The sequence below is a fragment of the Eumetopias jubatus genome, unplaced genomic scaffold (assembly GCF_037043125.1).
Source record: "Eumetopias jubatus isolate StellerSeaLion01/CBP00866 unplaced genomic scaffold, mEumJub1_p1.0 scaffold_4, whole genome shotgun sequence".
Classification (NCBI taxonomy): Eukaryota; Metazoa; Chordata; class Mammalia; order Carnivora; family Otariidae; genus Eumetopias; species Eumetopias jubatus.
In genome coordinates this window covers 82,002,320-82,142,424 of record NW_028274810.1, presented here as the reverse complement: position 1 = coordinate 82,142,424, position 140,105 = coordinate 82,002,320, and the positions used below count along the sequence as shown (strand labels likewise).

General features: G+C 51.1%; 3 protein-coding genes across 5 annotated transcripts; 1 reads left to right on the top strand and 2 right to left on the bottom strand.

Annotated features, from left to right (window-relative positions):
• Positions 1 to 3,535: 3,535 nt before the first annotated feature.
• TRIM62 (tripartite motif containing 62) lies at positions 3,536 to 32,246 on the bottom strand. 2 transcript variants are annotated; one of them, XM_028113898.1, is made up of 6 exons: positions 32,169 to 32,246; positions 31,192 to 31,626; positions 19,985 to 20,080; positions 15,465 to 15,721; positions 14,585 to 14,700; positions 3,536 to 5,854 (listed from the first exon to the last, which is right to left on the bottom strand). In XM_028113898.1, the coding sequence occupies exons 2-6, from the start codon at positions 31,597 to 31,599 to the stop codon at positions 5,304 to 5,306; spliced, it is 1,428 nt and encodes a 475-aa protein (XP_027969699.1). In that variant the 5' UTR covers positions 31,600 to 31,626; positions 32,169 to 32,246; the 3' UTR covers positions 3,536 to 5,303. The 2 variants fall into 2 exon arrangements, with proteins under 2 accessions (XP_027969699.1, XP_027969700.1); XM_028113899.1 differs by having other exon boundaries at positions 31,192 to 31,603; positions 32,169 to 32,245.
• A 52,664-nt stretch (positions 32,247 to 84,910) lies between these two features.
• Positions 84,911 to 122,159, top strand: ZNF362 (zinc finger protein 362). 2 transcript variants are annotated; one of them, XM_088022510.1, is made up of 9 exons: positions 84,911 to 85,025; positions 98,147 to 98,272; positions 103,596 to 103,659; positions 103,838 to 104,084; positions 107,632 to 107,953; positions 108,722 to 108,946; positions 117,099 to 117,177; positions 117,315 to 117,473; positions 120,892 to 122,159. In XM_088022510.1, exons 2-9 carry the CDS (start codon positions 98,235 to 98,237, stop codon positions 121,006 to 121,008), a joined length of 1,251 nt encoding a protein of 416 aa, XP_087878636.1. In that variant the 5' UTR covers positions 84,911 to 85,025; positions 98,147 to 98,234; the 3' UTR covers positions 121,009 to 122,159. The 2 variants fall into 2 exon arrangements, with proteins under 2 accessions (XP_087878636.1, XP_087878637.1); XM_088022511.1 differs by lacking the exon at positions 84,911 to 85,025 and adding an exon at positions 85,246 to 85,271.
• Positions 122,160 to 126,344: 4,185 nt separating this feature from the next.
• A3GALT2 (alpha 1,3-galactosyltransferase 2) lies at positions 126,345 to 129,409 on the bottom strand. The gene is made up of 5 exons (XM_088022854.1): positions 129,285 to 129,409; positions 129,074 to 129,157; positions 128,775 to 128,864; positions 128,359 to 128,496; positions 126,345 to 127,551 (listed from the first exon to the last, which is right to left on the bottom strand). The coding sequence occupies exons 1-5, from the start codon at positions 129,407 to 129,409 to the stop codon at positions 126,864 to 126,866; spliced, it is 1,125 nt and encodes a 374-aa protein (XP_087878980.1). The 3' UTR covers positions 126,345 to 126,863.
• Positions 129,410 to 140,105: the final 10,696 nt, after the last annotated feature.

Sequence of the window (140,105 nt, the reverse complement as noted above, 5' to 3'; positions counted from 1 at the left end):
AGTTGCAGCCAGCAATCATTTCTTGAGGCTCTCTCTGCACCCAGTGGGCAGAACTGGGGAACATGATCCCTGCCTCAAGATGTTCATGGTAGTGGGAGACCCATAGTGCTGCAGGGGCCCAGAGCACTGAGTTCTGCTGGGTCTGAAAGACTGGGACAACTGCACTTTGAGTGGGACATGAAGGATGGACAAACAGGACATCAATAGGAAGAGAAAGGAGGGCAAGGGCTTTCTAGGCAGGGGGATAAGTATCACAAAAGCAGAGGTGTTAAGGACCAAAATATGCTTAACATGCTCCATTTGGAATCCTAATATTCTGAGTGCTCTCCTTCTACCATTATATGCAGTCTTTTCCTCCTCTATAGGTAGTAGCCCCTGGAAACAGAAAAGCCACGTCATGTCGCCAGCAGTCTGTGTTGGGCTCTTGGTGGGGGGGAGGTGAGGGCTGAAGGCTGGGCCAGAGCGACAATTGCATTGGCCAGGTACACGGGAGCCACCGCCACATCTAGTTGGGTCTGTGCCCACACAGTAACAGCTGCTCATGCTGCCCAAATGTCATAAGAACACCCCTCCTTCTTCCTGTCCCCCCCCCCCCACAAGCTTTCACCTTCCTGCTTGGTGTGGTGCCTGAAATTCCACCACTAGTCACTCTTTGGGGAATGGCTCCTATTATGAATGTGCATAGGTTGGGAAGGGGATGGCATCTCAGGCGATAAACCAGTTACCCTGAGGAACACAAGAGGGTGTGTTTTGACGGAGGAAGGAAAGGGACAGAGGAGGACATTTCAGGAGTGTAACAGAGGAAGAGGGAGGCTGAAGGGGATAGGCTGTGTCTCCTGACTGCATCTCTCCTTCTTCTCTTTCTTTCTTTCTTTCTTTCTTTTTCTTTCTTTCTTTCTTTCTTTCTTTCTCTCTCTCTCTCTCTCTCTTTCTTCTTTCTTTCTTTCTTTCTCTCTCTCTTTCTTTCTTTCTTTCTTTCTTTCTTTCTTTCTTTCTTTCTTTCTTTCCTTTCTTTCTCTGTTTCTGCTCTGCTTCCCATCACCCCATCTTTGGGGGTGGTTCAGGATTCCCGGAGAGACACAGTAGAATCATGGGTGTCCCAGAGTAAGGAGAAAATAACCACACCCTGGTGGGCAATTATGATTCAGCACCTTGGCCAGCACCCACCATTCCCCCACCTTGCCTCTTCAAGCCCCCTTCATTTAAGCCTATGACATGGCCCTTTGCAACTGACCTCTTGATGGAGTGTTTCGGGATGGTGAACAGAGTCAGGACCCAGGCAGGATGAGAGAAAGCCAGGAATACTGCCCAGGTGTGCTCACAGTCAGGCTCCTGGGACGACCTCTCCAGCTGAGCTCTATGCTGCCAAGAGACCTTATCTCTGTTGTTTTCTATTCCTGCTGCCACCCCAGAGAGAAAGACCCAGAGCTAATGGCCTTGTTAGGTTCTGAGCAGGACAAACCCTGCATTAGACTTACAGAATCCTGGACAATCAGAGCCAGAACCTTGGCAATCAATTAACTGAATCCCTAGCCCCTCACCAAAAGTGATGGGGACACTGAGGCCCAGGGAGAGAGAGGCACCTGCTTAGGGTCACATAGTACCTTCTTGAATCTACCCCTGACCCTGAGAGACACAAGAGTCTTGGCTCGAAGTTGAGTCTTGACTCACAGTTGCACAAATGCACAATGGTGTGGAGGGAGGGTTAAGGTCCCACTTTGAATCCCAGGGGGACCCAGTTCTGCTTCTGCTGCCTGTCACTGAAGTAGTCCTCAAAGTTGAGAGGCATTCCCAGGGAGGTCCAGTGAAGAGTTTGGCTTTAGCTTTGGATGGGCCTGGGTCTGATTTCCAGCTCTGTTGTGTACTGGTTGTGGGTCCCCTGGGAGGTGATGTTTCTCCACTCAAACACTGAGAAAATGATATCAATCTCCCAAGCTTGTCTTGATGTTAGATAATTACCAGCACTTTGTCTGCTGACCGCAAACTGGGATCCAAATAGGGATACAGTTCTCTCCTGCTCTGGGTAAGATCTTTGCTGATCCCTCTTCCTCCCCCAGACTGTGATGCCTTTGCCTCCCCTCTTTGCTTGCCTGTGTTAAATGGGGGATTCCTGGTATCAGCCTGAAACCCCAGATTCTTCCATTCAGGAATTTTTTGGAAACTTCATGCCTTTGGAGAGGCCCTGATTTCCCAGAGTCCTGAGTTGGGTGTGCAAATTTGGCCCCTACAGTTACTCCCAGACACTGGGAAATGGGAAGTGAAGACTGGAATGTGGCCAGCACTTCTTGGACCTCATGCTGAGGCTGAGTGGGGGAAGGGTAGGAAGGACTGTGGAGGGGGTGCTTCTCCCCCAGAAGAGAGATCCACTGAGCAAAGATGGAGGGGCATGGCTTTGGGGGAGCCACAGAGATTTCAGAGCCTCAGGTGGGGTAGGGGGCTTGGGGATACTCTAGTCTCAAAATCACCTTCCCTCAGACTGGGTGCTCTCCATCAACCAATCAGAGACCTTTCCCTCTTTTCCTGCTAATTTCCCCAATCTTTGTTTATGCCCCTCTTTCTAGAACTCAAAACAATTCAATGACTATGATGATTCCCTCTCTGCTCTCCCTACTTCCAGGTATAAGTGAAGAGGTCTGAGGCCTCGGGGGGCATCCAGTGTGACCTCCCTCATTTGCAGGTAAGGTGATGAGGAGAGGGGCTTGAGGGTACAGAAAGAGTCAACACAGAACTAAGATGAGGCTCAGGACTCCTGTTTCCCAGGTTGCTGCGCTGTGCAGCTGTGGGGTCCCAGAGCCTTGCGCTTACAGTGTGCACGGCTCATCTGTCCATATTCAGGCCCCTGCCTGACTCCTGGCCAGACTCCTTCCCCACTAGTCAGAGGTAGGATGGACCTCCTTCTCTACAGCAGACCTGGGGACATTACCGGCTGAGGTGGTCCCACTCTCCACACAAGGCCTAAGGACGAAGATAGACTCCTTAAGGTCAGACTCCTTAGGGCACTGACTCTGGGAGGCAGCTGGAGTGAGAGGCAGGACTTCCCTAAGTGCACTGCACTTTGCAGCTTACCAATAAATCATGAGATGGGTGTTATTATCCCCATTTTTCTTGTGGAAAAGCTGAGGCCCAGAGAGGTTAAGTCATTTCTCTAAAGTCATACAGTAATGGAGCCTGGGTTCAGGCCCAGGTTTGTGGAATTCAGGAGACCATGACACTGTCTCGTGAGCTCCCCTTTGCTCCCAAGGCTACAACTAACCCCTCCTCCAGGCAGGCTGCCAGTCTTCCCTGACTACTAAGTTGTAATGTAAGTGCTGGCTTTAGAACTTAGTTCTAATCCAAGTTTGGCCCCTTACCAGCGTGGGACATGGGTATGTCACATCTTCTCTCTGAGCCTCATTTTCTACCTCTGTAAAATGGGCATAATATTATTACATACTCAGTAGGGCTGCTTTGTGGATTAGCCATGTTAATATACGTATACGTATACTGCCTGGGAGAGAAAAGGTGGGCCTTTTTCAAAATAAATGGAACTGACCACTGACATTCTGTAACTTTAATACAAATTCATCATAACTCACAAAATGGGCAACATTTAAAATAAAAATACTGCTGGGGGTGGCCCAGATTCTGGTAGATGTAGGGGCGGGACGAGATTGAGGATTCCTCCCGCCTGAGAGGGATGCCAATGGGCAGCAGTTGCAAGGGGAGCCCCCCAAGTTCAGCTAGTCTGGCTCCTTTGGGATGAGTGTGGTCAGGGACCCCACGAGCTCCAAATCTAGGCTCTGCCCGAGAAAACAAAGCTGAGGCTTGAGACATTTCGGCTGCGCCTACAGATCCATCTCCTGGGGCTGTCACCCCTGGGCAGGGCCAGAGCCAGGGAGCAGGACAGCTGGAGGCTCTGCTGCTTCAAAGCCAAGACCTGGAGGTGAACCCCTGTGCACCGGCTTGTTCAGCATCCGCTCTCACTTCCTTCTGCGCCCTTTTTGTGTGGCTGGGCCCGGAAAGAAGAATCCATTTCCCAGACACCCTTGCAGCCAAAGTTCTGGGCCAGGTTTGTGTTTCCCCAACAGTGCCCCTCATCCAGATTGGGATTTGGGAATTAAATTGAGTGGGAGAGAGACGGGCCTCATGACATCCATTTGCTGGCATGGCCAGCAGTGGAGGGAGCACAGCTCTGTGGTCCTCGGCTTCCTGATTCGGTGGCTTCCTGCAGATGGGAGCAGCGTTTCTGATCAGGACAGGCATGATGAATCTGGTGGCTGGGAGTTATTCCTGGAAATCCAGCAGAGTCTGCTCCTCCAGTCCTTCCGATGATTCTGCAAAGCCATCAGGGATGTGATAATAAATCCTGTCTAATTAAACCAGCTAAAGCAGCTCTTGTTATTTGCAACAGGATCCGAATGGAGAGAGATGCCAAGCCTGATGGGAGGTCCCGGCCAATAGTCTGTCCCAGTGCTCAGGTCCTGAATGAGATGCCGCTCCCTGCACCCTAGCCTGGTCACAGAGGCCCGGTTGGACCCTTATCCAAGCTTCTGGGGACCTCCATCACCCAGTGATGCTTGGCCTGCAGCTGCCTTTAGGCTACTGGTCTCTGCCTCGGGCCTGGGGCATGCCATCATCCTGCTTTTCCACCCGTGGGCTGGAAGGTGGTGGCACAGTGACTGTAACATGTGGGCTCATTGACCGGTGCCTCCCATAGGTCACAACATCATCTCTACCTGCAGGTCAGTAGGAAAAACAGGAACCATAAAGCTCTTGGTCTGGAGGTAGAAGAGGTGGTTCTCGGGCAACCCTAGGACCAGCTACTGCCTGTGTCCACTGTGGGCTGGGGTCAAGGGTAACATGGTCCATGGCTTAGTGAGGGGCAAGTCTTAGACGTGGGAGCATGAGAGGGTTCCTGTGTATCTTTCAGGCTGCCGAATGCTGGCAACACTCTGACACATCCTGAGATCAGGGCGTGTGGGCAGGAGGGAGACATAGGGAGGTGGTCCCCCTGCCCCCTGCCCCCAGAGGATGGGGATGAGGGCTGGGCAGAGGCTGCCCCAAGGAGAAGCCACGTCACATCCTCGGACCAAAGCTGCCTCCCCATCAAGGTCAGAACTACAGGACATCAATGCTGATAGAGTTTAGGAATCATGGAGCATGACCTCCATTTTACAGACAGGGCAACGGAGGCTGAAGGGTAAACAAGCGGTCTGAGACCTCACGGTGGCCATGCTGGACCGGAGTCCAGGCCTCTCCTCCCCTGGGCCGCGCTCCTGCGGGTGGCTGCGGCGCAGGCGGCGTCTGGGGCTCCCTCCGCTGCCCTAGATGCGCACGGTATTGATCCTCAACGGCTGCACGTTCTTGCCATTGGCGTGGCTCTGCCCGGGGCTGAAGTAGGAGCAGAGCTTGCCCGGGAACTTCTCGCGGAAAGTGTAGAGCCAGGACATGTCGTCAGCGTTGTAGAAGATGAGCAGGCCCTGATCGTAGTCCAGGAACACGCCCACCTTGTCAAGCTTGTCGCGGACGTTGAGCCGGGTCCAGGGCTCGGTGCAGGCGCTGTACTGGTTGCCGTCGTGCATGACGATGCAATAGAAGCCGCGGCTGGGCTGGATCTGGATGCTGCCCTTGCGGCTGGCTGCCTCGTGGGCCAGCCCGATCACCCACTGGGTCTTCTCCGCCACCACCACCTCCCAGTAGTGGACGCCGCTGCTGAAGGCCTCGGAGCCCAGCACCGACACTTCCACGTCGAAGCGCTTCGGGGAGTCCTGCAGCGGCTGTGGGTGCAGGTTGCCATAGGCCACGATGGTGCAGTCGTCAGACAGGATCAGGCGCTGGTGGGCAGTGCCCGGGTCCAAGGTCAGGGCGGCGGGCACTGCAGGGGACGGAGGAGGGAGAGGAGGTGAGTGGAGAGAAGGCTGTGGACCCACTCTGCCATCCTCCCTGAGGGCTGCGTTCTGGTTGGTCCCCAGGAGGCTGTGTGATGCTGAATGCTAGCCTGCCCTCTCTGGTCCTCAGCTCCCTCCTCTGTAAAATGGAAGGGTGACGGCCAAGGTCCTTCCAGATTTAAACCTGGCTGCAGCAGAGCACGGACTGTGACTGCCGGGGGCATGGAACACAGTGGGTGCTCCACAAAAGTTTGTTCGGTAAACCGCAATGAAATCCAGAATTAGGGAACTTCAGAGCTGAGAGAGCTAAAAGATTCTCCAGGTGCTGGTAATCACCCTGGTGGGGATAAGGACACGTGTGGGGGTGTTTGGGTTTCTCAATAGATGAGATCCGTGCATCTAAACGCCCTGAATGAAATGCACGGGGTAGTCCCACGACCCCCTTGCCACCCATAAATTTCCAAATGCTCAACCAGACATTCATTTCATTCATGAAAAACTTTTTTACAATGACCTAAAATTACATATTAACTCCATTTTATGTATGAACAGGATATAATTTTTGTACAGTTTTAATATACTGAGTAGTTTGGAACACTACTACCATGGAAACTGAGGGGAGACTGAATTTGTGTTGTTTTAGAACTTCATTGGGAATTGTTCACTTTTGGGGAAAATACATCTGTTAAGAAAAATGCCACTGACTCATAAAATCTACCTGTTTGGGGCCACATTTGAGGGAGAATGGTGTTTTACCTATGGTGTGAGCACCTGACTACTTCATTATGTTTTCCGGTGTGGTTATAGTGAGCACCAAAGATTGTCATGTACAATATTTTCTTATAAATCATTTCTGTGTATTTTTCCTTTATATTATCATCAGAGTGTGGATATAAACAATTTCAAGTGTGTATATATATATATATATATCTTTGAGACATTACAAGTTATGTTAGGAAATGTAGGTGACAGGTCTGAAAGGGCTGTAAACCATTAATTCTGAGCCAACTCTTCCACTTGACAGATGGGGAAAATGAGACCCAGAGAGGAGAGTGGACTAATCTCAGGTCACCCAGCACCTAGTGGCAGAGTGAGGACTAATCAAGGCCATGTGCAATCTGGCCCCAGCCCTCTCCTCCAGCCTCCCTGTCACATGCCACCCAACCTCACTCAGCCCCAAAGCCTCCACTCAGACTGTTCCTCCATTGACTCCTCTCCGCTTGTTATCACCCCTGCATCTGGCTCGGACCATCCTCTGGGAAGCCTTCTTAGTTGCCCAGCAGGTGTGCTGACTCTTTCTTCTGAGCTTCCTTAACTTCGTGTCCTTTCCTGATTCTATAAGGGGTACAGTCTCCTGTGCCCACATCTTACACCCATTTGCACCAGAAGGGCAAGAGCTGTGTACCATCCAACTAGGCTCTCCTTCGTGTGTCCGGTGCCCAGCACAGAGCCAGGCATGGTGAAGGTTTCCAGAAAGGCTCACCAAATTAAACCAACCCTGTTTGTGTTGCTCTTGCAGGCAGCACAGGCTGGGTCATCCTGCTCAGGGCTGGCCACACTGGCTTAGCAGGGCTGGCCATACTGGCTTAGCAGGTCTGGCTCTCAGAGTCTCTGTTTACTCTTTCCTCCGTGAGGGAGCTAATGTTCAGCCAGAAGATGCGAGAACCTGGAAGTGGCCCTCCTGAGCCTGGATGACCATTTCCAGGCCAGAGTGAGACAGAGGCGAAGAAGGGTGAGGAGAAGAATCCTGCCACCAGTTCCTAGGAGCAAAGGATTTCTTCATGTTGCTCTCTGGCCCTTCCCTTATCTGGGGGAGCAAGAGCATGATTCCACTTGGCTGCAGCATTACCCCCTGCCTCTGTCACCCCCGTTGGCTGCATGCGTGCACAGAAATAAAGCACCTCAGCGGTGGCAACTGTCCCCAACAGGGAGCAAGAACCAGTTTCTGAACTGCGCTCCCATTCACACATCCACTAACAACACTCACCTTTGACTTGTATCAGGCTCCTTCCACGAGCTCTGTTAGGAGTCAGTTTAGTTTTGCATTTTACATTCTCCTTTCCTGTTCTCAGAACTCAGAGGGCTGAATGGGAACAATTAGGCCTATGAATAGAGGGGTCAATGGAAACACAGCTCTCTATCCAGGGACATTGAAGAGGGGGAGCAATGAGAAGGAAGACACTGAATCAGTGGCTGAATGTTCCACCCTGTTGTCCGAGTGATCACAGTGCAGCCTGCCGAAACCAGAAGCTCCTGCCACATGGAATGTGGGAATCCCCACAGTGGCGTCAGGAGGTGAGAGCTGGAGGGAGGTGTAGGAACTGTGTGTGAAGGGGAGGCTAGGGAAGCAAGAAGAATCTAATTAGACACAGACGGGCCACTCCTACTGGCTGTGGAATGTGGGTCACACTCAGGCGTCTGTGGCAGCGGGGCAGAGAAGGCACAAAGCCAAGGTGTGGGCAGCGCCGTCCTGAGTGCCACGCGGGAACCCGGGGTGCTCAGGATGACTGCGGAGGTCAGCAACAGGCAGAAATTGCAGCACAGGGCATTAGGACAGGGGCTGGAGGGTGGGGACGGGGGTTGGAGGCAGATACCAGCACACGGAGAGGAGGGCTCAGCCCCAGGCTCTTAAGCCTCATGGAGAGTCATGTGGCCACTTCCAGTGCCACCGATGAGTGGGGAGGGCGCCCGAGGAGGCAGTCAAATGGGCTCTCAGTGGCTCTGAGATTGGGCCCACAGAGATGAGGCTGCAGTACAGAGAAAATCCTGACTGCACTGAGAGCCAACTCCTGGGTGTGGACCCTCACTACTTTGAAGCCCCGGGGACCGGGTAAGGGGAGGGCCCGCCACTCATTGGGTGGGCCTGGGGGCGGAGTCTGCTGGTCATTGGACAGCGCTGGCAGCGGAGGCGGGACCAGGGGTGGGGACCGGTAACTGTGTTCTGGGCCCAACCTCCCAGGGGCAGGGCTAGGGGCGGGGCCTGGTGTTCTTATTAGGCACAGGGCGTGGCCTGCTTCTTAAGGGGCTTTGACACCCCCAAAGGGTAGGCTGGGGTCCACCTCCAGGGTCTCCCATCTCATCATAAATAGAGGTTCTGTCTTCCCAGGCCCCCTTCCCACCCTCCGTGAGGCTAGGGGTGGCAGAAGTAACAGTCTTCAGACCAGAGAGAGACCCAGAAGGGGGCATGGCAACACCTTTTCCCCCTCTGAGATGTCAGTCGCTGGATGGGGACTGGCAATCCCTCCACCCATCCTTTATCCGTGGGAGAGCTGCCAAACCCCAGCGAAACAAACCAGTCCCCTGGAGCTCACTAGGTTACAGGTCAGAGCTCTTTTCTAGGTCCAGAGACAAACAAAAAGCAGCTGTTGAAGCAGCCCGTCTGGTCTCCAGGTGTTTTCTCTGTCCACTAAAGCCTGAGACCTTGAGGTCAAAGGCATTGAGGGAGGGACATGGACAGTCTGCTGGCCATCGTCAACCCACCCCACATGGCCCAGGTAGCAGAGAAACCCCCTAGTCCAGCACCATCACTTGGCAGCCGGTGGCTGGTGCCTCTCTGTTCCCAAGGACAGTGGCTTGACCCTTCAAAGCCTGACAGGACAGGAGATACTACCAGCTCTTACAAAATCTGCTGCCTCAGGCTTCCCACCTATTTGGGCCCTCCGGGTCATCGTGCTGGCATTCGAGAAAGATGCTCACACCCACTAGCTCTTGGGAATGCTGCAGCAGCCCCAGGAATGCAAATCACCGTACCATTTGTCAGAAGAGGAAACTGAAGCTCCAGGGACACTTCTCGGAGTTAAGTGGCCTGCCCGAGCTGCCACTCGGGGTGGAAATACAGTTGGAACTTGAGCTAAGGTCTTTTTACACCATGTTCTTTCCTTAACGTGGCCCCAGAAAGCCTGCTCAGCAAGACTGAGGAACCATCTGATGAGTCATGACCATCATCATCATAAACAGGTATCACGTACTTACTAAGTTCCAGGATTATTATCACAAATAGATCATTTTATTTCATTCTTATACCTACCCTGGGAGATCAATCACATCTTCCCCATCCCTGTTTTACAGAGGAGAAAACTGGCTCAGAGAGGGCAGTGATTTGCCCTGGGGTACACAGCTAGGAGATGAACACCCTGGAAGCCGAAATGATTGGATTGAGGCGAGTAGGGGGAAGGAGCGAGCAGCCCAGGGGAGGGAGGTGGCAGAAGCACAGAAGGCAGTGTCTGGTGTCCTCGGGTCTGGCTGGGGAGGAAGTTTGTGCTGGGGGGCTGGAACAATCTGGCCAGGCGGCTGGAGGAGGGTTTCCAATGTCAGCTGAAGGGTGGGACAGGAGGTGGGTGGTGGTAAAGACGGGAGGTTCGGAAGCAAGGGGAGTGACCAGTGCTAAATGGAGTTCTCAGGTGACCCAATAGGAAGCCCTCGCTGGAAGGCGGGCAGGCAGGAAGCTGCTAGAATCCAGGGGCTGGGTCCCTGGGGGCGCCTGCCCCTCCCATAAAGGGCCTTGGTTTCAGAGTGACTTCACAGGCCCTACAGACAAAGGAAGGGGCCTGGCTAAGCAGGTCACTGTTCTCTGAACTCCCCAGGGACCTGTGTCCTTGGCCGGATGTTCAGGGCACACCTACTGCTCCCTCGGCCCCTCTTCCACAGACAAGTTTTCTCTGGGCCAGTGATTCTCAACTGGGGCGATTTTCCTCGCAGGGATCATCGGGCAATGTCTGGAGACATTTTGGGGTGTCAAAACTGGGGAGGGGGCATCTGGTTGGGTAAAGACCAGGAATGCTGCTACACACCCTACCATGCACAGGACAGCCCCCTACAACAAGAAATTATCCAGCCTCAAAGGTCAACAGAAACCCTGCCCTGGGGCAACCAGCAAGTTCCCACATCCATGAGCTCCCTTGCAAGGGACTTGAGAAGGAACTAGCATCCCAATTTTACAGAGGAGGAATCTGAGGCTCAGAGGAGAAAGTGACTTGTTCAAGGATGTGTGGCAAGTTCCACTCAAAAATATTTACTGAGTACTTACTTTATGGCACTATTCCAGTAGCAGAACTGAGCCTAGGACTCATTCATTTCTTTATTTACATATCAACAAACATTTGCTGTGTGGGCTTCTAGGGATATAGAGGGATGAATTAGACCCAGCCCTGACCTCTCAGAGCTCATGGTCTAGTGAGACAGACAGCTACACAGACATTGACAAAACAGAGAGACCAGGAAAGCCCAGGGCTACCTAAAGAAATCCTGGAAGGCTTCTCAGAGGAGGTGTTTATAAACGAGGCCGTGAAGGGGAGTAGGAGTTTGTCATCAAAAACTGAGGTTTGTGGAGAGGGTTCTAGGCAAAGGGAGCAGCATGTGTGAAAGTAGAGGAGGAAGAATACGGCTCATTTAAGACCTGGAGATGGATCAGTGTCGCCGAGTATTATGGGGGTGGGGGGTGGGGAGGAGGATGAGAGAAGGGCAGGCAGGGCCCAGGTCTTGTAGGACCTTGACTGTCAGGCTGAGGTGCCTGGAGTGCCTCTCTGAGCTGTGACAAGGATCCAGCCAGTGGCAGCCAAGACAAAGAGAGCTCTTGAGACCATCTGCCTGAGGGGCTTCCCTGGGTCAGCAGCTGGGGACGTGCTTCTTGCCTCCTTGAGTTATTCTGCTTCACCCACATGTGGCCTTCCCCCTGCTGGGCCCCAGGGTGGCGGTCCCTCCAAGTCTAGGAGCACAGAGAGGCGAGGAGTACCCCAGGAGGACAGCCCAGAGTCCCACCCAGTCTGCTGGAAAACGGGCCCTTCCCTAAACTGCTGCCCCTTTTGGCAATGAGGCCACAGATCCAGATTTAAGAGTACTAGGTGCTGTCCCTTCGCTTCTGGGAAATTGGTAATGATGTATCAGATGTGGCTTTCGGTCACCTACAGGGGAGCCCCATCTCTGTCCAGCATTCATGCCCCCAGTGATGTCTTCTGCCCTCTCCATCCCTCCCTGGAAGGCCCCATCATGAACATCCTGGGATCCCTCATGCTCCTGCCCTCCCCATGGCCTTTGCTGGTGCAGTTCCCCACAGGAGGGACAATCTGGAGGCCCACCAGGCCCCACCCTTCCCCGAGTCGCAAAAGCCTCAGCCTTCAGTGCTCAGTTCAAACATCATCTGTTGAGGGCTTCTCCTGGCCCCTGCCCTGTGCCATCCAGAGCCTCCTGTTTCCCCCTCCGGGTTTCCCCAGCCCTGTGTGAGTCCCTCGTCATAGTTTGTCCCGCTGGGCTGTCAGGGTCTGGAAGGGTCTGTTTGACCATCTGTTTCTCCTGACCCCTGAAAATGCCTGGAAGGACTTTCAGTGTCTGTGGGTCGAAAGAATGAATCCAGGCACGGGGACAGAGCTCTGACTGCTGTGTGACTATGGGAAATCAGTGAGCCTCTCTGAGCCTCAGTCTCCCACCCTGTCTTCCTGGGTTGGTGTGAGGCCAGAGGATGCCTGGTTGGCTTAGTAGGTAAGGGCACAGGCTCTGGGCTCTGAGAGGTCTGAGTGCAAATCCTGACTGTAGCACTTCCAGGTTGTGATCATGGACAAGTTCCTAATGGTTCTGTGCCTCTTTCTTCAACTGAAGAAATGAGGATAATAGTGCCTACCTCTTAGGGAGAATTCCCCTTTATATCCTTGTCTCACCTTTAAAGGACATGGTGCCTTTGTAGGTTGTATGATTTCGGGTCCCAGGGTCTACTCCCTCCACTAGAAACCTGTTCACACCCTCTCTCTCTGCAAACCTCCCATCACCTGCTCTTGTCCATCATCATCCAGTCGGCAGCCTTGCTTCCTACCTCACTGGGAAAGGGGAGGTCCTCAGAAGAGAATCCTCTCAAGCTCCCACCCCTGCCCATTTACTCCCCCTCCTCTGGGCTCCCGAAGATGAGCTGTCTGGGCTCCCAGCAGACGCCGCAGCAGACCCCCCTCCTGGCCGTCTCCCTGGCCACTCTCTCTGCCCTTCGCCCTCAGCTCTGCCCTCCTTCCACCGGGTCTTTCCCATCATCCACAAATAGACTGTTACTTCTTTCACCTTCAACGGCCTCTGCCACCTTCTCTCTCCGTCCCTTAAATCAAACGCCTGCCTTAGAAATAGAAAGCACTGTCTCCACTCGCTCTCTTCCCACTCGCTCTTGGCTGGCCTCCTATCCAGCTTACGCCCCTGCGGCTCCACTAAGTTCTCGTCACCGAAGACCTGCATGTTGCTGGAGAACAGTCAGTTTGGGTTCTCCCACCTGGCCTAGTGGCCTTTGCTGCCCTCAGCCACTCTCCCTACTTGGCTTCCAGGACATACCCGGGTTCCCCACCCCACTTCTCTGGCTATTCCTTCCCGGTCCCCTTGGCTGGGTCTCCCTCCTGTCCCTACGATCTGGGGAGTGCCCCAGGGCTTCAAAGTTGAGAGCAGCCCTGTCTCTTTTCTTTCACTTCCTAGGTGATGTCATCCAGGCTCATTAAATACAGCCCACACGCTGACATCGCCGGCCCTGACCCTTGTCCTCTACAGTACTAGTCATTCCATCTGCCTTCACTAAGACATCTCATCCGTATGGCAGACCTCACGTGCTTACAGCTCTGTCCTTCCAGGCACCTCGGCCTGCATCGTTGTAGTTTCCTTGTCTTCTTTCTCTCACACTTGAGATCCGATTCATTAGCAAATCCTGTTGGCTCTCCCTTCAAAGTATATCCTAAATCTGATCACTTCTCTCTACCTCCACTGCCATCACCCTACTCCAAGCCACCATCGCTCACCTGGAGTATTGTGGAAACCTCCTACCCAGTGTCCCAGCCTCCACCCTTCACCCACTTCGGTCTGTTCTCAACCCAGCAGCGAGAGGGAGCCTCGAGGAACTTAAGCACATGCCACTGCATGTCCCCAAGCCCTCCAATGGCTCCCATCTCACTCAGCATGAAATCTGAGTGATCTGAGTGAAACTTCAGATTTCAAGTTCTCACCCTGGCCCGCAGGCCCTCAGGGTCTGGCCACTGCCACCTCCCTGACCTCACCTTCTACTCTCTTCCACTCTAGCCACACCAGCCTCCTCACTGTTCCTTGAATATGCCAGGCTTGCTCCTGCCTCAGGGCCTTTGCGCTTGCTATCCCCACTGCGAGAGACACTCTTCCCTCAGAAACCTGCATGGTTTCTGAGGGGAGACACTCTCCTTCTTCCTTCAGGCCTTTACGTCTATGCTTCCTTTCTGGTGAGATCCTCTAACTGGACCTTCTACCTAAAATCACTATCTGACCTAACACCCCCTAGCTCCCTTCCTTATCTTTTATCTTTCTCTAATGAACTATGGATTTCACTTATTTACTTTCATTTTCTCTCTCCCTATGATGTAAGATCCATGAGGGCAGAGACTTTTGCCTGTTTTGCTCACTGCTATGTCTCCAATACCTCGAATAGTGCATGGTGTGATATGTGTTGTAGGATGGATGAATGAACTGCCCAAGGCCTCAGTCTCTTCATCGGAGAATGGACATACTAATGGCCTCACGATGGCTGTATGAGGATTCACTGAGCTGAGTGATCATGCGGGACAGGCCCCGGAAGACAGCAGGTGCTTGGCAAGAAACTCTCCTCCTCCCTCTGCCCTGCCCCCATGCTGTATTCAGAGCAGGCAGCTGGGCAGGGACGTAGCCCCCTAGCTCCTGCCCGTGCTAACCCTTGCCTCTTCCTGGGTGCTCCTGGGGACGGGCAGGAAGGGCCTTACCTGGGTGGATGTCCTGGAACAGGGACTTCCAGATGGTGTACTGCAGGGGGCCCGTGTACTTGGAGGTTGGGAAGTCTTCATAAGTCAGATTGGTCTCATGGATTTTCCCTTTAAGCCTGGAAGGAAAGCAGGACAGCAGGTTGCATTGGGGGCTGGAGTTTGGTCCCAACACTGGGGGCCCTACAGCCACCTTCGGCGCAGCTGATGAAGGGCGAGGTCATGTATGTCAAGTCTGCCAGCCCCAGAGTCAAGTGCCTGCTTATGCCACTTCCTACTTCTCTAGCCTCATTTTCTTCAACTTTAAAATGGGTACTGAGATAGCACCTGCCTTTCAGTCTTGTGAGGATGACGCGGCATAATGTATGTAAAATGCTTACCACAGTGCTTGGCTCACAGTCAACGCCGAATACATGATGTTAGCTATCAGACTTGATCATCAACAGACCAATAATGAAGTGTTATCATTATGAAAGGTGGCTCTGGGACCAGAGAGACGTGCAGCTGAACCCTGTCTCTGCCAAATACTAGATGAGGGGCCTTGGCCAAGTGATCTAGCTTCTCTGTGCCTGTTCCTACGGGTGTGAAAAGGGGACGGCGGCAGTAACTTATCTCCAAGGGAGCTAAGAAGATTATAATAATATAAATATTATTTACTACCTACAATATCAATGTTATAAACAATATAATATACGTTTGTAATATAAATAACGTTGCACTCTAAGTAATATTCTATATGATTCTGCTTATTACGTAGAGAACAACTATGAACGCAGAAAGCCTTGTTAGCCCAGGCTCTGGCACAGAGCACATGCCCCGGAACTGTGTGATGAGGATGGGGCTGATGGCGTTCTCTGCGAGCCACCCCCTGCGCCTCACTTACCGCTCAGACAGCGAGGCCACCCCGGCCAGAAAGGTGTGGCGGTCGGTCTCGGCCAGCCGCTCCTGCAGGATCTGGGCCCCCTCCTGCACCTTGCGCAGCTGCTGGCTGTAACGCTGGACTTTCTGCTCGATGTCTGTGAGCGTGCGCGCCGTGTCGGCCTCCAACTCCTCCAGCATCGCTTTCTGCCGCTCACGCAGCAGCCGGTGCAGCCGCTCGAACGCCTCCCCAATGGTGGTCCGCAAGCTTTTGGTGGAAGACTGTGGGGACAGTCATCAGGGGTTAGGCCAGGGGGAGCGGATGGGGGGGAGAGGAGAGGGTGGGGGAGGGGCACGTGGAAAATCTCCGTGGCAGGACCGGCTGGCATCGCCCCAGACAGCACATGATTCCACGTGCCCTTTAGGAAACCCACTGAGGCTTGAACTAGAGGGGCTGTGGCTTGAAAGACATCTGGGGGCAGCCTCTTCAGCCCTGGTGCCCGACGGGCTGGCTGGAGGGACAGAGCAGGGAAAGGTGTGAGGATGATGCCCAGCTTTCTGGCTTGGGGGTGGGAGGGACAGGGAAGCTGGGGGAGAGGGGGTGGGGGGGGGAGAAGAGGCTGAGGTCAGTCTAGGATACAGTGAGGTCTTTATTTGTGAAAAAAAGAAAAAATCACTCGTGGGGCTCAAGCAAAGGTGACAAGGAGATCACAGATATCAGAGAGCTTTATAAACCACAAGGTGCCGGGCAAACCTTGGTGGTCACCCGCCCTGTCCTGCCGCCCTTGAGACCCACCCCCCAGGCGAGAAACCAGAGCTGGAGGTTAAAGCCATGATCACAGGAGACAAGCCTGGATTTGCCTACTTCTCTGCTCCCGCGGGCACTGCCGGACCCAGGAGGGGCCTGTGTGGTGAAGTGCCCAGGCTTCAGTGCCCAACAGCCCAGGTGAGAATCCTGGCTCTGGGTCTCTAGCTGTGGCAACTTCAGTTGCCTAATGTCTCTGAGCCTGTTTTCTTATCTGTGAGAGGAGTAGCACAACCACGGCGCAGGGGTCTGGGGAAGATTAAGCGGGGGCTTGTTTGCAAAAGGCATGGCATTGTTTGAGGTGCGGAGAAAGAGCCTGATTACGGAGAGATGGTCTCTGAGCCGGGGCCTGCAGGACAGGCAGCAAGTCAGCGGGGGATGCGGGGAGCATCGCATGGCGGGACAACACGGGTACAGAAGTGTGTCCAGGCTGCAGCAGTGTACGGGACCTGCCTCTGCAATTTTACTTTGTGGGATTCTGGCTGGGAGTTCACAGAGTCAGAGACCCCGCTGTGTTCAGTGCCCAGGGCTCTGTGGGAGGCTTGACAAAGGCTCAATTAGGGCCAGTTCCCTCCTGTAGCGGCGGCAGGAAGAACTGCTGGCAGCGGGCCAGCCTCCCCGCGCATGCCCACCCAGAGCGCCAGGCAGACAAAGGGGGTGGAGGAGAGGCTGGGGACGAAGAGCCAGGCTGCCTGTGGCCTCCCTGAGCCCCTCCCTGATCCCTCAGGCTTCTGTGCGGGTCACAGGTGGAGAAGACGGGGCCTGCTCTCCCTGCACCATCTGCCGCTGCCCTCCAAGGACGCCCAAATCCCACAGCCACCCCTTCCGGCTCCTTCTCGACCCCTCCATGGCAGTGTTTGGCGCACTGGCCACCCTCTACCAGCTGCATGTACTGGTTTGCCTCCCACCTCTGTGGCTGCTCCCTCTGGGCCGGCTCCTTCCGTTCTCACCTACATGCCCTCCTAGATGTTCCAGCCCCACTGCTTTGAGGATGGCTCCCATGTCCTTATCCGTGGCCTTGCGTGTCTCCTGAGCACCACATTCATCTTTCCACCTGCCTCAACCACAGACTCCTGGGATCCCACAGGCCATCCAACTCTCTTGGTCCGTAAGTCAACTCTGTGTCTTTGGCAACAAACTCAACGCCACAGTGACCCTTCTAATGTGCCAAGTGGGTCAAAGCCAATGCTGTTTAGGAACCTTTCTTGGCTCCTTGATAACTAGTAAAAGACTAAATTCCTTAGCCCAGCAATCAGAGTCCTTAGTCTGATCCCAGCTTACCTCTCTAGTGCCATTGTGCTGCTATTCCACCTGCCTAGAATGGACCACCCCCAAAACAAACTCTATTCAACAGGCAAACTCCTACTCGACCTGCAAGACCCAGATTGAAAGCTACCTCCTCTGTGTCATCCTCCCTAACTTTTTCAGGCAGTGAAATAGTTAAATGTCTCCAGAGCATTTTGTAAATATTCCTAATCCACAGTCTCACATAAAATGTGGCTCCAGCTAGTGGACAAACCCCCAGGGGTAAGAATGACGTCTTCCCCAGCCTTGTACTTCCCGTGCCCATCCCAGGGCCTGGCACAAAGCTGGTCGTCAGAATCTGCTTGAGAGGTGAAGGAGGGAAGAGTCTTGCCAAAAACTGCTCTGCAGAGGTGGGTGCAGACTCCATCTTCTTTTTAGGATGGGGGTCTAGTGTCTCCAGCACAAAAGAGGATGGGTAGGAAAAGGGGGAGAGGCAGGGAGAGGGCAGCTCAATAGTGGAACGTCAGACTGACAGCCAATCACAGGGGCTTCAAGTATGTCCCTAAAAGGTCTTCCCAATGTACCTGTCTTGCTGACCACAAAGCCATAGATCTGGATGAGGACCTCCCAGCCTGGGGCTGGAATATGCACTAGGTTCTGACAAAATTGGACAGTAAGCTCCCAATTAACCACTCACTAGCTGTGGGGCCTTAGGCTGGTTTCTCAACATCTCTGTGCCTCAGTTTCCTTGCCAATAAAATAGAGATAACATTCCTGCCTCAGAAGGTGTCCCCCTCACATCACACATACACTCATCTGTTCTACAACTATTTATTATGTGGGAGGCACTGTGCTAGGTTCTGGGGAGTCCTGCTGTCATGGGGTGACATTCTGTGGGGTTCAGTGAGACAATGAATGGGAAACACAGTTACCAGCTCACCTGGCATGCCCCATTTATTCTAGTTTTTTCTAGGGCAGAGTCACCCCCACCCCACCCCCAACCCCTTTGGTGCTGTGGCTGGGAAAGCAGCCTCTACCCCAGCCCACCACATCCCTGGGAACACACAGGGGCTCGGAGGAACTGGGGCTGGTTCAGAAAAACACCCTGCCAAGAATGCGTCACTTGGTCAGCACTGACCAAGGAAAACATTGGGCCCAGGGAGGGAGATCAGACAGGCCCTCAGGCCGGGCCATTGGAGGGACAGGCGCTGCAGGAAGGCCGAGTCAGGCACCAGGTGAAATATGACCTCCAAAGCATCCATAGGCATTTCTTGTATAAACACCCCAGTCCAGACAGGAAGCAGGGCTGGGGGAACTGGAGGGGGAGGTGGCCCCACAGGACCCCCCAGAGGTAGACAGATGGACAGGAAAGCAGGGGAGGAAAAGGTCAGTGGAGAAAAACAATGGGGAGTGGAGAGAAGAGAACGCTGGGGAAAAACTAGACCATAATATTCGCTCTCATTCACATAGAGGCTTGCATTTGCTTCTCTTCACCTGAGGGTGCAGAATCACCAGGCAGATAGGGAAACTGAGGCTGTGGAAGGCAAATAGGCTAGCGTCCTCTGTTTCTCATCTATGGCCTGCTGAGGGTCCTGCCCAAAGGCATTCCAGAATGTTCTCTAAAGAAATGTTTGTCATGACCTCCCTGAGACCCCACACGGGTTGGTGGCCAAGCTTGGGCACAGATCTGGGTCTCCAATGGCCTCTCCAGGCCCCAGGTGACCCCCAGAGGTCCAGAGCATTCCTAAGGCTCTAGCTCAGCTGCTGCTAGCGAGGCGGGCCAGACTGAAATCAACGTAGAGCTTAGCAGCTGGGCTTGGGTCCCCAGTTCCTGGTCCCAGAAAGGGCAGAAATCAAAGCAAGCCTTGTCCAGTTGGTGAGGCATCAGTGGGGGGAACTCAGAGGGAGGCCCTGGGATCCAGAATTTCAGGGCTGGAAGGAGCCTGGCCAGGGTCTCTGGTGGACAGATGGGAAGACTGGGGGGCCAGAAAAGGATGCAGTTTACCCAAAGTCACACAGCCAGTTAGTGGCTGGATCAGAATCCAGGGCCTCCCTCTCAGGTCCAGAAAAAGCCTTTCTTTTCAAACCATTGCAGCCAGAGACTATAGGGATTGGCCCTACTTTGCAGTAGAGTCCATATCCCCACGGTCTGCGTTTAAAAGAGTGATACCAAGGCTGGGCCACAAATCATCAGGAGGGCTTCAGGGGAACACGCTCAGGGTTGGCTCCTCCGGACTGCTCCCTGGTCCCACCTCACCTTCCACCCAGAGCAGGAAGGGAGAAAGGGCCCCACCCTTAAACCCAGGCACCAGCCCAAATCCTTGCCCTCAGTCCTAGGAGTGGGTCGCATTTACCTTCGTGGAAGCTCCAGCCTCTGTTCCACTGCCCCCAGCCCCGCCCCTCTCATAATGGGTCTGGCACCTTTAAGCCCCGCCCCTCCCAGAGGGCCCCGCCCCCTCCGCAGGCTCCGCCCCCCCGCGCCGGGCCGGGCTCACCTTGGTCTCGGCCAGCTGTCGCTTCAGCAGCTGAAGCGCCTCGGTGTGCTCCCGCTCGCTGTCCTGAAGGGCCTGAAGCTGCTCCTTCAGCTCCCTCTGGAACAACACAAGGCCTGGATGCGGAGCCCGGGCCAGACCGCCGCCGCGCTCCCGCGCCCCGGCCCAACACCGTCCTCCCCGCACAGTTCAACAAACCCCCCAGTCTCCCAGATACCCGGGCTGCCTTCATCTTTCCATCTTTCATCTGGAGGTTTGCGACAGCCTCCTCTCTAGCCATCCCAGGAGTTTACGATCTCCCTGTCTCCAACCCGCCTCCACATACATTCTGCCCCAGCCTGATTTGCGGGCGGAGACTCCCGGCTTAGCATCCTGCGGTGGGTACCAAGGCCGTACCACTGTGCTCCGCTTCGACTCACGCGTCCAGTGGGCTGGGCGCTGCTCTCAGTCCTGTGCTTGTATTGGGTCATTTAATCCTCTCAACACAGAGGAAGGCACTATTAATACCTCCATTTTCCAATGGAAAAATTGGTACAGAGAGCTCATGAAACTGGCCCCAAAGCATGCAGCCAAGCAAGTAAGGGTAAAACCATAAGTGGACCATGACCTTGACGTCAGGTGGGTGACATGGTTTCTACAGTGATGACACCCATGACAAACAGTGACAAAAACCCATACTATACAACATATGGAAACCTTAAGTAAGGCCACGAGCAGTATTACTGATTTTTCCTTTGCCTCAGGTTCCAGTAGGGCTCAGCAAGACGCTGCTAGGGATTTTGTTTTTATTTAAAAATTTGATATTTTGTTCATCATGGGTTTTTTTTTTGCTTTAATTTTAAAATTGCATTAAGTATTAACCATCTCAATCACTGAGTTTTGGGGTGCCTGCTTCAATGCTGTGCCTCACCCTCGTGCCACACCTGTCTCCACCACCCCTCTCCCCTCACTCCCATGCACCCAAAGCGGCCTTCTTCCTGTTGCTCCGACACGGGCTTGTCTTGGCCTCGTGATTTTGCCCTTGCTGCTTCCTCTGGCCAGTGCACTCCACTCAGATTTTCTTCCGGTGATTCCTTTGTGTCACTGACATATCAGGTCAGATGCCACCTCCTCAGGGAGGTCTCGCCAGACCACCCCATGTACAGCATCATCCCCTACACCCTCTGTCCCGCATCCTGCTTCGAGGTCCTCCTAGCACCTTCTGCTGTCCGAGATGCTCTTGCTCACTTGTTAGCGTGTTTACTGCTCATCTCCTCCACCAGACTGTGAATATCATGAGGGCAGGAGTCCTGTCTGGCTTGTTCACTGTTGGATCCCCAGTGTTTAGAACAGTGCCCAGCACACAGCAGGGCCTCGATGAATATTTGTCAAATGAATGAATGTGGTGTTGAGGTGGGTACCCCCGTGACAGGGCCAGCTGTCTGCACGTACTGGGCAGTTAGCTCACTGTATCATAACTAGTTCTCCTGTCTGTCCCTAGTGCCCCTCCCCCCCCATGAGCCCATGAGTCCTGCAGGGCGGACCCTTACCAGTCCCTGCTCTCTATCCCCTGTACCTATCAACGGCCTGACACTAAGATGGGGCTCAAGGAAGTTTGCTCTGTGGAAACAGCCTCTGAGCGGGACCTGGGTTTTCCAGTCAGCCTGGGCTGTGAGAGATGCCAGGAGCTGACTTACCTGTTCACCCTCACCTCCCTCCTACTCCCTGAGCTCATCAGAGCAGGGAGGACCCTTGGAAAACATCTGGTCCAACTAATTTTACAGACGAGGGAGTGACACGGGAAGATGGTCGTGATGACACGCTAAGGGAAGCATGCAGAAATTACCTTTGCTTACTATCCCTTAGTCATGCAACAAATATTTACCGAGCAACTACTCTGTGCTAGGCACCACCGAGGCTCTGGGGATACAGCAGAGAGTGAGACAGACAGTCCCTATCCACAGGGACCGTCCAGTGTGGTGGGGAAGAGAGATAATGAGCAAGGAAAATAACAAAAGAACCAGGTGATTCTGGGTTATGGTCTGTGCTCTAGAGAAGATAAAGCAGTGCGGGATGGGGGCGAGTTTGGGGGAAGGTGGTCAGGGAAGGCTCCTCTTCTCTGAGCCGTGACCTGAGATGACACAGCGGCAGGATGAGGAGCCAGCCTTGGAAAACAGGAGTCCCTGATGACTGATCGAGAAGGCAGGCCTGCCTCTTCCTCTTGGACTCTGGGAGCAACAGAACACTCCTTTGCCCATTCCACAAACACGTGCGGAGGTCTCCTTGGGCCCACACGGTGCTGTGTCAGCAACAGGCAGAGGGATGCCTCAGGAGGGGTGCAGATGAGTTGGGGGGCAAGACAGGGACACATGCGTTAACATGACAGAGAATGCTGGAATAGGGTTAAGGGACACCAGACTTGCTGCTCTTCCCAAGTCCCCATCTCAGCGAAGGCCACCCCCACCCCTACTGCCATCCAAGTGAGAAATCTGGGAGTCATTCTTGACGCTGCCCACCCACCAGGGCAATGGGTCATCAGGTTTGTCTCGCCAGTTGTCTCCTGTCTACACCCACTGCCCCTCGTTTGGTTTTCACCCCTGCTTTTCTGGACTGTGACCCTAGGCTCCCCTCTGCCCCTGCACGCTCCAAGTGCCCCACAGAGCAGCTGGAGTGACTGCTCTATGGGACAGATCTGTCCATGCTTCTTCCCCGTGCCCCACTGCAGCATTTCCATGGTGTCTGGAAAGACAGCCATGAAGCTTGAGCGTGGCACTCAAGGCCTTCTCCCCTGGCCCCAAACTTCCTCTCTTGGTCCAGACCTGCACTGTCTAATAAAGCAGCCACCAGCCACATGCGGCCACTAAAGTTAACATGATTTGAAATGAAATAAAACTGAAACTCGGTTCCGCAGCGGCACCGAGGTGTTGGGTTGCATATTTCAAGTGCTCAAGAGCCACATGGGACCAGTGGCTAGTGTCTCAGACGGCACAGATGCGGAGCACCAGGAACTGTCTGGTCAAACCCTCTGGAACTCTCGAACAGGAAACTGAGGTCCATGAAAAGGGACTGACTGGTCCGGGGCCACACAGCTTGAAAGAGGAGAACCAACTGGAAAATGTACGGCCGGCAGAAGTGAGACACAAAACAGGAAGCTCTATGGGGCACAGCTAGCTCTGAAGAAGGGCCGCCATGCTGAGGTTTGGGTTCACAGGCTCACAACCACCTCATGAGGTGAGTGCCTTTAACACCTCCATCTCATGGAGGGGGAAACAGAGGCTCAGAGAGGTCAGACAGCTTGCCTCAGGTCACACAGCTCCATTTCCGAATCCGTAAAGTGCAGCTAATATCAGTGTTGGCTCTGTGGTTGTGAGGATCTGATGACTTAATTCATGCCCTGACACGACGCCCAGGGTACACTCAGTCACTCTTGGCTGCTGTCACGGTCATCATCATCATCCCAATGACATGTGAGACAGGGAGTCAGAACTGGCAGAGCATCCAGGAGAGACTTTATTTCTGATTTGGAAAGCCCAGGGAAGATGGATGGATGCGCAGGGTTCCTTCAGGTCTCCTGGGTGGGGCCAGAGCATCCCAGGTGGACAGACTAGTCGGGCAGGGGCACACCTGGTGTGTGCAGGAAGTGGGGGGCAGGTGGGGATGACGGGAGCCAGGCTGGACAGGTGGGTGGAGTCCCAAGCTGGAAAGGCCAGTGGGGTTAGCTGGGGTGAGAGCGGGGGGGGGGGGAGGAGGCCTTGAAGGTCAGCTTGGGGGAGCTGGACTCTGCCGGCCCCATCAGAGCAGGAGCATGTCAGGAGTGGGAGAGTCGGGAGGGGCAAACCTCAGAGGGCAGAGCCACAGCTCTGTGCCCCTTCCTTTGGAGACGAGCACAGTTAGGGCTGGCGCAGACCTGAGTAGCAATTATGCAAATGTCAGCTGAGAGGCTCGGGGCTCCCATAGGTTTGGAGAGGCCAGGACTGGGGCAGCAGCTGGTGGCGGGCGGGGGGGTGGGGGGGGAAGGACAGAGAGCCAAGGTTCCTATGCTCCCCAGGCCAGACTGCCCCTCCTGTGGGGCCACCCCTCTCCCAGCCTAGAGGGCAAAGCTGCTGCAGGAAGCCATCTCCTGAAGGCTTCAGGGACCCTTCTCACCCCTGTCACCAAGCAGTGCTGCCCAGGGCAGATAGCGTGAACGCTGGGTTTGAGTCCCAGCTGTATGACCTTAGGCGGATCACCTCTTCCCCTCTCAGGGCCCACCTCTCAGAGCCTTATCTGTAAAATGGGCATCAGAGTCACCCATGGGGTTGGGGTGGGACTAAATAAGATGGCCCCGTGAAAGGGCCACGTAGGTGCCCAGGTCCCCTCCCCTTCTCCACGCTCCGATACGCGCTCTCTCTCCTGCTCTGACCCAAGGACACCAGAAATCTCAACATGGCCAACTGAACTTGCCCCACCTTCTTCCTCTCCCCCATTCCTCTCCCACGCCCAGAACCCCTGATGCTCCTGCTCCCCCCGACAGGCCTGAACTCTTGCATGTCTTCTCTCTTTGAACCCCACCCCTCCCGGACCCTCCCAGACAATCCTCCCGGACCACCCGCAGTCTCTTGCAAGGCCTCCTCATTGCTCCCTTTGCCCCCAGGCTCTCCCAGCCCTCCAGTTGCCCACTGCCCAACCTGCAGGCCTGGCCAGGCCCCGCTTGCCGGCTCAAACCAGGTCCTGGCTCCCCAGCATCTCCAGGAATGAATCCAAGCTCCTTGGGGTGGGGATTTGAGAGTGGGCCCCCGCAACCTCACTCCCCCATTCCTGCCAGGCCCCAGATGCCCTCCCCTCCAGCCACAATTACCCACCAGCTCATCTCCAGGCCTGTCCCTGGGCTGACAACCTAAGTTCCAGTTCCAGCAACACTTACTGGTGCCATGGCAGTGGGCACAGTTTCTGAGCCTCCGTTTCCTCAAAAGAGGGCAATGCCACCCACTGCACAGGTGTGCATGAGGATTCGGTGAGAGTGTCAGCGCTGCCCCTGCCCCCGGGCAATGGGGGCCGTGAATGGCTTTACCCCTGGTGTCCACAATGTCTTCTCTCTCTGCCCTCAGCTCAACCGTCAGCCCCACGGAGGCCTGGATGACTCTCAGTTACAGCCAGAGGAGCCGGGGCCATGACGCCCGCGGTCGATGGGCCTGGCTCCCCCCCAGCAGGCGCTCTCCCGGGCCCAGCGCACAGCCTGGCCCCCAGCAGCCACAGCAGTAGTGCTGACTGAAGAAATTACTGAGTGAATCCCTAATTCAGGATGGACCCCGCCTCCAAATCCTCCACACCCACCCCAGTGTCCAAGCAGAGCTCAGGGTCCGCAAAGTAAATGAGGCTGTGCCATGGTTTCTGAGGCCCCTCCACCGTCGGATGCTGCGTGAGGCAGTCAGGATGTTGGGGAGGAGGGTGAGTTCTGGGCCAGACAGACCGGAGTCTGAGCTCCCAGCTCTGGCTCCCGCCTGCACCCGTCTTGCGCTCTCCCACACCCACTCCATCTTGGGCAAGTTACTGAACCTCTCAGCCTCAATGTCTTCATCTGCGAAATGGTGCTGGTGCGAGTCCCACACAAGGAATTGGGAAAGGAGAAAGGATTTCATGGCCGTCCCAGCACCTAGCTCACAGCCAGTGCCTGATGAGCGCAGCTGGTGTTTCCTTAGAGTTGTTCTTTCTGTTGTTGTCACTGCCCACCCAATCCTTTGCCTTCTGTGAAATAAATGTCCCGAGGCGGCCCAAATTCAAGTTCCTACACTGTGGCCTGTGCCTAGCCAAGGTGTCCTGGATGAACATTCCTGGCAGCCCGCGGACACCTGTGAGGAGGGAAGTAGGGATGCCAACAGCAAGCCCCGAGTTTGACTCACTGCCAGCTGCTTCCCTGTCTGTGGCGCTGAATAAAGCAGCTTCAGAGCCATTAGCTGTCTGGATGGGCAGCGAGTCTCTCTCCCTCTTTACGCAGCAAGGGGACAGTCTTGTTACTTCGATCTCCCAGGCTGGGAAAGGCTGAGAGGAGGCAGTGCCTTCTGCTCAGCTGGAAGAAGCTGGAGTCAGGATTTGAACCCAGTCCCCTTACCCCGCCTTTTCCCCCAAGTGGCTGTCTCTTGGCAGCTCTGGGTCACCACGCCCAGCTCATCAGGGCTCCCACCCAAGGTTAGTGCAGCACCGTCTCCCCCGGCAGGACAGAGGCCTTGGGAAAGGCTCCAATGGTCACATAAGGCCTGGAAAGGGTGTCTGGGACTGAATGTGATCCCTTCTCTGGAGGCATGGAAGCTGAGGTCTCAGGCCAGAGAGTGGGATGCATGTCTGACCAAGATGACATCCAGCCACCTGCCCTCAGGGCATCAGCTAGCACAGACCGTGTCCTTAGCCTGACCCTGTGTTGAGTACTTGAAACACAAAGACAGGCAGCGTGGGAGAGGTGGGGAAAGGGAGGGGGGGTACTACCTGGCCCTCAGAGGTAGCTGGGAGGCTGTGAGTGGCCCAGTCAGATTGGCTTCTAATCCTGCCCCTGCCACCTCCCAGCTGGGTGACTGAACAAGGCACTCAATTCCTCTGAGCCTGTTTCTTTATCTGGAAAAGGAGTAAATGACAGGACCCACTCAACAGGGTTTTATGAAGATTAAATGAGGTAATACAAGAAAAGCGCTTAGTCTAGTCCCAGGCAATGCACCAAGGCCCAATAGGTATTGGCTGAGAAGCTCCAAACCCTTCTGAGATGGGGCTCCCTCCCTCCCTTTGGCTCTACGGTCCAATGCTCAGCAGTGAAAAAAAAAGGTGAGGCAGGGAGGCACACACACACATACACACGCTCACATGCTTTTATACAATAAAAATTCTGAATAATCACAAAGCAATTCTAACCATGTTTTTCTATGGGGTGAGATTATGGGGGGGGACTTTAACTTTTATATTACATAGCTCTGTTGATTATGTTAATTTTATAATCAGAAAACAATTCCTTAAAAATTGTTGTGTGCTACTCAGTGGCAGGCACAGTATCAGGCACTTTTGATCCAGCATCCCTAACCCTCAGAACATCCTTCCCAGGGAGGTCATCTTTTTTATTTATTTATTTAAAAAAATTTTTTTTTTGTTATGTTAATCCCCATACATCATTAGTTTTTAATGTAGTGTTCCATGATTCATTGTTTGTGCATAACACCCAGTGCTCCACGCAGAACGTGCTCTCTTTAATACCCATCACCAGGCTAACCCATCCCCCACCCCCTCCCCTCTAGAACCCTCAGTTTGTTTTTCAGAGTCCATCGTCTCTCATGGTTCGTCTCCTGCTCCGATGTCCCCCCCTTCATTCTTCCCCTCCCAGGGAGGTCATCTTAACCCCATGTTACAGATGAGCAGGGGGAGGCTTAGAGAAGTGAAGTGATCTGACCAAGGACACACAGCTCATCAATGATGATGCCAGGATCTGACCCCAGTATTGGAATCAAGTTCAAAGCAATTCTGCTTGGCAGGTCAGGGAAAGCTTCATGGAGGAGGTGACATTTGAGCTGAGCCTGGAAAGCTCATTAGAGCTTCTCTAGGCCAAGGTTCTCAACCAGGGGTGACTCTGACCCCAGGGGACATTTGATGAAGTCTGGAGACGTTTTTGGTTGTCACAGCTTGGTGGGATGGGAGGGGTGGGAGGGTGGAGGGGGTGAGGGGAGTGGGAGGCGCTGCTGGTTAGCGCTAGTCTGAGGCCAGGGATACTCCTAAACATTCTACAGTGCACAAGATTGCCTTGCATACAAAGACTCACCTGGCCCCAAGTGTCAATTGCGCTCAGTATGATAACATACTACAGCTGTCATTTACTGAGTGCTCACTATGTGCCGAGTGCAGTACTAAGTTCTTGCAAATGCCATCTCATTTCATCCGCCCCCATCACCGTCAATGAGGGACTTGAAGCTCAGAGGTGGAAGTAACTCTTCTAAGGCCACACTGCCAGAAAATGGTGGCACCAGGATTGAAGCTGCCCAGTACAAAGCCAGAGTTCTTCACCTTTCTGCTCTGCTGCCTCCAGGATTTATAATAAATGTAAAAGCTGCAGGCCAACCGCTAGGTGGGATGTGAGGAGACTCCAGCTGAGCCCAGGCACAGCCTCCTCTGGCCTCGGGCCTGGGGAAAGGTCCGCTTCCTCCTCCTCTGCCACTTACCCATCTGTCAAGTGAGGGTTGCACCAAAAGATCTCCAAGGTTCTCCAGCTCTGAGTCTGTTATTCTCCAGGAGAGGGACCCAAGCCCAGGCTCTAGGAGCCCTGGGGATGGAACCACCAGCAGCCGGGAGAGGAGGGGGTATGCTGGGCAGGCTCAGCCTCATTCCCAGTGCACACGTAGCGAATGAGCTCTGCTCTGTTGATTATGTTACCCCACAAGATGAGAGAGGCAGGTGGGTTGGGGAGTGGCTTGAACCTCACCCAGGAACTCCCCACTCCAAGGTGGAAAGTATGTTTCTCTGCCACCTTCTTGCCAAGCCCAAAGGAGGAGCCAAAGCAAGGTCTCCTCTCAGGCAAGAGAGGCCGGGCTGGGCACTTGCCCAGCTGGGCATGTGAGGTCTCACAGGTAGAAGGAGAAAGGATGGGAGGGGGCATGCTGACTCAGCCCCTCCCCTGTGCCAAGCATCTCAAACAGCAGTTCACCTCAGGTCAGCCTCCTGAAATCCTGGTAGGAAAGAACCATTGTGACCCCAGTCTACACACCAGAGCATCAAGGCTTACATGAAGGGACTTGCCGAGTCACACAGACAAGGCTGAAGGAAGGTTTGGAGCCCAAGTCTATCTGCCCACAGGATAGTGCACTAGAAGGTAGGTGAGTGGCCGTCTTGTTCTTTTCACCGAAGAGTAAAAGTGTTTCAATAACATTTAGAGAAAATACACATTTAATTTCTCCTGTATTCCCCAGGATATGGAATGGATTGCAAAAAACCAAAACACAATTGTTCTGATTTCCTGGTTTGCACTCAGGGGAACCCAGGCTCAGAAGGCAGAGGCCTCTCTAGCTAGAAAGTAGACAGGGAGAGGAGGGGCTAAGCGGCAGAGGAGGGATCTGGCCTGGGGCAGGCAGAGCTTTCTAGCCTGGCTCTCTCATTGTCTGGTAGTGTGGCTTTGGGTAAGTCCCATCACCTCTCTGGACCTCAGTCTCCACATCTATATTAGGAAGAGGTTGGACAGATGGTTTCAGACAGAGTCCCTTCAAACCCTCACCACCTGCACCCAGCCATGTCAAAGGTTCTCCCCTCCCTGTTTATGTGACTTCACAGATGGAGAGATGGGGATACCAGGGCCCGGCACAAAATGCTCTGGGGATGGAGGGCCGATGCCAGCCTATGCAAGCTCCCAGAGCCCCCAGTTCTTGCTCTCCATCCTCAAAAAGCCAGACTGGGAGGGAGTCAGCCATGGTTTCGGGATGAAAAGGGCAGGGAGGGAGAGAGGGTGAACATGGGGCCATTTCTCCTGGGCCAAGGGTCATCCACACATCTGCTAAGTGCAGGCTGACTTGCAGAGACTCATGTTGGTTGGGGGGGGGCGGGGGCAGGGAGGACACCTCCTACAACGTAGGGGAAAGTAGTTATTTAGCTCCTGCTTAAGCATCTCAAGGGCCAGGGAACTCACTGCCTGCCAAGTTAGCCCACTGCATATTAAAAAAAAATGAATGAAAGATCTGCTTCCAAAGGCTCCAGTCTGGGACTGCTCAGGCCAGAATTGGTCATTCACTCATTCATTATTCAAACTTTACTGATGAGTACGGACGTGCCAGGCTTTCGGGCCATAGATATGATGAATCACAGACTGTCTCTGCTCTTTGGAAACTGTGCTAGACTGGTATCCCAAAGCCAAAGATACAGGACTGGTGGATTGAAATGGTTTAGGTGGAGGTAAAGATTAGACTTCCAGGCTGAAATAAGCTTGGGTGCCATTCTAGTAAACACATTAAATGGATTTCTTTGCTACAAGATTTCTCCAAACCTTTAATATGAAAAATGTACATGGAGATTCCTCCAAGGGGGTATCTAGAATATACTGTATTTCCCCAATATAGCTGATCTTGGAACACTACTTTTTAAAACAGCACACTTATTAACAGAGGATATTTGAGGAAATGCAGCTCCAATGCCTTTTTTTTTTTTTTTTTTTTGCCAGGGGAGCTTGGGGAAGCCTTACACCGAGAAGACATTTGAGCAGGGCTTTGAGAACTGAGTAGGAGTTGGTCAGTGAAGATGGGAATGTTTAAGGGAGATCATTTATAGTCCTGGGCTGACTATGCTCAGGTTACCCTGCATATACTGTTTCATTTAGTCTTCAAAGATCTTGATAAGGGTGACAGAGCCAAGGAATCATCAAAAGCCTCTGGAGACTCCCAGAGATCCACCCCCCTCTCTTTTCTTGAATCACCCCACTTCAGGGCCTTATTCTCCAAATCCTGAGTCTTAAGTCCTGTTCCCACAGTCAACATGGCCTGTCCTCTGCTTTAAACCCAAAATAGTTTCTTACAGTACCTGGACTTGATCCCAGCTTTAATCCCTCACACACCTTGGCCTAGGCCTTGGCACCCAAACTCACCTTCTCTGCAGTTTAGATAGCCATAACTTAGACCCTCTCTCAGATTTCACCCTGGCCTGCCCAGTGCAATCTAGCCCTGGTACTGCCCCCTAGGTCCTGATGCACACCTGATTGAGACCTGCCCTATGGTGCCTCAAGCCTGCCCCTCAGCTACCCCAAACAGTCCTGACCCATTCCCGGACGGCGGCCCCGCCCCCTGTCTAGACTTGATAGTGTTCCCATTCCATCTGCGTCTTTGTCCCACCTCTGTCCTGAACCATTCATTTGTGGACCCCGCCTTCAGGTCCAGGCCCCTGACCCCAGACAGTGGCCCTCCAGCTCTCATTCGTCCCCGTCCCAACCCTGCCCCAAGCCCGTACCTGGGCCAGCTCTGATCTCACTGGTGCCAGCCATGCCACTCCATGGGTGACCCCTCCCCAACCAAGGACCCACCCCGACTTCGGGTCTGTCTCAGACGCGGCCAGACGCTGACGCCCCTAGGCCCCGCCCCCAGCACCCCGCCCTCTCTCCGCGGCCCCGCCCCGTCCCGTACTAATTCTGATAGGGCCCTGACCCTGCCGGCGGCCCCGCCCCGTGACAATTTTGCCTAGGCCCACCCCACGGTCCAGCCCTGACCCCGCCCCCGGCCCCGGCCCCGCCCTCGGCCGGCCGGGCAGCTCACCTGCAACTCCTCGAAGGCATCGTCGATGCCGGTGACCTGGTGCTGCTCGTGCAGCGCCGGCTCGTCGCAGAAGAAGCAGAGCAGCGCGCGGTCCGTGAGGCAGAAGAGCTTGACCTTGTCGTGCGCCTGGCAGGGTCGCGCGACGCGGCGCGCGTTGAGGATGGCGTCCAGCGGGAAGGCGCTGTAGCGCTCCACGATGTTGGCTAGCTTCAGGCTGGGCGCGAGCGCGGGCTCGGCGAACGTGCGCCGGCACTCGGGGCAGTCGCGGGCGCCCTGCGCCTCCTGCCTCACCCAGTGCTCAGTGATGCAGCGGCGGCAGAAGTAGTGCTCGCAGCCCAGGCTCACCGGGTCCTGGTAGATGCTCAGACAGATGGAGCAGAGCAGCTCGTCCTTGAGGCTGCACGCCATGGCGCTGGGGGCGGCGGAGAGGGGGCCCTGAGATGCAGGGGGGCGGCTGAGCGAGCGCGGCGCTGTCGGGGGCAGCACCGAGGGATGGGTGCGGGGAGCAGGCGGGGAGAGGCAGGAGTACGAGCTACAGAAGGAAGAAGGGGGGCTGTCCGGGAGGGAAGGGGGGGGACGCGAGGAAGAGGGACAGGGTAGAGACTAGTCGGGACGCGAGTCCAGGAAGGTGGTCTCGAGGTAGTGGATGACTCGAAGCGATGGGTGCTGGAGGGAGGGGGCCTTGGTGTCTGAGGGAAGAGGTTCTTGGCAAGGAGGTTCTAGAGTAAGGGACAGTGTGAAGGGATGGGTGCTCGGAGAAGAGGATCCAGGAGGGGAGCGGAGGCCTTGGGGGGGGGCTGAAACCCCGGGATGGGTGCAGTGGGGGGAGGGGGAGAAGCAGGGGATGGGGAATTCTGGGGAAGGGGGAAGCCAGGCAAAGCGGCGCCGCGGTTGTGCGTGGCAGAGGAGAGGAGGAGTGCGAGCAAGCTCAGCTGCACGATCCCGGCCCCAAGACCCCACCCGGCGTGGCCCCTTACCCCTGCCGGCTCAGCGGCCACTGCTCAGGTCCGAGCGCAGCCTCTCAACCCGGAACCAGCCGAGCGCGAGCTCCCGGCGGCAGTGACTCCCTCCCCGCCTCCGCGGGCCGGGCCCAGGCGACTCCGCCCCTACGGCGGGCGGGGGAGAGGAGAGGCGGGGCCAGGCCTCCGGCCTGCGGACCCCCTCTCCGCCCCCACCGTTCCCCTACTCCCCCCGCCCCGACCGAAATCCAGCTGTTCCTTCAGGATCTGCACACGGAACAACGTGCGCGTCTCGCTTAGGGTCCCTGCGGGGGGTGAGGATAGCTAATTTAAGAGGATAAGGAATAAACAAGGAGCATCTTTATGGATCATCGACTTGAAGATTTAGGAAAAATATTTTTTAATAAAACAAGCAAGGATATGTCCTGTAATCTGTATAGAATACAACCTTTGCATAAAATGTAAAGATAAACTCGAGAGAATGCCCTGCTTGCTTAGGGCAAGTTCAAGATTTCCACTTCACTTTCTTAAGGAGTGCTTGGGGGAGAAGTTTAGAAAGCCCAGACCCGCTACCGTGTGACCCAAGGTAGCCTCCGTTCAGGAAACATTTCCGGAGTTTTTATATTGTGTGTGTGTGTGTGTGTGTGTGTGTGTGTGTGTGTGTGTGTGTGTGTGTCTGCGCGCGCGTGCGTATGTGTTTGGCGAGTGGGGACGGTGGAGCAGGAGAGAAGGAGAGAGTAATAGGAGACCTTATCTTGTATGCCAGATGGAGAGGGGATAAGGGATTTCTAGATAGAGGGGACAGCCGGTGCAAAAGCACGGAGGCGTGAAAGGGGAGGGCCCTTTGAGGGAAGTGCAAGTAGTTCTATACTGTTGGGGGTGGGGTAGGGAAGGCAAGGAGCAGAGGGTGTTGTGGGTCACAGTAAAAGATTTCCTGGAGGCACTGGGCTTTTCAAGCGGAGGAATGACTTGGTCTGGTGTGGGTTTCAGGGTGTCAGGGAGATGCTCTTTTCCCATCAGCAGGGTGGCGGCAGGGATCCTTTCTGATATGTCTGCATATGCGCAGTGCTTGGTACTCATTACAGCTGTGTAGCTGAGTAACAGCAACAAAGATGGAGACTGCGAAAGAAAGACTGGCCCCAGTTAGATCACCGTTGTCATAGTGCCTGCAGGGGACCTGCGCTGGGGCCGAGACACTGGGGAAGGAGAGAAGGCTAGGGTATTGAAAGCATAGACGCTATGGAATTTAGTAATGGATTGGATATGGGGGTGAGAGAGAAAGAGACATTGAACACGGCTCCCCAGTTTCTGCCTTCTCCAGACATGTCTTCACTGGAGTTAAACTTTATTGAGGCACAATTTAAGAAACAGTTCAAAGTTTACTCCTCTGGGCTGTTTACGTACTCTCCACATCCTCACCTGGTCCCGTGCCACCATCATTGCCAGAAACGAGTTGGTAACTCATGCCAAACCATTCCTCCACTTTTCCTTGCAGTCAGAGTCTGATTTTGTTTAGGTGAGTCCCTTCCGCAGGTGACCAAGGGAAGGCTGGCCCTAGCCCAGTCTAGGAGGAAGTCCCCTTTTGGCTCAAGTCCATTGTGATGGTTGCATTTTTCTTGCCAGTGATAGTTTGGGTTTGGACATGTGATACAGGTCCAGCCTGAAAAACCTAGAGGTCAAGCTTCTGGTGGGGAGGTGACTTCTGCTAAGGATCTCTTCCCTTTCAAAAACTCTGACCCCTTTCCTGATCGTGGATGTGTTTGGTGGTGATGGTTGGAGCTGCAGCAGCAAACTTGCTCCCAGTATGAGGATGCAGCCAACACATGACCGAGGCTGGGAGAGTCCTAGGGAAGAAGGGCTGGTGCTCTGACGCAGGCCTAGACTTTTGGATATATGAGGTGGCCCACCTTATTGCTTAAGCAAGTTGAATAGGGCTGTGTTGTCAGTTGGCAACCAAAAGAATCCCATATAACACACCAATATGCATCCCCAATATATTTTTTTTGTAAGAGGGGAGGGTCTAAATTATTGAAGCATTTGGAGAGAAATGAAAAAAGGCTTGATGATGGTTGGACAGGCTTCATTTATTCAACATATAATCTATCCTCTTCTATGGCAATGGAGCACCCGGCCAAATGGCTGGTCTGCTAGAGACCGCACTTTCTAGTCGCTCTTACTGCTGACTGTGGCTTTGTGACTAAGTCCTTTCTAATAGAATGTAAATAGAAACAGTCCTTAAGGCATTGGGCTTTTGCTCTGCCATGCTCCATTTCCTCTTCCTTCGAGCTAGAACACAGATGTGCCAGGCACCGAGCTTCAATAATGCTTCAAAGGGGCTGACAGAGCAAAGATAAGGAACCTGAGCTCTGAATGACGACATGGAGTGGAATCACCCACCCACGCGGACTAGAGAAAGAGAAATAAGCATCCATTTTCAGTAAGCCGTTGTATTTTGGGTCTCTTTCTTGTAGCAGCTCGGCCTACCCCATGCCATCCCACTGCTGTTTTTAGAAGAAGCTCTGTTACTATGTGATGCTATTGTCTGAATCCTTTCAAATAGCTAAGCTCCCCTTGCTCTGTAGCCCCAACCCCTTCCCAAGTGTATGGAATATGGTTTTCTCTGGCTGTAAGTCAGTCTCTTGACCTTTTGCAGTGTTTTCTGCTTTTAGTCTTTTTACCCTTCCAGCAGTCCTTCTGCTGGCCTTACACCATCTTGGCTAAGATGCGGAACATACACTCACTCAGACTGCTGGTGATAGTTAGGTTTGGCAAGCCATTGCTCTTCCTGGATCATTGTTTCCCAACTTGATGTGGTTAGGTTTAGGGTCAAGGGGTTGAACTGAGACGGGGTGGTCCTGACCGCAGTGCATGCTGACTGCTTCCATCCATACTCTAAAAAATAACTTCAGGAATTTTTCTTTCTAAAAATTATCCAAGAGATCTTGTTGAGTGAAAACACACACACACACTCAGACACGGACACACAGTCACACATAGGCACACAGCCATTATCTGCCTAGCGGAGATCTGCAGAACTCAACAGCAGTTCCAACGGTGTTTATCTGTGATCTAGGATTATGGAGGGGACATTGTGCATATAGCACTGTTTATTATTTAATTTTATAATCAGAAAAAATAAAGACACAAACGTCATTATTCATGGATTCCGTATTTGCAAATTCACCTACTTATAATTTTTTTGTCTTTAGAGAGGGGAAGAAAGAGAGAGCAGGGGGAGGGGGAGAGGGAGAGAGAACCTTAAGCAAGTTCCATACCCAGCTTGGAGCCAGACCCGGGGCTCGAAATCACAACCGTGAGATCATGACCTGAACCGAAACCAAGAGTGGGATGCTTAACCCACTGAGCCACCCAGGCGCCCTTCATCTACTTGTAAATCTGTTTGTAACCCCAAATCAATACTGGAGGAACTTCTGCAGTCATGCAAGGATCCACGCATGCACGGAGTCGTGAAAGTTTAGAGTTGCCTGATGTACATGTTCCCAGCTGAGGTCCAACGAGGTGACGCTCTGCCTTGTTTTAGCCCTCATACTATAAACAAGTGTCTTTTTCATGGTCTATTCAGTGCCACATTTTTCTCACTTGGGGGCTTTTTTTTTTTTTTTGGTGCTATTGCTGTTTAAATGGGCCCCCAAGGGTAGCACTGAAGAGCTGTCTAATTCCTAAGCGCAGGGAGCCTGGGATGAGCCTCAGGGAGAAAACACGTGAGGTAGATGAACTTCGTTCTGGGAATGACTTATGGTGCTCTTGGCCGTGAGCTCAATGCTAATGAATCAACAAAAAATTAGATAAGGTGTCTTTAAACAGAAACATACATAAAACAAGGTTATGTATTGATAGGTTGATGAAAGTGTGGCCAGAAGAACGCTGTATTTCCTCAAGGGGCAATGATTCAGTATTTCCTATTTCAGTCTTTGTGGCAACTTTATAGAACACAGCTAGTGTGAGTAACAAGTGGACTGTATTTAAAATTGTTGTTGTATCCAATAGCCTCCACCACTACAAGGTACCAACAGCCATGTTCTTCTCCATCCAGGGTCCACGGGCTCAGGTTTGCTCCGAAGGGGAGGGGAAGGAGAAGGAGTACTGACTGAGCCTGTCCTGTGTGCCAGGCACTGTGCTAGGTGCTTCGTGGCATGGTTTAATTTAATCCTCACAACCACCCTCCAGACTTGCTGTTTTTCTCCCCACTTGCAGATAAGGACTCTGTAGCTCAGCAGGGTGAATGACTCGCCTAGCACCAGACCAAAGAGGAGGCACAGGCTTCTACACCCTGAGCTGATGGAGGAGATTGCACAGTGTGCAGCCTGGAACTGGGCCAGATCTGGGCCCTCAGCTCTATCCAACGGTCTCCGTCCCTCCCCATTCCAAACCTTTGCCTGTCTCCTCAAGCCCCGTGGACACACCCCTGCTCCTTTCTCTGTGGGGGACCTTGCCTCCCCCTCCATGAAGAAAGGAGACGCCTTTCTCTGGGGGCTTCTCAACTTCCAGTCCCCTTCAGCCTATCAACTTTGCTATAGAAAGACTTCAAGCCCTTTGTGAAATGAGGCAGAGTGTAATATAAACAAATGGATGAAGTCAGCACATTTATAACTTTATTCATCCTCACTTCCTTTCCTCGAGCCGGAGGGTGAGGTGTGCCTTCCGTTCAGAATGAATTCCTCCACCTGGACCTTGTCTAATCCCCTCAGAACTCCCCTGGGACCCAAGTCCTTCAAAGGTCCCCCTCTCCAGTGTCTTTGTGTTTCCTCTCTCAGCATTGGCTCCTTTCCCTCAGCCTGTGAGCATGCTCACCCTTCTGCAAGCAGCCCCTCTCCTCTGGCTCCTACCTCATTTCTTGCCTCTCCCCACCCCAGCCTTTTGAAAGCATCCCCTGCACACCCTCCCTGCAGCTCATCAACCCCGGCAGCCTGGCTCTACTCCCTGCCACTCACTGAAGTCACTAATAATCTCCTAATTGCCAATTAAAGAGAGCTGCTAATATACAGTCGCTGTGGCGGAAAAACAAAATACAGAGAAAAATTAAAAGGAAACTTGAAATATTCATGATTGCACCACCCAGAAAGAACTATTGTCAATACTTGTTTATATCCTTGTAGACTTTTTCACATTATACATGCTTGTGCACATGCACACATGCACACACACACACAAGGGAGGAGAAGGAGGCAGAGAGAGAAAGGGAGAGGGAGAGAGATTTTTAAAAAAAATACAAATGAATTCACTCTCGAAATCATTGCTACTCAAAACGTGGTCCTTGAACCACATGTGTCTTAGCATAGGTTATTCCAAGAGCTGATCTTGAGATAAGGAGTAGAGTGAAAATAGTTTACTTGGGAAGTATAAGCAACACTACTGAGTGGGAAAGTGACCCAGGGAGGGGGAGGCACGCCATAAGGCTGCACTGTTAAGCCAGCTAGCACAGAGGGCAACTGGAGACGTGCTGTGCCCTCTGGTAGAAGTGATCGCCCCCTACCCTCTAAGAACTAGGATCTCTAGTCTAACAGAGCCTAAGGGTTTGGGGTAGAAAGCATAAATTTACCAAGCAGGACACTGAGAGCCACTTCCTTTGTTCCCAGACCTGTATATCCCACGGAGCAGGGATATAGCATATATATAATGGCTGTTGGCTCAAGGTATAGAAATATATCCTCAGGCAGCACATGAACACTATCTTCAAGCTGATGCCTTAGTTATACCTTCAGGTGATTATTCTGACATCTTTTAGTATGGTTGCTTCCGGTTGATAATGGTATATAGTAGGACCAGTGGATAATATGGTCATGTGCCCACTTCCTCCATGGTCAAGAGGGGAATCCCGTGATGATAAATTAGACACTCTGGGAGCCCTCAGAGCATAATGCTAGCCATGACATTGGGGACGAAGAAGGCAGACCTATATAAATCTCATGAAGTCATAGAAGAATCATGGCCCCTCTGTGATGGTTGGGTTCACTGTCATGAACCTGATACCATGTGGCTAGGTGCTCTCCTTGAGGGGTGGCACCACATTGAGAGCTCCCATCAATTTCGCTCTAACAGACTGGACATTTAGTAGAAGTAATACTTTGGTCCACTTTAGTGAGAGAGAGCCTATGCTGTTGGGCCATGCATGGCTTTCATCCTTGCCACCATGGCCTCTCAGTTCACAGATCCATTGTGCATGCTCTGAGGTGGCTGAGGTAAGATGACCATTCATTTTGATCATAGACGAATCATCATACCCCACCTGGTTGAACAGTGCCTCCTCTACAATGGGCACTCTCTGGTAGACATTGAAATAAGAGAGAACCATACATTTTGTCAATACACAGGGTTCTTTTCCAGACTTCATGAATTTCAGTTTTTCAGTGTTGCCCTTTGTAGCTTCCTGATGAATCAGCCAAACCGTTCACCACTGTCTGGAGTCCATTCCTCAGGCCACTACGCCTTTTGAACCAAGCCAATGCACTTCTTGAGGTTTTGCCTCCTGGGACAATCTCCCCTTTCCACTATCCTGCAGGATCCCCCTGAGTGGGGCTGCAGTGCAGCAAAAGTTTTGTTTTGCTTTGTTTTTGTCTACTACCAGCCTATTGTGCTAACCTGTTCATAAACCAGGCTCAAGCTTTATCCTCCTCCACAGCCGGTCACAAGGAATCCCCCATGAGGCATAGCTGTGAGTGGAGAGAGAGGCTTCAGTGAAAATATGGTGACAGCACGGGGTCTGGTCTGCTTGTGGAATTCATGTGTGACTTCTGGGCCTGCTCAGGCCTGGTCTTGAATGCCCCATTTCCATCCCATGATGGCTTGCTGTTGCAGCTGTCTGACTTTACGACATGGTGGATCTGACAGTACGCAACTTAAAATGGGAAGCTCCAGACACATGGTCAGTTGGTCTCCCATGGTCATTGCTCAGTCTCTATTAGAACCCAGTAGCAGGGGCGCCTGGGTGGCTCAGTCGGTTGAGCGTCTGCCTTGGGCTCAGGTCATGACCCTAGGGTCCTGGGATCGAGCCCTGCTTCAGGCTTCCTGTTCAGCGGGGGAATCTACTTCTCCATCTCCCTCTGCCCCTTCCCCCTGCTTGTGCTCTCTCAAATAGATAAATAAATAAATAAATAAATAAATAAATAAATAAATAAATAAAACCCAGTAGCATGCCAGGTGTTGGTTTTCAAATACTGAAGAAAGCATATTCTTGCTCCAGATTCCTAGAGGTCTGCACTGAGGCCTCCTATGGGCCTTGCCAAGGCTCCATATGTGGCCTTACCTAACTATGAACACCTCTATCCAGCAAGGCATCTGATAAATGGTTTGCAGCAGTAGTCCCACATGAGATACATGTTGTCTCCAAAATCCAGAGGTCCACCGAGTGCCACCATTTCTTGGTGGTAAGAAATACAAGGTACACTTACTTGTCTGTTACTTTGGAGGGGATGTCTCCGCATGTCCTAGATCACTGACCCCCTTAAAACTTTTATTGTCATATCCAATCCCTGAATCTTGGTATTTTCCACCCTCTTGCACATGTATCTTGGAAGGAATCCAGGGGACTTACCATCTCCTCTTCCCCTGGGTCTGATTAATAAGATCTCATCAATGTAGTACTTCTCAGAACCAGTATGAGGCTCTGAGGAAAGGCAGGTACTATATTGTGACAGAGTAGGAGAGTTAACATAGCTCTGGGGCACAACCATGAATGTACACTGCTGTCATTCCAAATGAATGCAAGTTGTCTCTGATCTTCCTTCCTGAAAATGACTGGGGTGGGGAAGGAAAATGCTTTTGCCTGGACAGTTGCTCCATACCAAGTGCCGGAGGTTACCTAGGTCTATTTTAGTAAAGTTAGCACATCTGGCCCCAAAACTACAATCGAGTCTACTGTGGAGTCTATGGTAGTATATCAACCTCCACAATGATTTGTTGGTTTTGTTTTAATTTTTATTTTTGCGGTGGCCAGTCTGAATTAAATGGGAATACCATGGGGACTACTACTCTTCATTATTTAAATCTTTGAGGGCAGTGTTTATCTCTGCCATTCACCACAGAGTGCAAATTAACTATCTTGTCTGGGGGTACATATTGCAATTTCAGATGCTTCCTCTTAACCTTCCTGCCATTATGGATCTTTCTGTACAGATTAAGAAACCAGTGTGAGGTTTCTACCAGCTACTAAGTGTATTCTTCCCAATTTTCAAGAATGGAGAAGTGATCACAGGAGGGTCTGCAGACCCAAAGGACCCACCGTGAGATGGGCTTTGGCCAAGACTCCATTTGTCCTCTTGCTTCCAAATCCTTATTTTAACAGGAGGGTCACAGTGGCATTTTGGACGTCCTGGTATTAGTGTTAGCTCAGACCCTGTATCCCAAAACCATAGAAACATCTGGGTATTCTTCACTCCCCAGTATACAGTTACTTTGGATAAATGGTCATAGGGCCCTTTGGGGAAAGAGTGGGGAAATCAGTTCTGCATATACTTACTTGGCAGTGCACGGTCCTTTCTCAATGGAACCAAGCCTTTCCTTAAAACAATGGGCCCGGGTGCCTGGGTGGCTCAGTTGGTTGAGCAGCTGCCTTCGGCTCAGGTCATGATCCTGGAGTCCTGGAATCGAGTCCCACGTTGGGCTCCCTGCTCAGCGGGGAGTCTGCTTCTCCCTCTGACCCTCCCCCCTCTCATGTGCTCTCTCTCTCTCTCACTCTCTCTCAAATGAATAAATAAAATCTTTAATAAAAAAACAACAACGGGCCCTTGGTCTAAGGACAAGCCTTAGCATGGGAAGTGGGGGAGAGATAGCAATTTTTCATTGTGATGGCTCACGTCAGCCTTCAGATCACATCGTCTTGGTATTTTTTGATTATATGGGTCAATAATACCATTGGTTGTCCATTGATCTCACCCTTTGGAACTTCAGGGTCTAATAGCTAGCTATCCCTCAGATCCCTGTGGGTAAGGGTCCCTTGGTAGACTTTCCTTCCACCTTGCCTCTGATGGTTAAGGGCTGCCACCTGGCCTCTGCTTTTCTGGAATCCTGTCGTCACCATGAACACACACTGAGGAGTCCAGTCACATAGCAGCCTCCCCTACTGTCCACTTAGCTTAGAAAGGACCACCACCACTGAGCGACTCCATGATGCCAACACCCCTTTCACAGCTCCTTTCTTATTGCTCCAATGAAAGGAGCGTACTAGGAACAGACTCAGCTGGAGGGTCCTTTGGTTTTTGAGAATACATTTCTTCTAGTGGGCTCCTCCTCTGCGAACCATTCTGCTGCTTCTCCACTTCTAGCAGTTGACGCATTTCCGATTGTTCATTGCAGCTGTTCTTTCTGTCACTTCTTAAGCTAGTGCCTCTTAGCACCACAACCACCCTTCCATACCCTATTGTTCAGTGCTAGAGCCGGGACTCAGAAAATCACATTTCAGGATCACCAGTCGCTCTCCGTTAGGCCCCGCCCACAAGGAGCACAGGAGGGAGTTGACAAGGCTGAAGCAGGAGGAGGGTCACGCTCTTCCTCTTGGCTTCCTGGGGGCCTCTTGCTTCTGCGGGCATCCCCCCCACCTGCCATCTCCCCCTCCCCGGCATCAGCAGTGCCTTGCCTTAGCGGCAGCTGAATCCCCTCTGCAGGTTTCCCCAGCGCTCTGGTTCCCCTCCTTTGAGGTCTGAGTTTCAGTTTCTTGGAACCCCTCCTTGAAACTTTTCAATTTTGGTAACTTTACCCTCTTACCTTATTTCACCAGCCCTGGGCATGTCATCTGCTTCAGTAATTGCCACCTTTGTGACAACTTAGTGCTCTCTCTGTTTACCTTTTCACTTACCTAGTTAATAGCATTATACCTACTTCATGATACTATACACTCCATTCACTCCACTTAAATTAGTGCTGTGGTTTCTGTCTCCTGATTATACCCTGATCTTTTTTTTTCCCCCTTAAGTTTCGGGGAGCTGTCCCAGCTCCAGGGCCTCCTTCCCAGGAGGCCCAGGAGATGCCTCCATATCAGCAAACACTTCCCCAGCGCAGTCCTAGATTCCCTTTCCCCTCCCAAGTTAACACCCTCAATCCATTCTCAGGCATGTTCTCCAGATTTCTTTTGGCACCTCTTAGCTAGATCCTGCGGTTCTTTTCATAAAAATCCCATTTCTCCAGGGAGAGTGGTGCCATGCTTACACCTGGTCCTAGTGATTGACCTAGAAGTCACAAAAGAACGTGGGCGCAGGTCTTGAAAAGGGCAAGTGTGCTCTTGCAAATTGTCTGCCTCAGGTGATGCTTCAGTCATAGAGGTTTTCTGGCTTTCATGCCATGCCCTAGACTGGTAGTCGGCTTGTTTGAGCTCATCATTTTCTTTTTTCATCACATCCCGGGACTTACCAACCAACTCCACAAGTTCTTTTAATTCCCATTGCCCCCACACTTCCCAAATGCTGCAGAGTCTGTAGAAACAATTATATCCTCTTACACTGGCAGCCCAGCCCCCAAGTCACCATGAGTGAGAGTTCTTATAATGGGGCTTCTACATGGTAAGGTCTACCAACAACAGGGGTCTTGTTGCCATGGACCAGCCAGTGATCCAGTTCTAGAATTCTGTCCTAAGGACCTGCTTCCAAACACCACTTCTGGTACAAGCTGTCCTGGCTCAGGAGACCTTGTGACAAGGATTCAAGCTAACTTCGCTTATTTGGGGAAGCATCCACTACACTGAGAGAGAAGTGGGAAGTGGGGAGAGAAAGCAAAGCATCCAAGAAGAGCACACTGTTAAAAGCCCAGCTACTGCAGGTGGTTCTCAGACCTTGCTTATCCCAGCAGGGGAACTCCAGACAATGGTACAAAACGTATAACCCATGAGAGGGGCGAGGGAGCTGGGTGGGAGTCACTGCTTAGGGGTGGATGCTAGCAGCTGGTGGTTGGCAGGAAAGGTCCATGGGATATGGTAGGGAGCTGACAGGCCCTGCAACAACCTGCATCTACCTCTGACAACTTGCTGAAAACAGACTCCCGGTTGGGAGAAAGTGAGAAGGGATGTGAGACTTCTCCGCAGCTTCCTGAGGATCTATACGTATTTCAAAATCAAAAGTCAAAAAATTAGGTAGGATGACCAAGGAAACCAATCATACGGAAATATAGTTAACAGAATATATATCCTTAATGTGAGTTCTTGGGCTTCTACCAGCAAGCACAGCGTACCACAGTGAAGACAGAAGCCCCTTTCAGCTACCACTCTAAATGGAAATGATGGATAAACTATAACAAGTGTATACTTAAATATCGACCCGAGTGTAAAATCTGTAAGTCGGAGTAATTGCAGTCCCAGCCTGTACTAATGTGGGCGCGAGGACTCGGTTTGCATTAACGATACAATGGGGGTGGTGGTAGATGGGGGAAACCCTGCCAAAAAATGGAAATCACATTTGTCAGTGGGACTCGTTAAACTAATGGAGCTTCTCGTGATGCTCCCCCTGGCACTTCTCTGAGATCTGGGGCACAAGGGACTTCCAGATAAAACAACTCCCATGAGCAAAACATTACAAAGTCTGAGAAGAGAGAGACTTCCAGGAGACAAGGTCAGAAGACGAAACAGCTTGGGGAATTCACATGCCTTATAGTGAGGCAAGGACATCAAATAGGGGTGGAGCTGGGAGTGCAAGGCATTCATTGAGGGGTGATGCCTGCAGAGGAGAAAGGGGGTGCGCAAGGAGAACCTCAGCTGAGACGCAGGTCTGACAAAGTTTTGGCTAACCCAAAGGGCGATGACAGAGCAAAGCGTGCCGCTTAGAAGAGTTCCAGGTTGAGTAGAAATGGCAAGAGGGGCGCCTGGCTGGCTCCATTGGTTGAGCATCTGACTGTTCATTTCCACTCAGGTCATGATCTTGGGGTCATGAGATTGAGCCCTGTGTCAGGCTCCATGCTCAGCAGGGAGTCTGCTTCTCTCTCTCTCTCTCCTTCTGCCCCTCCCCTCATTCGTGCTCTCTCTCTAAAATAAATAAATAAATCTTAAAAAAAAAAATGCCAAGACTCTAGCACCCTATTCATCATCGGTCACCGCTTGGGGTCTGCCAAGGAAGAGCATGGCCTCCACCCCAAAGGCAGCCAGCCCAAGGTCTTCAGCGAGAGGCACTCCTTGTGGCCGAGTGGCAAGTTTGTATCGAAGGGAGATGAGAGTGGTGCCCAGGCCAAAAACTCGGGTGGTAGAACAATTGGAAAGTATGCTTCAAAAGGATACACTGGAGACCAGAAGGCATAGGGCAGGAAGAGGGGCTGGTGGCAAAAGAAGCAAAGGGAGTGGAAATGAACGATCAGAAACACAACCTGTGTTTGGAAAAGTAGGCAAGACCCAGGCTGGAGAAGGAGTCCGTCAAGTAAAATTGATCTGAAGGAACCACCCAGAATGCAGCTCAGGAAGCAGCACAAAAGGATGAAAGCAGGATGGACGGTGTGGAATACAATGGGAGAGCTCTGGAGCACCCCCCACCCCCGCCCTTGGGGATGACATTTTAGCGCGGCTACTTTCCGGGTGTGAGGTCTCAGGCACGTTTGTAAAGCTCTCTGGGTCTCCGTTTTCTCATCTGTAAAATTGAGGTATCCTGGTTCCTGCTGTTAGGATTAAATGAGTATAGTTCTTACCAAGTTATAGTTCTTCCGGCCCACAGTAAGGGCTCAGCAAATATCAGCTAGTATGAGAGGGGAATGGAAAATATGAAAGATAAGTTAAAAGTCAGGATGGAGAAAATGAGAGGTTCCAACAGTTATCTAAGAGTAGGTCCAGAGGAGAAAATAGGAAAGAAGCAGCATTTGGAAGAACGAATGATGGAGAATTTTCTATATGTGGAGAAGAATGAACCCCTAAACCAAAAAACACTGAGCTCTGAGGAGGATTGAAAAATTCCATTCCTGGACATGTTGCAGAGAAATTAAAACACAATAAAGAAAAAAATCTGAAAAGCTACCAGAGGAAACAGATTATCTACAAATGAATGACATTCTGCCTGAAGCCAATTTCTCATGGGCACCAGTAGATGCCAATGGAATAATAGCTTCAGAGTGATCAGAAAAACAATTAGAATCCTCCATTCAGCTAACCCGCATTTAAGGGTGAATGTGAAACAGAGAGATTTTCAGATACACACGGACTGAGAGATAAGGCAATCTGATCTCAGACTTTTGTTCAAAGAATTTATGTAGGATGAACTTCGGCAGGAACAAAATCAAACTGGGAAGGGAAAGACCTCTTGCAGTTGAGCTGAAATAACAAGAGCCAGATGCACCCTCCTATCTGGAACAATAGAAACCTGGACAAAATATATGGGACGGTGGTTCCCAAGGCATCAGACAGCCAGCAACAAAGGGCAGTGATCCCTCAAGTTGGGAAACAGAGGAGGTGAGCCCTACAATTTTCCAGCTTACCACCTAGAGAAGGTTTACAGGCCATAGAGCAGAGAGGGGGGAACCTAGGCAGACCCAGAGGACTTCCTAAAATAAGGAGACAGCGGGTGCCTGGGTGGCTCAGTTGGTTAAGCGACTGCCTTCGGCTCAGGTCATGATCCTGGAGTCCCAGGATCGAGTCCCGCATCAGGCTCCCTGCTCAGCAGGGAGTCTGCTTCTCCCTCTGACCCTCTTCCCTCTCGTGCTCTCTCTCTCTCATTCTCTCTCTCTCAAATAAATAAATAAAATTGCTATAAAAAAATAAATAAATAAAAAATAAAATAAGGAGACAGCTGGGAGTCCAAGCAGGCCAAGAAGTGGAAGTTTGCAGGACAAAGTACCAGAGGAAAGAGCCAGACAGTACTGGGTACTGATCAGCGCATGAACAAGGGGATATGATCCAAGGCTGGGAAAAGCACCTCCCAGAAGGATTAGAGGGAAATATTCTCAGTTCACATGTAGCCAGAAATAATGCCATTCTCACCAACTAGAGTTGAAAATATAATTCTTGGGGCATTGAGTAGAGTATTTCTTTATACTGGCAACAGATCATCAGAAACTAAAAACATCATTTGCAGTAGCATAAAATGTATGGAATACCTGGGGATACATCAGACAGAAGATGTGCAAGACCTGCACCCTGAACCCTACAAAGCCTTGCTAAGAGAAATGAAAGAAGGACCTAAAGAAATGGGAAGATATACCATGTTCTTAGATTAGAGGATCAATATTGTTATGATGTCAATTCTCCAAAAATTTGTCCATGGATTCAACAGAATCCTAATGAAGCCCCCAGCAGGCTTGTGTGTGCGTGAGTGTGTGCGTGCGTGCGTGTGTGTAGAAATTGACAAGCTAAATCTAAAATTTATATAAAAATTCAGAGGACCTAAAATGGCATAAACAACTTTGAAAAAAAAAAAGAGGAAATTTGAAGGACTTCTACTTGACTTCAAGGCTTAAGATAAAACTCCAGTAAGCAAGAGAGTTTGGCATTGGCTGCAAGAGAGACAGATCAATGGACAGAATAGAGACTCCAGAAATAGATCCACATTTAGTTGATTGATTTTTGAAAAGATGTGACGGTGATTCAGTTGAGAAAGGATAAACTTTTCAAGAAATAGTACTGGAGCAATTAGATATCCATAGGCAAAACACAAAACCAAACACAGGACTTGAAATGAATCACAGGCTTAAATGTACAACAGAGAACTATAAAACTTTCAGCAGAAAACATAGAAGAAATTCTTTGCTGGCTTTGGGTTAGGCAAAGATTTCTTGGCTACAACACAGATATTTAAAAAAATTGGACACATGCACAAGAGAAAAATGGATAAATTGGATTTCATCAAAATTAAGAGAAATCTATTCTTTGAAAGACGCTGTTACAGAAATGGAAAGACAAGCCACAGACTGGCAGAAAATATTTGCAAATCACATATATCCAGAATATAAAGAACCCTGAAAACTCAGTAATAAGAAAACATGCAGCCCCCCTCCCCCACAAATGGGTAAAAGATTTGCACAGGCCCCTTACCAAAGAAGATATGTGGATGGCAAATAAGCACATAAAAAGACGTTCGGCATCATTAGTCATCATTAAAATGCAAATGAAAACCACAGGAAGATACTACTTGCACCTAAGGTATGGCTAAGACCCTGCCAAGTGTTGTCGAGGATGTGGAGCAATGAAACCTTTCTCACGTTGCTGGTGGAAATGTCAAGTGTAAAACCATTCTGGAAAAGCAGTTTAGCAGTTTCTCATAAAGTTAAACATATACCCATTGTACAACCCAGCCATTCCACTCCCAGATGCCCAAGAGAAAAGAAAGCATTTGTTGTACACAAATTTGTACACACATGTTCATTCCTGCTTTATTTATAATACAGCCCCAACTGGAAATAACTCAAATGTCCCCAATCTACAGGTAAATGGATAAATAAAAGGTGATATATCCGTACAACGGAATTACAACGCAGTAAGAATAAACTATGTATGCAACCACATGGCTGAATCTCAAAATAATTGTGCTGAGTGAAAGAAGACAGACAAAAAATAGCACATACAGTGTGAGTCTCTTCATGTAAGATTCTAGAAAATGAAATTAATCTAGAGTGACAGAAAGCAGCTCAGTGGTTGCCTGAGCATGGCATGGGGCAGGGAGTGGAGGGAAGCAGGGAGAAATTATGAGTCACCAGGAAACTTTTGAGGGTGATGTTCATTATCTTGAGAGGGATGATGATTTATTTCATGGGTGTGTCCATATGACCAAAATTATCAAAACTGCTCACTTCAAATAGATGCAGTTATTATATGCCATTTATACCTCAATAGAGGTGTTAGGAAAAATCCCGGAAGGAAAGTGTGGGAAGCAAGAGGTGAGAGTGAACAAAGAAATGGGTAAATTGTTAGTGAATCTAACTAAATAGTGGTTACTCTAATAATGATAATAATTAAAAGATAGATCGAAAACATCTGATTTGATATTGGTCGGAAGAAAGAAGGTGAGGGATTTTTATTCAACTCTTGCTTTTTAAGTGTGCGTTATGCATAGTTAACTTCCACGCTGGCTGAGGGAACAAAGAAAAGGGATTTGTAAAAAATCAACAACAACAACTCAAAAGAAGATGTGAAAGAAGAAAAATGAAGCAAAGAAAAAGCATGTGGTAATTGAAGTCATGGGAAAGCAGGCAAGAGTAGTGGAATGCAGCCCCTTAAAAATTCTGAGGGGAATCAAGGAAGGCTTCCTGGAGGAGGGGACCCTTATTTAGGATGGTTTTAAAGAATGAGCAGAAGGTGCCCCCCCCCAGAGAAGGCAGGGATGTTATAATAAATAGAGGGGGTTGCATGAGGAAATGTACAGGGAGATAAAAGGACATGTTAGGTCAGCACATGGGATGTCACCCCAGCAGAGGACAGGAAGGGAGGGATGGGAGAATGTCGATGGAGGTCGGGGTCGCATCACTGAGGGCCTTGAATGAGGGCAGTGGAGAACCACAGGAAGCTTTTCCAAACAGAGGTGACAGGGTGGGAGTGGTGTTTGCAGTGTAACCCTGTGGGTGGTATAGAGAATGGGTCACTGAGTCAGTCCTGGAGGCAGAGAAAGGAGGGCTGAGGGGAGGCCTGGGGTCAGGGACAAGAGGCTACCCCCTGTTCCCACGCACCTCAGCTTCCTGGTCAGCATCAGTGAAGGCCCTGTGACAAAGCTGAGCATGGGGTGGGGCAGGGAGCGGAGGGAGCTACACTTCCTGGCTCAGTGATGAGGAAACTGAGTCAGAAGAACTGTTCTCACAGCAAATTGGTGGCAGCACCATGTCTGTGGAAACATGCTGTTTAAAAGTGACCTCACTTCTGTTTTTTTTTTTTTTAAGATTTTATTTATTTATTTGAGAGAGAGAGAGAGAACGTGCACAAAGAGGCAGAGGGAGAAGCAGGTTCCCCGCTGAACAGGGAGCCAGCCCCACGTGGGGCTCGATCCCAGGACCCTGGGATCATGACCTGAGCCGAAGGCAGACTCTTAACGACTGAGCCACTCAGGAGCCCCAAAAGTGACCTCCTTCTGATCTTCAGATCCACCTTATGAAGTGAAAGCAGCAAGGAAAGAGCCCTGGCCTTGGGTCTGAAGGCCTGGGTTCTGGTGCCTGACGCAGCACTGCCTCGCTGTATAACCTGCGCCAAGTCCCTAGCCCTTTCTGAGCCACCATCTACTCTAACCTTCCTGCCCCAAAATGAGCGTGTTAGACGAGCAGGTCCCTTACCTGCCCCCGGGTCTCTGATGGCCCAGGACAAGCTCCAGACAACTTCACAGTGTGTCAGCAGATCCAGCCAAGCTCTTTGTGTCCCCCTGAATGTCCCAACCCACTAGCATGCCCTCCTCATGGGGTCATCCCTGCATCCCCACCACTGGGCTCCTCCAGCTGGGGAAGCAAGACCCTCTGATTGTTTTCTTCTCTCAAAATGAAAATAGCTTTATTGTACTCATTATAGAAATAATACGGGCTTATTGTTAAAAATTTAAACAGTAACAGAAGTGTAAAGGAGAAAGTAAAATTCCAGGTTAATCCTATTACACAAAGGTAGCCACCATTAAAATTTTGGCAGTAGTCTTTGTGATAACACCCTATGTTCCCCCCCACACACACAAACTTCAGACACCCTCACACTTTGTGTAAATGAGATCATAGTATTTTAACTGTACTGTAATCTAAGTTTTTCACTCAATGATATGTCGTGAAGATCTATGTAAAAAAATATTTACCTTGTGATTTAAAAAAAAATCTTTATTTTGATTACATACTCACCTATAAGTATTCCATTTACACAAATGTGTAAATGCCGTCAGCAGCCACATGACCAAATCCTAGCTACCACTTTATTTTAGTGGCTCCCTATTTTCCTCTATAAGTGAATGAATCGTAAATATTGCTGCAGTGAGCATCTTTAAACCTATACCCTTTTGCAACTTTAGGATAAATTTCCAGATCTGAAATTGTTGGGTCAAAAATGTGAACATTAAATTGTTTTATATATATTGTCCAACTATCCTCCAAAAAGTTAGGACCACTTCTCACCTCTACCAACAATATGTCTCAACAGTCTCGCTAACAGAGGGCATCTGCAATTTCTGATCTGAAAGGTGAACACGTCATCTCATTGTTTTTATTTTCATTTCTTTGGTTTTTAGGGAGATTGATCATCTGCTTATTGGCTATTTGGCTATTTTGTGAAATGGCCTGTTTATATCCTGTGTCTACTTATCTTTTGGGTACATTTGTCTGCTTCTTATTGCTTTTTAAGAGCTCTTTGCATATTAGGGATTTAACCTCAGACCATCTGGTTTCTCAGGGTCCCTAGAGTTGGACAACGTGGTTCCCTGTGAAATCAGATTCCCAAGAGACAGGAGCAGTTCTGCCTCTGGTCAGTGGAGGGCAGCAGTGGGCAAGATTCACATTCCGGCAGGACACAGGCCCGCTGGGAGCTGGAGAGACACACACACACACACACACACACACACACACACACACACACACACGCACACACACACACACACACACACACACCACACCCTACAAAGACCTTTCAAGAGACCTTCTCAGGTTCTCAGGAAACTACTTGGTTCCCTGACTCTAAGGGCTCCCCAACACAGAATGATTTCCCCTTAGTCTCTAGAGACAGCCGAACAGTGAGAGAACGAGGCTCTGAAGCCAGCCTGGAGTTTAATATCCAACTCTGTCACCTCTTGTCTGTAGGTTGGGTGCAGCCCTCATGCCCTCCCGATCTCTCAGTTTCCTCATCTGTAAAATGGGTCCACCAATACCCACCTTCACAGGGCATGGTGAAGGAAAGGTGAACAGAGGATGATGTGGCCTGGTGTGGGTAGGTGCTCAGGGATCGTGAGCCCACTCCCTAACCCCTGTCCTCCACACACTCATTGGCTGACCAGAGAGAAGCACTGGTTCCTGCTGTCACGGCTGGGTTTGCTCCTTCCCAGGCTTGTCCCCACGCTTGACCAGTTCTGTGGCTAGGGAAGATCCCCTTTGGGCTGGCTGTGTGGGGGTTGCTGATGAGGACCCACACCAGGGCGTGAGGAAGGACCTGTGTGCGGGAGGGACCAGCAAGAAACATTCTGAAGGGCCAGCACCTAGCAACTAAGGAGATGCACTGGCTAGGTTTTCTGCCTGGAGGGACTCCGTGGACAGCCAGGGCATGTGCAGGAGAAAAGTTCTGCTCACGTTGGGCTGAGTTCGAGGTGCTAGAGGGACTTTCAGGACCCTCCCAGCAGTGGGAAAGCGTGGTTCTAGCCTGACCTCCCCCTTCCTCCCTGACCCCCGCCCCCACCCAGCAAAACCTGGATCCATCCCTGCCCTGGGGATCAGAACTGCTCCAGACCTAATTCAGGCCAAGAGAGGGGATTGTCTCCTTCCTTGCTTCCTCTCTGATCTTCCCTCTTGCCTCCCAGTTCCCCCTAGTTTCCAGGTCTGGAGAAGGGGGAAGGGGAGGAAGACTGATTTTTCTACTCAGGGCTCCTACCCATCCCTTATGCTAGGAGCAAGGCAAAGCCCAAGAGGCCCCCAGCTCAGAAGGGGAAACCAGAAAAATGTGTTTCTGATGGGCATGACGATGGCCGGGAGGCGGGATGAATCATCCAAGTCAGCAGGCAGACAGGACGGTGAGCAGAAGGAGAGGGCTGGACCCAGGCCCCTAGGTTGTGAGCTTCGCAGGGAGGTGAGGGGGCAGGTGAGAGGAAGTGGGGTCCTGGGACTCCACAAGTGGGGGGCAGGGGGAGGAGGGGTATCTCTGATTATTCTTCTATAGCCAACCTGGTCCTGGGGCTAAGGCAGGATTACAGACTTTTATTCCTGTCTGTATTACTGACAAAAGCAGTAAGAGCTGCTTTATAGACTGCTTACTCTATGCCCAGCCTACTGTTAAACTCTTTACAAGCATTATTCTGTATAATCCTCACTTACCTCATTGCCAGTCTCCATCTTACAGACGAGGTCACAAGAAGCTCAAGGAAGTTACACCACTCGCCCCAGGTCACCCTGAGGAGTCGGGGAGTCAGGGCAGTGCCCTGTGCTTGCCCCCAGGGTGAAGAACTCCCCTCCCTGTTCTCCACCCCCCACCTTCACCCCCAGTCATGGTTGGACCATGTCCTGCACCCAGCAAGACCAGTGGTTTTCCACCTGGCATCCCAGGCACCCAGAGGCCTGGGAGTTCTAATCAAGGTGAAGAGGGGTGACAGGTACATTCATCCACCGCTAGGTCACTCCAGGCATGGTTTCCCTAATGCCAAAGGATTCTGAGCGCGGTTTAAGATCTGTGGGTTTTGTGCGGAGGAAAGGAATGAAGCTGGTGGGTGCTTGGTGGGGAATAGGGTGGGGCCCCCACCAGATTGTCAGAGCCAGGGTCTGCTGAAGGAGGGTGCTGGGGACTCTTTGGGGTTCCTTAAAGCTGTGTTGTTATGGGGTTCTGTGAAAAAGGGACAGGGACATGCATATTTGAGAGGGTGGGTTTGCCGGCAGCCAGCCCCCCGTGTGTGGAGGGGGAAGGCCCAAAAGCCCCCTTCCTATCCAGTCTGAGGTAGGCAGTGGGTGGTGGGCATGGCTTCCAGAATCTTATCAATCCCTCAGGAATGTATGTGGCTTTGGTAAACCCCAGCGGCAGGCAGAGGAGATGGGTACAGGCCAGGACCCGTCCTGGCTGTGGGTGGGAAACCTGGGCAGGGTCCCCCCGCCCCGACAGGCTTGGGCTGAAGCCAGGTCTGGAGTGGGACTGGCCAAGGTAACCCTGCAGCAAGTGTCAGGCATTGCTGCCCCCACCCCACCGGCTAACCTCCCTGCTGCCAGGCTGCTCTCCAGCTTCACACCTCCCCGCCCATTTCTTCAAGATCAAACCCAGGGATGGATAGCAGGGGGGCGAGGGTGCTATAGCCTTCGTAATGGCCTCATTTATCAAAACATAGAGTACTAAAGCTGTACCAGGCATTTCTCTTCAAGATCTTATTTAATCCTCAGAACCTACCCAATGATGCTTTTCTAATCACTAGTTTCTAGATGAGGAAAAATAAGTCTCAGAGCAGGTAAGTGATTTGTCCAATGTCACACAGCTACCAAATGTCAGAGCCTGGTGGAATCCCAAAGTCACTTAGGGATTGTGACCCCAAAGTCAATTCATTCTTCATTTCACTAAGCTACGGGTCCAGGGAGAATAAGATCTGAACCTTACCCTTAAGGGGTGTCCAGGCTGTTCCTAGAGGGATAAAAAAAGTAGGTAGACAATCTCACTGGGCATGAGAGCGAGAACAGGAGACTGTAGTGTTAGGAGCAGTGGCTGTACGATGGCTGTCTTTTCTCCTGCGGTAGACAATTTCTTTGGTGAGAGGGTCGTGGCTGTGGTCACACCAGGCTTAAATCATCCCAGTGAAGGAGGAGAAGGAAGAGACAGAGGTGGAGGTGGAGAGAGAAAGAGAGAGAGATAACAAAATGTGTGTGGTCTGATGGCGGAGTACCTGGATCCAGCTGTTCCTGAGCCTGTATTTCCCAAGAGAGTCAGCCAACAATTTCCCACTTTTGCTTAAGCCAGTTTGACATTTGCAACCAAAAGACATCAAATCAATGCCACTTGCATAGCATGCAGATAGCTTCAAAATGGAACTCAATTTTTATCTCCCAAACCTGTGCCTTCCCATACTTCTCCATCTTGATATATGGCTCCACCATCCACCCAATTGTTCAAGCCCTCCTCACCCCGTATCTACCCAGAAAAAAGCCCTGTCAATCCTACCTCCAAAATATATCTCATATCCATCTATTTTTCCTCATTTGCGGTAGACTAAGACTGCCGCCTTAGTCCAGGCCATTATACTGTTCACCTGGATTTCTGCATATAGTCTTACCAATGGTTTCTCTGCTTTGATTCTCGCCCTCCCCTTACATATTTATTCTCTTAGCAGCCAGAGTAATCTTTCAAAAATATGAACCAGACCGTGTCACTCTCTTGTGTAAGATTCTTCAATAATTTCCTTCTGCATGTGCAATGAAGTTTACACCCTTTGCCAGGGCTTCTAATACCTGACTCTTATCTCCCTTGTGATGTCATTCTGTCTTCTTTCTATTCCACAAAACTGCCAAGCTCATTTCTCCCTTAGGGCACTGGCATTTACTGCTTACTCTGTCTGGAAGAATCTATATCTTCACATGGCTGTTTGTGTCTCATCATTCATGTCAGGCCTCAAGTGTCATCTCTCACAGAGGTCTTCCTTGCCACTCTAGCCAAAGCAGCATCCACCTCTCATTCCCAACCCGAGTTTTTCTCTCTTCTCTCATTCTGTTTACCTCCTTCACAGCGCTTTTCATAGCTTGTAATTTTGAGTGAATCAGAAATAGACTAGCCATCTTAAACACTGAAAATCAGCTCAATCTCTGATTGCATTAAAGTGGTCTGCATCTACTACCCATCAAAAGTAAAAGTATATCCTTTCTTGAGGGAGAGAACATGAGCCAGAACCTCAAATTTTCTCTATATTTCTCATACACAATGTCAAAATTTAATCAAAAGTTACCAAACATGCACAGAGACAAGAACTGACCCCCCCCCAAAATAAAGAGAAAACATACACAGATATACAATAGAAAGAGACCCACAGGAGACCCTGCTATTGGCATTAGCAGACTTTTTAGTAACAGTGATTAACAAGATCAGAAATTAAATGAAAACATGGAGTATTTTGGCAGAGAACTGGAAACTAAGAAAATTATTTTTAAAAAATTCTATAACTTAAAAATATGAGAATTGGGGTGTGCCTGGGTGGCTCAGTCGTTAAGTGTCTGCCTTCGTCTCAGGTCATGATCCCAGGGTCCTGGGATCGAGCTCTACATCAGGGTCCCTGGTCTGCAGGAAGCCTGCTTCTCCCTCTCACACTCTCCCTGCTTGTGTTCCCTCTTTCGCTGTGTCTCTCTGTCAAATAAATAAATAAAATCTTTAAAAAAAATATGAGAATTGAAATTAAGAACTCAATAGATGAGTTTGATAGCAGATTAGATGCAACTGAAGAGAGAATTAGTGGACTGGAAATAAGCCAAAAGAAAACATCCATACCAAAGTAAGGAGAAACTAAAGGATAAAAAAATACAGAAAGAATATAAGAGACAAATGAAACACAGTGAAAATGTCCAAATTATGTGTAACTGGAATCTCAGAGTGAAAGGAAAGAGAAAGTAGGGCAGGTGCAAGATTCAAAGAGATGATAGTTGAGAATTTCCAAAACCAAAGAAAGACATCAAGTCATAGGGTGTGTAAAGCACTATGAACCCTAGACAGAATGAATAGAAAGAAAACCAGATTCAGACACATAATAGCAAAACTTCTGAAAATGAAAGACAAAGAGAAAATCTTAAAAGCAGCCAGGGGTGGGGGAGATATATTATCTTCATAGAATATACAATAGGGCTGGCAGCAACTTTTACACAGAAGCCATGGAGACCAGAAGACAATGGGATGAATGATAACCTCAAATCACTGAAAGAAAAAACTGCCAATCTAGAATTTTGTATCCATCACTATATCCTTTCCCTCATCTTCTCATCTTCCCTTCACTTACTTAGTTCCAGTCATACAGGCTTCTCTGTCATTCCTTGAACATTCCAGACATACTCACACCATTGGATCTTCGCACTGGCTGTTTCCTATACTTGATTCATTTTTCTCTCTGATATTCATATAACTATTTCCCTCATCACCTTCAAGTCTTTTCTCAAATGTCACCATTTCAATGAGGCCTACCTTGAACATCTTATTTAAAATTGTATCCACTTTTGATCTCTCTTCCCTGAATTACTTTTTACAAAGTATTTTATTTATTTATTAATTTATTAATTTATTACTTTAATTTTTTGAAAGAGAGCAAGCAGTAGGGGGAAGGCACGGAGGGAAAGGGAGAGAGAGAATCTTAAACAGGCTCCATGCCCAGCACAGAGTCCAGTGCAGGGCTTGATCCCATGACCCTGAGATCATGACCCGAGCTGAAATCAAGAGTCGGATGCTTAACCCACTGAGCCACCCAGGCACCCCTTCCCTGAATTATTTTTCATTATACATTACTACCTTCTAACATATCCTATACTTTATTTATTTATGATTGGGTTTTAAAAAATTTTTGGTCTCCCTCAACTTAAATAAATTTAAGCAGATTGATCAATTAAAAATACATATTTAAAATAACTCTAGCTGTTTTTATCAGGAAGGCTATTAAGGGTACTTAATACACCATGATGTCAGAGACAGAAGTCTCACTTCATTCATCAATTCCCTTGTTTACCCTTATTCTGATTTTTTCCTCTGCGTTTTATTGTAAAATAAGTCAAATCCTCTCTGAAAGTAGATGGGAGATAGATGATAGATAGATAGATAGATAGATGATAGAATGTGATCTATGTTTAAGAATGGATGTTTTCAGTTGCAAGTTACAGGAAACCCAACCACAAGTGACTTAAAGAATGAGGATATTTATTATCTCACCTAAGGAGTCATCCAGAAGCAGAGCATCTTCAGTGTTAGCTCAATGCTGACATCAATTTGCTTTCCATTTTCACATTTATCACACCCTGCAGGCTGATGGCTATGCCTTTTCATGAGAAGACATGACAATATGTTGCTGAAGAGAATAGCTGCTTTTTCTGCACCTCTTCTTTAGAGGCTAAGAAACTCACTTTCTGCAGTACTCCCAGCAGACCTCCTTCCCGTCTGGATCACCAGGACTGCATCATCAGGCCATTCCGAGACCATTTACAGGAGAGGATGATGGATTATTGTGATTGGCTTAGACTGATCATGATTTGTCTGTCATAGTGGAAGGGGTCCAGACCCATGAGGCAGATGACTTCTTCATGCTTGATCAAAATCAAGGTTCTGTTACTGAGAAAAGGGGTGTGGTTGAGTGGGCAACCCAAAGGTCTTTTACATAGCATCTGTCAGATTATTATTTTGAAAGTCATTTCACATCCTTGAGCTCACGCATCCTTATGTGTCCAGGGATATTTTATCATCCTATTTTGAGGATAAAGCTCAGTGGTGTTGGGTAACTTGCTGAAGGTCATAGAGCTAGGACACGTTAAGATCCCGTTTGGGACCCACCATCCCTGGATGTCCTGTCCGTGGATCAGTGGTGGTTTAAAAAATTGGCTGCAAAACTTGTCAATGAATGTTCATAGCGGCCTTATGCATAAGAGTCAAAAGGTAGAATCAACCTAAGGGTTCATCAACTGGTGAATAAACGAAATATGGCACATCCATATAATTTAAATATGATTTGGTCATAAAAATGAATGAAGTTCTGACACATGCTTCAACACGGATGAACCTGGAAAACATGATGCTAAGTAAAAGAAACCAGTCACAAAAGACTACATACATGACTGCATTTATATGAAGTGTGCAGAAAAAGCAATTCAAGGCAGACTGCAAGTAGATTAGTGTTTTTCAGGGCCTGGGCGGAGGGGTGGGGACAGTGATCACTAAAGGATATGGGGTCTCTTTTGGGGATGATGAAAATGATCTAAAATTGATTATGGTGACAGGTTGTACAACTTGGTGAAAATACTAAAAACTATTCAATTATATACTCTAAATGAGTGAATCATGTGACATGTAAATTATAACTCAATAAAACTTACCAAAAAGATGGCTGCAAATGATATAAAAAGTGCTGCTATGGAAACCAGGGTCTAGGTCCCCAGCCCTTGAATCCGAATGGGCTTGCGACCGCTTTGATCGATGGTGTATGATGGAAGGGACAATATGTGACTTCTGAGCCTGGGCTTTTTAGCAGCTTCTGCTTGGCTTTCTCTAGACACAGGTTCTTGGGACCTTCTCACTCAGAACTCAGTGCTGTTAAGAAGGCCAAGTCACACTGAAAGGCTACATATAAGCCCTCTGGGGGACACTCCCAGTTAAACCTGGCCTGCAGCCATTCAAGACCAGGAGCCAGACATGTGAGTAAAGGAGCCTCCAGATGATTCCAGTCTCCAGCCATCGTAGCCTCCCCACTTGAGGCCCCAGACATGGTAGAGCAGATACAAACCATTTCTGTTGTGCCCTGTCCAAATTCCTGGTCCCTGGAAGGCATTAGCATAATAAAAAATGTTGTTTTATATTACCAATTTGGAGTGGCATGTTGTGCAGCAAGAGATAACCAGAGTCACCTTCCTCTCCCCAGCTGTTCAACCCTTATCTCTGTTCCATCTGTTCTCCCAGGTCTCTTAGGAGTCCTTCAGCCAGGTGCCCTGGAGAGACAGATGGTTCTCAGAACTGGGGAGGGCAGAGTCTTTCTTTTCCCTTCACCCCATTCTTCTCTGAGGGTGTTTCCCTCACATTACACATGGTTGGAGAATTCACCTGCAGGTTCAAATTCCTGTTTTAATCCCTGAATCACCTGCATTGACACCTGTTTGCCCCGTCTCCGGGAATTGGGAAAAGGGCTTTGCTTTGTATAGATTTGCATTTCTTTTACATACATTTCCTGGAACCTCAGTTACCCTCTGCCTCTCTCTCTCCCCCTCTCTTGCCCGGGCCTCTCTCTGAGCTCATGGTCTCTAGACCCAACTGCCTGTCAAGCCACTCCCTGTCACTCCATGAGGTCCTACAGTACCTTGAACTCTTGTGTCCACAAGCAAATGCTTCACCTTCCCTTCGAAAGCAGCTCCTCCTCCCGTGTCCTCCATCTCTGAAGAAGGAAAACCATCCTTCTGGTAACCGGAGCTGGAAACCCAGAAATCATTCTTCTCTTTCTGCACTCACTCCTGGATCTTCTCATCCATTTCTTGGGTTTCAAATATCACCTGTACGTTGATGACTCCTAAAGTTTTGTCTTTGGCCCTGACCTCTTCTCCGAACTTCTTTCCAGTATGTCCCCTGCCTACTGGACACCCACATGTTGAACCCAACATAGCCCACTTCAACTCCTGGTTGCCTTCCACGAATCTGGTTCCCCGGAGGCCTATCCCTTCTCAGAAAATGCAGACTCTGTTCTGCTTGCACAGGCCACAGATTTTGGACTCCCTCTTGACTCCTCTTGCTGACCCCCCCCCATTCAAAGTACATTCAGAATCCGACCCTGCTCAGTGTGACTCTTACTACTCCGAAGCCACTGTCATCTCGCTGCCGGATTATTGCAAAGGCCTCCTAACTGGTCCCCTGCTTTCAACTTTGCCTGTGTCTATCTCTCACACAGCAGCCTCAGTGATCCTTTTAAAATGAAGGTCAAGCCTGTCACTGGCTTGAAACCTCCGCCGGCTTCCCATCTTACTCAGAACAACAGTCCAAGTCCTGACAGTGGCGACTTCCTTTGGCCCCCTTGCCTCCCTAATCCCATCCACTGCTGTTTCCCTCCCTCCCTCTCTGCAGCCACCCTGGCCTCCTTGCTCCTCTCTGACACCCAAGATGCTCTTGTCACAAAGCCTTTGTGATGGCTCTACCCTGTGCAAGGAATGGTTTTGCTCAAGATACACACAGAGCTGCTTCTCTCATTTCCTTCCACTCTGCTCAAATGTTTCCAAAGGAGGGGGGTCTTCTGTAGTTGCCCTCCATCCCAATCTGGCGTTCTCTATCCCCCTCATCTGGCTTTGCTTTTCTCGGGAACACTTAACACCTGACTCATCAGGCACTGACGTGCTTATCATCTGTCTCTTCCCAGTTGAAAGGAAGCTCTGTAAGCTTAGGGATTGACCTGTCCTGTTGAACCTTGGTTCCTAGAACAGCTCCAGGAACACTGGTTCTTAATGGATGACTTAATAGTCATCGGTGGAATGAAGGGATGAATGGATCCTCCTTCACACACATTCAATCAGTCACAAAGTCATTTCTATGCTTGTTGGTACCTGCTGCCTCCTTCACCCACACCCCACCCCCCTCTCCCCTGCCCTGAGTCAACGCCCTGGTTCAGACCTCACCTTCTCCCCCCCACCACCATTGCAATTGTTTACTGACCTGACTGGTCTCCCTCCCTCTGCTCCTCATCCATCTAGGCTCTTGCCACAGTCGTTTAAAACATTAAATTGGATTATTTTCCCCCAGTGCAAAAGTAATACATGTTGCTAATGGAAAACGTAGAAGACGCAGATCAATGAAAAAGGAGGGGGAAGAAATCCCCACCCGTATTCCTCCCATTTAGAGACAAACACTATTTACATTTTTTTAAAAAGATTTTATTTACTTATTTGACAGAGAGAGAGACAGCGAGAGAGGGAACACAAGCAGGGGGAGTGGGAGAGGGAGACCAGGGAGCCGGATGATACGGGGCTGGATCTCAGGACCCTGGGACCATGACCTGAGCCAAAGGCAGACACCTAATGACTGAGCCACCCAGGCGCCCCACTATTTACATTTTGATGTGTTTTCCTGTGGGTCTTTTCTCCTGTGCACAGGCTATTATGTTTTCTTTTGTTTTGTTTTACAGATAGCCGTGCTTCTGCTGACTCTCCAGAGGAACACCCGACTTTGAAAAAAACCGACAAGCAGAGCCCATAACGTTCCAAATTTGCTGGCTAACTTAGAGCATGCTATTTAACCTATGCCCTCAGGTGCCTCACCTGTAAAATGGGAATGATATTAACGCCTCCCTCGCTGGTAGGTGGTGAGGATTGTATCTGGAAAGTGAACCTGCTCCCTGCCCAGTGTTAGCTACCCCTCTTGCGGGTGCTGTGGGGGCTTCTGCTGTACCAGGCACCATTCCGAAGAGGAAGACGCCAAGCCGCATCACAGGCGCTAACTCCTGTAACCCTCACCACCTCCCCCTGAAGTAGGTGTGGTTCCAACTCACCACGGTGAGCTAAAGAAGCTTCCGTGGTGTTACAAAGCGAAGGGAAAGCCGAACTGGGGAGGGCTCCCTCCAGCTTACAGGAGTCCGAGGCTCCCGCCATCTAGGGGGATGCCTGATATTAAAAACAGTCGCTAGTGCTCCCCAAGCACTAACGGTCCGCTGGGCCCGGTGCTAAGTGTTTGCACGCGCATAACCAGCACCGTGCAGAGCTTGATGGATCAATTAGGCAACGCAATTTGCATCCTGCCGCTTGCGATTGGTTAGACAGCCGAAAGCAGCCTGGCAGCCGACGCTGCGGCCGCCGGCTGGGTCTCGCTTTGTTTATCCTAACAATGGTGGCTCCTCAAGGTGTGTTACAGATAGAAATGGACAGACCGGCACTCCGGAGGAAAATCGAGATGCCATCAAGCCCAGGGACGCTCAGGGACGTTTAACATTCCTGGCTGTACATGTTTTGCGATGACAAACACCTTTATTATTGAAATAGCAGCGAGAAGAATGACTTTGCAGTCGCTAGCCTGAAGATCCCTAACCCAACCACGTTTTCGTGTGTGCTTTTATGTTTTAATTCCAAAACAACAACACAATAATAATAGCTTTCACTAACATTAATTGAGCTTACATTATGTCCGATCTGTGCCAAGAGCTTTGTAGTTAAGCTTTACCACAGCTCTATTTGTTATTGGCTCCATTTTGCAGACGGGGAAACCAAGGCACAAAGAGATGATGCAATTGCTCATTGTCACACAGCCAGAAGGAGCAGAGCCGGGCTCCCAGCACGTGCCCTCTGGCTTGAGCCAGAAACCTCGGCTGCTGTGCTCTACTGGACAGTTGAGAGCGGGAGGTTTCCCAGTTACTGGAGGATGGTCCAAGAGGCCACCTTATTTCATTTCGTCAGCCTACCAATCCCAGGGCACAGGTACCATTATTTTTGCTGGTTTCCAGCGAGAGCAGGGCATAGAGATGTCAAGCAAATTGCCTTTGAAGAGTCACACAGCCAGTAAATGGCGAAGCCCGGGCTCAAAATGACACTTACCAATCCAAAGCCCTCCACCTCCCTGCCTGGGTCAAGTCTCCCTGCTATTCCTTCTCATGGCATCAGTGCCTGTCTGTCCACGACTGATCACGGATGTCGCCGCACACACACCTGTCTAGTTATCCCATTGCCTCTCCAGCGAGGGGGTAAGCTCTGTGAGGGCAGGGTCCATGTCGAGTTTTGCTTATTGTTTGTCCCCACTACAAAGTATGTGCCCAATTAGTATTTGTGGATTGGTAAGTGAACGATTGATCCTGCCAGAGGCACTGAGCTGAACCCAAGGGACACAGGGCATGTAGCTCAGCTCCCCCAGCCCTACTGAGGCAGTTTCTAAGGCTCAGGGCATTGGGCTCAGTCTGTCCTGATCTCAGGGATCATAGAAGGATCTTAGCACCTGAATCCAAGCAGGTATGGAAATGGGATTATCTTTATTGCCCAGAGCTTGGACCCAGGTCCTTGGAGTCACAAATAATGCTAATGGTCTGGCCAAATCTCTTCCCCCTTTTTCCTTGCCGGAAAGGCTTGTTGTTGTTTGTTGTTGTTGTTGTTGTTTTTTAATTTATTTATTTGACAGAGAGAGAAAGCTCACACAAGCATGGGGGAGCGGGAGAGGGAGAAACAGACTCCCCACTTGAGCAGGGAGCCTGATGCTGGGCTCAATCCCAGGACCCTGGGATCATGACCTGAGCTGAAGGCAGATGCTTAACTGAATGAGCCACCAGGCACCCCAGGAAAGGCTTGTTTTATTTGGGTCCTGTCACACTGAGGCCAAGCACTCAGGGAACAAGCCCCTTCTTAGCCCTGGCTTAGGCCAATCATGATGATTACATTCCCTTTGCCAGGATTGGTTTAGTGAAGAGTATGTGATCCAATCCTGGCCAATGGGACCTGAGGGGAAGCCTGATAGGGAGGCTTTCAATAAAAGTTTTCTACCTTTAAAGATGCCTAGGAGGAAATGCCTTCTTCAGTAAATATTATCATGTCTATGCATGATGGCAGGCACTGCTGCATCCATCTTGTGACTATGAGGCAAGACATTACCAACATGGGAAGGAGGTTGACACCTCTTTGAAGACATCATTGAGCCACTGAATTTCCAAACTGTAGAACTTCTCTCCCTTGTTAAGTATGAAAATGAATTCCTTATGGATTAAAGCATATTTAGTTGGAGTTTCTGTTCCTTGCTGCTCAAAGCCTCCTGATTGGCATGCATGGAGCCCCTGGCTCCTGTGGCATTTATCTCGTTGTTCAGTGGCACTTCCACATTTTGGCTCCTAGTTTGAGGGGTGGTGGAGACTGGAAACTAGCATTTGTGAGGTTCCTACTACAAATGCATTGTCTCATCTCTTCCACTCAGTAACTACAGGCATGTAAAGTAGGTTCTTTTACTCTCAATTTATGGATAAGGAAACTGAAGTACAGTCAGGTAAAGTGACTTGTCCAGGGCCATACAGCTCGGCTCCCCATTGCCCATTGGATAAAACCCAAACTTATTGTGATGGCATTCAGTGCCCTTCAGGATCCTTGGTCCCTTCTACCCTCTTCAGCTTCAAACCTCACCATTCCACACTCCCCACCAGGCCCCAAGCTCTGGTCAGACCGAACTTCCTTGTGTCCCCGGTGTGCCCATCGCACATGTTGCTCCCTCTGCCCAGGACCTATTTCCCTTCAGCCTGACTTGTCCCTCCTTAAGCACTGAGTTGGCTGTCCCATTCTCTCGGAAGGCTTTCTTGGTCACCCCAGCTGGCTCAGCCTTCCGCTGCCCACCTTCAGTGCCCTGCACTTCCCTCACCCGTGCTTTCTCATGCTTTACTGTAATTGCCTGGAGTCATGTCTGTCTTCCCATGAGACTGTGAGTTTCGGGAGGTTTAACATGGTGGTGTGGGGCAGTGGTCAACAGCATGGACTCTGGCAGCTTCACTGTCAGCTCCATCATTTCCTAGCTATGCGACTATGGAGCCTCATTTTTTTTTCCAGAGATTTTATTTATTTATCTGACAGAGAGAGACACAGCGAGAGAGGGAACACAAGCAGGGGGAGTGGGAGAGGGCAAAGCAGGCTTCCTGCGGAGCAGGGAGCCCGAGGCGGGGCTGGATCCCAGGACTCTGGGATTATGACCTGAGCCAAAGGCAGATGCTCAACGACTGAGCCACCCGGGCGCCCCGTATCATTTTTTAAAAAAGATGTTATTTATTTATTTAAGAGAGTGAGAGAGAGAACGAGTTGGGGGAGGGGCAGAAGAATAAGCGGGACTCGATCCCAGGCCCCCAGGATCATGACCTGAGCCGAAGGCAGACACTTAATAGACTCAGCCACCCAGGCGTCCCTATGGTGCATCATTTTCTCTCTCTGTGCCTGTGTCACTCCCCATAAGGTAGGAGTATTCAATATGTCCTACCTTGTATGATCGTTGTGAGGACTAAATGAGTTCATTTGTGTAAAATACTTAGAACAGTGCCCAGCACATAGCAAGTATGACCAGATCCTATTTTTATTATCTGTGCACCCAAAGCACTTGGCACCTACCAGACGTTTAGCAAATATTTGTTGAATAAATGAATGGAGCGGTTGTGATGGTTAATTTAGAACCTGACTGGGCCACAGGATGCCCGGATATGTAGGAAACATTATTTCTGGGTGTGGCTGTGAGGGTGTTTTTGGAAGAGATGAACATGTGAGTTGGTAGACTGAGTAAAGCAGATCGCCCTCCCCATTGTGGGTGGGCATCACCGAACCAGTGGAGGATCTGAAAAGGACAAAAAGGTGGAGGGAGGGTGAACTCACTGTCTGCCTGAATGCTTGCACAGGAGATCTGGTCTCTGGCACTCCCACGGGGACCGACACCAGCAGCTGGCCCGGATCTCGGGCCTTTGGGCTTGGACTTTACACCACCAGCTTTCGTGTGTCTCCTGCTAATCATGGGACTTCTCAGTCTCCATGATTTCATAATGAGCCAACTCCTATAATAAATTGCCTGTCTATCTATCTATCTATCATCTATCTATCTATCTATCTATCTATCTATCTATCTATCTATCTATCATCATCATCATCTATCTATCTATCTATCATTGGTTCTGTTCCTCTGGAGAACCCTAATGCAGAGGTGGAACTGAGATTATCCAGAACACAACCCATTGGGCACCAAGGTGGCCTAAAGTCAAATGCTGCTAAGGCTCTTGAATCAGACACACCTGGGCTCAGATCCTGGCTGTGTGACCTTGAACAAGTTACTTCACCTCACTGTGTTCCATTTCCTCATCTGTAAAATAAGGGAACCAATCTCTACCATGGCAGATTGTTATGTCTACGAAAAATTCACCTGGCACGGAGCCCAGCATATAGTAGGGGCTCAAATACCTTCAGTTTCCTTGCCCCCAACCCATGTTATAATTTTGCCAACGGCCACATCATAAGAAAGGATGTTAGGAAATTGGCTTCTGTCCACTTAAAATCTGGAAAGATAAAGTAGTCTTTGTGATTTAAAGACCCATTCCCTGCCCTGTGCTGTCTAGGCCCCTCCCCCACCATTCCAGGGGCCTTTGAACTTACTCAGCTCTGACAGGAAATGGACCCCCCACAGCAGAGAGATCGGAAGGAGCAGGCCCTCCCTGCCTGCTTCCCGCAGAGCTAAAGGAAGCAGGAACAACACTGAGGAGTGGAGGCAGCCCTGGGTGAGCACTGTGGCCCCCACGCTGGTCCCAAGTTACCCCCCACCCCGGCTACCTGTGTGACCTTGACCGGGGTCTGCTCCTCTCAGGGCTCCACTGGACCCATCTGTCCAATGAAGTTGGGCTCCATGACCTCTGCGGTCCCTTCCGGAGCAGGCATTCTGGGATGCAGGAAGTGGGACCCCTTGGCTGCTAGGGAGATCAAAGGGTGGCTTCCCAGAGGAGGCCTCACAGCTGCCTGCCCTCTGGAGCAGCTCCTGGCTTCCTGCTCTGCACGGAGCCTGCTGTGCAGCCCTGGGAACTGTGGAGGCCCCAGCCAAGGTCCAAGGTCGGACATTAGGCTTCCTCAACCGCCTCCCACTCCCATCCCCAGTCTGAAGTCATAGGCTTGAGATACTTGACTCCATTTTCCTCTGTTAGCCACCTGGGATGGAGGTACCATGCTGTGTATTCCTCAAGTTTGATCCACAGGAAATGCCTGTGTATGCCTTAGGACCCTGGGGAACTTCCCTCTTCACCCTTCCGGAACCCCTCAGGACTGTGCAGGGTTAATGGATCCTATCCCTGCTCCTCATCTGGCTTTTGAGGCTCATCACATCTGCTTTGCCTGGCGTCCCAGCCTCCAGTTCTGGCTGGCTGATCTTTCCTTGCTCTGCTCAGTGCCACCTCTACACCTTTATAGGTGCTGTCCCCGCCCTGCACACTCCCTTCTTGCCCCCTCCCCCCGTACTCATAGCCTGACCTAGGACAGGTGCTTTTCTAGGTCATCTCACTTCTTCCTGGCAAAAGCCTCTGAAGGAGACATTCTTGCTGCCTTCATTTTCCAGGAGGAGGCGACAAGACTGGGAAAGGTGAGATGCCCTGCTGAAGGTCTCTGGGCAGCTCCAGGCTGAGCCCAGTCTAGAAGCTGGCCTTCTTCCTCCACCTCCCATGCCCGGCCCACACTATCTCCTCCCTGCTTCCATTGGCGCGGACTCTGGGATTTGCATAGCACAGAAATCTGACCTGAAGAAGCTTCAGCCAAAAGGAAAGTTACTGATATCTTAGAAAGAGACTGGGGTCGACTTTAGAGTGGGACTCAGGAGCCAAACTATGGGCAGCAAACACTGACTCTGCTACTTCTCATCGCGCAAGCGAGGACACCTCCTAGTGCTCCAGTCTTCTTGTCTACACGACAGAGTTCTAATAACACCTCCTTCACTGGGTTGCTGGGAAGGGTCAATGAGTTAGGACAGTGACTGTAACCCACAATCAGAAAGCTATTTTATATCATGACCCAGTACACACATAATGTAAAACAGGAGCCATAAAACAATATTTACCCTTACCATGTGTGGTATACTCTGAGAATTTCTGTTGCAGTTTAGTCTAGTCTATTCTGTTTATTATATAATATTGGTACCAACTCCTTAAAATGATTTCACGGCCACTCCCCCTGCTAGAGTGGCTAGAGTTTGAAAATTGTTAGTGTCTATTAAAAGCTTAGCAAAGCGGGGGCGCCTGGGTGGCTCAGTTGGTTAAGCGGCTGCCTTCGGCTCAGGTCATGATCCTGGGGTCTTGGGATTGAGCCCCACATCTGGCTCCCTGCTCAGCAGACAGCCTGCTTCTCCCTCTCCCTCTGCCTGCCACTCTGCCTACTTGTGCTCTCTTTCTCTCTCTGTCAAATAAATAAATAAAATCTTAAGAAAAAAAAAAAGCTTAGCAAAGCATCTGGCACAGAACATTAGCTACTCTTACCATGGTTGTTATTAATTGCAGACTGACCAAGACTAGAGAGGGACAGATTTTGATTGTAGCAGGTACCTGAGTGCATCAGGAAGGGCTCTCTCTGGCCTCTGTCTCTCACCTCTTCCTGTGACAGCATCTCTTCCATACCCTTGGCCTTCCCCACTCATAGGAGCCAGAGTTGCAGGCTGCTCTCAGATGACATCAGTATGGCTCTCCCACCAGAAAGGAGAAGAGTGCTTTCCTCCCCCCACCCCCCGCTGCCGCCCAGCTTCACTAATAATCACAGCTAACATTTATCGAGTGCTAACGAGGGCCAGACACTCTTCTAAATCTTGACACTATTCTCTTACTCAGTCCTCATGACAGCCTGGAGTCCATGGCAGAGATTGGCTGGATGCTCATCAGATCCATTTCCTCTTCCTGGACCCGCAGGTGAACTGCATTTCCTTGTCCCCATGCATCTGGGTGGGACCATAGGATTAGTTCTTGCCAATGGAATGGGAGTAGAAATAACCTGTGGTTCAAGGCAGCATGGCCTTTGCTGTGCTTTCTTTCTTTAATCGGCCAGTGAGCTGGAGGACAGGGCAATCTTGAGGCCATGTGTCAAAGGTGATGGAACCACATGAGCACTGGTCTCTGAATGACCTCACCAAGCAGAGCTGATGGAGCACTACTGGCCTCTGACCATCAGCAGTGAGTAGGACCAACATAAGAAATAACTTTTTGTTGTCCCAAAGCCAATGGGCTATTGGGGCTGTTTATTATAGCAGCTAGCATCACGCAGCCTGATTAATACAAAGTACCTGTTTGTCCATATTTTACAGATAAGGAAACGGAGGCATCGAGAGGCTAAATAATATACATTTTGTGGCAAAGCTAGCAGATGAGGAAGCCAGGATTTGAGTGGGGAACTTCATTATGAACCCATACTCACTTTTCTGTGCAGTAGATCAAGGTTCAGCAAGCTTGACCTATCATAGGCCAAATCCAGCCAGTACTATTCCTTTATGTATCATCTTTGGCTGCGTTCACCTGCAAGGGCAGAATTTAGCACAGAATTGATCATTGTGAAAGAGACCATATCTCCCTTCCCCACTAAAGCTGAAAATATTTACTATTTAGCTTTTTATTAAAAAAAAAAAAAAGTGTGGAACCCCTGCTCTGAATTGAAAAACAACTTTTCTTCCAAAGTCAATTTGAGTCATGTGACCTTGGGTGGACTAATCAACATAGCTGAGGAGAGTGAGGTGCTGTGATTGGCCAAGCTAAGGTCAGGTGCTTGTCCCTCAGCCCTTCATTGCAGCCAGGAAGACAGAGTCATATACACATATACAGGGGACACCTGGGTAGCTCAGTCCATTAAAGTGTCTGACTTTGGCTCAGGTCGTGGTCTCAGGGTCCTGGGATGGAGCCCCATGTTGGGCTCCATACTCAGAGGGGAGTCTGCTTCTCCCTCTGACTCTGCTTCTGCCCCTCCCCCCTCCCAGCTAGTGCTCTCTTGTGCGCGCTCTCTCAAATAAATAAATAAAATATTTTAAAAATATATATACAGAGCCAGAACAAAAGGAGAATGTTATGGACTGAATTGTGCCCCCTTAAAATTCTTATGTTGAAATTCTAGCCCCCAATAAGACTACATTTGGAGATAGGGGCTTTTAAGGAGGTGATTAAATAATAAGGTCATAAAGTCATATAGGTCATATAAGGTCACGAGAGTCCTTATAAGAAGAGGAAGAGACAGCAGAATTTGCTCTGTCCATGTGCACACAGAGATGGGGCCATGTGCAGATAATGAGAGGATGTTGTCTGCAAGCTGAGCAGAGAGTCCTCGCCAGGAACCAACCCTTCCTGACACCTTGATTTTGGACTTCTAGCCTCCAGAACATGAGAAAATAAATTTCTGCTCTTTAAGTCACCCAGTCTGCGGTATGAGTAGATGAATACAGGAGGAGTGGCTTTCCAAATGGTGTGTGTTGGTTGAGGGCACGGGGAACACAGACATGATGAATTTGCACCGGGAGAATCACTATGAGCCAGGTAGCACCCGCCCCACCCTCCAATCCGTACTGCTGTGCCATTAGCAAATACTGTTAGCATAGTATCTGGTGGGGAGTTGCAGCCAAGATCCAACATAGATCTCAGATTTGCTCTCTCCTGCTCTAAATTAATCCCTGGCAAGACCCCACACATGGCCCCTGAGGGGGGGTCCCCCTAGGTCGTTTTCCTTGTACTCATATGCATATTGGTACAGAGACAAATACGGGTGTGCATTATACATATTGGCACACACCAGAAAGTAAGGAAGTGCTCAAAAGAATGATGGGGGCATATCAAAAGGACACAGGAGCTAACTTGAAGAGGCTCTCACTGGCCAAATCAGGGATGATCTGAAAGTCAAAATAATAAATGATAATAATGGATTATAACCTGTTGAATAAAATATCTATGAGTCTGTACAGAAGAAAAGGAAAGAAGGATGGAAGGGAGGGAAGGGAAGGAAAGGAGGGAGGGGAAGGAAGGGAAGGAAGAGAAGGAAGGAAGGAAGGAAGGAAGATGCTTTTTCCTTGTGGTAGTATATCATCTACTAAATATAGAAGGAATGAAAATTAGAAAATCACAGTGACTGACCCCCCTGGGCAAAGCCCCCTACCAGAAGTATAGGGGCAAGGAGACCCCAAAATGCAGAATAAAAAATGCTCAGGTCAAAATATCATCAAAGGATGGTAGAACTAGTGGGTAAAATCCTACGAAGGACAGCATATTAATGTCATCTCAGAGTATCCCTCCCATGCTCCTTGTAAGTTACAAAGGGAAACATGGAAACTTTACAAGCCATCAAAGTGAACACGGCCAGTATCGGGAAGAGGTGACTGGTGTACTTCCTGATATAATGCACCACGTTAGTGGCACTCACAGGTGTGGCCGTGTGGCGGGGAGTCCCTGCCCTGGGCGCAGGCAGTCAGGGGGTACATTGTGTTCTAAAATTTTAAAATCGTGAAACTGACTAAAGTGATTTCTTTTTTATTATCACCACGTGCCAGCAATTGGGTGATGAAGCAGTCCCCTCTGAAAGCATCCAAGCGACTGCTGCCATGACTTTGGGTTTTAACTATATATCCAATTATATATTTGGTATATATTTAATCATGTGTGTGTATATGTAAACATATACATGTGTATGCATTTCAAATGAGCATATTTCAATCACTTCTCTTCCAGTAAACGTTGGGTTCGAAGTGGAGTTTGTTTGGTGAATTCCCAGTTACACAGCTGGCCCTGGTGGATGTGGGCTCTGCAGAATGTGTTTCTTTTTTCAGAGTGAGATAATTTCGGTTCCTAACCATTCAAGCTAACTTTGGTGCGGCTTTTGCCTCCAAGCCCTACGGAACTGCCTATCCCGTGTTTATAAACAGTAGATTCAAAATAAGCAATGGTGGCGGAGAGATGACAAAGAAACGAGACCCAAGTCAGTTTAATTCTGATATTTGGTGTGATTACCTGGAGTCTTTTTCCCACGTGTGACTTTTTTTTTCCTTTTTTTGGAACTTCAGAAAAAATGGAGTCGTTCTTTTCAGCTTCGTTTCACTGATGGGAAACGCTGCAGAAGGAAGCACAGGGGAAAAGGCTTTCCCAGGCAAAACAATCACGCCGCATGAAGCTGTGTGTGTAGTGGAGATGATCTGAAAAGTGAACCTCAGCCTTTGAAGGATGGTGTGATCCAAAGGGGGATCCGTTCAGATGTTGCTCTCCGCTGTATGTGACTATTTTTTCCCCAAGTTATCTTTTATCACGTGTGAAGTTTTAGGTGAGGTCAATCAGACACAAAAATACTTGAATCCGCCAGGATCTGCCTGGGTCACGGTACAGTATAACATCCAGCTTTAACATTGTTTCTCGAAGGCTGGGCGCACAGAGACGGCGGAGAAGTTCATTAACTATGCAACAACACATGTAAGGAAGTGGACATTCACAGAGAAAAAAATAATCAAATTTCCAAGAAGAGAGTGGGGAGGAGCAGCAGAAGATGCTGGTCTTAGTCTGCCAGAAGAAATAAAAGGGAAATGCTTGGATGCTGCAATCGTTTTCAGCAAGAATTGGATACACTTGAAAGACAGTGGATCAAACAATGTTAGTTTTCAGCCATTTTGTCTGTTTTTGCAAAAGAAGAAAAACTTTGGAAATTGTTTTGTTGTTGTTTTTTTTTAACCAAGTATAATAGAAATATTTGATGAATTTTCTGGTGAATATGTTTTAGTGGAAATTTTTTTGATGGTAGAGATGTTTGAATCAGTATCAATCCCAAACAAAGCCATGAGCTGCATTGCAATTTCTTGGTTTTATTATGAAAGGGATTTTTATGAGTCTCTTCCAAACTTACCCCTGTGTTTAATACTTTTTTATAACTATCTGTATATTGTTGATTCATATGAAAGAAACTTTTTTTTAAAGATTTATTTATTCATCTTAGAGAGAGAGAGAGAGAGAGCAAGGGGGAGGGGCAGAGGGAGATGGAGAGACAGAATCCCCAAGCAGACCCCCCACTGAGTGTGAAGCCCAACTCAGAACTCCATCCCATGACCCTGAGATCATGACCCGAGCAAAAATCAAGAGCTGGTTGCTTACACGACTGAGCCACCCAGGTGCCCTTGAAAGAAACTTTTCTAAATAATTAAAATTAATAAAAAATATTCTTTGATCAACTGTGAATAGACAGATTTACAAACCTGGCTACATTTTCTATTGGACATGAACATAGGAATCAGATCGATTCCGATGAAGTCATGAGAAATTTACGTCAGTTAAAGCACAAAAACAAACTGTATAGTTATTATGCATTTCTGGGACAGATCCATATGTAGTTTATGTTTTTCCTCCCTTATTCTAAAGCTACACTAATGTAATTAAACATCATTAAGCCATTAATGTTTTCCTTTTGTGTTCCGTAATATTTTTTAATATATATTTTTTAAAGATTTTATTTATTTATTTGACAGAAAGAGACACAGCAAGAGAGGGAACACAAGCAGGGGGAGTGGGAGAGGGAGAAGCAGGCTTCCTGCCGAGCAGGGAGCCTGATGCGGGGCTCAATCCCAGGAGCTGAGATTATGACTTGAGCCAAAGGCAGACGCTTAACGACTGAGCCACCCAGGCGCCCCTATTTTTTAATATTTTATGTTCTCATATTTTTGGTGACATTTCTGTGTTTCTTTTCTGGGCCATTATTATCGTTCATATCATTTCATGATTATTTCTGAAAATAATTGTGTCATATAGAAGAGGGGAGTGTTCATTTAAAAAAAGATCTGTTCTGGGGGTCGAATGCCCGTACAACCTTCAATAGTATTCCCACTAAAAATGTCTGATCTGATTCTGGTCATGAGGAAACATCAGACAAACCCAACTGGAAGACATCTTACGAAATAACTTGTCTATGGACTCTTCAAAAATGTCAAGGTCAAAAAAAGCAAAGGCCCAGGAATTGTTTCAGATTAAGACAGACTAAAGAGCTATGACAGTTAAAGGCAATGTGTCATCTTGGATTGGATGCTGGACTGGGAAAAAATAATTATACGGAATATTATTGGAACAATTAAAAATTTGAACACGGACTGTGGATTAGACAAGAAAATCTTATTAATGCTAAATTTCCTGTGTTTGATAATTGTATTATTGTTCTTTAAGAGACTACTTTTGTTCTTAGGAAATATGCTCTGAAATATTTAGTGGAAAGGGGCGTGATGTCTTCATATGAGTGTGTATTGTGTGTACGTAAAGATACATGTACAGATAGAGATAGAAGAACAGTGAATTGAGGCAAAATGTATACAAATGGTGAACCTGGGTAAAAGATATTTGGGAGTTATTTTGTGCTATTATTGTAACTTCTCTATAAATTTGAAATTATTGCAAAATGGAAATTTACCAAAAAAAAATCCAGACATGTGAAGCTGGACCCAGTGGTATGTGGGGTAAAGGCAAAGGAAGAGCTGAGAATGACACTTAGCCACTGATTGTGGGTGTATGGGAGAGAGAGAGAGAGAGAGAGAGAGAGAGAGGGGGGGGGGGTGAGAAGGAGAGGCATGGGGAGAGACAGAGAGAATGAGAATATACCAGCCCAGCAAGATGAGGAGGCTGTGGACAGGTGGAATCTCAGATTCCTGAGGATCCAGCAAACCACTAGGTATGTGGTCCTGGGGCTTGAGGGACAGATCAGGGAGGGAGAACTAACTTTGTACGAATCATAGGAGGCATGGGAGAAATTACACAGAGGAGAGAGAACCAAGGATGAACCCTAGGGAGATCAAGATTTAAGAGCTAGCGAGGGTGCCTGGGTGGCTGAGTCAGTTAAGCTTCCGATTCTTAATTTCAGCTCAGGTCATGATCTCAGGGTCATGAGATTGAGCCCTGCATCCGGCTCTGTGCTCGGTGGGGAGTCTGCTTCTCTCTCTCTTTTCCCCTCTCCCTCTGTCTCTCCCCCAGCTCATGCTCTCTCTCTCTCTGTAAAATAAATAAATAAATCTTAAAAAAAAAAAAAAGAGCTAGCAAAGGGGCCCCTGGCTGGCTCAGTTGGTAGAGCATGTGACTCTTGATCTCAGGATTGTGAGTTTTTGAGCCCCACATGGGGTGTAGAGATTACTTAAAAATAAAATCTTAAAAAAAAAGAAAGAAAAAAGAAAAAAGAAAAAAAAGAGCTAGCTGAGGAAGAGAAGTCAGCAAAACCAACAGGAGGAATCGGAGAGACAAAGGGAGGGTTAAATGATGGTGGTGTCACAGAAGTCCCGGGAGGTGAGAATTTCCCCAGGAGGACATGGTCAGTGGGGACAAATGCCATGAAAAGTTAAATAGGATAAGGACAGACTATAAAAATTGGATTCCACAAGCAGCTAGAGGTACATCCCCAAACATACCTAGGAAGACTCAGAAAAAGACAAAAATTCATTAAGACATTGAATGCTCATAATCAAGGCTTCCCACTGATCAGAAGGTGACGGAGGTGGATTGAGAAGTGGAATCATTTTTAAAGCACCTGTGATATTTGATAAGAAAGTGCAGTTCATTTTCCCCATTCTCTGCCCCTGGTTAGAAACATAAGGATGTCACAACCAGAAAAATGACAGCCGTGTTTGGAAGGCGTGCGGTGCTGTTTTGGGGGAGCCAGAGTGTTGTCTTCTCTCCTCCACATCAGTCCTTTAAAAAAAAATCCATACAGGGGCGCCTGGGTGGCTCAGTTGGTTGAGCATCCGACTCTTGATGTCGGCTCAGGTCCTGATCTCAGGGTCATAAGTTCGAGCCCCACATTGGGGCATGGAGCCTACTTAAAAAAAAAAAAATCCATACAAAAGCTGCAAATCATAGAAAACAACTGAGCAGGAAGTGGAGGGATGGACCTGGGGGTCCATCCTGAGTTGGGGGATTCTGGTTAATATGGTTTTTTTCTCCTCTCTTTATGTACTAAGTTTATTCATGTATTATAATACGAGAGATATTAAAAACAAATTATGTATAAGTTTGTGCATTACCTAATGATCACATTTGGTTAAAAAAAAAAAATGCCTTCGTGAAAATACCTGACAAAAAAAACATTGGAAGGGAATACACCAAAATATTAGTTATCTCTAGGTGATGAGCCCTGAGATTTTTTTCCTCTTCTTCCTTCAACCTTTAGGTATTTTCAACTGGTTCTATCATGAGCATGCATTGGAAAAAATAAAGGTGATTTTTTAGAAAGGTAAAGGGAGACGAAAAAGAGTCCATGGGTTTGGAGATTAGCAAAGGAATTGTCAGCGGAGGGATGGGATGGGGGAGGCAGGAATGCAGCTCCTATGATACTTGCTAAAATTTATAGAGCACTTTCTTGTTTTGCAAAGTGCTTTTACAAACATTGTTTCATTTTGCAGACTTGGCCAGCTGGACGGGCCCGGCGGTCGTGAACTCCAGCCCTGTCGCATGTGGGAGACCTCCAGGCCTCAGCAAGGCCTGCCTCCCAGCACCACCCCCACCCCACCCCCCAGGTCCCCAATGGCCCCAGCCCCTCCCAGCCTGCTCCACTCCCTGTCTGGGCCCCGGTGGCCCTGAGGCGGTGTCAGGTATGTCTGCCTAGACAAACCTGAAGGTATTTCCCCCTCGCCTGCGTGTGCAGAGCACCAGGTACACGGTTGCTCACGTGCCTCAGTTCTCAGATCCCAAGACCCACCTGGGGCTCCCTTCTCTGGCGCCCTTGAACATTCCAAGCTTTGTTCTTGCCTCCTCTGCGATGCTCCTCTGCTTTTCCTATTCCCCAGGGCGATGGGTGGGAAGGGGTGTCCTTTCCAGTCTCGGGGATTATCACGTGTTCTCCTAAGTCTTAGGTTTTATGTCTTATGTCTGGGCCGAGGGTTTTGACGGGGGAAAAAGTGTGGAACGTAAGCCCTTTGTTATCTGTGCCGACCCGTCAACCCTTCCCTGGGGCGCTCACCGTAGGAAGGCCCTCACTACCTGATTAGCTTCTTCAACACATATTTATTGTCACCTCTGTGCGGGGCCCTGTTGTAGCCACGAGGCGTATGGCTGTGCATCACCCAGTCTGACTGGAGGAAGGACGCCAGGTATGGGGCATTTTGTGGGGGGAAACCCCTCAGATAAATGTTATCTCACGGGGCTTCTTAATGCTCTGACGTCACTGCCAACAGGGAGGAGACACTCAGGGGCAGTTAGCCTTTGCTTTAGTGAATAATGATTATCTTGCCTGTCCAGCGCCCCCCTACCTCTTCTGGGCCCTTCTCTTCCTCCATCCCTAAGAGTCCCATGTGGGTATGAAGGATACTGCCCTCTGAGCTGCAGCTGATTGGTCCCAGGGGGCCACCTAATGCCCGCAGGACCAGTGAACAGCAAACTCCAGCAGGCGGCCAAAGCTCAGAACCACATGGTAGTGTAGCTGTTGGTGCACTCTGTAACAAGGTGGAGAAAGAATAAAGTTAACATTTGAGGGAGGGAGCAAGGAGGGAGGCCTGAAATGTCCTTGTCCCTGGTTCCATTGTTCCCAAGACCTCTGCTTCTTGCACAGCTTGGATTCTGTGAGCCGCTACTAGCCCTCCTTTTTCTGCCGATTTGCTACTCTGAGATGAATTTCTACCTCTTGCAACCCAAAGCGTGCAAAAAGAATGCCTCAATATATTTTTTTTAAGATGTATTTATTTTAGAGAGTGAGAGAGCGAGCACGGGGTAGGGGCAGAGAGAGAGAGGGAGAGAGAATCTTAAGCAGACTCCACGCTGAGCTGAGCGCGGAGCCTGCCCCAGAGCTCGATCCCATGACCCTGACATCACAACCTGAGCTGAAACCAAGAGTCTGGGGCTTAACCGGCTGTGCCACCCAGGTGCCACAAGAATTCCTTAGTATTATATATGAATGGAATAAAGCCTAGAACAATAGGCTTATGTCAGCTCAAGTGTTGGTTTCATCTCATTTTACATATGGGAAAACAAAAGCCCAGAGCACCTACAGCCATGCAGCTCGTGAGCAATGGGGCCAGGACCCCAAAACACAGGCCCCCAGCTATCTGCAACTCTGAGTCACTTCTTTAAGGATCTTTTAATGACCCTAACACCCTGATCGGCATATGACAGAGGGTGGCTGGCCTTCTCTCTTTCTTTGCCTCAATTTCCCCATCCCATCCCTGTGGGCACACAATTCCTGGCAGAAGAGAAGGGAACCAGATGTTATCCATGTGGGCTGCTTTGAGTTCTCAGGGCCTACAAAAGGCTATTATTATTTAATTACTGCAAATGGTAATTATAAGGGAAGGTAATTGTCTGCCCTTTCATTATGGCACTTTTGCCCTTTTACTCTGGCAGCCCCGGGCCAGTTGTAAAAGACAACTGGGTCCAGATCTGCTGTGATGGCCCATCACTGGAGGATTGTTGAGAGCAGTTGGGGCAGGCGGGGGTGGGGGGGGTGGGGGGTGGGGGGGGTGGGGGGGGCTGTAAATAGTTACAGCGATCACTTTTTGAAGGTGATTTGTGGGTAAGACGGCGCTTCCATACCCACAGACTCCTTAGATCCTATAGGAAATAGGGAATTAACACTCCCTGAGAAGTGGCCAGGTCCTGGGCACAGTGCCTTCCTTAAGTGAGATCATGTCCATAAAAAGCCCAGCAAGATGCCTCACTTAGAGTAAATGCTTGGTAAATGGTGGTGTATACAATTTCTAATCCTGACACACTGCCCTGTGAAATAAGGATTATTATCCTCCTTTTATAAATGAGAAGACTTGAGATGCCCTCAGCTCCTATAGCTAGTGAGAGCGAGTATTTGAACCATGTGTGCCCGATCTGAAAGCACTCATGCTTTTCACCTACAACTTGCCACAGATACTACTGGCCCACCTCACAGTTGAAGAAATTGAGACCCAACATTGCAAGGTGGCTTGTCCCAGCTCATCGAGGGATTTAACAGAGTCAGGACCTGGATCCACACGTCCTGCCCTGCCGAGTTGGGGCTCAGACTTGCTGCTGGCTCTGCTGTACCCCCTGCCCTTCCCCCTGCCATCTCCCCCACATCCCACAAGCCCCAGCTCACGACTAATGGTAGAGACACAAAGATGAGTAAGACATAGTCTTCTCCCTCTGGCTGAGCAAACGCTAAGCTAAATGGTAGATCTGGGGGCTCCAGCATGAGGCTGGTCAATGGAACCAGCTGTCACTGCCCACGATGGACACTGCCCATCAGTCACAACATTCCCCATGTTTAAAGCCCAGATTTTGAGTCCTTTGAGATGTAAATAAAAATTTGCTAGAGTTTCCTCCCTCACATTTTGTGGAAATCTGATGTGTCCCCAAGATTTCTTCCAAGTGCCAGTGACTTATGAAGTCCTGGTCACTTACTGCTCTTTCTACTCCCAGTGCACCTTCAGTGTCTTCTCTGCCTGTCTGTCCTCTCTGCTCAGGGCCGATCTGGGCATCCCAGTGCCAACCAAACATCCAGCATGCAGCTGGTTTCCTGAAGGTTTGAAGGGGGGGGGGTGTCACGGCAAAGCAAAGGCCAGACAGTTGAGTAGTAATATCTGTTTGACAAGTTCTGCAGCTGCCTATCCACTGGCGCCCCTCTCTTCTAGCTCACCCATGTCACTGATCATCCCCACATTTCAGGACAATGCTCACATATTTCAGCATGTTCATTTTCTGAGCCCCCTCACCTTCAAAAATTCAACCCCCATCATTTTCTTTTTATCAGATGAATGAATCAACAAATAGGTATTGAGTTTACAATCTGATGTCAAAGCATGAGATTAGAAATCTGAATGCAGAATTACAGCTGGGATAAGTGTACAAAAAAGGGAGACGTCCATGGAGCTGTGAGGACATCCTGAAGATAACAGAAGGCCACCCTCAGCATGTGGCTGTGAGCCACGGGGTATTGGGTGAGTCCATGAGGTGGGGCCGGGTGGGGGAGACACGGTGGGTGTGGTTAGGTGGGGAGCACCTGCTAAGAGGAGGGTACTGCGAGGGTCATGTGACAAAAGGAATCAGCATGCTTTCCATGAGGTCACAGGAGGCCTGCACAGCTGGAGCACAGTGGCCAAGAGGGAAAGTAGTCCTGATTGAGTGTGGAGGCTTTTGGAGGGGCCAGACCATGTACAGACACTTGGGGACCGCAATTGCTACCATTTCAGCATGTAGAGCAGTTTAGATCTCCATCTCTTGCTCAGCTCCTGGACAACGTTGGTGTATCCTAACCTCTGCTCACAGAGGGCCAAATACTCCGAGTCTCTCTAGAGGAAGCGGTAGAAGTTTTTCTTTCCCCATGTCACAACCCCCCAACCCAAATGGAATGGAAGGCACAGAGAAATGTGGCTTCACACCAGTATGAGTTATGCTACTGCCTTAGCAAGGCAGAGTGGCCAGTTTGGGATTTAAAACACCCCTTCTCCGTGTGATAACTTGGACGGTACAGACAGAAGGGCTTGAGAAGTGAGGGCTGGTGTTCTCAGGGAAGATTTTCCAGGGGAGGTGGGGTGGGGATGGGTCCCCAAGGTACAGGTAGCCGCACTGCCATGGCCTCACATGTGATCTACTGTATACTTGCCCCGGGAAATAGTCATCACACTCAGTTTGCACAGGAGAAAACCGAGGCTCAGAGAGAGGAAGAAACTTGCCTTAAATCAGCAGCCGGTAAGTGACAAGACAAGGTTCAACCCAGCTCTGACTGGACTCTAGAAACCAACCTATCATCTTAAACTCCATGGTCTCCCTGAGGGGAGCAAAATGAGCAAAGGTGAAAAGGGTGAAGGGCAGAGAGCTCACATAGGCACTCATTCAGTGTCTCAGCTAACAGCACATAGCACCCACCGTACACCAGGGGCTCTGGACCCTGGGTCAGAGGACCTCAGCTGCAGGCCAGGCCCCAAGACTTAGCCAACCATTTTCCTTCCTGGGCCTCAGTTTCCCCCTTGTGAAATGGGGGATAACATCCCTGCCAGCCTCCCTCCCAGGGCTCCTGTGGGCTCTTATTAGAAAGTGCCTGTGTTCGGGCGCCTGGGTGGCTCAGTCGTTAAGCGTCTGCCTTCGGCTCAGGTCATGATCCCAGGGTCCTGGGATCGAGCCCCGCATCGGGCTCCCTGGTTGGCGGGAAGCCTGCTTCTCCCTCTCCCACTCCCCCTGCTTGTGTTCCTTCTCTCGCTGTGTCTCTCTCTGTCAAATAAATAAATAAAATCTTAAAAACAAAACAAAACAAAAAAAAACCCCACAAAGTGCTTGTGTTGATGCTTGAGGTTGGTTTACTTCCGATGGGAGGTACACCCCATTTGGAGGATGACAAGGTGGCTAGCTTGAGTAGAGGGCAAGGAGAGAAAGATGGAAATCTCTTGGCATTAAGTTCCCACTGTGAGCAAGCTGGGGATGTCATGTTGGGAAGCCAGCCTTGTGCTTAGCATGACAGGAGTTACAGGGCCCCGGAGTTGCCTGGACATCTCCTTCTTTGTAACTCCCTGCATCAGCCACCAAGTCCTTAACATGTCCCACACTTGTCCACTTCTTTCCACTTCTGCTAACGCCACCATCACTGTTCACCTGGGAGACTCTGAAAGTCTCCCTACTGGCCTCCCTGGTTTTCTGCTTTGCCCTTTCCAGTCCATTCTTTCCCCAGCAGCCACATGGGCCTTTTGAAACGAAATGCGATCACATCACGTTTCTGCCTAACACCTGTCTCCTTATGACTTTCTCTTGTTCGCAAGCTAATTCCTTGCCAGGGAGCTCCTGGGATGTTCAGCCCGGAGGGTCACTTCGCAAGTCCCCCTCACTTCACTCCCGCTCCATGGTCCTTTGTGACCCTTCAATACGGCCAGCTCGTCCTGGCCCCAGAACCTCCACACACAGTTCTCTCCGCCAGAAATGCTCTTGTCACATCTCTTCCCTGGTCTCGGCTTCAACGTCCCCTCCTCTGAGAAGCTTTCCCTGATCTCCTCCTACCCACTCCCCAGACATCTCAAATCTCTTTTGCAGCTCTTAAGAGACAAATAATTATCTGAGGGATTATTTGTTAAATTCCGTCTCCTGAAAATAACGTCTGCTTCTCTTCTTCCAAAGGAACGCTGCCCTTCCCAGCCTCCCTTGCCGTCGGGCAGGACCACATGACTAATCTTGGCCAATGGATACTGAGGAGAGGCAGTGCATGTGTCCCGTCTCCACCCCCCACCCCCACCCCGGCCCCGCCCCGCGCGAGGCTGAATACCATGTGGGATTCTCCAGTCTCTGTTCTCTTGCCGTGGGAACTAAAAAGGTCACACGTTACATTCGGTGGGTGCAGCTTCAAGATGTTAGGGACTCCTCAGCCAAGCTCTCTGAGCCAGTAGAGTAGAGGACCCAGGATGGGCATGTGGCACAAGTGAGAAAGAAACCACTCTTGTGTTATGTCACTGAGGTTCCAGAGTTCTTTGTTACTGCAGCATAATCTGGTGTATCTTGACTAATTAATAATGCTAACTAATGCTCTATCAGAGCGGGGCCTGGCTCTTAGTCCCTGCCTCTCCGGTGTCTGGGACCCTAACTGACACAGAAGAGGTGCTTTGTAAATACTTGTTGAATGAGTGAAAACACAGAACATGTAAGACATGGTTTCTTCCTCAAAGAATTTATTGTCATCCAAGGGACAGATACTTATACATACAACAGTTAGAATGTAACCAGGGCTGTAAAAGTTAAAGAAGGCGGAGGGAGCTCATTGGTTGGAGCAGTTGTGGGGGACTTCCTGGAAGAGAATGAGGACTTGAAGAACTGGAGAGGATGAGAGTGGACTTTTAGTCCACTCCATCATTTGTCCATCCATTCAGCAAACGTTTATTCTAATGCATCATGACAAGTGCTTTGCCAGCAGTATGGCCAGAGGACCATGGTGCTCTTGGGAACCAGTGGAAAGTACCTCTTTCCATGCAGAGGATCTAGAACAGCTTCACAGAGGAAGTGATGTTTGAGCCACGCCTTGATAAGTGGGTGTTCTCCAGAGACTTAAGAGATGGGGAGAAAAGGACTGAAGGTCCCAGGCAGAGGGAACAGCATGTTCGAAGCCCTTAAGAAGGGAGATGGCCAGGTCCAAGATGGCAGCCCACTTTGGTTGGCTGTAGCATAGCTTTCCTGGTGGTTAGACAGGAGGCTAGTGAGGCAGAGATGGACCACATTATGGTACCCTCTGCCCATAAATCCGTTATAAAGACCCCAGCTTCAGGATCAAAGCCTTCAGGATTCTGTCTCCCATCACCCTCTCCACTCTAAACTCCAGTGCCTTTGCATGTGCTATTCCAAGCGCCTGTAATTACAATAATGGTGATAATAATAACAAAATAACATTTGTTGGGCCCTTAGAATGTGCTAGGTGCTGTGTCAAGCATCATTTCATTGTACAACAACATCAACAATGATGTGGGTTAGTATACTGTTTTAGGATTTTTTTTTCTTAGTAGTAGACTTTATTAGAACAGTTTTAGATTTACAGAAAAATGGATCAGATACTACAGAGAATTCCCATATAACCCTCACCCAGTTTTCCCTATTGGTAACATCTTAAGTTAGTGTATTTGTTATATTTTGTTATAATTACTGATGAATACTTTTAGTAATACATTATTATTAACTAAAATATGTAATTTATTAAGATTTCCTTAGTTTTTACCTAATGTCTTTTTTTCTGTCCCAAGATCCTACCTAGGATACCACAGTACGTTTAGCTCTTCTGTCTCCTTAGGCTCCTCTGGGCTTTAACAGGTTCTCAGACTGACTTTGTGATGACCTCGACAGTTTTGAGGAGTATTAGTTGAGCATTTTTTAGGTTGTTCCACTATTTGAGTTGGTCTGATGTTTTTCTCATGACAAGACTGGTGTTATGGGTTATTGGGAAGGAAGACCATAGAGATAAAGTGCCACTTTTTTTAAAAAAAGATTTTATTTATTTATTTTGACACAGAGAGAGAGACAGCGAGAGAGGGAACACAAGCAGGGGGAGCGGGAGAGGGAGAAGCAGGCTCCCCGCCGAGCAGGGAGCCCGATGCGGGGCTCGATCCCAGGACCCCGGGACCATGACCTGAGCCGAAGGCAGATGCTCAATGACTGAGCCACCCAGGCGCCCCTAAAGTGCCACTTTTATCACTAGTATCAAGGGTAGCTAGTGAAAACATGGTTTGTGACTGCTGGTGTTAGCCTTGATCACCGGGCTGAGGTAGTAGCTGTCAGGTACCCCCACTGTGAAGTTACTCTTTTTTGCCCTCCCTTTCCATACTGTACACTCTGGAAGGAAGTCATCAGGCACAGCCCATCCCTAAAGAGCCTAGAGTTTGCTCCCCCTCCCTGAATAGCTCCATAAATTATTTTGAATTCTTTTGCATGAGATTTCTCATTTATTATCTCCCTGAGCTTCTCGACAGTGGGTTGATACTTTTATCACCCCCTTTTTCCTGGAAACGGGAAGGTCCTCCCTTCTTCCTCACCTGGCTCACCCCAGATCTAATTTCAGAAGACCTTCTCCACCTCCTGAGAAAGAGTGGCCTCCTCTGTGTCCTCCCCACTGCTCCCCTCCCTGCCCCTTCCTTGTGCTTTGTAATCCAACTAATTCCGGCCACACTATGTTTTGTGCCCTGCTCTGTGCTGGCACTGTGCTTGGGGCCTGAAAACCAATGGCCTAGGTAGGCCCTGTCCTCCAGTGGCTCACAGCCTCCACGTCCTGTGCAAGACTGGACTCCCCATGGGGGCAGGAACTTCATCCAACTTGTTCATAGCTGGGTTTCCAGCCAATCACCACAGCGTGGGATCGGAGGTCCTCAATCACTGTTTACCCAACTGGGGAATGCTGCAGGGAGGACCAGCAAACACGGGCAGGTGATTGTGTGTGTGTGTGTGTGTGTGTGTGTGTGTGTGTGTGTGTGTGTGTGTGTGTGTGTCTGTTTGCCCTTCCCTGGGGATTGGGAGCTCCCTGAGGGCAGGGCCAGCCTTGATTCTTCTGGCCTAGAGGCTGGGTGGCAGTGAGTGTCACAGAAGTCTGACTCGGTGAAAGGACCCAGGCACCGGACGCCTCCTCAGGTAGAAGTGAAGTTTGGAAGCTGACACAGCCCGGGAGGCCGAATCGAAGGACTTGGTGACTGATTGGCTGGGGAGGGTGAGGCGGGAGGAGGAGTCACACGCAGATGGCTCTGAGGTCTGGAGCTGGGGGACAGCCGGTGCCACCTCTGTTAGACTCTGCGAGAAGAGCCGCTGACAGCCTCAGGCGGCCCCACCCTTTAGGGGCTCGGGCCTAGGGCCAGGGACGGCCGGAGGCTACAGAGGGAGGGGTGGCCTGGCCAGTACAAACTTCTGCCCCCATCTCCATGTCCTCATCTTAACAGCAACAACAAAAAATCTCAGCGGGGATTTTGAGCACGGTCGTTGGTTACCAGGTGTGGGGACCCATTCCGGGGGTCCCCTCCTGCCTGCCGTTTGCGCAGGAGACCCCCTTCCCCCCCCAAGGGCAGCCTGGCCCCGCCGGACCTGGGTCCCCAGCCCGCCATCACCGCGGGGAGGGGGCGGCGAAGCGGCGGCCCGGCCTGGGCGGGACAATGGCCGCGGCCGCCGGGGCCCCGGGAGCCCCCGCGCTGGGGAAGGGGCTGGCCTAGGGCCCGGCGCCGGTGCCCTCCCCGCGCGGCTCGGGCGGGCGGAGGGGGGCGAGGAGTTCCTTTGTGGCTCTGCCTCGGGCGCGGCGCGGGCGGGGGGCGCGGCGCAACTTTACCAGGCGGCGGCGGCGGCGGCGGCGGCGGCGGCGGCGGCGAGCGCGAGACGAGGCCCCGGGGCCCGAGCGGGGCCCCCAGCGCGCGGCCCGCCCCCGCCCCCCGCCCGGCCCCCTCCCCTCGCGCGCCGTCGCCCGCGCCCGGCGCTGCCCACTCGCGGGAGCCCCCGGGGCCGGACGGGCTGCGCAGCCGGAGAGGCGGGGGCCCGACGCGGCCCCCCCCCACCCCCGGAGCCGGGCGCCTGGCGCGGGGGCTCGCCGAGCGCACGGGGGGCCGCGCGGCGCTGCAGACCCAGCCTCCCGCCGCCGCCGCCGCCGCCGCCTCGGCGCTTGCAGAACCCAGAAGTGAACAGCAGGCGACCCGGAAGGTTTGCGCGCGGCTCCGCACCGAGCCGGAGCCCGAGCCGGAGCCCGGAGCCGGAGCCCCAGCCCGGCCCTGCAAGGGCCGCCGGGCGCGGGGCTGCGGCCGCGTCCCGGAGCCGCCGCCAGCACAGCCAGGTCCGTGCGGGCCCGGGGCGCGCGGGGAGCGGGCCCGGCGGCGGCGGGCGCCCGCCCGAGCGCCCGCCCGCGGGAAAGTTGCGCCGAGTTTCGGGCGGGGGCGCAGGCCGGGCGCGGGCGCTGTCAGCGCGGGCCGGGGCGCTCCGAGGGCCCGGGGCTGCCTGCGCCTCGGGCCCGGCCCGGAGCAGCAGCGGCGGTGGCGGTGGCGGCGGCGGCGGCGGCGGCGGCAGCGGCGGCGGCGCGCGGGTAGGAAGTGTCTCCGGCGGCGTGTCTGGGTCTGCTCTCCGAGTGTGTGCGTGTGCGTGTGTGTGTGTCTGTGTGCGTGTGTGTGTGTGTGTGTCTGTGTGTCTGTGTGTTTTCTTAAGCCGGGCTATTCAAACCTGCTGCAATTCTCCGGTAAACAATGATTCATGGGGCTTAATGCAAATAAACGGATTGCAAACGGCGCGGTTCGCGCACTTTGCAGCCGGCCCGGTGGAGCGGCCAGTGCCGGATTTCTCCCCTTTTTTGCAGATCTGCAGAATATGGCGTCCCTGTCCTGTTTTAAAAATAAGCCAGGCTGCCATTTTTGTTTTTCTTTTGTCTGAAAATTTTAATAAAACTGTCTGAGAATGTGGGAGAGGCGGCTGGAAGCAGAGGGGGCACCCGAAGGGTTGGCTTTTTTTCCTTTTCTTTGGCGAGAGCCGCGAGCCTTTCGGGGAGGTGAGACACAATGCAATTGCACTTTAAAGAATAAAAAAAAAAAGAAGCCGCTGGGCGATTTGGGGGGGAGGGCTGGGAATTTAAAGTTAACTCCGAAAGTTTTCTTTTCTTTTTTTTTTTAAGCTCTTTTTTTTTCTTTTCTTTTTTTTGGAAGGCGGTGAAATGCCGCGAAAGGATCTCGGGGCCCATTTCTCCCCCCAGCCAGCCGCCTTTGCAGGATTTTTGGGAAAAAGTTAACTGCCGGTTTCCTCAGAGCTGCGGGGGGCACGTGGAGGGTTGGCGATGGGGACTTGGGGGGACCAGGAAATGTCTTTTGGAAAAGGTTCTATAAAAATGGCATTGTAAGGAACTAGATCCTCAGATTTGGGGGAGAGGGCTGGCAGTAGGGGCTCTGAGTGGGCCCACGGTTTCCAGCGCAGACCCCTGGCGTGAGGAAATAATCCTGCTCTCCCCTGCCCTGCCCTGGAGCAGTGTGTGTGTGGGGAGGAGGGGGATGTCTCCTTTATGGGTGGCCGGGGGAGGGGGGCCGGGGGGGGGGGCTCCCTTGTAGGCGGGAATCATGCCCTGGGCGCTGGAGTGGCTTCTGGAGCCCTCCGGCAAGTGTGTGTGTTTGGCGGTTGGCAGTTGGAGAGCCCCTTCTTTGATCTGGTGGGCCTCCTGGCCTCTGGAGGTGGCATCTGGTGGCAGATGCCCCTGGGTGGTGGGCTTTTGTCAGGGTGTAGACCAGGGGCCCCAGTGGGTCTTGACTGAGGGGAGGGGGAAGACAGGTTGCCTGGTTGGCGGGGAGGCACTCCTTCGCTAGTGTGAGCCTCTCCCTGGGGGTGCCCTTCTACTCTTTTCTGTTATTCCTGCCCGCACCCTGAAGCCTCCTCTGTTGGAGGCAGTTTGGACTTGGGTGAAGTTACTTAAGTATCTTGCTGGACAGGTCAGAGCCTGCTGGCTTTGGAGGCTGCAGGAGGGTCTAAGACCAGGCCCAAAGGTCTGGCGCTGTCCAAGGCACCAGGCAGGTTGGGCCTGGTCTTTACCCCTTTGGGAAAGTTTGTCCTGGGAGGACCCTGAGCCCTTCTAGCCCCTGTCCCAGCCTCTCCTGGAGGGGAGACCCCTCTAGTCTCACTCCTGATTTGTATCCTGGCTCCACAGGACAGTGTGAGCTTCCTGAGAGCAGGGTCAGGGATCGAAGGCTGGGGTTTAGGGGTTCAGGGTTGCAGAACTTGGCATGCCTGGGCCAGAGCGTACCAAGCTAGGTATTTTGCAGATGGAGAAACTGAGGTCCAGAGAGGGGCAGTGATTTGCCCAAAGTCGCACTGCCGGTTAGAAGGAGAGCTAGGAGAGGGACCCCGATGTTCAGGCTCCCACGTCTGGGCTCTCTCCACTGTTCTCTGTGGAGGCCCTGACTCCTGGAAGAGTCAATCTGGACAAAACTGGAATGGGACAGCATGTCCCCCTTCACTGCTCCCCCACCCTGGCCAGCATAATCCTTCCTTGTGAATGGAACTTTGCAGGTTGCACAGTGGAGTGCGTGGTTTTTTATCGCATTAGGCTCCCCCAGAAACTTGCTTGGGGTGAAATTGTTGAGGTGGGGATATTTAACCCCATTTCAAAATTTAGGAAACTGAGGTTTGGAGAGGTTGAGCAGTGGCAGAGGAGGACTTAAACACAAGCTTCCAAACTCCTTGTCCAGGCCTTTTTCTAGGTGGGCTTGGTGCTTGTAGATAGGGCTTTTCCCCACCTTCTGGTGTTTAGTCTCTCAAGTTCTTCTGCTGACCCAGGGACTGTGTAAATATCTAGAGGCCCCAACCCTACAGAATGTCAGAACTGAAAAGGCCCTGAGAGGTTATCTGGGCTCAGAGAGGGGAAGCCACTGGCTTGAAGTCACCCAGCAGTTTGGGTCTCAGCTAGGACCAGAGCCCTGGGCTCCTGTCTCCCTTCCTCTACAAGAAACTCAGAGGGAGAGTGACCCACTCCACCCTCCGCTAAGCTCCACTGGGCCCTGGGCGGCAGTGATTGCTGCTGCTGGTGATTGGTGATGGGTAGTGGGTGCTACAGTAGCCGGCAGCTCACAGAGACGGGTTTGTCCCGGGGGGTTGGGGTATGGAGGCAAGATGGCCCCAGGTGGAGAGGAAGCTGGTGTGTGGGTGACGTGTGGACTGGGTCTGAAGCCAGCCTGGCCCATCCTTCCCTGGGCAGACACTTCCTCGCCCTGCCTCTCTGTAAAGCAGAGTCTGTCCTTCCTCCCTCCCTCCCTCCCTCCCTCCCTCCCTCCCTCCCTCCCTTCCTCCCTTCCTCCCTCCCTCCCTCCCTCCCTCCCGTCCGTCAGTCCTTCCTTCCTTCCACTAGCCATCAGTTTATTCATTCATTGGTTTTCTAGATCATTCCTTTATTCTTTTCATTGTCCATTTGTTAGTTTAGTGTCTAGCCATTTCAGTAGTCCATCCTTCTGTCCTTCCAGCCACCTGGTCTCCAGCTCACCCAGCACAGGCTGGACAGCCATGTGAGGTACCAGGACAGTCCTCCGGGCTCTGAAGCCAGCAGGGAGAAGACTACAGGTGGGAGGAGCACAGCCAGGGCAGTATTTGTGGGCGCCTGCGTGTGTCACGGGGGAGGTCTCTTGGTTTGAAAACACCAGAAGAGTTAGTTCCACAGACCATCATGATGGTGGATACGGGTCCTGGGACCAAGTCCCATTTGTGGATCGGACTTCACAGTTTGCACTGGGTGGTACATGGCTTGTGTCACTTTGGGCACACTTCCCCTTTTTGAACCTCAGTTTCTTGATCTTTAAAATGGGTATACTGGCGAATCTCTCATGGATGTGGTGGGTGATAACAAGAGTATGTGGGATGTCTCTGAGCCCTGGCCAGGCATGTGGTAGGAGCTCAGAATACACCAACTGAATGAGAGGGATTGCTGATCACCACCCTGGGCCCCACCTTGAGTTTTGAAAACCATCATGTTGTTTTCAGGATGAGCCAAGTGATCTGGGGACCCTGAAAGCCCTGCCCTGGCTTGTCATTCCCCTGCTGAAATTCTTCAGATGTTTCCAGGGCATTTCGAGGAACAAAAATCCAAAGTCCTTTGCGGAGCCTACGGATGCCCTTCACATTCTGGCTGGGCCTGCTCGCCCCTCCGCTCCCCTGCCCGGCCCCCAGGCTCACCACCTCCAACCACAGCAGCTGCTTTCTCTGCACCTTGAATGTCCAGATTGTTGGCAGGGCCTTTGCATATCTCCCACCTGGAACACTCTTCCCCAGATGTGTGCATGGCCAGCACCTTCTTGTTGCACCAGTTGCCACTCAGAGGTCGCCTCCACCGAGGGCCTTCCCTGACCACTCGCCTTGGGATAGCTCCCCACTGTCCCGACACTGTCACGTCAGTGCCCTGTCCACTTTCTCTGGCTGCTCTTATCAGTACCTGAAGCTTTCTCATTGATTTGTTTATTTGCACTTCTTCCCCATCTACACTGCTGAACCTGCCTCCACCCCATGTGGGCAAGTGGGCAGGTGGTTCCAGCACGGCACGGCGGGGGCTTTAGTGGAGGCGAGGAAATGCCGGGGAGCCCAGGGGTGGCGCTGACCCTGGCTACGGGCAGCACCTGGGAGATGAAGGGCCCCTGAGCTCTGTCCTCTCCTCCCCCGGGAGGCTCTGGGCTGTCGTTAGGAAATAACAAGATGATTAAATCATGGCATCTAAGAATCGCAGTCTCTTCCAATCTCAGAACCTTAGCATCTGAGGAGCTTTCCACCTCAGGACCTTTGACAGTTGGAGTCTTTGTGTGATCTGATCTGGGATTTATAACCTTACAAAAGGGACCTGCTCTGCCTTACTTATTTAGCAGCACAGAGTACTTTGTGTCAGGCCATGTTCCAAAAGACTTTATAAACGTTAACGTATTGCATTCTCATTGTTATCACCCCCACCCCCATTTTACAGATGAGGAAATGGAGGCACAGAGAGATTCGGTAACTTGCCTGAGTCCACGGAGTTGTCAGGGGCATTGCAGGATTTGAACCCAGCACTCTGGGACTCCTCAGAATCCCACAGCTGTGGAGGGGAAGCCCAACCTCAACCGACCCCTGCGCCGAGCAGGAATCCCCTTCCCACACCCTTGACAAAAGGGCCTCTGATCTCAGCCAGAGTGGTGGGGAGTTCCCTCCTCACTGGGCCTCCAACTGTCTTCTTGTCAGACAGTTGTCATTGCCAGAAAGAGTTTCTTTACAAAGTGTAAAGTGCTGCTACTTCCCCTGTGAATAACATTTAGGGAGCGATGTTGGTGTTATGGATTCCCGGTGCTTTTGACCTTGTGGTTTCATGGCTTTGGTAGCCTTTTTCTCCCCACTGGGCCATGGTGCGTGGTGCTGAATGTAGGAGTCAGTCAGCGAATGCGTGTATCCAGAGCATGAATCCTGCACTCCTCCTATCCCTGGAGCACTGTGCTGGGCGCTCACTCAGGGTATTGGACCACTCGGGGAAAGAGGACCGTTCTCTCTCCATGGAGCCCCAAGAAAGTCTGTCTCTGATGGTGTTTATGTACCCAATTCCTGGAGAACCATTTGAGATCTAAAGTCGTGCACTCGTTGGAGAGAGGTAGAGCTCACGGATTATGTAGGCAAACCTCGAGTTGTCCACTGGGGGAATAAAGCAGGAAGGGAGAGGATTAGGGCTTGTCCAAGGCCACACGTACCTTAGCGTGCTCGCATCCGCGCACACTCACGGTACACACCAGCTTTATAATCTGTACACAGGCATACTTGTGCACGTGCGTGCCTTATACGAAGGTTCATCTTGCACGCACACATTCATTTCCTCCCATGAGCAAATAGCCTCCCATCCTGGGCCTCGTGTGATCCCTCACGTCCGCCCTTGCACTCACGTGTGTGTCCACACCCTGCCCGGGCCGGCTTGCAGTGATGGAGCCCGCCTGCATTCAATGGTATTTCTGGAGCATTTACTATATACCAGGCCGCGTGCTCCAGGTTGCAGATAGAGGTGAGGAAAGTTGATGTAGCCCCTACCCTCTTCGGGAAGACAGACATTCTACAGAAGAGCACACGACCGATGACTGATTATACAGATTTTGGTCAGTGCTAGGAAAGAGGTATTTCTCTATGACGAGGGCTTCCATATAGCTTCTTGGTGTTAAGTTTACTCTAACGAGTGACGATCGTGGTGTACATAGGGCAGAGGTGCTTCTGGGAGGAACTGATCATCTGAACTGTGACGTTTTCCAGGGGAAGGGCATTCTGGGCAGAGGGTACGGCCTGGGCAAAGGCCGTGAGGCGGGAAATCAAGGAACATGGAGAAGGTGATAGCCCCAAGACCCGGGGGGTGTGGGGAGGGGAAGGTGGGCCTGGTCGGGCAGGGCCAGTGGTGGGTCCTCTGTGGCCTGTTTTCACCCCTCCCACGTGTCCACCCCAGGCCCTCCCCACTCCTCTCTCTGACCAGCCCAACCTTCCCTTTGCTGACTTGCGCTGCTCAGGGCCCGCTCTGTCTGCCGGCCTCCACCCCGGGCCTCAGCTCTTCTGACCCACCCCACAGGCTGCCTGCCCCCGGGGGTCCTGAGGTACACATAGCACGAGAACAGACTGTGACCACCTGCCAGGGGTTCCCAGCCCCAGACCTCTAGGACCCATCTAGAAAGCTCCTGGGGGCTAGGCCAGAGCCGGGGTTCGGTAGTCGGCTCTCCCTTTTGGAGTTAATCCCAGACTTGGCTCTCCAGCCCACAGTGGAGCAGCCCCTGTGGGTCCTGAAAGCCTTCTGGAGCTCCTGCATCCCCCCACCCCCAGCCCAGTTAACCTCCCTGGTTGGTCAGATTGCCATGTGGGTCTTTGGAATGTTGGGAAGGGCTGCCTTATGCCTGAGAGAACCTACTAACAGAACAACAGCAGCTAAGGCTTACAGAGTTTACTGCACTGGGCACTGTTCTCAAGACTTGACTCATTTAATCCAAACGACAGTGCTGTGGGGACACCATTGTTGTCCTCAGTTGGGTAACAATCCCAAGGGCCTGAGCTGGGGCTTTGACCCTGGTATCTGGTACAAAAACTGTACTTTTTAACCCCTGATTTGCCACTTTGTCCCTCAGAGGGCCCAGGAGCCCAGGCTGTGATTTAGCTGCAACTATTCTTTGTTTCTGGTTTTTTTTTTTTAAGATTTTATTTATTTATTTGACAGAAAGAGCGTGAGCACAAGCAAGGGGAGTGGCAGAGGGAGAGGGAGAAGCAGACTCCCTGCTCAGGGGAGCCCCTCATGGGGCTCGATCCCAGGACCCCAGGATCATGACCTGAGCCGAAGGCAGACACTTAACCCACTGAGCCACCCAGGCACCCTAGTTGCAACTGTTTTATAGGGGAAGGAGCAGGGCACCCGGGTGGCTCAGTCGGTTAAACATCCGGCTCTTGGTCTCAGCTCAGGTCTTGATCTCACGGTCCTGAGTTCAAGCCCCACCTTGGGCTCCACGCTGGGCATGGAGCCTGTCTTTAAAAAAAAAAAAAAAGTATAGAGGAAGGAGCTATAGCCCAGAGAGGAAATGGACTTGCTGAAGGTCACACAGCAAGCTGGTGGCGGTGGGTTCGAGTTCCCTCTGCCCTCACCAGCTGCTGTGACTGGGCTTGAACCTCATTCCTGACTCCAAACAAGGAAGAGGTTAGGCTAGAAGCCAGGAGGGCGGGACATTAGGGGCTGGGAGAAGAGGCATGGGGTAAGGGCTTCTTGGGTGCCTGGGTGTGTGTTTCATAAGTCATTAGCTGTTTGTTTATGTTCTTAGCCTCTTTCCGAATGTATTTTGAAATGCTCACAGCATCTACCTCACAGGGTCATTAGGAGCCCAGGAGAAATGCTTGTCAGGTATCTGACAGTGCCTGGCATGGACCAAGTACTCCGTTGCTCTTCTTGTCCTTTCGCGCTGGTAGAAGGACTTCCCTGTGAGGATGGGAGCTGGGGGTCTCCAGGGGAGAGGAAAGTAGAGAAGGGCATGTGTTCAAAGCCTGCAGAACATTCTCTCAGCCTGAGAAGGGTAATCTGGCCCATTCTCTAAATGAGGGCCCTGCGGCTCCCGGGGAGGGTGGTGTTTCTGGGCGGCTGGTGCTGGGGGAAAGGGAGGGACAGAGAGGGGGAAGGGCAGCATCCCAGCTCCCACTGACCAGGGCACAGATAGCAGCCCTGCTCTCTCCGATCAGTCCCTCCCTCACAATGAGAACCACCCTTCCAACCCTGCGGGGCTGCGGAAACCCAGCCTAATTGGATCCAGGACCATCGGGAGCCTCGGTCCTCGCAGGAAGTTCCCAGGAGCAAGCTCCAGAGGCTGGCCTGGTCTTGGGGATGGGGTGGGGCGCAGCAGCTGGGGCTCAGCACTCTGGGACGCATGGAGTAGGGACACATGGAGGGCAGAGGGAATGAGAGGCAGACTTGGAGCACGTGGGGGTCTCAAGCTGGGAAGAGGGGAAACCTCAGCTTCTCCCCCCCTGGACCGTCTCCTGCCTGTCACTTCCAGGCCATCCTTCTGGCCACATTTGACCTGTCCACTGAAAACCTCGACTGGCCTTCCCCTGTTCAGAGACCTTCCATGGCCCCCCATGGCCTTTTATCCAAGCACCTTAACCTGGAACTCTGGCCCTTTGTGAACTGCCCCACCGCCTTTCCCTCCATCCTCTGCAAATTCCCGCACTATACCCACACCAGACCAAACGTGATGCTTTGTGCTTTTCTGCCGCTGGGCTTTTGCACATGAACTTTTTACTGCCTGGCCTGCCCTTCCCTGGCATCTCTTGACCTCTCCGCTTTCCCCCATTAGTAAGTCCCACCTTCATGAAATCTTTGTGCACCCCTCAGTGGGATGAGCTCATCTTCCCAGGAACACCCCTACCCCATAGCTCAGCTGAGCCCCAACACCAGCTTGTTGTCACCCTGGGGCAGGGAGCATGTTTGAGAACCCTCTGCTACCCTAGGAAGCTAGCAGTTTGCTGTGTCTTTGCACAGGCCTCCCCTCTGCTGGGGATGCTCTCCCTCTACCCTCTGGCTCTCCTGGCAAACTTCTCAGTCTGTAAAGCCCACGTGGACAGACCCCTCCTGTCTCTCAGGGACAGCCCTTCTCTCTGTGAATATTTATTGAGCACCTGGCGCAAACTAGGCATCTGAGCACTTACTATGTGGTCAGCACTTGGCTCTGGGGCCGCATTGGTGGCCCTGCGCTTGTGGGTCATGACTGAGGGAGTATCTGGAGGCGTGATAGAGAGGTGGCAGAGAAAGCAGGGGGCCGTGGGGGTAGATGACAGAGCAGTCCACTTCGTGCTGGGGAGAGAGTTAGAACCTGCCCTTTAGCTGAGACCTGAAGGAAGAGCTGGGTGAGCTGTGGGGCTAAGTCGGGGTGTGGGGTTATAACTAAGAACCAGACCCAAGCCCTGATCTTGGGGGGCTCACAGCTATGTGGGGGACTGGGTGGACAAGGAAGCAGGCAATTCTAGCAGAGTGGGGTCAGTGCTGCGGTAGAGGAGGTCCAGGAAGCTGGGGGAGTTCAGGGGAGAGGCCACAGATACAGCTGTGGAAGAGCTGGTGAGCAAGGAGGCTTCCGCAGGGCTGTGACACCTGAGCTGACTGGTGGTTGATGGGAACCTGGCAGGGCTCCAGCGGGGTGACGGCCCTAGATGGAAGGGCACAGTCTGTGCAAAGGCACAGTGGCATGAAAGCACAACTTGTTTTAGGGGTCCTGCATGGCGTGTAGGGAGGCTGGAGGGAGGGAGGCGTGGGGATGTACTTGCTGGGATGCATGTGGCCCACAGAGCCTCATTGGCAAAGGCCTCTGGGTGCTGTGCTGGGGATTTGGAACCGTACCTGAGAAGTGATGGGAACCCAAGAGAGATTTCAAGCAGGCGTGAGTGACCTGGGCGGGCTCTGGCCTGGTCCTCCCCTCTGAAGCGCCCACATAGGACGGGGAGCCCCTTCTTGACTCTGCTCCTGGCTTGGGCCTGGGGTGGAGCTGGAGGGCTCATTGTGGGACTGAGCAAGTCCCCTGCCTCTCTGAGCCCTTCTTTCCTCCCAGTGAACCTGCAGCACCTGAGGCCAGAATCCTAGTGGAGCTGTGGGCAGGGGTTGGGCTGTCTTACTTGGCCTAAGCTTGCTGAACCTTTAGTTTTAGGAAAAATATGCCTTAAGAAAGTCACGTAACTACCCTGCAGAAAGGTCAGAGAATAGGGAAAAGAGATAAACTCAAGCCTACTATTTCTGCCCTCACCCCAAGCCCGAGGCACCATCACTGTTGCCTTCTGGTTTTTCCTTCCCTCCTCTCTGTAACTGGTTTTTATATAGATGTCATTGCCCCATCTACACATACAATTTAAGAAATCTTCCCCACCCCATCCCCCTGACAACTGTTGCATCATGAGTATTTTCTACATGACTTCAGGGTGGTTCCAAGCCTCCCTTCTAACAGATCCAGTGTCAGGTGGAAAGCGTGGGCTTCGGAGCCTGACTTTCTGGGTTCACATTGTACACGCTTGGCTTTGGGCAAGTTACTTAATCTGTCCGTGCCTCAGTTCCTGGTAAGGTTGATATGAGTGTTGAATGAGTCGTGGCAATGCCAGTAAACATTGGCTATTAATGATTGCAGCGTATGTCACTGTGAACATGACTTACAGAGCCATCCTCCTATTTAGAATTTTGGCTCTTTCCGTTTTTCGTTATTGTAAAAAAAAAAAAACAAACCACTGAAGCAAACAGCTTTGTACATAAAACTTTGTCGATATTTGGGTTATTTTCTAGGGACAGATGACCAAGAATGGGATCACTAGGCCAGGAAGTCTGAACATTTTTGGGGGGCTCTTGACACATTATTGCCAGGCTGTTTTCAGAAATGATTGTGCGGTGCCTGGCTGACTCAGTCGGTGGAGGGTGTGACTCTTGATCTCGGGGCTGTGGGTTCGAGCCCTACATTGGGTGGAGAGATTACTTAAAAATAAAATCTTGAAGAAAAAACAAATGTTCCAGTTTACACTCCCGCCAATAGTGCCTAGCAGTGCCAGTTTCATCTTACCCTCACCAGCACTGGGTATTATCATTTTCTTCTTTCTTTTTGCTGTTTTAAGAAGTGAAGCTTGTTTAATTTTCACTGCCAGGGAAGCAGAGCCATTTTCTGTGTTGGTTAGCTGCTAACATCCTTTTTGGTCTGCTCGTCTTTAAGGAGCACACACAGCCCCTTCTCCTCTCACTTAGGAAGATAGGGTTTAGATATAGGAAATAGGGAACAGAGCGACACCGGGGGACAGTATGGTGCCAGGGTGAGGGAGAGGACTTTCCTCTATCCAGGCCATGACCCTTTCAGTTCCTTCCATCTAGAGCATTCATTCATTCATTCATTCATTCATTCATATAGTCATTCATTCCAACATTTATCGGGTACTGTGCAGGGCTTAAAAGACAAATTACTCAGCCATGACTCTGCCCTGACAGAGAGCATGCCTGACAGCAGAGATGGGCAAGAAAACAGACGGAAAATAGGGGGATACGTGCTCTGATGATGGACGTGCAGGGCACAAAGGGAACAGAGGAGAGGCACCCAACACAGCCTAAGAGGGTGGGGGTGGAGCAGTCCTGGAGGGCTTTCAGGAGGAAGTGGTCCATAAGCTGGAGCTTGAAGATAATTTGGAGGTAGCCAGTGAAGCGGGGAGGACAGAGGGTTCCAGGGAGAGGAAGCAGCCTGACTGAAGGTTAGGAAATAAAAAGGAAGTGAAACCCTGGGGGAGCTCTATGGCTGGCTGGGCAGAGTGTAAGGCAGGAACAATTGCTGAGGCCAAAGAGATAAGCTGGGGCCGGATATGTAAGGCCCAAGGAGTCCAGACCTTGTCTGGAGGGAAGTAGGGAGCCATGGTAGGTTCTAAGGAGGTGAATATTGTGATCTGCTTTTGTATTTTAGAAATCTCACAGCAACTGCAGTAGGAGAATGGAATGGGGGCTGTAGGTAGAGGTGGGGAAACCAGTGAAGGGACTCTTACAGTAGCCAACGGGGGCTTGGGCCAGGGCAGAGAAGGTGCTGGAGAGGGTTCCCCACCCTCAAACAGCTCCAAAGTGCACAGTGAATGTCCCGTCTGCCAGGTAGCCCTTGCCGACATGCCCTGTCGCCTAGCCGGGTTGCACACCCCTGGAGGACAGGGGGCCATGCGGGGCCTGGCAGCCAGCAGTCAGATGAGTGCCCACCATCAGCTGACCCCGGCCTCCCCCTGTGCCTCCGTGCCTCCGAGACCCTCCATCTGCTTCCCCTCCGCCCTTGGGCTCCCAACAATTTTCTGTCTTTTCTTTGAGAATAAATTTATTGTTTTCATTATAAAGGCAACTGAACGGCATTACAGAGAATCAAAATCAGAGAAACAAAGACGAAAACCAGATCAGTTCCAGCCACCTCTCCCGGCCCTCCCTCTGGGTGTGGTTCCCTGCAGCTTGCTTTTTCTGACGCAGGTTTTTATTTTTGCCTCCTTGTAATCATAGTGTCCGGACAGTTTTGGGTCCTGCTCTCTCCCATTTGCTTCGTTGGGAGCTCATTCCTCTGCGGCCACGGGGTCTGGGCAATTCTCAGTTTTTAATGCCTGTGGGACAGTCTGGGGATGGGGGTGGGACAGAGTCGCCGAACCGCACCCTGCTGTCCTGCAGTGGGCAAGGCTAGTCACGTGCCGCCCTGGGCTGCCTGTCTTCACGTCGGCTTGTCCTTGTCTATACCTGGACCTCCCCAGGTGCTAGGGCCTGCCACGTGGTGTGCCCCTTCCTCGGTGGCCCTTTGTGGAGCTTACAAGGCTGGCCTCAGGGGCCATCGTCCTGGGAAAGGGTCATGGGCAGATCTGGATTCAAATCTAGACTTGGCTCTGGGACCTCAGGCACGTCACTTAACCTCTCTGGACCTCAGTTTCCTCATGTGTTTCATGGGTCTAATGCAACAGTAAAATAATGGCTGTAAAAATCCCGACACAGTTCCTGGCCCATTGTAAGTGCTCAAGAAAAGGTAGTGGATATTATTGTATTTTTTCATTCTGCGGAGAGTTTCTGAGACCATGTTGGGCTAGGTGCTGGAATGGCAAAGGTGAACGGGTGAACAAGCACTAGTTCTAACTGTGAGGAGCTCACAGTCTGGTGGGGAAGTCACCCAGGGAAACAGATAGCCACACCAGGGTGTGATCGGCCCTGTAGTGCTGGACCAGATCTGGGTGGCGTCCTAACTACATTCCTTGCTAGCTGTGTGACTTTGGGTAAGTTGGTCAACCTCTCTGAGCTGTAGTTTCCTGTTCTGTTAATTGCACATCTCACAGGGGCATCGGGAAGACTCAGTGACATGGTGCATATGACATACTCAGCACAGTGCCTGGCTCGTAGTAGGTTTTGAAATCAATGGTAGCTGCCATTTTATTGTTATTGTTATTGTTATTGTTATTCCCATATACAAGGTGCTGTTGGGAACACAGAGGAAGTGACTGACTGGGGGTTCAGGGAAAGCTCCGTAGAAGAGGGAACACTTGAGCTGGGTCTTGAAGGATGAGTAGAAGTTCACCAAGTGGGAAAGGACACTCTAGGTAAGGAGCCTGTGATTCCAGGTTGAAATCTGTCAATGAGGGGTTTGTTCTTTGGGGGGGATTAAGGCATTGTGTTCATCCCAACTTCCTTGCGTGCCCTCACTGCTTTCCTCTGGGTCTGTCCCGGAGGCCATGTGCACTCACCCTCCTGTGACAGCGCCCACCTGTGACTCCATGTCCTGGTGGCTGTGGGTTCCTGTTCTGTGTCCCCATCTGTCCATGTTTGGGACCACAGGTCTGTGTCTGTCACGTGTGTCCGAGTGTGGTGCTGTCTGCATGTTCCTGTGACCGTGCTTGTCTGCGTGGGGATCCTGAGGTCCTCCTGGGCCACACGGTGGGGCGGGGGGCGGTGAGCTGCATGTGTCCTTGGCCTCCAGCTCCAACAGGATAGCCGGGCCTCCTTGGTCACTCTCCTCCATGCCCCCGCTCAGCGCCTCCCTGCCTCTCCCCTCCGTCCCATTCTCCAGGGGCTTCCTAATGGGTGTCCTCCCACCTCCTCTCCTGGTCTTTCCAGTCCCGTCCGCACTCAGCAGTCGGAGGGGTCTTTCTAAACCACAGATTTCTGCCCCATCGCCTGTTGCTTTGAGTCCAGACCCCAGGCCTAGGATTTCATCAGCTTTCTAGGTCAGGCCCTGGCTGCTGGCTCCAGCCTCGTATCGCCTCTCCCAGTCCACACCAGAACGCTTAGCTCCTCGCACACGGTGTGTTGCTTCTCACCTCTGGGCCTTTGCTCAGGCTGCTGCTTCTGCCAGGAATGCTCCCTACTCCTTTGTTGCCTGGCTCACTCCCACTCATCCTTTAAGACCCAAAGCAGGTTATCACCTCCCCTGGGAAGTCCTCCCTGATCCTTTTTTCCATCCTGGGTCAGGTCCCTGGCTCTGGGTTGCTCATCCCTTACTGGGGGGACGGGGCGGGGGGAAGGAGCAAGTGATTTGCCCCAGATCACACAGCTGGTGAGTTGGAGCCAAGAGTTGAACCCCGGTGCGTTGGGCTTTAAACAAAGCAGGCTGTTCCACGGTCCAGGTGAGGTGATCGTAGCTAGGACTCGTGGAGAAGAGTGGGTGGACTTGAGGGAGAATTTGGAAACGCGGTCCTGGGGATGTGGCTGGTGGTGGATCAGAGCTGGGAGGGAAGGGCGGGGACGTGTTGGGGATCCATGTGTGTCTGTGGCAGAAGCGTCTGGGCAGATGGGGATGCCTGCTCACAGTCAGGAGTGGCTCCAGGGGGCGCACATCTTAGGGGAAGACCCAGTCCAGCTTAGGCTTGCTGAGTCTGAGCAGCCCACGAGACAGCAAAAGGGAGGTAGCTGGAAGGTGGGCCTGGGGCTCCCGGGACAGGCCTGGTCTGGGGGTGGAGACCTGGGGCTTGGCCAGTATTTAAAGTCCCAGAGTGGATGGGCCACCCAGGGATGAGGTGGGTGGGACCGAGGAGCATGGTCCGTGGGTGGGAGCTCTGAGGGACACTGAGGTAAGGAGCCGGGGGTCACGGCACAGAGCTCCACAGAGGGTCCGGGCAGCCTGAAGCCAGGAAGGGTCAGGCTGGAAGGTCCTCGGTGGCATGTCGCAGGTCTCAGGCGAAAGTTTTTGTTTTTGTTTCTTTTTGCAGAAGCTTGTGGGTCACATGGCTCCTTCCTCCACTTAGCTTGGAGCTCCCAGATGGCAGGGCTCCCCCGTATGCCTCAGGTTCCCCAGCTCTGGGCCCAGTGTATCCAGAATGACTGGAGGGGCGGCTGGTGGATGGGCCCGCTGTTTTCAGAAGCAGCGCTAGGTGTTTCGTTCATCCATCTCTGCAACTTTCTTCACCTTGCAGAGCAAGAAAAACGAAATGGCGGTGTGCTTGCCCCGCTGTAAGGGTCAGGGCTGTGTGTCTCACGGCTCATAGCAGTCTCGGCTTCTCTCTGGGGCTTGAAGACCGGCTGGCACATCCTGCGCAACCAGCAGCGTGTCTCTGCCTGTCCCCACAGGACCACGCAGCCGTAGCCCACCTGGCTTCTCCGCCCCTGCCCCCATCCCTGCCCTGGGCTCGGCCCGCAGACTGCTGCTCCTGCTGACCTCAGTCCCCTTGGCTCTGTAGCCTCCTGATGCCTTCTCCCTGCCAGCATTCCGGCCCAACCACTCAGCAGGCATTCAGCGCCCGCCTGCCTGGCCGATCCCTCACTACCTCCCCTCTCTGGCTCTCTTTTTGGAGCCTGAAGGTGGTGGCTCAGGGACCCGAACCTGCCTCGTACTTCCAGACATCCATGCCTCTGCTCAAGCCGTGGCCTTCGGCCGTGTCCACCTGTCCTAAACACACACCTGCGCAGTCCCCTGCTTAAAACCCCTCCCTTAAGACAAGGTCTGAGCAGCTTAGCCCAGCCCTCCCCACCCTCCCCACTCACCTCTGGCAATGGCCCGCCACGTCGTGCAGGGCCCAGGGTTGCACAGGGGCATTCCCACCCCACAGGCTTGCTGGGAGGCTCCCCTGAGATAGTCCTGAAGTGTACCCAGCAGTGGGCCTGACACTCAGTAGGAGCTCAGCAAATGGTCATCCCCTGCCCACCTTCCCACCATTTGACACACAGTAGGTGTACAACAGGCCAGGGGCACAGACTGAATCATTACATTACTACAACCAGCCAGAGAAGGATGTGGAGAAATTAGGCAGAGACCGTGGGGATCAGATTAAGTGGCCCAGGGCAGACCCTTCCCTTCTGTGGGCCTGTTTGTCCAGCCAGGGCGAGGGGCCATCCCTGCCCTCCCAGGGGCCTGACGAGCGGCAGAGAGGATGCTCTACCCCAGCCATGGGACCCTAGGCCTGCCACCTTCTTCCCCAAACCTCCCTGACCAAGGTGGGCCTTTGGGAAGCCTGAACTTGGCATTAAGCTGAAGAGGAGGAGGAGAGGGTAGCTCCCTGAGAACTCTGAGGAAGAGCTGGTGCAGTAGGCAGAGTCCTGGGCCAGGGCAGGAATGTGCAGAGCAGCCTGTTTCTCACCCCATTTCACAGATGAGGAGAACTGAGTCTCTGAGAGCCGATGATCAACATTACAGTGAGGTGCTCCCTTCGGTCTCCCCATCCTTGTGGCCTGGAGCAAAGTGCTTCCCTCTGCAAAATGGGGGTGAAACTGTTCCCTGTTTCCTGAGGACAATGCCAGTGGGGACAGAAGAGCTTTGTAAACTGTCGAATTGTGTGTGGTTGTCTTGAATTCTGATTATCATTCCTTCATTTATTCATTCTGTCATGCAACTCATGTTGTTGGTCACCTCTGGGCCTGGCTGCTGGGGATACTGAGATGGGTAAGGCAGGTGTACCCAGTTCCTGGGTTCCCTTCACTCTTTCCCTGGTGGACAACAGCTGGGAGGGACAGACAGGTCCTGAGGCTGCTGGATGAGTGGGTGCCGGACCCCTGGGCTGTGCCCATTGTATCCTGAGACAGGGCATATTCACGAGCCTGCAGTCAGGATGCCTTGTCTTTCCCCTGAACAGCTAAGGGACCGATCAGCTGGACTTTGGAGTCAGGCAGATTAGAGCGGGAATCTCAGCTCTGCTTACTTGCTGTGTGACCTTGACCAAGTCACTCCACCTCTCTGACCTTCAGTTTCAATTATAAAATGGGGATGATGAGAGAACCTGGCTTTGAGTGTCGGTGTGCCTGGCACAAGGTAGGCAGTTGGTAAATGGCAGCCTCCTCACTGTCATTATTGTGTTGAGGTCTTTCTGAGAAAGGGATCTGGAACAGTCAGGGAGAACTCTAGGCAGGAAGTGTTTCTTAGTGTCAGGCTGTGAGGGAAGGGCAGCCTGGTGTCTGTGGGTAGAGGGAGCAGGAGAGCCCTTAGAGGGCAGCGGCTGTCCCAGCCACCCCAGAGGAGGGTACTCTGACCCTCAGCCTGGCCAGGCTCAGACCCCCAAGTGGCCCCCAGGCTGGGAATGAAGGGCAAAGGTGGTTTCGTGTAGGGATCCAGCCATTTGCATGTGGTTATTTGCTCAACCAAGTACTGGGGTTTGCAAAGCAAATTCCCCAGAGGAAATGGCTTGAGCAAATCCGATTTCTAGTTTGACTCTGGCACCCAGCCCTGTCCTCTTGGACAGGTCCTTACCCCTCTCTCCAAGCCTCAGTTTCTTCTCCTATAAAATGGCATAATAATACCTCCTGTGCCTATTTCTCAAGTAAAGATTACAAGGATAATCTATATCAAAAGTCTTTATTAAGAGTGTTGAGATTAGATTGTATGAGAGTTTTCTCCTAAAACCCTCTGCCTGCAGTTCCACTAGGGGCTCCTCGGGCTTCTCGGACCAGGAAGAGGTCGAAGACACTTCTCTTTGGCCTTGCCTGTCCAAATAAAACAGTTGCACTTAAGCAATAATACTAGTAGGTATTTAGTTAGTAATTTATGTGAGAGAGATCAATAGGAGAATTTCGATGGAGAGCAAGACTGTTCAGGATGGTCCCTGTAAGTCACTTCTTGACTTAACTCTCTCAGGTTGCAGGAAGACTGGAACCCTCTAGAAGAGTAAAATAGCTCTGAAGGTCCATCCTTCACGCTGCCCTGTTGAATGGCCTTCTAATTGCACAGGCCTGCCATGGAACTTGCCAGAGATGAGGGCCACCAGTAGATTGTCACATAATTCTAATGAAAAGCCCCAAACTGCCCTAGCCGCAGGCCTCCCCAAGTGCCTCCTTAAGCACAGTGTGCTGACACATCCTTGTAGGTAAAATGTTGCATGTGTCCATGCTTATTTCTTGGGTCAAAGGGCAGTAATCATTTGGGTCTCTGTAAACCATCGTGCCAAATTGCCCTTCAGAGTGGCGGTATCTGATGACCCAGGCTGCCCCCTTGTTCTGATGAAGATGTCTGCCCTCAAGGGGGCAGCGGTCAGAAGGGCAGGGATCAGGGTTGGGCAGTTGCCTCTGTTCTGTGGCCGTTTACAAAGTTGCCCCAAGACTCTCCAGTGTGTCTCTGTCTGGCGAGAGTGGGGGTGGAGTAGGGGTGGGGGGCTTCTATGTGAAATCCATGGGTCCATGGGGTGGGCTCTGCAGCCTTGGGCCCTTCTGGGGGATGGGGATTGGTCTGCCCGCATCAGGGTGATGGGGGGACTGGGAGCATAGCTGGTCTGTCTCTGACCTTTGCCCTCTGGAGCCCACGGAGGGAGACACTGAATTCCTGACTTTTCAGCCTGGAGGCGTGGTTGCCGGGCCCTGGGAGGGGGCTTGCACTGCGGCAGGGTGAGGGTCCCACGGGGGCGGGGGGGTCCCAGACACTGGGCCAGACTTGAGTGGGCATGGCTGATGGGAGCTCGCCCCAGGCGGCTGGGGAGGGTCCCTGTGACAGTCGCTTTCTCCCCGCAGGATGGCCGAGCCTCGATTTAACAACCCCTACTTCTGGCCCCCTCCTCCCACCATGCCCAGCCAGGTAAGACCGAGCGTCGCCCTCTGGCCGCCCTCCCCCTTTTGGAGCGGCTCTGCTTTGGCCCGGGGCTTCGGCCCGGCCTGCGGGGCTCGGGGCTCCCGGCTCGCGGGGGACCGTTGGCCCGGGGAAGGGGCCGGACGCGGCCCCAGCCCCCTCAGTGCCTCTTCTCTCCCGCCCGCAGCTGGACAACCTGGTCCTGATTAACAAGATCAAGGAGCAGCTGATGGCGGAGAAGATCCGGCCGCCCCACCTGCCGCCCACGTCGGCCTCGTCGCAGCAGCCGCTGCTGGTGCCGCCGGCGCCGGCCGAGAGCAGCCAGGCCGTCATGTCGCTGCCCAAGCTGCAGCAGGTGCCGGGGCTGCACCCGCAGGCCGTGCCGCAGCCCGACGTGGCGCTGCACGCGCGGCCGGCCACCAGCACCGTCACAGGTACGGCTGGCCGGGAGGGGGCGGGGCTGGCGGGGGCGGGGCGGGGGCGGGGCGAAGGGGGCTCGGTCCTGGGAGGACCCAGCCCCCTAAGTCGCCTGGCCCTGGGCGGGGGCGCTGCCTGCTGGGAGAAGAGCCCTGACCAGACTTGTTGGGGGTGAACGAAGGGGCCCCGATGCCGGGAGAGGTTGGCTGTTAACGACCGCAGTGGAGCGGGAGAGGGAACAGCATGTGCAAAGCGGGTCTGTGTGTAGAAGGCACGGGTAGGACGGTCCGTCCGGGTGGGAGGGGCAGATGATGATGGTGATCATGGTGATTACACTCGTAATATGGCAGCTGGTTCCAGGTGAGCGCCTGTGTGTGGCCGACAGTGTTCGTTTATTACTCCCAGCAGCCCCGTGCGGTGGGCACTGCTAGTTATTAGGTTGAGCAGTTGACCGGTTTTGACTTAGGAAACAACAGTTTCGTGCTCACCCTGATGTCTCCACTTAACAGATGAGGAAACTGAGGCAGAGTTGCACAGGCAGTGTGGTTCCAGAGCCCGGGTGTTCATGACCCTTGGCTCTAGCTGGTCTCTAGAGAGGAAGCAGACTGCATGTGACGGGCCCTGTGGGCCAGGCTGTGCAGTTTGGACTTTACCCTCGGGCAGTGCGGAACCATGGAAGATTTTTTTTTTTTAAAGACCTTATTTATTTGACAGACAGACACAGCGAGAGAGGGAACACAAGCAGGGAGAGTGGGAGAGGGAGAAGCAGGCCTCCCGTGGAGCAGGGAGCTGGACGCGGGGCTCGATCGCAGGACCCTGGGATCATGACCTGAGCCGAAGGCAGACGCTTAACCACTGAGCCACCCAGGCGCCCCGCCATGGAAGATTTTTACGTAGGGGAGGGGAATGCTAAGATTTGGGTTGCAAAGCTGAGTCTGCCTGGGAGGTGGGGACTGGCTTGCTGGGAGAGAAAAGGAGGCAGGGAGATCTGTAAGAGAGAGTGGTGGCCTGGATCAGGCAGTGGCAGTGAGGTCGGAGAGAAGGGGACAGATCTGAGACTTGTTGAGGGGAATGGACAGGGCTTGGTGCTGGGCTGGCTGCAGGGGTGAAGAGGGAGAGGAGCTGAGAGAACAGCCCAGGCACTGCCATGGAAGGGCCAAGGAATCGTAGGGGGAAACGCGGGGTAGGGAAAGAGGTGCGCTCAGGCTTGGATAGGTTGAGACCGGGGTGTCCCGCACATCCCGAGGTGGTGTTATGTGGCCGGGGCTGCCTGGTGTCTGCCTCAGAACCTGGGGGGCAGGCTCTCCCTGGAGGCCACTGCAGCCGGGCCTTTGTCCCTCCCCGGGCTCACCCCTGCCTCCAGCTGGGTGCCTCTGCCTCTCTTCTCATTCCCCCCTTCTCTCAGAGACGCCCAGCAATTATGGGACCTAGTGAGCCTCCCCAAGTCCCCAGCCCCACTCTTCACATCCCCCCTTATTATGATTTTATTAAATTTATTTTTTTCATTATAGAAGTAATATTAAAAAAGTAATATAAGCATATTAAGGGAAATTTGGAAAAAAGAGAAACTCGGGGAAAAAAAACCCACTCATAATCCCCAGCTCCTAACCCAGCAGCTTAGGAGAGCCTTTTGGTTCATTTCCTTCCTTTTCCATCTTTTTTGTTTATTTTTTAATATGCCTGTGTGTTTTGCTGAGCTTGTAGTGGGGCTCTGCCCATAACTTCAACTCGCTTTTCCTACCCACCATTCTGTCATAAGCATATTTAATGCTTTTTTTAATTATAAGGGTAATTCATAGTCCTTATAGAAAATGTAGAAATTACAGACAAGCTGAAAAGAGTAAAAATTAGCCCTAGTCCTACAACTGTTAGCATTTTCATGTTTTCTCTATAATTTATTTGATTTTATCCTTTAATCACAGATAGAAAAAAATGGATGAATTCACCAGGTAAAAAATTCAAATAACATAGAAGCAGATAGACAAAGTATGAAAATCTCCTTTTACTAGAAAATTCTTCCTCCCTAGAGCGAACCACAGTTTATACACAAATTTAGTTGGGTGTGTCTTCTCAGATCTATTTCTGTGCATTAACACACACATCTGTATTGTCAATTACCTACACAGGAAGCTTAGATGTGTGTTTTTTTTTTTTTAAATACATGGGTTCATACTGTCTACGATTTGCTTTTTCACCTGACGACAGCACATTTGGGCGTTCTCCACCACTGCACAGCATCTTTCTTGTTTTCATGGCTGCTCAGTCCTTCATAGTGAGGGTGGGCTACATCTCTTTACACAGCCCCTGCTGAGGACAAATGGGTTGTGTCCAGTCTGGTCGTATAGAAGGTCCATATACACAGATCTTTGTGCTCGTGTGCAAATATTTTTTTATGGGCAAGTTCTAGAAGTCACATTGCTTCGTCAGAAGTTACGTATATTTGGGGCACCTGGGTGGCTCAGATGGTTAAGCGTCTGCCTTTAGCTCAGATCCTGATCCCAGGGTCCTGGGACTGAACCCCACATCGGGCTCCCAGCTCAGCAGGGAGTCTGCTTCTCCCTCTGCCTCTGCCTCTCTCCCCGGCTCATGCTCTCTCTGTCTCTCAAATGAATAAATAAAATTAAAAAAAAGTTATGTATGTTTGACATATTAATGGCTTCTGCCAATCATCCCTCCATTGAGGGTGAAAATGCATACTCCCACTGGCAGCGGCTGACACGAACACTTGTCCATCTCTGGAGCTTACCTTTCTCAATGGATAGATTTTTGGTTTCTTTTTAAAAGAAGCATCCTTTTAGTTGCATGAAAGATACCATTTTCATCTTTTTGTCTGCTTCATCTGATATTGTAAATGTTTCTAGTCCCCTCATTTTTAAAAGAATGACTTTTATTACAAAAGTTTATTTTTTTCCTTTTCCCTTTTTTAAAAGCTTTTATTTTTTTTTAAGTAATCTCAACACCCAAGTGGGGCTTGAACCCACCACCCCGAGATCAAGAGTCAGCCACTTGACTGAGTCAAACCTCTGACTGAGCCAGCCAGGCGCTCCTGTATTACAGAAGTTTTTTAAAAAGTACATTGTCAAAGAATCAAAGTACAGTTAAGCCAAAATACTTAAAAAAAATTACTCCCAGTTGTGCTGTCCACATCACTTTTGGTACATCTTCTCCTACTTACTTTTTCCTCTGCATACATATGCTGGTTTTGTTTGTTTTGTGTGTGTGTGTGTGTTTTGTTTTACAAACATATTTTTTTAATGGGCAGTTAATGTTCAGTGGAGAAGACTGATCGGAACGTATCGACCCCTTCCCTAATGTTGCATATTTCAGTTCCTCTAATTTTTTGATAGTGCAAATAACACAGTAGTGAACATCTTTGTGTTTTTTTCCTGTGGTTTAAAGTATTTCCAAAGTGCCTCTGTTACCAACCCAATTTAGTTCTTCGGTGTGTCAGGCCTCTTACACATACACGGACTCTCGTGTAGTCACCCCTGGGTAATTTACGAAGGGAAGAGGAGGCTTGGAAAGGTCTCTGAAGCTGCCTCCCCCGCCCTGTGTCTTCTGCAGGTCTGGGGCTCTCCTCCCGGACCCCGGCTGTGAGCACGTCCGAGTCGAGTGCGGGCACGGGTACCAGCACCCCGTCCACACCCACCACCACCAGCCAGAGCCGCCTCATCGCCTCGTCCCCCACCCTCATCTCAGGGATCACCAGCCCCCCCCTCCTGGACTCCATCAAGACAATCCAGGGCCACGGCCTGCTTGGCCCCCCCAAGTCCGAGCGCGGCCGCAAAAAGATCAAGGCGGAGAACCCAGGGGGGCCGCCTGTTCTCGTAGTCCCCTACCCCATCCTGGCCTCAGGCGAGACTGCCAAGGAGGGCAAGACATACAGGTGGGGGTCTTGGCGGAAAGGGGGTCCACAAGGGCTTGGGCCAGAGCCTCGCATCAAGGGCTGCCCTAGGAGCCCGACAGCTGGGGCTGGAAAGAGGGGCCCCAGGGGCTCAGGGTGGGTGCCAGGTCCCGAGGAGCGGGGTTCTCCTGACAAGCCCCACCCACAGCCCCTTCGCAGGTGGGCTAGGGCTGTCCTCCCATGCTTATGCAGGGCTGCTGGGGACCCAGCTCACCCTAGCCTGGAGCCGTGGGAGTCCTTTCCTCCTCCCTTCAAGCAGTATTCTCAGCCCCCAAGTTTGGATCATCTAGGGAGCACTTAGAAAATGCCAATCCCAGGACCGTACCTCCAGAAATTCTGATTTACTTTATTAGGCGGGGGGACATGCAGAGGGCCAGTCATCCGTTTTTGAAAGCTCCCCAGATGCTTCTGACGTGTAGCTGGGAGGAGAACTTCTTATTCCGAGTGTTGTGGGCTGTGGCCCTGGGCACACGTCCCCAGGATTGCCAGGCCCCTCTCCCCTGGGAAATGTAAAGCGTTTCCCTGATTCTGTGAATGGAGCCCCCGGTGGAAGAGCCTTGGCCTCCGGATTGGAGGGTGTCAGGCTGGGAGCCTGCCCCCCCGGCTTTCCCTGGTGGGCCTGTGCCCCTGGGGCTCCTCACAAGAAAGCTCTATGCTGGGCGCAGGGTCTGTGCAGTGCGGGAGGTCCCCTGCGCTTCCGGGCAGAGGGTGGGGGTCTTCCCAGGTGTGAACGTGCCTCATGCCCCACAGGTGTAAGGTGTGCCCGCTGACCTTTTTCACCAAGTCTGAGATGCAGATTCACTCCAAGTCACACACCGAGGCCAAGCCCCACAAGTGCCCGCACTGCTCCAAGTCCTTTGCCAACGCCTCCTACCTGGCCCAGCACCTGCGCATCCACCTGGGCGTCAAGCCCTACCACTGCTCCTACTGTGATAAGTCCTTCCGACAGCTCTCCCACCTCCAGCAGCACACCAGGTGAGTGGCCTGCCTGGGGCTGCCCCCCTGCAGCTGGTCTCAGCTCGGCACTTGCGCCGGGCTCGTGGACCTGGTACGAGCAGGTGCCCGCTGCCCTGACGGTCAAGAACAAACTCCTTGGCATTTGAGGCCTTTGATGGTGTGACCTTTGTAGACCTCACAGGCCTCTGCTGTCACTACTGTGCCGCCCTTCCCACTGTTTCTCATCTGCCATATCCTTTACCTGAAACACCCTCTCCCTTCTTTATCCTGTTTCTCTGGCCCTCTCCTAGCCATCTCTCCTTTTAGCTTCCTCCGGGAAGTCCTCCTGGGGCTCCACCAGGCCCCGTGCATCCCCATCAGAGCAATGGCCTGCTGTCTTGTACGTGTCACATTCTTTGTCCACCGCCCCAAATATATTGGGGGCTCTTGAAGGCAAGGGCTTGGTCCCCTCCGTACCCATATCCCCAGTGTATGGCACGTAATAAGCATCTGGGCATTTGTGGAATATTTGTGGAATAAGTAGAACTATCTTTTATAGGGCATACGATTCACCATTTAACAAATATTTACAGAGCCTCTGCTCTAAGACAGGCATGATTCTAGGTGCTGGGAACACAGCAGTGAACAAAACAGACAAAAATCCCTGTCCTCATAGGCATACGATCTAGTGGAGTGTGTGAAAGATTCAGAAATATAAATGCTTTAAGGAAAGACAGGTTTTTGCAAGGGAGTACAGACATCAGAAAGGCTGACTCGCCACTCTGCAAGTAAAAATACCATAGGTATTTAAAGAAACAAACCAAAGGTTACCAAGATTGCAGTTCATCTCTTCAGAGAGAAACACATTAGTTTTCCCCCCACCGACGATCATGTCTGTGAGCGCCGCTGTGTGTTGGCCAATAGCAGCTTTGTGAAAGTCAGGGATACCGTTGTTTTTCCTGTGGAGCTTGTAACTTGCCGGAAGCGATCAAGTTTTCTCTCTTTGGGGGACTGATGCGAGACAGACCCTAGTTTTTGCTTTTCGGGTTTTTTAAAATTGTTGTTACTGTTGTGATTTATTCGGATATGTCCATTGTCTCGGTAGGCTTTATCATGGGGCGCAGAATGCCTTGTTTGTCTAGTTCTTGGACTCGGAGGCAGAATGCGCAGGTTTGATCGTAAGAGAGCAATGGCAGAGTGCAAGCAGGACAAGGCCTCTGTCCGTTCCCTCGGTCCTGTGGCTCCTGAGGCATAAGGATCGGATCATAGCATTTTGTTCCAGCAATTTTCTGATGTTTGTCATTGCTTTGATTTTTTTTTTTTTTTTAAGTTTGGCCAGCTTTCTGGACACAGGCCTGTGTAATGAGGTGATGATTAATAAACAAAGAGTTGCTGGTTGTATGGCTTTTAAGATCAGAACATATGATGCTAAGGCTTCAGAGCTAACTTCTATCAGGAGACTTCGCGGAACGCCCGGGTCATCATTTTAATCTGTGTGTGTGGAAAAATTTCTTAGGATATTATCTAAGACCAGAAACCTTGAACCATGCAGGTAAGCCTTGTCGGGTGGTGCCCACATAGCCTGTAACGGTAAGGGTGCCTTTTGGCAGAATCCCCGTTTGTCAGTGTTTCAGACTGGCAGGAGTAACGTTTTCTGTAACCTTAAAGGCTGGGAATCCACAAGCCAGGGAGCAGATCCTGTGCAGCTTCCCACAGAGGCCACATCCCACGTGGGAAGGATGGTCCGTGTGTTTCACTCTCAGGCTTGTCATGCCTAATTAAATGAAATTTGTCTTTTAAATGTGACATTTCTGGCATGGTCATGGTTACAAATTTGATTTACCCAATTATATACCCTGTTGGGAAGGAGGACAGATTCTTACTGACCCTATTTACCAACCTAACGGCCATAAGAGAAGATGACCCCAGGGAAGGCACTGTGAATATTTGTCGGCAATTGTTCTGAGCAGTTTTGTAGGTGGGGCGAGTAACATGCTGTTTTCAACAGAACTGTTATTTTATTATTTATTTATTTATTTATTTATTTATTTTTTAAAGATTTTATTTATTTGAGAGAGAGAGAATGAGAGACAGAGAGCATGAGAGGGAAGAGGGTCAGAGGGAGCAGCAGACCCCCCGCTGAGCGGGGAGCCAGATGTGGGACTCGATCCCGGGACTCCAGGATCATGACCTGAGCCGAAGGCAGTCGCCCAACCAACTGAGCCACCCAGGCGCCCTTATTATTTTTTTAAAGATGTATTTATTTTAGAGAGAGGGAGAGAGTGGGGAGCAGGTGGGGGAGGGAGGGGCAGAGGGAGAGAGAGAGCATCCTCAAGCAGAGAAGCAGACTCATCGCTGAGCGCACAGCCTGACTCGGGGCCCATGACCCCAAGGTCATGACCTGAGCTGAAATCAAGAGTCGGACGTTCAACGGACTGAGCCACCCAGGTGCCCCAATAGAACTATTATTTTAAAATTTCCTTGATAATTCATGAGTTTATATCTATGTTAAATATTTATAGTTTCCCTCCTCCCCCAGAATTCTGAAGGGTTAGTTGGAAAGGCACCATTTAAGGAATATTTTATTCCTGGTTCAAATATAGCCTCCTAAATTGAGGATTAGAGGTGTAGATCAAAGAAGAAAAGGGTCTTCCCATATCCCCTTTAGGAAATAGAAATGAACCCCACTTAAATCACTTTCATTCGGTTCGAGGTCCTAATACCTGTTCTGCTGACCTTGGGTAGTTCGTCTGGTCTACCAAAGTGTCTGCTTCTGGACTGCAGACTCTTGGATCCTGCCTTGGCCTCAGGCAGTGTCTGGTCAAGGTGATGGTGTCACGGTGGAGGCTGCGCGCATTCATCTATTCCCTGGAGCCTGGAGAGCCAAGTGCATGTGTTACAGTCCTCAACTGAGGCCATAATCTCTTGGTGTCTTCTTTGGAAGACTGGACTTCTGACCTGAAGCAGAGGCCTTTAGGCAGGTGGGACAGGGAAGTGTTGATAAGCCTGAATGACTGGTCCATTTATCGTAATAATAAACATTTATTGTAACAATCAACAATGTCAGAATGGAGGAGAATGGAGTCTTCTATTAAGATAGAATGCATGATCAATTTTACAGATTAAGAATATATTTTAGGCAGGGCGCCTGGGTGGCTCAATTGGTTAAGGGACTGCCTTCGGCTCAGGTCATGGTCCCGGAGTCCCGGGATCGAGTCCCGCATCGGGCTTCCTGCTCAGCAGAGAGTCTGCTTCTCCCTCTGACCCTCCCCCGTCTCTTGTACTCTCTCTCTCTCATTCTCGCTCTCTCAAATAAATAAATAAATCTTTAAAAAATATATATATATATTTTAGGCAGCAAGGGCATTGACCCATCTTCAGGCTCTGTATCTCCTAAAGCACGTGTTAGGATTGTCACTAATTGATAAGTATAGTTAAATGTAGAAAAAACTTTTTTAAGGACATTTCTTTTGATTTTTATTGGACCTGAAAATAAATTACTGGTTTTTTTGTCTCCATTTAAAAAAAGTGCACAAATTGGGACTCCTGGGTGGCTCAGTCTTTTAAGCGTCTGCCTTCCGCTCAGGTCATAATCCAGGGGTCCTGGGATCGAGTCCCGCAGCAGGCTCCTTGCTCAGCGGGAAGCCTGCTTCTCCCTCTCCGTCTGCCCCTCCCCCCTGCTTGTGCGCGCGCGCGCTCTCTCTCTCTCTCTCTCTCTCTCTGACAAATAAATGAAATATTTTTTGACTTATATAGCATTATAATTCTGTTATACTATGTATTTGTATAAATTACATATAATCATATATATAATAAATATATAAGACATTTTCTGTATATATATATGTACACATAAAATATAAAATTAATACAGGGAGATAGAGCGTCTCTTCTTTTTTTTTTTTAAGAGAGGGAGGGTGGGAGAGGGGCAGAGGGAGAGGAAGAGAGAAAATCCCAAACAGACTCCACACCCAGCACAGAGCCTGACACGAGGCCTGACACGGGGCTCGATCTCACAACCTTGAGATCATGACCTGAGCTAAAGTCAAGAGTTGGACGCTTAATTGACTAAGCTACCCAGGCGCTCCTGAGTGTCTCTTCTTTTGATTTGCCAACGTTCTTACACTTGCATCTTCATAGAGCAGCTTGCTCTAGTGTTTGCTAATTAGAAATACAGAAAATACAAAAGGCTCGATCATTTGGAGCACCACTCTTGTTATAAAGCAAAGAAGGAAATCTTTGGGGTTGTCTGGTGGCCATCTAGAAAGGCCAGGAGCGTTTGGGTGTAAAAGATACTTTGATAATTTTATTCTGATTTGGGGCCTGGATTTGAGAAGGCTGAGGGCACAAAGTGGACAGCCTAGGCAAGGTCTGAACATCGGTCTAAGAGAAAATAAACACAGTAGCAAGTAGTGATAAGTATGAAGAATAGTTTTGGGGCGCCTGGGTGGCTCAGTCAGTTAAGCATCTGCCTTTGGCTCAGGTCATGATCCCAGGGTCCTGGGATCGAGCCCTGTGTCAGGTTCCCTGCTCGCTGGGGAGCCTGCTTCTCCTTCTCCCTCTGCCCCTCCCCCTGCTTGTGCTGTCTCTTGTGCTCTCTCTCTCATGAATAAATAAAATCTTAGGAAAAAAGAATCCCTAGTTTTTTTCAGATGTAAACTTTTGTTTTAAAATATTAAGACCATGACCAAAACAGCAACAAAAAATTAACAGGCCCGTGAAGGAGGATATTTCCTGATCCAGGGATTGCTCTCTATTCCTGAGGACACACATTTTTTTTTTCCTCTTGAGTGATTTGAGTTAATGGTGGGAAACGAGACGAGCAACGTAAGAGGATCCTGTTAACATGAGAAACAAATTATTAGTCAGTAGACAGTGGCACCTATAATTAAACCAATGTGTCCTAACCCAGTGACAAAGAGGTGGATGTCCCACATGCCCAGAAGTCCTAGAATCTGTTAGGCAAACAAACAAAAAAAGCCAAACACAAAGAAGCAACCAGATTCCAGGTTCCTTGTTTTCTCCCATTCCACGGAGACTCCTTCCTGCTTTTTGCTCCTTCACGGAGAACCAGTCAGGGCATCTAATCAAATCTATCATTCAAGGGTGACTGCCAGTAATGACTGGAATATAAGATCATGTCCAAGGCTGATCCAGCCCTGGTCACGTAATAGAAATGGACTTAGAAACAGGTTGAGCAAGATTACTCTGATTGTTGAGAAAGATGGGAGCATTTTGGGGGTAATGTGGTTCCTGGGAGCTGGAGCGTTCTGGTGGGACCTCCTTCTGTGAAAGGAAGACACAGCAAGTAAAGAAAAGCAGGAGCCTGATGTGGGGCTCAATCCCAGGACCCTGGGAGGAAGGGGCTGTGGCTGTGAGGCTGCGGGAGAAGCTCGGCTGGGCGGGGGCAGAGCGAGTGTCTGGGGCCCCAGGTGGGGCTGGGGCCGTCCAGGGGCCCCGATTTCAGCTCGACTTCCCTGTGCCGCAGCTCAGCTTCCCTCTGTCGCCTGGGGTCTGTGGTGAGCTCCCCTTCACTGCACTTGTGGGAGCCAGGGCTGGGGGCTCCCCTACTGAGAAGATGCTTTGCAAGGACAGGACTCTGATGTGGGAATTGAGGGCCTGGCTCTGACTTGCAGGTCAGGGACCGAAGAGCTCTGGGGCTCGGTGTCACTGGGAGCATGCAGCCTGGCCCCCTGTTCACCCAGCTGGCACTCCCCGGTGCCCCTTCGGAGCCAGCCCAGTGCTGGGGGGCACACACAAGGGCGGATCAGTGGCCAGAGGCAGGCTCTGGCCCAGAGGCACCCCACTGTGACCTGGGAGGCTGGTGGGTGTGGAAACTTCCACGAAGGAGTGAAGTACGTGGGGGAGGTGGGGGAGGACCATCGGGGTCGGGTGTTGAGGGGTCGTCTGTAGCCCTCCCTAGAGATGGGGCAGCAGCATGAGCAAAGGCTCGGAGGCTTCCTCGGGGATGCATGCACATTGCAGGGAAGTTGGAAGGATGCCATGCTGGGGAGGGCAGTGGTGGAGGGGGAGGCTTTAGAAACCAAGGCCTTGAATGCCGGGGCACGGGGTTTGGAAAAGGGAGAGACTGTGGAGGTTGCCAGGCAGGGCCACGACAAGGTCGGATCCCCGCACTGCTACAGTGGCGGGTGGAGGCCAGGGAAGAGGCCAAGCAGCCATGACACTTGGACCGGGGGAGGCCGGAGGGCAGTTTCCCTTTCAAGAGGGCTTGGCTGGGTCCCTGAGGAAGAACCTAAAGTCCTTTGGAAGGTGCTTGGTCAGTCAGTCAACAAATGTTCGTGCGGTATGGACAGCATGGGTTATGTTGAGCACACTACTGTTGACAGTGACTGACCTGAAGAAAGAACTCGCTTTCATTCATTCAGTCCGTGACTCCCTATGTCCATGACCCGTCTTTGAGGCTAACACCCAGAAAAGTGCGGGTGGAATATGGGTTCTCAACACCAGGCCAGCCCAGCTCCACTTGGCAAGTCTCTGTGCAGCCTGTGGGTGGGGCTGGCCTTGCACCTGAGCCTGGGCCCTGTGCTTGCCCTCGGATCCCTGTCTCATAGAGGAGACAGGAGGGGCAGCCTCCCCTGCCGAGGGTGCAGTGGGGGCACAGGCGTGGTGGGCAGAATCATCAGTCAGACAAGGTTGCCCGATGAGAAGTGGATCTCCGACCAGGATGGAAGGTGCATAGGAGCGGTGAGGGGAGGCCAGAGCGTATGGTGAAGGGCCTTGAGTGACACACTAAGGAATCTGGACCCTATCCATGTTTGTAGCGGGCAGCCAATGTCTTGTCGATGGCAGGGAGGGTTCTTTATTCCAGCCTATCCGGCACGAGGCCTGCTGCGACAGGGACCTTACTTTGTTTGATGAGCGGGTTGACAGGCAGAGCAGCCCAGTCAGCGAGGTATTAGGCGAAGGAACCGACACCGAGCGGCCAGGGCCGGGTTCTCCCTCCACCTGGTGCTCGGCGGCGAAGGAGGCAAACAAGGTTCGGGCCAGCCAACCCTCCACTGCCCGCCTGCTCGGCAGAGAGGGTTTGCCAGACAGGTGACGGAAGACACATGCACGCTGATAGTGGGAGGCTTTTGTGGAGAACGGGGCTCCCACGTGTGTGCCGGGCACCTCGTCTGGGCCCAGCTCCGTCCTCACCTGGCCTGTCAGACAAGCATGAGCAGCACCACAGACTTGAACAGAAAATACAGCCAGCAGCGTCACTCTGGAGTCACCCTCCCGGGGAGGCTGGCCCTGACCACCCTGTTTAAAATTGCCACACACACACACACACGGGGCTTTCATGCTCCCCCCACCTTATTTATTTTCTTCTCACAGCACTTACTACATTCTACGTGGGATTTACTTACTTTGCTCATGTTTGTTGTTTGTTCCCACGAGGCAGTGGTTTTTGTCTGTTTTGTTCACTCCAAGTACCGAGCACACGGGTGCCCCATGTAATAAACATTGCAGGTGTTTCCTGAGCGCTGACTTTGTGCCAACGCTTGGCAAAGCCTCTGAGCATATTTTTATGCCCATTTTGCAGATGAGCAAACTGAGGTTTGGTGGTTTTTTTCCCCCAAGGTCACTGAGCTAGTAGATGGTGGAGCCAGGATGAGAACCCAGGAATGGGAGGGGGCAGAGGGTCTGAACTGCAGGGTCTCCCTGTTCTGCATTCTCTCAGTAGCTGGGGTGACCAGGTTACCATCCTAGACATGTCTCTGATGTGGGGACAGGGCAGGAGACAGAAACTGGGGGCCAATTAGAGAGAGAGGCTTCCTTCTGAGGGAAAGGGGCAAGGTGGACAGGGAAGTTCCTGGCAAAGCGGTGGATCTGTGTTCTTTTCAACAGTGGTCTGCGGGTGGGTTTTGAAGAAGAGAAGGACAGAAAGCAGTCTGAGAAAGCCCCTGCTGTTTAGCTGGAGGGTTGGGCCGGGTCTCTGAGTGGATGCTGGTGGTGGGTTGGGTTCAGCAGGGACCAGTGGGGAGCAGGAGGGCTCTGGTCACAGACTGGCAGACTGGGAGACCAGAGGAAGAAGAAGCTCTTGCCAGGTAGTCTCTGGAGAGTGTGGGGAGTGGAGACTGGGAGGCTTGGGAGCTGAATATATGGTGCAGGCCATCCAAGGCCTTGGGGGCTGGAGCTGGCCGGGTTGTCTGTCAGGGACTCCACCTCACTGGGCTGCCCATTGCAGAATTCACACAGGCGACAGACCCTACAAGTGCCCACATCCTGGCTGCGAAAAGGCTTTCACTCAGCTCTCCAACCTCCAGGTGAGTGTCCACCTGCCTCTTGCCTGCTTCTTGCCTGCCTCTTGCCTGCCCCCCTGCAGCAGGAGCAGAAGAAGGGGGTGGGGGTGGGGCTGGGGGAGCCCCGCCTGGCTCCTCACCCCCTGCTGTGCTCCCCACAGTCTCACCAGCGCCAGCACAACAAGGACAAGCCCTACAAGTGTCCCAACTGCTACCGGGCCTACTCGGACTCCGCCTCCCTGCAGATCCACCTCTCGGCCCACGCCATCAAGCACGCCAAGGCCTACTGCTGCAGCATGTGCGGGCGGGCCTACACCTCGGTGAGTGCCTGGGGCCCCTGGGGTCCCTGGGGAGCCTCTTCCTCTCCCTGGGCCTCAGCCTTCTCCTCATCAGATCTGTATTGATTCTCCCCATTCTCTAGACAAGGAAACTGAGGCCCGGAGAGGGGAAGTGACTCTGCAAGATCATGATGAGTGATCTGGGCCAGGGCTTTGGCTTCCCAGTTCTGTTTTTGGCTGCCCTGGGCCGAGCTCCCAGCCTCCTGGTGGCCTTTAGCCTGGCTTTCCCAGGCGTGGTTTCCCCCTAGGCCCTGGAACACTCAAGGCAGAGGTGAGGGGCCAGGCACTCTGCTCTCCAGAGCCAGGGAGGGGGAGGGGCCTTTCCACTGGGGAAGCTGCAACCCCCATCCTGGCCACAAGGGGGCACAGCGACTCGGCCCAGAGCCACCTCACCTCAGGAAAGGCCTGAACAGTAGGTCATCTCATCCAGCCCCCTCTTCTGGGTGGGAATTTCCCGCAGCAGAGGCCTTTCAGCACCCACAAGAGGGAGCCTGGTAAGTCACTTAGGTGTGTGTGTTCAGTTAATGAAATATCCTGGTTGACAGAGCCCAGGTAACCCCTCCCCCCAAAAACATCACTGAGCCTCAATTTCCCTATCTGTAAAACGGATGAGGTAACTGTTCTTACCTCACAGGGCTGTTGGCCAGCCCAGTCAGCGCCTAATAAATGTCGGCCAACACCATTGTTTATTTGCTCAGTGTTTACTGAACATTTGTGCCAGGCGCTTGGGCATCAGGATGAATCCAAAAGACACATTCTTTGCCCCCAGGGAGGTTGGAGTCTACTGCTGGAGACAGATATTAAACAAGTAACCACCAAATAAACATGGAATGACAAATTGTGGTAATTGCTCTAAGGAGGTTTGTCAGCCTTAGGGCATGGTAACATGTGGGCAGGGTACCTTCGCTGGGGGGCTGTCCTGGTGCCTGATAGGATGTTAGCAACGTCCTTGGCCTCTCTCACTAGCAACCCCCTCCCCGAGCTCTGGCAACCCAAGATGTTGCCAGGTGTTGCCAAATGTCCTGGGGCCAGGGTGGAGCCGCCTCTGACAGAGAACCACTGGGCTGAAGGACCACAGGTTGATAAAGCAGCTGGGAGGCTGGAATGGATTTGGGAAGGGGACACAGGCCTGGGTAGGCTGACTGAGGGGGTGACAACATTTCAGTGGAGCCTTGGGTAAGGAGAGTGAGAACCTTCCAGGCAGGGGAACGGTGAATGCAAACACCCTGAGGTGGAACAAACATGGCGCGGTCCAGGAACTGAAGGAAAATTAGGTCACACGGGGCTGTGGGGCCCTGTTAGGGAGTTTGGATACGTGCCAGGTGGAGCAGGAAGCCATTGGGGGAAAGGGACTGTCTGCGAGGGTATTTTGAAAGGTCACTGACTGGAGGGGGCACACGTGGGGTGGTCAGCGGTATGTCAGGTGCCAGCCAGGCCTACAGTTTGCTGGGTGCTGGGTTCGTCACACTGCTCCTTCCCTGGAGTTCGAAGGGCAGAGGAGAAGTGAAAGACAGAGGGCAGAACCTGCAGGGAATGGGTCCCAAGGGGCGAGGTGGGGCACCACAGAGACCTAGGAACCCCATTCAGCTGGCTGACCTTCAGCTGGTGTTGGCCTCAAGTTCTCAACATCTGCCTCCTCATGCCTGCTCCTAGGGGAGGGGCCGCTGGCATTTACTGGCTGTAGTTCTGGATGGAGTCTGTCTGAACTCTGGGGGCAGGGAGTGTCCCTGCAGCCCCATCCTGAATGCGGCCTCAACCGGACTCTCTAGAACAAGAATAGTTACCTTTATTTTTAATTAAAGTAAGTTGACATATCTTTTTTTTAAAGTGGGCTCTGTGCCCAGTTTGGGGCTTCAACTTATGACCCTGAGATCAAGAGTCACAGGCTCCACTGACTGAGCCAGCCAGGCCCCCCAACATACCTTTTATTTAAAAAAAAAAAAAAAAAGAGAAAGAAAAAAAAACAACAGTTCAATGGATTGAATTTTAAACTACTTTAACAAATTTTAGCATAGTGAACCTTCATGTTCCCATTAGCCCCCAGAACCGTCAACCAACCTTGCCTCATCCATATCCCTATTTTTTGAAGTAAAATAGACATCATATTGTTTCATCTGAAAATGTTCCCTGTGTCTCTAAACACAAGGACCCCTCTTTTTGAACATACCCACAATATCTTTACAGTTACCATAAGTCCTTGATATCATCAAATACCCAGTCAGCGTTCACGTTTTTGTCTCCGGAAGGCCAGAATTTTATTTACTTACAATTTGATTTTGTAATGGAGATCCAGATAAGATCCCCACGTTACACCCAATCAATATATCTCTTAATCTGTTGAACCCCACCCTGTCGTCCCTCCCGGGCCTTTTTTTCCTTTGCAAAGTAGTCACTGAAGAATAGTTTCCTAGTTTGGACGTTGCTGATGGCTTCCCTCTGGTGTTTGATAAGCATGTTGCCGCCACATTTGAGGTCTTCCTCTACCAGATTCTGAGCAGAGTGACATTTGAGACTGGGGGACTATGTCCTGGGGGGCAAGTGGTGGCTCACCAGGTGCTCCACCTCCTCCCTTGAGTGTGGGGGCCTCTGGGCCTGCAGGTGAGCCTTTGGGTCACCTCACCCACCCAGCTGTGGGTGCCTCAGGTCAGACTTGGCAGAACCTGTGGGGGCACTCAAGGGACGAGCCGAGCATGCCCAGCTTATGCTTCTGCAAGTCACCAGTCCTGTCGGGTCCACCTTCTTCCCAGGGAGGATCAAGTTGGGGGGGCCGCGGTGGCTGCAGTGGCTGGGGCTCCCACCAGCACCTGGAATGCAGTGTAGAGACCAGGGAAAGAGCAGTCCCCTCAGCCTGTACTGCATGCCGGGAGCTCTGTCCACCATAGCAACCGTTTGAGTTTGTGCCTTCAAGAGGAGGAAACAGCCTTGGACATAGGAGATGACACGTCTGAGGTCCCACTGCTAGGAGATGGCAGAACCCAGCTCAGACCAAGGCCTCCTGCTTTTCCTTCGCTGGAGCACCATCCAGAAGGGGGCAGCCATGCTCGATCCCCAAGGCAGGCGGAGGTTCAGCCAGCATACCCGATTACAACCTGTTGGCCTGGCCCTAGAGAAGTCCAGGTGGGCACTGCTGAGGGACGAGCCTGGTGCCAGCCAGTTCTTCAGCTGGCATGCTGTGGGCTCAGAGTGTGGGAAATGAACCAGCATCCACCCCTGGTGGCGATGCTGCCTCACTAGAACTAACGCCCCATGCCCCGTCTGACGCCCTAGAGCCAGGCCTGCTCACCATGAGCTGGCCCACCAAGGAGCCCTCCAGTGGACACTTGTGGGAACTGCAGCCTCCCCTGCATCTCTTGCCAATGGTTGGTTGGTTACGTGTCCTGAATCTCACCCCTGCCCACAGGAGACCTACCTGATGAAGCACATGTCCAAACACACGGTGGTGGAGCACCTGGTGAGCCACCACTCGCCCCAGAGGACGGAGTCCCCCGGCATCCCGGTGCGAATTTCCCTCATCTGAGCCGACCCAAGGCGCCGCCCCACCCTGCCCACTGGCAGACACAGACCCAGGCAGCACCAGGCCCCGACTTCCTCCAGGGGCCCTCCAGGAACAGCCGAGCTCTCTCATGACCTTCCTGACCTTCCAGAAAGCCTGGGCTGCAGAAGCCCTGCCTGGTCCAGCTCTGGGGGCGGCCAGGCCAACTGCAAGATTCTGGACTGTTTTGGTGGCATCCAAAGACGATCTCAGAGCACTTTGAACCTCTCTGTTGGGTTTCTTTTTGTTCCCCACCCTCCACTTGCTTCACTGTTTTTTTTTTTTTTTTTTTTTAAAGTTTGTTTTGGAAATAACAAAAAAGATATTTATTGGCCAAGAAGTTGGTGCTGCTAAGACCGAGAAATTAAAAGAATCGGACAGATGGACACAGAGAACCAGAGGGCAGCGTGGGACCTTCTCTTGCCACAGCCTCAGGTCTTGAGGGAAGGCTCAGGCCTGAGTCTCTGGACTGCAAAGGGGGCCCCGAGGTGGGAGGGGACAGGAGAGGCAGCTGGAGTGAGCCACTCACCCCTAGGTGCCCAGCTCACACCTCTCGAGCTACGCCCTGGGCATTACTGAGCAGAGGGATGCGGCAGCTCCCAAGGCTGCCCAGGCTTCAGGAGGCAAAATGAGAGAGGGGCCGGGAGATACGCAGGACCAAAGGGTGCAGCGTTGGGCTGGGCTGGGCGCAGGCCCAGGGAAATGGGGTGAGGGTGGGCTGGGTAAGACCTGGCCCCCCACTGCCCTGAAGACCACCCCAGTCTACCTCGGTGCTGGCCAGGAAACCTATTGGCTACCTCTCCCACCATCCCAGACTGTGGGCAGGGGCGTGGGGAGGGAGTGAGCCTGGGCTTAGGACCACCCCCCTCCAGAATTTCCTCCAGATGGGGCAGTGCCCAGGGAGGGGTTATTTGTCTTCCCTGTCATGGAGGGGGAACTCCCAGTCCAGGCCCTAGGCCCCTCAGCAGGGAAGGGATCCTCGGGGAGGAGGGTCCCAGGAGCATACCCTGCCCTCAGCCCCCACAGACACACCCCAATCTGAAAGCCATGCGTGTCCGTGTATATAGGAACTATGTACAGAGCCCGGAGAAGCCCCCCTTCATCCCCCGGGGAAAAAAAAAAAAAAAAAAAGGAAACTAGACAGAAACTCATCTATATATTCTGTATCTGGAGTTCCGTTTTGAATATTAACTGTGTTATTTTTATACACTTTTTAAGCCTTAACTCGCCATTGATTTACCAGTTTAACGTTTCCTGGGTTTTTTTTCCCCCCCCACGGGGTTCTCTGCCCCCACCCCCACCCCTTTGTTTGACTTGCGTCGTCTGATAACTCAGTATTGTAGCTTTTTGTCCGCATGTTACTACCCTGTAAATACGCTGTTATACATACTGTTAACACCCCATTTGCTTTTTTCTATGGGACCTCCAGGCCACCATATTTAGAACTAGTTACCTTATTAAAAAAGAGAAAACAGTCTGTTGGCTTCTCAGTCTGCATCTTGGTGGCAGGGAGGTGAGGGCACGTGCCCCTCAATGCTTCAGGAAACAAGTTTGCATTATATTTAAGTAAAGGGGTGGGGAGCAAAATAAAAATCGAATGTGGGGTAGACACTAAACGGAGCAAGAAACAAAGGAATTCCAAACCCTCTGCTCTTTGTATTTCTCTGTTGTGAAGAATAAACTGTACCCGCACCTGGGTGGCGGTGGTGTGTGGTGTGCTCTGTGTGAGGGCGGGGCTGGGGGGCACCTTTCCATTGCTCCTCTCCCCTCCCCCGCCCCCCCAGACTTGGGGAAGAAGGGACATGGCCCCTCACTGTGGGCTGGCCTCACCCCAGCTGAGCCGAGTGCTAGGTTGTTGGTTACCCTACAGCTCCCCGTGAGGGCGGCAGCAAACCAAGAGGGTTTTTTTGTTTTGTTTTGTTTTTTGCTGAGCATCATGTTGCAATTAAGTGGCAGGAACACAGATTTCAGCCAGGTTTGTCTCATTCTGAGTGAGGCCTTTTGGGATGTATGGGGTCCACCGGTGAGGTTTACAGCCCCCGCTCCCAGAGGGGCAGCCACATCCCCATTACCCTGCCCACCTTTGGGGGTCCATTATGAGTGCCCGGACTTGTGGAAGCAATTCCAGTGATTGAGGGAACCAAGAAGCCCCCTTCACATCCATTTTCCCCAGGTGGGTCAGTGTTTTGATTGCCTGAGAGGGAAATGCAGGAGTTAACTACCCCAAAGTTTATCAAGGCTGGTCCTCTGCTGGGCATGACTTAGAGAGACAGATGTAACTCTACCAAGAGTCACCGTGGAGCTCACCTTCAGGAATTCACTCCGAGTCCTCACAGGCCTTGGGTGTCAACACTTGGCTGCAAGTGATAGAAAGCCCAATCCAAACAAGGATTTATTGGCTTACATACCAGGACCGTGCAGGTGTCAGGCCAGCCTCAGGGCCCAGTGGTGTCTCCAGCTCTCCACTTGGCTTTGTTCTCAGAGTCGGTTTCATCCGTGGGCCCCTGTGGGGTCAGCAGCTCCAGCCTCGCGGGCCCCAGATTTCCAGCAGTCCAGCCTCTGTCTTGCAGAAGCTCCAGGAAAAGTCTTCCATAAAGGAGCTGTGATTGGGACTGGTTAGGTACCATGCCCGAACCAATCACCGTGACCGGAATGTCTTACTTGATTGGCTGAGACCTAGAACCCATGCTCTAAGCTTGGAGCAGAGGGTGAAAGCCCAATCTGTAGTTCATCTCCCCAAAAGGAAACCAGACGTGTTAACATTGCGGGGGGGGGGGATGGGTGTGGAGTAGCCAGGAACATGTTTTTGGTAACTTCACAGGCCTCCTTGCTCTCTGTGAACTTGACCTCCCATAGACTGCTCTGCTGTGAAGGGGTGGGCGCCGGCAGCCACCCAGATCCCACATGACCCGATCCGGGCCACAGCTAATCGGCCAGTGGTAGACGTCTGACTCTGCCCCTGGAGCCTTAGACCACGGCTGGTTCATGAGAGTGGACTGGGCACACCTCTTCCCAACTCCATATTTAGTGAATGTGGTTTGAAATCAGCCATGGTGGGGTTCATGCAACAGAAACTGGCAAAGGCTACAAATGGGGGCTTTCTTTTTCTTGGAAGAGCGAGTTGCTAAACGCTTACCAGCACACCGCGGGCTGACCCTCCGATCAGCTTCGCCAGTCCATGGATTAGGAATAAGTTAGGAGATGGTGGACTCCTGAACTGGAAGACCGTGTGGTCCAGGGGTTGGGATGTGTGTTGGGCCAGACACAAGCAGGACAGAGGCAGACAGAAGCAGAGATGGACAGAGAAGACTGAGAGCCTGTGTCAGACTCAGTTCCTGACTTCCCGTCTCCCATCTCCTGGCCAGGTGTAATTTCCTCCTCGTTCGCACATCAGTTGAGTTTAAGTTGCTAGCGGTGTGACACGGGGCAAGTTACGTACGTAACCTCTCCGTGCCTGATTTTCTAGGTAAAATGAGGGAGGTGCCTGGGTGGCTCAGTTGGTTGGGAGACTGCCTTCGGCTCAGGTCATCATCCTGGAGTCCCGGGATCGAGTCCCGCATCGGGCTCCCTGCTGAGCAGGGACTCTGTTTCTCCCTCTGACCCCTCCCCCCCATGCTCTATTTCATTCTCTCTCTTAAATAAAAATAAAATATTAAAAAAATAAAATGAGGGAAATAATAGTAACCAATTTGTAGGGTGGATGTGAGGAATAAATGAATCAATATATGTCTAATGCTTAGAATGGTGCCCGGTACATAGTTAAGTACCAGTAAATGTAATTGTGACTGTTCCTGTTTGATGTGGCCCTGGTCGATCTAAGTCCCTTATGATCAGTGAGCTCCGACTAGAGAGCTGACGATATTTGGCAATTTCTGGGGGTGGCGTCTGAGCTGGCCTGGCAGGGTGGGGCAGCGGGGGTAGGTGAAGATTTGACATGTAGGAGTGACACTCAGGGGACTGGGAGCCTGCTTTTCATCTGCTTGCCTGGAAGCTCTCAGGTGCTCCCACTGCCTCTGAGGCCCCCAGCAGGTGCTGAGGACAGTGTTGATTGACAGTGATCCGGATGGAAGTGGCTGCAGAAAGAGCTTTGCCCCGCCTTCTGCTTCTGCCCCAAGTCCCTCTAATGCCCCCAGCCCCAGCGAGGGCCTCTGGGTAAGACGAAGGAGGGAGACACTCCAAAGAGATCATGTGTTCCACACTGCAGCTTCCTTGACCCTTCCCCATACTCAGGAAAGTCTCCACCCACAGCGTGCGGCTGCCCCGGCCTAGCATCTGGAAACCCCTGCCTGTGCCATCATTTCCTCTGTAGGACAGGAAAGGGGTGTTCTTTTGGCAGAGCCTTTGCACTATGAACTTGCTGGAGAAGGGGCAAGCAAGGAGAGGGAGAAGGCAAGTTACATTTTCTGGAGCACCACAACCTCCGCAAGGAGGGTGATCGGCATCCCCACTTGACATAGAGACTCAGCAAAGGTAAGGGACTTGTCCACAGTCACAAGCAGAGTGCGAAGAGGAGCAGATTCCCACCCAGATCTCACTAGCTTGTGCTCAGGTGTCTCACGGCCCCTGGGGGTGGTGACGGTCGGTGTGGGTGGCCCTCGGTGAATACTGCGGGGTCAGGTGGAGGACACATGCCCACCAGAGGAAGGGATGTGCCAGCTGAAAGTCATCAAGCGATAACCTGTTCTCAGGCACACCTAGCTTGTTCTTATGTCTCATCCACAATCCAAATGGCCTTCTGGGTTTTGCTAATCTAGTTCGGGTGGGAGGCACTGGGGAACTTCAAACTGTTTTTGAGAGGGCAGAGATCTCTTAGGTCACATCATCAGTAAGTGGAATCTGCTTGTAAAGATGATCAGATTGTAAAAATCATCAGGGTTGATTTATGCCAGAGTTGCTGTCCTTCGGAGGAACAGTGGAGGCTATTAAGGCAAGGTCTTTGAGAACATCACATAAAGGATTCAGGGGACCTGGGGTGAAATCCCATCCTCCCAGGGCCTCAGCGTTCCCAGGCGTCAGAGGACAGCTCAGGGGCTTCCAACTGCTGCCTTCCCTGGCTCCTTGGAGGGCCTGATGAGTTCACCTCCTGTTCAGAGCCTGTGTTCCCCTCCCCTCCCCCAGGATGAAGACTCTGGATAGCAGTCTTGGGTAAGGAAACTTATCTCCCAGACAGCCCTATGGGCCCCACATCAAGGAAATGTCCTTTTGTGGACACTGCACAGGAGAGAGGGCCATAAAGACACTTTTGGAATAATTTTATTACAGCATTACTTAAATATGTACAAACTATGCTTGAGGGCGGGGGGAGGTGGAAGGGCAAAGCCAAGGACTCAGATGCCACCACGTTTCCCCTGCAGCAGAAGCTTTCTCCTGTTCGCCCAGAAGCTACTGTCTTTTCGGAGGGCCAGTCCTAGCTCTGCAGCGGCTGCCCAGACTGACTCACAAGATTCTGTGTCCTTAGGCAGTTATGTTCCCTTTTTGCGTCTCAGTCTCCTTATCAAAAAGGGGGTTGGGGTGGCGGTGGGTGACGGGGGCTAAAACAGCTCTCCAGGAGGCATCAGCTGAATCCAGTAAGGTCAGAGGCGAAAAGTCTAGAGGCAGCCTGACCGAGGCGCTACTGCCCAGCGTGCGTCGTTGTCGGTCGCTGTTGAAAGTGGGGGAAAGGGGAACTTTCCCTCCCAGCGAGAAGCTCCCCAAAGGCCACGCTCCTCCTCCCACCTCCACGATCCCAAGGCCGGGCACCTGGCCGGAGCGGGCAGGGCTGTTTGCGTCCAAACTCTCGCCGCCCTCCGGGGCGCCCGCACGGCTTCAGGCCCCACCCCCTTCCTGGGCCGGTGGGGGGCCTAGTCGCGCAGCAGGGCGTACTCTTTGGGCGCCCAGAGCAGGCGCGGCTGGCGGATCTCGGCCCGCCGGCCGATCTCGGGGCTCCAGCAGAACTCTGGCGACAGCACCTTGGCCGGCTTGTGCAGCCAGAAGAACTTGTTGAGGTGGCTCTCGTCGTGCCAGCGCGCCTCCAGGCCGCGCTCGCGGTCCCGACGCAGATTCCGCGCGCAGTGTGCCGTCAGCCCGCGCAGCGCCGCCACGCTGCCCCCGAACACGGCCGCGTGGTAGTAGAAGTCGCCCTCGCCCAGCGCCAGCGCGGCGGTGGAGCGCACGTCGCGCTCGTACGGCAGCAGCCACCGCGGCCAGTGGTAGTGCCAGGCGTGCAGCTGCGCCACCGACTCGGCCAGCACCTCGGGCCCGAAGGCGCCGCGGAAGTGCTGGTCCACGTCCATGCAGAGCACGAAGTGCGCCTCGCGGCCCAGCCGCCCGCCCAGCGCCTCGTGCAGCGTGCGCATGCGCTGCATGGATACGTCCTGCCAGCGCGGCTCGCGGGCCACGCGTTCCACGCGCAGCCGGCGGCCTGGGGCCAGCGCCACGCGGGGCACGGCGGCCGGGCGCTCGGTGAACACGTAGTACACCACGCGCTGGCCCACCATGAAGTGCTGCTCGGCCGTCTCCAGGAAGCGCGCCAGGTACTTCTCCAGGTATCTGCCAGGTGGGCGGGGCGGGTCAGTCTGAGCGCGGCTCCCACCCGGGCCCCCAGCCCCGGCCCCCCCGCCCCCGCCCCGCTGGGGCTCCCGGCGACGGTCCCCCTCCAGTCCCCTCCGCAACCCTCCAGTCGTGGGAGCTTTCACGGTGGACAGAGGTGACTGCAGATTGCTCGTCTCTGCTGCCCAGAGGGGCTCTGGGTTCCTTCCCTTGAACGTGGGCTCCCACTACCTGCCTGGAGCAACAGGGTGCCCCGGCAGAGAGGCTGGGCTGCTCCTTTGGGCGACTGGCAGCGTTAGCCTTTGCCTCGTTAGGGCTCCGAGCCTTCGCTTACGAAGTCCCAGACCCTTGATGCCGCAGGGACGTGAGGAAGCCCAGCTAGCTGCGCAGAAGGCTGCGTGGAGACCGTGCCCCACCGGTGTTCAGCAGTCGGCCATCCCAGTGGAGGCTCAGACTCTGGGGAGCAGTGAGGAGCCCTTCCTACGGAGCCCGGTGGGAATTTCTGCCCACAGAATCATGAGCTGTAACAACAGCTGTTCTCAGTGACTGAGTTTGTGACAGTTCCTTACATAGATAACCAGGATGGTCCTTGTGCTGGGTGGGCTCCATAGTGCTGGTGTCCGGGGAGGAGGGAAAGGAAATGGACGGTGCTGTCCTCTTCCTGGGAGCCTGGGACAATAAGGTGCTGTCTTTGACTCCCTCTTCACTTTAGGATCTTGTGGCCCACAGGGTGCCCCACCCCTACGTCACATGCACACCCGTTCCATTCCCTGCCTGGACAGCACCGCTCCCCTCCCCAGGCCTTACCTGCCTACAGCAAAGACTGTCAGCCCAATGGTGAAGTTCTGCTGCAGAGCCTTTTGCTGGGCCACAGCTGGGTTGAAGGTGCTGTCCCAGATAATGGGGGCCCCCCAGGAGGTACAGGTCAGGACATCAGGCCGGGCCCTGGCCAGGGCAGGGATGGAGAGATAGGTCCATTCATCCACCCATTTGGTGCACGTTCACTGCCACCTGCCCGGTGCTGGACCCTAGGGACCCACTGATGGGTGTGCCCCGGCCTCGCCCCTAGAGATCCCTAGCCTAGATCGAACACGGAGGATTGGGAGATGTGTCACCTGATGGGGCCGCCGGAAGGAGTACCTGGCCCTGCTGGGGTGAGGGATGTGAGGAGGGCAGGACACTGGGGCAGAGCTCTGGAGGGTGTGTGGGCGTTAGCTCCTTACCAGGGATTCAGGAGACCCGTGAAGTTGTCTCTCAGCAGGGCCATTCTGGCAGAAGGGCAGACACCCATGGGGATGAGGGTTTCCAGATGCCTGTGGGGTGGGGGCAGCAGTGAGGGAGAGGCATGACAGCCAGCTCAGGGCCCCTCTCACTTTGCTCTTTACAAGGAGGGAGAGCCCACAAGGCCAAGTGTGCAGCCAAAGAGCCACCACCCACCACCCACCACCCGCACTTGGAAGGAGCCGCTTTGACCCTGACCCTGCTGGTTCCCACACTGAGTGCTGGGGGAGGGGGGTTGTACCTGACTATAGAGAGCCCATGCTGGAGCAGCCCTAAGAGGCCAAGCGCAAGTAGGATCAGCCAACAGAAGAGTCTCTTCCAGGTCCTGGGTGGTGGGGAAGGGCGTTAGCAACTCATTTATATGCACACATACACATGAGAAATTGTTTATGTAATTTTAATGTTTCATGTTATTTATTTTTGAATACAAATATATCCTATTTGGATGGTACAGGCATTCAAAGGACAAGAGTATATCTAGTGCAGTCTTTCCTGGTCCCAGCCACTCAGCTGCTCTGCATGGAGGCAAGCCAGTATGACTCTTTCCTTGCGCCTCCTTCTGGAAGTGGTCGTGCATGTACAGGCAAATATGAATATGGGAGCACAGCAGATACGCTGTTCTGCACCTTGCACTTTCCACTGCCTGCACTGATTGTCTTTGGCGCTGGTCCCTCTCAGTACCCGATGTGCTTTCTAACCCTTTTCCCCAGCTTTCCAATATGCCACTGATCACTTAAAGCTAAGCGATGAGAGCAAGGCCTCACACATAGTACTCACTCGGTATACTCTGGCTGTTGCTGTTATTATTATTGTTCCCGAGCAGACCCCCATGGCCTCCTGGACAACCTCCCAACTCCACTCTCTGCCCTATAAATCCTTCCCAAGTCTAGCTCCCCCAGTCTCTCTCCAGAAGCCTGCCAGGTCACACACTCCTGCCTCCTGGCCTTTTCTGCTACCCCACTTCGCTGTTCCTCAGTAGATTTATCTAGTAGATAGCTCGGAGACGCATCTTGTGGTGGTGTGTGTGCCCGTGTATCCACCTGCGCACCATCTCAGCACATGGTACCTCCTTCTGTTCAGTTGGCCAAGCCAGAAACCTGGCTGCTCCCCAACCCCTCCCTCTCCCTCACCCCCGTCTGCTGTCAGTCCCCAGGTTGGGTTGATTTGGCCTCCTTTTTTTTTTTTTTTAAAGATTTTATTTATTTATTTGAGAGAGAGAATGAGAGCACGAGAGGGAAGAGGGTCAGAGGGAGAAGCAGACTCCCTGCTGAGCGGGGAGCCCGATGTGGGACTCGATCCTGGGACTCCAGGATCATGACCTGAGCCGAAGGCGGTCACTTAACCAACTGAACCACCCAGGCGCCCTGATTTGGCCTCCTTAATTCCACCCCCCCACCCCGCTCAGCTCCTGCTGTGCCCCCAGCCTCCGCAGCGACCCCGCCTGCACACCTCTCACCGGGATCACTGTGGCACCAACTTCCCTGCTCCCAGCCACTTCCTACATGGTCCCCAAAGCCATCCTGTAAAATGCCCGCCCGCCTTAACAGTGTCCACATCACATGACCAATCATCCAAGAAGTAATGCATCGAGGAGGCAAATACATGCGGAAATGTTCACCCTCACTAGTAACCCAAAGACATACAAATTGGAACAGGCTGGCATGTTTTATCTGTAAAATGAGCTTTTTAAAAGGAAATAAAAACAGCGGTGCTGCAAGGATACAGCGGGGCAGACACTCTCACACTGCTGGTGGGGGCAAAGGGTGCCAGGTCTTTTGTGGAAAGCTGCTTAGCTATGGGAATTGAAGCCTTCACTGTTCATCCCCTTTAATCCAATCACCCCAACTTCTGGGAGCCTGTTCAGTATGGAAAAAGTTGATGCGTCAAGATGTTCACGAGTTTCTGCTTATTCATGCACTCACCCTATATTTACTGGGCACACGCTCAGAATCAAGCACTTGCTGGGTCAAGGATTCTGAGGTGAGCAAGGCACAGACCTCATCTTCAGGGAATGGAGTCAGGAGGATGTGGGTGGCCAGGAAGAGAGGGAATGGGTCAGATGACAGACTGCAAAGAGATGAATGGAACACGGCACAGTAAAGGCTGCAATTAGCATAAATACAAGATGCTATGAGCCTTGACAAATGGGGAGGAAGTCAGGGAGGCTTCCTGGGAGAGGTGGCCTCTAATAATGAGAAGTTACCCAGGCAGGGAAGGCAGCTGAGCAGGGGGGGAAGCTTATGAGAAGAAAACAACAATGTACAAAAGTGAGAGGTGAGAGGAAGCTTGGGCTGTGCAAGGCCTTGCGGGCCATTCTGCAGGATGGAGTGTGGCAGCAGGGGGTTGGGGAGGGAGTGGGGAGAGGTGAGGCTGGAGGTGAGCCAAGGCCAGATCACACCCCACCTGCATTGCAGGCGAACGGGTTTGAGCTTCACCTTGAGGACTCTAGGGAGCCCTGAAAGATACTTCCCCCAGGGAGTGATGCAGTCAGATTTTTATTTGGAAAAAAAAAAGTATTGCAGCTGAACTGTTGAGCTTGGACACTGGGGGTGGGGAACACGGCTGGAGGCAGGAAGGTGGGCTCCAAGCCACTGCCAGCCCTCAGCTAGTGGCAGGGTGAGCCAGGCGTTGGCGGTGGGGTTGGGGGGAGTAGCTGGTGAAGGGCTGTCAAGGCAGTGGGCTTGGCAGGACTTTCATGGTTCCAGGGCCAGGGGGCTGGGAAGGAGGCAATGCCTGAGTGTCCAGTGGGAGGGTGGGGAGAGGAGTAAGCAGAGGTGCGGTGGTGGAGGCAGGGGCCTGGGTGACTCCCCAGAAGTGCAGCTGGAAAGAGGGGGGAGGACAGGAACTGGAGGGGGCTGGGGGCCTAGGATTGGTGGCGGGGCGTGTGTTTCTTTCATGAGAGGCACGTGGGCTCGGTTGCATCCCGACTGGAGGCACCACGGAGAAGGCCTTGCGTGGGCTGCTGAAAAGGCCCCAGCAGCCAGCCCACGGACTGACTAAATCACCCTTTACTGACGACTCTGTGGTCACATGGAAAAATGCTTACGTGGGAAGCTTCAATGAAAAAAAAAATTCTCAAATTGATGGGCAGTATGATTATAATTTAGCAGCAATTAAAACATGTGCCAGAAAATAAGGCTAAAAAAGGAAAAGGTAAAAGTGGCTATGCAGTAAGTTATAGTAGGGTTCCCCCCCCTTTATTTTTCCCTTCCAGTTGTTTGTGATGTGCTTATGTTGCCTTTTTAATGAAGGAAGAATACAGAGTTAGCATTTTAGAAAAACCACCCCAACAAAGCTGTGTTAAGGCTTCCTACTGCCTGCAAAATCAAGTCTACGGCTCTTAGCCCCGTCCGAGGAGCCTTCAGAACCTGGCTCCTTTGCTCTCACATTTGAAGTGCCCTCACCAGACCTAGCTTTCCTACCTCTAGAAATGGGAGACTCACAGCGGGCAGACCACGGATGGTCTTGTAGCTGTGTTTGAAAAAGCAAATGGATGTCGGCAACCCCAGTGTTGATCAGTGGGGAATTGGATGAACAAGTTACGCTCATCTGTACCACGGAAAACAACACGACCCCTAAAAAGGATGATGTGGGGGTAGAAGTACTCTCTGGAAAAGAGGTCCTGATGTATTAGGTGGGAAAGGAAATAAAAGGAGTATATATAGAGGCTGATCTACACCTGCGTACTCAGGCATTTACAGATGTGCATATCTGTGGTCTTTCATAAACATGTAGGAAAAAATCTAGAACAGCATCGTCCAGTAGAAGTACCATGTGAGCCACATGTATAAATTGAAATTTTCTAGTAGTCACATAAAAGGTATGAAAAGAAACAGCTGAAATGAATTTTAATAGTATTTTAACCCAGTATATCCAAAATATCCTTTCAATGTATAATCAATACAAAAATTGTGGAGATATGTTTTATATTCTTGTTTTGTACTAAGTCTAAATACTAAATCCAGTGTATATTTTAGATTTATAGCACATTTTAATTGGAATTAGCCACATTTCAAGTGCTTGGTAGCCACATAGGGCTGGTGGCTCCTCTTCCGGATGGCGTGATTCAGAAGGAGAGGTACCAGTTAGCAAGGGGCTGAGACTGGAGGGAGGAGGGGATTTCTACTTGATATACTTCTGTCACGTACCAGCGTACAACGAGCCTGTATTACTTTTGTTGTTTAGTTAAAGGAACAGTAGGCCCCAAATGGAGTCACTCCTACTAAGCCCTGTATCAGCAAACCAAACCAGTTAGCACTTAACTGCAGTTCCAGCTTGTCCCGGAAATGTACCTTTAACCAGTCAATCTGGAATTACCTGGTCAGCCCTAGAGATTCTCTGCCTGATGGACCCCTGCCTTCCCCCAAAGGAAAGTGACCCTGCTTGAAAAGTCCACTCTTTGCTAGAAGCTTCCTTTCCTCCATCCCCTCCTGCCTATAAAAGCCTGCCATTTTGTACAGCTCCACAGAGCTCCTGTCTGTCTTCTGAGATGCTGCCCGATTCATGAATCATTAAAGAAAGCCGATTGTACTCAGCTAATTTTGTTTTTTAACAGACTGGGTGGCACTGACAGGATCAAAGGAGATTTCTGGTGGCTTTGGGGACAGTGAGAAACACAGGCATGGTACCCATGGGCCTCTTGAATTTCTCACTGTTTCTGAGGGCCTCAGGTAAGTTCCCCTTGGTTCTGAGCTCCACTGTCTTTGCATCAAGCTCCTGATCTCATTGGCTTTCCAGTCCGTGGCTGGTCGGCTAGAACAAGCAGAGGGTTCCACCCAGAACCCAAGCCCTGAGCCCTCAGTTTAGTTTGCAATCCCCCCATTTGATTGGAACCCCCAGATTCTACACTGGGGCCCGCTGGTGGCAGCTGCGTTTGGACTCTGTCTGGACCTCTGCAGGTCCCCTTCTTTGGGCTCTGTGATTCAGGCCTCCCCCCGGTCCCCACTTCCACACTGGGAATTGCTGGTGGCGCACATGAGGCCTTCTGTCCGCCAGTCTGCAGATGACTGCTGGCGTCCACAGGCCCACTTCTGTGGCCACTGTTGGTTTCTGTTAACACGGACATAAGGTAAGGGCTATTGCTAGTGGGAGTCTCAGAAGTCAAAAAGCTGCAAAAATTGGTGGGGCGTGGGTCAAACATTTAAAAACCATTAGAGCACTTGCCACCTAACCTCAAAACTCATGTGTTAAGTTAGGCTAAGTTACTAGGTCTCGCCAACCCCAAGAAAATTTCTGTGCCACAAGGTACACTGTAAAACATCACACAATCCCCAATCCCACAGCATGTCCCTTTCAGGTATGAGTTTGGTTCTGAGACCCAAAGGCTTAGCTGAAACATTAATAACATAATAATAATGGGATCCTTAAATTCCAGAGTCAAGCACTTCATCTTCCTGCACACTGACTTGTTTTATGTCTAAGAACTGCAGTCCTGAAAGCTATCGATATCTACAAAATGGCACAATCTTACTAAAGCAACCTGGAATTACAATTGCCATTATGGAAAATACTCCATTTAGACAAGATCACTCATGTGAGAAGTGCACTTAAAAGCAAGGGTTCCCAGGGGCGCCTGGGTGGCTCAGTCGGTTAAGCGGCTCACTTGATTTCTGCTCAGGTTATGATCTCAGGGTTGTGGGATCCAGCCCCACATCGGGCTCCATGCTCAGCTTGTTTGCTTAAGGTTCTCTCTCTCTCCCTCTCCCCCCTACCAGCTCTCTCTAATTCTCAAATAAATCTTAAACAAAAAAAAACAGAAACAAGGGTTCCCAAATCAAACCAACTGAGTGTGATACTTATTTTGAGTGGTATACAGAAGCTTTCCAAAGGCTTCAGGATTCCAGAATAGCTTCATTAAAAAAAATTCATTGCGGGGTGCCTGGGTGGCTCAGTCGTTAAGCGTCTGCCTTTGGCTCAGGTCATGATTCCAGGGTCCTGGGATCGAGCCCCGCATTGGGCTCCCTGCTCCGCGGGAAGCCTGCTTCTCCCTCTCCCACTCCCTCTGCTTGTGTTCCCTCTCTTGCTGTGTCTCTGTCAAATAAATAAAATTAAAAAAAAAACTCATTGCAAAAGGCCAATGAAAATTTAGATACAAGATCATAAACAAAAGTGTGCCAAGCCATTAGTCTTAAAGGGCTGCAAGGCCAGAGACTTAAAAAAGCACCTGGGCCTCCCACATTGCACCTTCCTAAGGGGCCCATCATTAAAACGCTGGCCCAGGGATTGATGTCTCAGTCGTAATCAATGGAGAAGCTGGAAAAGACAGTCCTCAAAGGCCCTGTGCAAAATTTCCAACATCAACTTTAATGTCCCTGTATCTACTCCCAAAGGTGGGCCCCCATATAGGCCCCTCCCAGAGTTGACAGGTCTCCAAGGGATTCTCCCATACTGCTACCAGTAATTCCTTTAAACAGGAAAAGGGAAACTAACGTCAAAATTAATTTTAACAACTGGCCAAATTCTGGTAGATATTGGAGCTACACCCTCTATTTATTTTTTAAGATTTTACTTATTTATTCATGAGAGACAGAGAGAAGCAGGCTCCCAAGGAGCAGGGAGCCCAATGCAGGACTCGATCCCAGGACCCTGGGATCATGACCTGAGCCGAAGGCAGATCCTTAACCATCTGAGCCACCCAGGCACCCTACACCCTCTACTTTAAACCTCACTCAAAGAGCGCCTGGGGTGGCTCTCTGGGTCAAACATCCGGCTCTTGATCTCAGCTCAGGTCTTGATCTCAGGGTCCTTGAGTTCAAGCCCTGCATTGGGCTCCACACTGAGCATGGAGCCTACTTAAAAAAACAAACCTCACTTGGGGCCTGCAAGTGGGATCCTGGGAATGCCAGCTAAAGGTGAGAATATTCTCACCAGAGTCAGCTCTCCTGGATCTCTTAGTACCCTGTATAAAGAGAAAAGTAAGCTTTCACGTTGTCCCTTCCTTTCCAAATCCAGGCCATTGGTCATTGATCTTCGGGGAATGGCTCTAGATCTTTTTTTTTTTTTTAAGATTTTATTTATTCATTTGTGAGAGACAGAGAACAAGCAGGGGGAGAGGCAGAGGGAGAAGCAGACTCCCTGCTGAGCAAGGAGCCCAATGCGGGACTCGATCCCGGGACCCTGGGATCATGACCTGAGCCGAAGGCAGACGCTTAACCATCTGAGCCACCCAGGCGCCCAGGCTCTAGATCTTGTGAGGATAGTATCTTTTGCACCTTCGTTGAGGGTACCTCTTGGGTTCATGGGGTTGTTGTGTACTGCCAGAATATTTACTGTTTCTCCTGGCTGAAACCTGACAAGATATTTGAAAGGATTTATTTTTTAAAAGATTTTATTTATTTATTAGAGAGAGAGAGCACAAGCAGGGGGGAGGGTCAGAGGGAGAGGGAGAGGCAGATTCCCCGCTGAGCAGGGAGCCAGACGCAGGGCTGCATCCCAGGACCCTGAGATCATGACGTGAGCCGAAGGCAGATGCTTAACCGACTGAGGCACCCAGGCGCACCGATATTTGAAGGAGTTAGTAGCTCTGTGGTCATAAATTTGGCCAAACTGGAAGCTGATGTTCAAAGCCGGATATGAATTTTTTTTAGACCTTCTCCCTTGGAGGGAAAGAAAATCTGGGGCGCCTGGCTGGCTCATTTGGTAGAGCATGTGACTCTTGATCTCTGGGTTGTGAGTTCGAGCCCCACGTTGGGTGTAGCGATTATTTAAAAAAAATAAAGTCCACCCTTTCTTTTTAACAATTAACCTCACCCGTATTTGTCTCAAAAGGTGTGTGGGTACTGTAAAAATTCTGGCCTGAGGGAACACGTGTCCTTGGAGGAGTTTGCCTTCTCTCCCTGTGCCTTTGAGATGTAAATGCTCTACCTAATCTTCACCAGGGACTCTCCTCTTCTGGTTTAGGCCATCTCCTTGAAATGTAAACTTCATGGAAGTAGAGTTGACCCCTAAACAGGCGGTTAGGGGCACTAATTCACCTCCCCCTGCAGTAAAAATCTACATGCAATATTTGATTCTCCCCAAACTTAACTACTAATAGCTTACTATTGACCGGAAGCCTTACTGATAAGATAATATAAACAGTTAACACATATTTTGTATGTTGTACGTATTATATATTGTATTCTTACAATAAAGCAAGCTAGAGAAAAGAAAATGTTATTTAAAAAATCATAAGGAAGAGAAAATATTTACAGTACTGTATTTATTGAAAAAAATCCATTATAAGTGGACCCATGTGGTTCAAACCATGTTGTTCAAGGGTCAACTGTAATTCTTTTTTTTTTTTTTAAAGATTTTATTTATTTACTTGAGAGAGAGACACACAGCGAGAGAGGGGACACAAGCAGGGGGAGTGGGAGAGGGAGAAGCAGGCTTCCCACCGAGCAGGGAGCCCGATGCGGGGCTCCATCCCAGGACCCTGAGATCGAGACCCCGAGCCGAAGCCAGACGCCCAACGACTGAGCCACCCAGGTGCCCTGGGTCAACTGTAATTCTTAACAGAAGGGGGAAAAAAAGGAGGAAAGAGGCTTGTAAAACATAGAAACTGCTATAGACATTCCCTTGCCCCAAATCTAGTCCACAGTTTCTGTTAGATTACTTGTCAAGGACAAATACAAATCTTAAGTGTCTTCTCTGTAAAAACTAATAAAAAGCTGTAGCCATCTGAGCAACCTAAACTTATTCCAACTCTTATAACCTAGTAAGTTTTGTATTATACTGGCGTCATGGCTAAAATTTTATTTTATTTTAATTTTTTATTTTTTTGAGAGAGGGAGAGAGAGAATCTTGAGCAGACTCCACGCCCAGCGCGGAGCCCAACTCGGGGCTCCATCTCACAACCCTGAGCTTGTGACCTGAGCTGAAACCAAGAGTTGGACGCTTAACCGACTGAGACACCCAGGCACCCCTCGTGGCTAAAATTTTAAAACAAAAGCTGTAAGTTCTCCGCATCTGTCTATATGATCAGAGTGTTAGAGATGTGTGTATCTTCTATTACAAATAGTAGTACCAAAATTAATTTGTAAAAGAGCTCAACTTAACTGGCTTTAAAAAATTAAGCACTTACATGAATTAAGTATTCCTGAAAATCTCAGAAATATAACAGAAAATAACCCAAATGCTTTTCAGGTTCATGTGATCTGGGAAAATACTCAGTATTAAAGCTAATTTAAGTTTGGTTTAATTAAAATAGGTATATCTTTAGAGTTATCAGCACTGAATACCAAACAGACACACAACTTTTATTCTACTTAGGTTTTACTAATAAGTTCATATCTTGGTTACAAATACTTATCAGCCTATAAAATAACTTAGGATGATAGCCGACTTTGTCTAATGCCTATAATGATGTTTTTGCAGGTAATCTTAAAAAAAAACTGTTAAGAATAAATGATTTAAATAGATATAAATGGGATAAGAGTTTCTAGGTGAACTTTTCAGCAAATAGTTTCCAAAATCTTTTGACTCCTCAAAACCTTAAAGTCTTGCTAAGTTAAATGATGAGTTAAGTGAAATTCATTGAATATATAGACCATCTCAAAATAAAATAACATGTGCCACACTGGAAAATTTACTATGAGGAACATGTACTTTTAGGAATATGACATATATTCATAAAATTGACAGTAACAGTTCATTTGCAATTGTTTAAAGCTACTAGAAATAATAAAGAAATTTCTCTGTATGAAAGGAAAGCAGGATGTGCATTTTCAGTAAGAGAAGGTACGAAGAATGGAAATGCATTTTTGCTGAGGGAAAAGAAAGTAATTTTGTCCTAAAAGTAAGGCTGGTTGTTCAGAATGGGAAGGAAAAAAACAGGATGAGATCTTGAATGTAAAAAAGAAGGTGGCAGATGGTGTGTAGAAAAGGAACCTTAGGAAAAAGATTTTATGCGTGGTTAAGACAGCTAAGATTGGAATGGATATACATTTAAAAAATGAATTAATGTTAATCCCCAAAGTGCACAGGTACAAAATTAAAATTGGTTTCCTCTCTGTTAAAAGGACGATGTTTTCTTAGATGATAGGTCTGCAGTTGATAGGAGATTTGTACAGGGTTTTCTTTACCTTTAAGTAATCTGCCTGGAAACGAGAAAGATTTTGTGTCCTCTCAAAATAATTTCCCACGTCTCATATCAGATCTCTGGTTACTTAAGAAAACCCAGACTTCTCTATTAGAAAAGCTTAGGGCTTGTTTTTGTTTTATGACTCCTTAACTCGGTACATTTCTGCAGACCCTCTAATTGTCATATGGTTAAATAGATAAACAAGTTATGCTTCACAATGACCTATGATCTTATTTGACCAAGTTTTTTAAAACCCCTTTATATCTTCGGGGGCGCCAGGGTGGCTCAGTTGGTTGAGCGTCTGACTCCTGATTTTGGCTCAGGTCATGATCTCAGGGTCCTGAGTCTGAGCCCTGCGTCGGGCATCCGCCCCAGCGCTCAGCGTGGAGCCTGCTTAAGAATCTCTCTCCCTCTGCCCCTCCCCCTCTAAAAAAGAAAAACCACCAAAAACCCCCCAAACCCTTTGATATCTTTTACAAACTCTGTGCCCTCCTCCCCTAATAAACTAATTTTTTAAACTAAAATATAATTCTAAAAGAAGTCTTTTTAACCTGGAAGTAACTTTGAGATTTTCCGCAGGATCCTTGGAAAAACTGCAAAAGAATTGTTCTCTCTCCTTATAAAAAGAGAGATGCCAAACTCATTAGGCTTATTTGATATGTTAAATTATATGGGAAGCATTGTCAAATAAGTGATATGAAGCCTTCCTTATGTTGTATTTGTGTAGGTATGTAAATGTTCCAGAAATTATGTGGAATTCCTGGAAATCTGATATGTCCTAGTATAATGTTATCAGTCATAATCTTGGTTATTATCTTAAAATGTTGTATGTTACAGAAATAGTCAAATTTCCTTGTCAATTCTATTTGACCAATGGCCATTTTTAAGTCTTTTGTCATTTATAGATGGTATTTTTTTTACTTTGTTGCTTTTGTAAACGTGTTTCAGCTTTAAGGAGATTCAGTACAGGTTTCTGAAAACTTTAAGATCATAAAACTGAAATGGGTAAAAATTTCCAGAACTAACAGGGAAACTGGATTCAAGCAGAACAAGTATTAATTACATGGGACTGAATGAACAAGGTGTATGCTTTTAATTTTGTATGACTTTTTGTTTGAAACATTGCTGGTTCCTTAATGTTTTGTTTTTCCATATTTAAGGAAACCTTTTTTCTTAAGCTATATGACTTACAGCAATTCAGTAAAGTATA

What these genes read in the sequence shown, in the direction of transcription:
- TRIM62 (XM_028113898.1), bottom strand. Translation starts at nt 31,599, where the DNA reads ATGGCGTGCAGCCTCAAGGACGAGCTGCTCTGCTCCATCTGTCTGAGC. An exon ending in GACAGCTGGCCGAGACCAAG is followed by an intron (nt 15,722 to 19,984) that starts GTGAGCCCGGCC and finishes CTGTCCCCACAG; the next exon opens with TCTTCCACCAAAAGCTTGCG. An exon ending in GTGGCCTCGCTGTCTGAGCG is followed by an intron (nt 14,701 to 15,464) that starts GTAAGTGAGGCG and finishes CTTTCCTTCCAG; the next exon opens with GCTTAAAGGGAAAATCCATG.
- ZNF362 (XM_088022510.1), top strand. Translation starts at nt 98,235, where the DNA reads ATGAGTAGAAGTTCACCAAGTGGGAAAGGACACTCTAG. An exon ending in GGCCACCAGCACCGTCACAG is followed by an intron (nt 104,085 to 107,631) that starts GTACGGCTGGCC and finishes TGTCTTCTGCAG; the next exon opens with GTCTGGGGCTCTCCTCCCGG. An exon ending in CTCAGCTCTCCAACCTCCAG is followed by an intron (nt 117,178 to 117,314) that starts GTGAGTGTCCAC and finishes TGCTCCCCACAG; the next exon opens with TCTCACCAGCGCCAGCACAA.
- A3GALT2 (XM_088022854.1), bottom strand. Translation starts at nt 129,409, where the DNA reads ATGCACGACCACTTCCAGAAGGAGGCGCAAGGAAAGAGTCATACTGGC. An exon ending in ACGGGTCTCCTGAATCCCTG is followed by an intron (nt 128,497 to 128,774) that starts GTAAGGAGCTAA and finishes TGCCCTGGCCAG; the next exon opens with GGCCCGGCCTGATGTCCTGA. An exon ending in ACAGTCTTTGCTGTAGGCAG is followed by an intron (nt 127,552 to 128,358) that starts GTAAGGCCTGGG and finishes CCCACCTGGCAG; the next exon opens with ATACCTGGAGAAGTACCTGG.